This window comes from Amblyomma maculatum, chromosome 8 (assembly GCF_055883805.1).
Source record: "Amblyomma maculatum isolate TAMU_Amacu chromosome 8, ASM5588380v1, whole genome shotgun sequence".
Lineage (NCBI taxonomy): Eukaryota > Metazoa > Arthropoda > Arachnida > Ixodida > Ixodidae > Amblyomma > Amblyomma maculatum.
The window spans coordinates 48,916,701-49,060,879 of record NC_139351.1 but is presented as its reverse complement, the minus strand read 5'-3'; the positions used below and the strand labels follow the sequence as shown (position 1 = coordinate 49,060,879).

General features: G+C 45.1%; 2 protein-coding genes and 1 pseudogene across 3 annotated transcripts; 2 read left to right on the top strand and 1 right to left on the bottom strand.

Moving 5' to 3' along the window:
* The first annotated feature begins 54,868 nt into the window (after positions 1 to 54,868).
* Positions 54,869 to 126,080, top strand: LOC146181132 (uncharacterized). Of its 2 annotated transcripts, none has more exons than XM_084576273.1 (6): positions 54,869 to 54,973; positions 65,693 to 65,832; positions 76,785 to 76,893; positions 82,177 to 82,268; positions 95,794 to 95,905; positions 125,791 to 126,080. In XM_084576273.1, coding segments are annotated over exons 1-6 (636 nt in total). In that variant the 5' UTR covers positions 54,869 to 54,971; the 3' UTR covers positions 125,972 to 126,080. The 2 variants fall into 2 exon arrangements, with proteins under 2 accessions (XP_084432399.1, XP_084432398.1); XM_084576272.1 differs by lacking the exon at positions 54,869 to 54,973 and adding an exon at positions 56,119 to 56,243.
* On the top strand, positions 97,460 to 101,195 carry LOC146181134 (uncharacterized; annotated as a pseudogene).
* On the bottom strand, positions 114,616 to 116,300 carry LOC146181133 (uncharacterized). The gene has a single exon (XM_084576271.1). It carries the CDS (start codon positions 115,801 to 115,803, stop codon positions 114,616 to 114,618), a length of 1,188 nt encoding a protein of 395 aa, XP_084432397.1. The 5' UTR covers positions 115,804 to 116,300.
* Positions 126,081 to 144,179: the final 18,099 nt, after the last annotated feature.

Here is a 144,179-nt window from a genome sequence, read left to right as displayed (position 1 = left end):
GGGGAAGGGGTTCATCAATATACAGCCATAATGATGCCGGTCGCACATTTATTACTGAGCAGGAAACAGTGCATACTAACTTTGTCTTTTTTCCAATATTCACTGTTTCTCTTTTTATTACTCTGCACCCATTGAAACACCATCCATCATGCAGTTCATTCCTTGGCTGTTCCAGATGTACAGAACTTGTCCAGGCGAAAGATATTACAATTTGATAGTTCTTCCCAATGCTCTCAAGTTATATGACAAAGATGATTTCTATCCGATTGCGGCAAGTGAACTGCTCACAATACCAGCACAGGAACTCTTTCAGATCCATTATTCGCTGAAGACCACGGTGTTAAATGCTTCGAATCATAACGAAAAGACACAACTAACCCTATGGAATGCTAGCCTTGCTCATTTGTAAACATGTAAGTGTCAAAACCCGACATTAGACCTTTGTTTTTTTAGAGATATGTTTGATTTTTTCGCCTCACGAACCGTTCATTATATAGTATTATATAAGATGAGTATTATTGAGGAGAACTTATTTTTCCCGAAAAGGTCATTTGAGTCATTACAGATTTTAAAAATTCAGTAGGTAAGTATACCGCACTTGCACTCCGCTTATGTGCAGTACACAGAAATCCACTTCAAGGATAGCGTTGCCAACACCGGTTCATATCATTGTGATATTACACTTTTAGTAGCGATGCTTCAACGTAGCTGGCGCTTATTTGTTCTCCAATATAGACGTGATTTACGATCTACAGTCACCAAACTTGGTTAACGCCTTATTTGAAAAAAAAAACAATAATCAAAGCAACAGTGTCATTTACACATCTGTATTTAGCGACGTTATGGTTTGCTTCATGCAGCGACAACACGACCCATATTGCAGGCAGCTGCGGCAGTCAAGTTGCCCTTTTGAAGCAGCTTGCCGTATATTCTGCTGTTATTTAGAGCATTAATGTGAGATAGAAACACAGCATGAAAGAGAAAGCTTACTTCCACTTGGCTGTCGAGCCTCTATGCTGGCTCATTTTAAAACCAGATGGCGCTTCATGTTCAGTTTTAGTTGTGTTCCTAGATAGCTCCGCGTCTCTCCATTCAGGGTGGTGACGAGTCGGACGGCGCAGCCATCTTGGTATATATCCGCATAAGCTAGCCGTTGCGGTCAGTTATGCGTGGCTGGAACTGTTGACGACGTGCCTAATTGCCACCGTTTTCGCTCTTGTTTGAAATGTTCGCATAGAGTTACCTGCTACTCTTGTTGGTTGTCAAATATTGTAGCAATTTCATTGTACACACAAGGACAGGCTGAGAGAAGAAGACGATGGCAAAGAACACAGGCGCGTCTCACACCGACACCACACCAGACACAGCCGACACTAGAAACGACACCAGAAGAGAGATTGAGCGATTCTGCTGCTGGTGTGCTGTTCTGTTGTTTTATCTCGACTCCTGGTTCTTGTCTTGTCTGCTAGCTTGAAGTCGGGGGATTGGACAGTAGTTGTTTTCAATCCGAAATTAGGATTCATGCTGAAATAGGTCTAAACTGTATCTAGGTTCCCCAGGTGGGAGTTCGACAACCTGTTTTGCAAGTCTGCTGGCATAAAGCTTGGACCTGGAATCGTTTGGAAGGGATAGAGTAAGCATATTAAAAGCTTGTGAATTCCTTTCTCCTCCGTAGCATCATCTAAGCATTCTGAACATGCTCAACAAGCACTCTTCTCGTTAGATGCTACTGAGTGTTCAGTGTTCACTGTGAAATCTTCAGTCTTTAACAAAATGTCGCGCCGATGGTGGAACGAAAAATGTGAAAAAGCATGCCGTCATAGAAAGTCTGCATGAAAGAGCCCTTCTCATAACCAGTGTCCTCAAAATCGGATAAAGTATAAATTGTATGCGACTTCATTTAAAAAAAAAAACTTTTCGTAAAGCTATAAGGACGAGTATAATGCTAATATGAATATTTATCTCTCTAATCCAAGTAATCGGAAGGCATTTCATGGATTCATGGAACGCCACAAACGTTCATCTGCACCACATCTAACTCAGTCAGAGTTGTTATCACCCCATGAAGCAAAAGATAAACTTGAACAGATTGTGAACGACCTTGCTATTCTCTTTCAAGAGCAAACTACGGTTCCGTTGCCTCGATCTACGCCATGATGGTGGTTGAACCATCGGAGTTGCGTTGTATAGTGGCTGCTCTGAAACCTGCAGCTCCTGGGTGCGACGGTATTACAGTCGCTATGCGGAAAGCTTTAGTACAAGATCACAAATCGGAAATGTTGAACACTGTAAATATTTCCCCTGAAACTGCTTGGTTACATTTTTTTTATTTATTTATTTATTTATTTATTATTATATACTGCAGCTCCATCCGAAGCTATAGCAGGAGTGGGAGGTGAACATGATATAAATAAAATAATTGTACAATACAGTCAGTAGAGCAATAACAGGACAGAATTTCAACCGAGCAATAGCACTAATTACGGCTAGAGGTTACTTAACTGTATGAAATAGTCAGTGCGCAATGGCGTCAGTAAAACTTTGTAAAGGAAGGGAGTTAATTGAGCCAGGAAGCTTCTTCCAAGCTGCGATGGTGCGAAGGAAGAAGCTGTTTTTAAATGGATTATGTCGAGCAAAGTAGGGGACAATATTAAGCTCATGGTAGTATCTGGAGGTAGTAGGCCAGGCTGGAGTAATGTAACTGATAAGTGAAAGTCGATAATGAGAATGAATGATACATTAGAAGAATTTGAACAATTCCATATGCCGGCGACGTGATAGTGTAGTAAGCTGTAAGCTGTAACGAAAGTAGGGCAGAAGTAGGCGAAAAATTACGGTGATACTGGTGACAAATGAAACGAATGGCTTTCTTTTGAATTTCGATCTTGGTAATATTAGTTAGTTTGTGAGGGTTCCATACAATGCATGCATAGTCTAGTACGAGACAGTTTAATGATTTATACATTAGTAACATGAATACTGGAAAGTTGGAAAAGTTATATAGATCCTCAAAGATTCAAAAAAAGGTTTTGATTTGGGTAATATTCGGCCGATTTCTCTATTTTCAACCTTAGTGAAACTTATTGAACACATAGGTCTCCTGCACCTCGCAAGCCATGTTATGACCCTGAATGCATTTAATGATGCACAGATTGGGTTTTGTCAAGGATGCTCGATTTGGACGGCTGATATAAATTTGGAGGTTAGAATTAGGATTGCATGAAGAAGAAAGAAGTGGCGGCATTGGTCCCTTTGGATATCGCCAAAGCATATGACAGTGTAGAACACTCGGTAATGTTGAATGAAATAAACAAAATTAGGCCACCTTTTTACATCTTTGCTTGGCTAAAAGTATTCTTAAGGAATAGGATAGTTTTCTTCAAAAGAGGTTCCTTAACTTCTGAAATTATTACTAAACTAGAGGTGTGCCTCCGGAATCTGTGCTATCTCCATTGCTTTTTATTATATTCATGAGAATTAATATTGTTCAATCAAATATACATACTTATGTATGCGAATGATATTGCCTTTTTCTCTTCTGCAAACTGTGTTCATTCTTTATACCAGTTATCAAACCTATTTAAATGCTCTTGAAATTTAGGTTGGTAAAGTTAAATTAAATTCTAACGTGAAGAAATTATGAGCACTGGTTTTTCCACCGACACACCTTCTTTATATCTCTCTTGCGTATTGCATTGCACTTGGGGGAATTATATCACTCACATATTAAACTGGCGGCCTCATATCAAAGGCAATTGCCAAAAGGTGAGTGAGTACTTGGTCGCTTGATTAGAATTAGTCATAAGAAATTCGGTATGCGCAGAAATTTTCTTTTGTTTCTCTATAAAACTTATGCGAGACTAATACTGGAGTTCGGCTGTGTTCTTTTCAATGGCAGTCCTAAATACAAACTACGACCCTGGTTGCTACTGGAGATGCGAGCTTTACGACTACGTTTCGGGTTACCAAAATCAGTTTCAAATTCACTCCTCCATTTAGAGGCCCGTGTACGAGACTTCAACTCTCGGTTTGAGCTCCTCCCGGTGCGAACTTTTTTACGAGCACTTGAACTTCTGTCTGGAGTGGCTTCTCCCATTTTTATTACACACCAAGCTCAGTTTCTAGATTATTATTGGCCGCAGTATAATCAACCACAATTTGTAAATACTCAGTCCTTGCTATTCAAAATTGCAGTTTCGCTTATTTCAGTAAACGTGTTGGAAATGTTCAAACTACTTCCACACGGTTCTTTGACCAGTCGTTGCCATCTAATGCAAAGCACTTGACAACAACTGTAATACATCGCCACCTTGAAGATTGTCTATTACAGTATCCACAAAACGTAGCTATTTTCACAGATTTTTCACAATGGGATGAAAAAGTACCAATAAGGATTTATTCCCAGGCACTCGATTGGAATTTTTCTGTACGGATCCATGACTGCACACCGATATTTACTGCTGAATTGCCTTCAATTGGTTTGGCGCTTCAAAACGTTCCCGGTAACGTTACGCACGTAATCATACTCTCTGACTGCCTGTCAGTCTTAGCAGCATTAGAAAGTCCTAAGATGCGTCTTTTGAAACAAATCCTGATGTTGTTTCTTCCGTTACATTTACAGGAAGTGCGTGTTCAGTGGGTGCCGGGGCACTGGGGCATCGCTTCTAATATAATGGCGGATTATTTAGCAAATTCAGCTCTCAATGGGCCTGTTGCCAATGTTGTACCGAATATTATTTTGCTAAATATATCCCATTTTAACGGTTTGTAATGTTAAACGCCTTAAGCCATGACGCAATTCTTGCGACTGCGGATTTCACGCATTTAAATTTCCATCGAAATGTACGAAGATAGCACCTCGAGGAGGAGGACAAAGATGATGAGGAAAGGCAGAGAGGATAACCAGTAAAAGCAACCGGTTTGCTACCCTGCACTGGGGGAAGGGGATAAGTGGATATGAATGTTGTGAGAGAGGGATAGTTATTACAGTCCCATAGTCACATAACAGACACGCCACATCACATCACGTCACAGTCATGTCATAGCAAACTCACAGTCTTTCGATTAGGCCTGTAGTTCCCATAAAGCAGAGCAGGGCTTTGGAGGCATTCACCGCAGACGATCGCCGCATCTAGATGCTCCAGCGTACGGCACAGACACTGCCTTTCCTCACTGTATATCGGGCACTCACAAAAAATGTGGCCTATAGACTCATCGCATCCACGGTTTGAACATGCAAGGCTGTTTGCTATGCCTATCATAAAAAAAATACTAGTTTGTCAATGCTACACCAACCCAGAGGCGGCACAGCAACGTTTCTTCGCGTCGGGGTAGGCCAGGTGGAAGGCGGAGCTTCAGGTCAGAGTCCAGGCATTTTAAGCGGCAATTCGTAAACTGGCCAGAATTCCACAAGGAGAGTGTGTTCCCGCGCAAGTGCGCGAAGCCTGTCCGCTGCGTTTGCCCTGGAAAAGAGAATCAACGCACAATCGCCGTCTTGGTGGGCTGTTTGTGCGACTTCGTCCACCCGAAGATTGCCCGCCATGCCGCCGTATCCTGGAAGCCACTGGAAGATGATGTCACGTCATCCATTAATTGCACAGTGATGATTTCGTCGTATTTCCGTAACGAGTTGTTCATGAGCTCCACGGCGAAGAGCCGCTTTTAAGGCTTGCAGGGCTGCTTTTGAATCTGTGAAAATAGACCACCGCTGGGGGCTCTGGTGACTGATATGCCTAATTGCGCTGTTGAAGTCTGGTGAATTGTCTTAACTTTTATTTCTGTATTAATTGAGGGTATGACCATGGAGCCTGAAGAACTCACGGCACTCACTGAACCATCGGCGTAGACGTGCAAACGATTTGCATGGTACTCACGGAAGTATTCAAGAGGGATTTGTTTCAGTTCTGTCGTCGATAGCTCGACCTTCTTTCTGATGCCGGCTATTTAAAGAAGCACGTGTGGTTTATGCAGGCTCCATAGTGGAGAGGACGGTCTAGATGCTGATTAAAATGGGACGGCAATATAGCGCGATGCGCATCAACGGTCTTTGCAAACGATGTACGCGGCCTGGTAATAGGAAGACTGGCCAAATGATGACAGGGAACCCAAGAAATGTGTCGGAAATGTGCCCTCGGGGAGTCAACTGTTAGGTAGGTAGATATGGGATGCTCCTGTGCAATTAAAATGGTAGCCGCCGTAGAGGCACATTTCGGCAATCCCAGGCAGGTTCGCAGAGCTTGAGCTTGCATGCTCTGTAGAATTCCTAAGTTGGTTTTTTTTTATATTTCCAAGTCCAGGTAAGCTGTACCGAAGAAATCCCATAAATAATGCACAGTATAGTTGGAGCATCGACCGCACGGACACTCCCTTGTACCTCGAGGCAATGTAAACTAGCAATGACGCTAATGCATTGTAGAATTCCTTGCCTCAATCTTTCTTTATGTCACTGTGGATTCACGGCTTAGAATATTTGTGCCTCATGTAATGACGTGAAAACAATTGAACATTATAACCTCTACTACCGAGGGTATGCTACTCAGACATAAAATAATTTAGAAATACCTTTTGCTCGCCTAGGAATGCCATTTACAGTTCCTGTCCACCTCTCCTTTGGTGCAACCTTCAAAGGGTATGCCCTAAAACTGGTGCGTTAGTTACTTCACCACTACAATATTACTACCGGATGATTTGTGCGTTAGCGCTAATCTCTGTGAAATATACTGTTTTATTTTTATTATTTTTACATTTTAACCCTTTTTTCAATGATTTCTATTCCTATCGCCTTTAAATTTCAAATTATGTTAGCAACACTAATTTCTAATTAATATGTTATCTATCATACAGTTAAATCGACATCATGGATTCTATCCTGATAATTGCAATGAATTCTGGCCAATGCCCCGTTTTGGATTCCCCATTGTGGATGTGCCATATGCCCCGAAGGCGATGAAGGAGAAGAACTATTAATTGAAGCCGGAGACAAAGTTACTGGCCTGAGAATGTGCAAACTGCAAGACGAATGGAGATGTATCAGCAGGATTAGTGGCAATAGCGCGAATCAAATTTTATTTCAGAACTACTAAAACATCAGTAAAGGCCGAAATACCTGGAGTGTTTCTTCCGCGTTAAGCCGCACGCACTCGACGCTCGGCGTAGGAAAAATACACCCGCCGCCGTCGATGTAACCCTGCCAGATATTTCATGCGCGGGCGACGTGGCGTCTTCTCGAACCGGAAGCTGCTGCGGACGCGAGCCAATCGCATAAAGCTGGCATTTTCGGATTGAGCGGCCGCTGTCAACATGTCCGACGAGGTGCGCGCCTGTTTGGCCGCAGAAACGCCATTATCGTGAAAATAAATACTTCATGAAACATGGAATTTCGCTTTTTTGTAACTATACGGCCTACTCTCGGATCATGTTTTATGTATTTTCTCCCTGAAGCTAAATGTGTAAAAAAAGTAAGAACCGTGTCGTTGGTATCTGAGCGGAGATCCCGAGGTATATTCGTTCGCCCGAGCGCGACAAATCCATCTGGGATTTCGTATGCTTTCTACGTTTAGCCCAGTAGAGCTCGAATGAGCCCTTCCGCTATTTGAACACAAGGGACAGCATCGCATCTTTCACGTACCTCGCTCTGCGGTTATTTTAGCTCACTCAGAATTTGCATGCGCATCGAGTGATCAGCGGCGGCGCTCGCGCCGCTTTATCGTTCCATGTATGTCGAGCTGGTTGTTGCATCGGTGCGGCACATTTCAACGCGCGAAAATCGTGGAAAAAAACGCCGCATGTATTCCGGGCTTAAAGCAGTTTAGCGTGCTTTTAGGTTATAAAATGCTTAAACAGATTCAGCTGTTTTCCGCTTACTTGTTCCCAGGTTTCTCAAACCACGAAAATGTGGATTAGAATCAGGGCATGCAAGCAGTGCTGGGCAAGATGTGTGCTGATGTGGGCTGAAGCCATTTGGATTTTTTGTTCCATTTTGCCTTCGTAAGTCGTTCACATAATTGCCTGTCTGGCCTATATCTCATTTATCAAGAAACAAGGGGACCTCGCAGGAAATGTTTGTGGCACAATGAAACGCTTCTCGTGCTGTGACAGCCAAACATTTTTTTCGCAAGTAATGCGACTACCTAGCAGGGCGCTGGTGTTTGTCGTTTTCTCTTGTTTTTGAGCTTGATGAAATCACTATAAACGTTTGTCCGTTTCAGGACTATCTCACAGTACGTCAGTACTGTCGCTTTGCATTTTTCCTATAATTTGCCACCAGAGTTATCTGAGACACTGATTAGTTATTGTTTTGGGGGCCTGCTGCCTTGTCAAGTTGTCATTACGACAACTTTTTCTGCTGTGCTCCCTCATCCTATGTACACATTGGGTGTAAATAAAACATTCTTATTATTATTATTATTATTATTATTATTATTATTATTATTATTATTATTATTATTATTATTATTATTATTATTATTATTATTATTATTATTATTATTATTATTATTATTATTATTATTATTATTATTATTATTATTATTATTATTAGAACCCTAGCTAGTGAAGCTAGTTTAGCAGTGCTGTTAGAGGAACTAGAAGGTATGGAATGGGATGTCATAGAGCTTAGTGAGGTTAGGAGGCCAAATGAGGCATACACTGTACTGAAGGATGGGCATGTACTGTGTTATCGAGGCTTGTCAGACAGGCAACAACTAGGAGTAGGTTTCCTTGGCAATAAGTATATAGCGGGTAATATAGATGAAGTCTGTAGTAATAATGAGAAGGTAGCAGTCACCGTATTTAGACTTAATAAGCGGTATAAACTGAAGGTTGTACAGGCCTATGCACCTACATGTAGTTATGATGACCAGGCAGTTGAAAGCTTCTATGAAGATGTAGAATCGGCAATGCGAAAAATAAAGACGCAATATACTGTACTAATGGGCGACTTCAATGCCAAGGTAGGAAAACAGCAGACAGGAGACCAGGCAGTAGGTGACTATGGCATTGACTCTAGGAATAGCAGGGGGAGGTACTAGTTGAGTTTGCAGAGCGCAATAAATTAAGAATCGTGAATACCTTCTTCAGCAAACGGAAGAACCGGAAATGGACATGGAAAAGTACTAACGGGGAGACTAAAAATGAATTTGACTTCATAATGTGTTCAACCCCCGCCATTGTGCAAGATGCAGAGGTAATCGGGAAAGTGCGATGCTGTGACCACAGGATGGTGAGGTCCCGAATTAGCCTAAATCTGAAGAAAGAACGCAACAGATTAGTAAAAAAGAAACCCATGAATGAATTAGCGGTGAGGCGGAGGGCAGAAGAATTCAGGATCTCGCTACAGAATAGATATTCAGCTCTAACCGAGGATGACGACATTACCCTAGAAGCAATGAGCAATAATTTCAGAGATATCATTACTGAGTGTGTGGTAGAAGTAGGCGGTAGCATAGTTAGAGAAGATACCGGTAAGCTGTCTAAGAAGACGAAAGATTTGATTAAGAAACGCCACAGTATGAAAGCTTCCAATCCAACAGACCAGATCGAATTGGCCAAATTATCAAAGCTAATCATTAAGCGCAAGGTGGCTGATATAAGGAAGTATACCACGGAGAAAATTGAGCATGCTGTAAAGAACGGGGGAAGCCTTAAAGCGGTAAAGAAGAAATTGGGCATAGGCAAAAACCAGATATGTGCGATAAGGGACAAGGCGGGCAACATCATCCCGAATATGGACAAGATAGTCAAAGCAGCCGAGGAGTTCTATACAGATCGCTACAGTAGCCAAAGTAGTCAGGACCGTAACGAGATTGGCGGCAGAGAAAAGCAGTCAGACGTTCCACCAGTGACGAAGGACGAGGTCAAGAAAGCACTAGAAAACATGAAAAGAGGGAAATCAGCTTGAGCGGATCAGATAACTACAGATTTGCTAAAATACGGGGGGGGGGGGGGGGGGGAGGATATCGTGCTAGAAAAACTGGCCAACCTGTATACGCAGTGCCTCGTGTCATCAATGGTACCGGAACCATTGAGGAATGCAAACATTATCCTCAATCATAAGAAAAGGGACTCTAAGGACCTTAAAACTTACAGACCAGTCAGCTTATTGTCTGTTACGTATAAGGTATTTACTAAGGTAATCGCTAATAGAATCAGGACAACCTTAGACTGCAATGAAGCAAAGGATCAAGCAGGTTTTTGGAAACGGTACTTTAATATCGATCATATCCATACCATCAATCAGGTGATAGAAAAATGCTCGGAATATAACCAGCCCTTATACATAGCATTCATTGATTACGAAAAAGCCTTTGACTCAGTTCAAACATCGGCGGTGAGGCAGGCATTGAGAAATCAGGGGATAGACGAGCCGTACGTGAAAGTGCTGGAAGATATATATAGTGGCTGCGCAGCAACCATAGTTCTGCATAAAGTAACAAAATTCCCATAAGGAAAGGTGTTAGGCAAGGAGACACAATCTCCCCAGTACTATTCACAGCTTGCTTAGAGGAAGTATTCAGAGACTTGGAATGGGAGCAGTTAGGGATAAGGGTAGATGGAGAATACCTCAGTAATCTGCGATTTGCTGATGACATTATCTTGCTAGGCAACTCGGGGAATCAACTGCAAATAATGATTGATGACGTAGACAGGAAAAGTAGAAAGGTAGGCTTGAAAATCATAATGCAGAAGACTCAGGTGATGTTCAACAACCTCGGGAAGGAACAGCAGTTTACATTAGGAAGCGAAATACTGGAAGTAGTAGGCGATTATGTCTACTTAGGACAGGTAGTAACCGCAGATCCGGACCATGAAAAGGAAATAACAAGAAGAATAAAATTGGGATGGAGCGCATTTGGCAAGCACTCGCAGATTATGACTAGCAGCTTACCGGTATCGCTCAGGAGGAAAGGATACAACAGTTGCATTTTACCTGTACTCACCTATGGGGCTGAAACGTGGAGGCTAACCAAGAGAGTTCTACTTAAGTTGAGGACAACCCAGAGGGCTATGGAACGAAAAATGGTAGGGGTAACATTAAGAGATAGAAAGCGTGCAGAGTGGGTCAGAGAAATAACTCAAGTTACCGACATTCTAGTGGAAATTAAGAAGAAATGGGCTTGGACAGGACATGTAGTGCGAAGAGAGGATAACCGATGGTCGCTTAGGGTAACAAACTGGATACCAAGAGAAGGAAAGCATAGCAGAGGGCGGCAGAAAGTTAGGTGGGCGGATGAGGTTAAGAAGTTCGCGGGGGTCAAGTGGATGCAGCTTGCACAGAACCGGATTAAGTGAAGAAATATGGGAGAGGCCTTCGCCCTGCAGTGGGTATAGCCAGGCTGATGATGATGATGAGTCCCAAAGAAGTTTTTTGTATACCCGCATTTTGAATGCATTGTGCTTCTTAATGTCGGCAGTTTTTATATATTTGTTTTTTTTTCTTTGTCATTTCTGTGGAGAGAGAGAGCTCCTTTAATGAAATAAAGAATTTAGGCAGCATTTAGATTTTTCAGATATACTACTCTGCGTAGGAAGGGGAATTGGGGCCGGAAATATTGAAAAAGAATGGCGAGAATAATAAAAGAAATGAAGGGGGAATAATGCGGCCATTAAATGAGTTGCAAGAAGAATCCTGAAGTAATTGTGTAAAACAGAATGAGAGAATGCATAATTCGACAAATGTGCTTATAGAGTTCACAGCGTGACAAACACCTGAGGGCAACATGCAAGGTGAATTTAGAGTTGTCAACATATCTCATCAGTTTCAAATCGTAAGCAAAAAGTTTATTGCGAGTCTTTGTTGCTTATAGCAGGCTAAGGGACCTAAAAAACTTTCCATTGTTAAAGGCACTGGGAAGAGCTTCTCCATGCTAAGTTCATAGTACGAACGCTCGTCAGCGTACGCAGGGCACTCAAGCAGAATTTGTTCCACAGTTTCAATCGAGCCACAGTTTTCATAATGCGGACTGTTCAATTCACCGAAACGGTATTGTAAACTATTTCTATATGCACAGTTCATTAACATTCGGTGGTAAAGAGTGATTGGCGGTGGTTGGCGAGGAAAATTCAAAGGGAATCTTGATCTTAGATGTGGGTCAGTGGAGTAAAGGGATTGGTAGAGCTGTGTCGGCAAGCTCCGAAGTCGATACCTTCTTTCGGAAGCAACTTTGTTGGCCAGTTGGGATGCATCATATTCCTAAAGAAAGTCGGAATGTATCTCTGGTGTTGGTAGCCTTTACCAGCTGCTTCATATGCTTTTTTATTGGCTTTAATATCACTGAATGTTATGCAGTAGCCTGCGGCAATAGTCAAATGATAGATACTCCATGTCAAGGGAAAAGCCTAATTGGTTTTCCAATAGATTATACAGGATTTGCAGAGATTCTCAGGAATGAGTGAAGATAACCCATCACCCGGCTGTTCGCGCAGGATATAGGAAACAGATGCTTTAATGCCATGCAGCTCAGCTGTGTTAGACGATGTCTTCCGCAGCAGCCAGTAAGATAGGGCATGGTTTTTTGAGGACACATAAAGGTCAAAGGAAGACGTGCTTTGAATAGTTGAACTGTCGGTGAATATGTGTATGCACGGCGTATATTTCTTGACTAAGTAGGCGAGCGCGGCTTGCAGAAGTGCTGCCTGTGGCATGTGGTTTTTCGCATCCACGTCAAGAACAGACATATTGACCTCAAGAGGCGATAGTGCTCATGGGGACAAGGTGAGAAGTAATAGATTTTGAGGCTGAAAAATAGTAGAGAGGGGCAGGAAGCGTACAGCTTGACAAAGCCAGTGTTTCCGTGAGGTAGACATGGTGCATGAAGTGCTTCTTCCGTTGGAGAACATTTGGAGATAGGTACGCATACTGTCTTTGACGGAAATCACATCTTGCAAGAGACGTCTTGTTTATGCAAGTGTTCCTGATGCCGAGGATTCTTTTGGGAGTCCGAGGCATATCCGCAGGCAGTTGTTCCGTGCGGCTTCCAGAATTTTCTTGTTTGTTGGAAATAACCTTTAAATCACCGGTAAATATTAGCGTAACGCTCCTTCAACGTAGGCTTTTTGAAGCAGACCTTCGACTGGCAGTTGCCGCCCCATCGTGTTCCTGCCACGAATCTGAAAACATTGATGCTGCATTGATCCTCTCGAGGAGGTGTTTTTTGTGCTCAATAGAGGTTACTGTCGATCACCACACCTATGAGTCATTGCGATTGTACATACGATATGACCGTCCATCCAAAAGGACTGGACATAGAGTCATTCCTTTTCTCGTGAAAGCCATAGAAACGCTTTTTTCTGATGTGAGGCAAAGACACAGGGGAGCCAGGTACATCGATATGTGCAGGAACGCTCCCTGAATACGTTCCTGCGTAATATAGCATGAATGTGATCCTCTCCAGATGCAGATATCATCTGCAAACATTGTTAAGCATTGTTATCATTCTTTATATATATATATATATATATATATATATATATATATATATATATATATATATATATATATATATATATATATATATATATATATATATATATATATAGAGAGAGAGAGAGAGACAGAGAGAGACAGAGCAATATTAACAGAAGATGGCTGAGCACATCTTCCTGAGCTCCTCTCAATGCTCCTCCCCAATGCGTGAAAGGGAAATGTACCGTTTGCATAAATATTTGCCGCTCTAGCAAACAAACAGTCAAAGCGGTCTTGATGCCTAGAAAAACGACTGTTAGGATGTGGCCGTCGTGATGTACCCGTCCGTCCACACATACCAAATCCTTCCCGATGTTACAACTGCGAGAGATTTGGCCACGGAAAGTGTCGTGGCCACCAGACATGCACCAAATGTTCTTCGAAAGACCACAGCTCAGAGAACTGTACAGAAGCACCACGCTGCGCTAATTGTGAAGGCGAGCACTCAGCCTTTTCTAGGTCTTGCCGTCCTGGAAAAAAGAAAAAGACATAATTACACCAAAACTACAGAAACCATTACTTATAAAGAAGCTACGACACGCATTGTAACTTCAAAGACATTCTCTCTAACTCCGAATACTAACTTCGCCGGTGCACATGTATGGAGTTATGCATCGCACCGGCTTTCGGCACCTGAACAGACCGCAGACCGCGGGGCTGTGGCAGGGCCATCCTCGCTCCAGCGGGAAACAGTTTATACAGCTCCACCACCTTGAAAGCAGGCTACGTGGCCCCCAGGGTCAGCAGGCCCCAAGACCTCAGCCCACGACCAGAGGTCTACTGGAAACGACAACGTGCAGCATGCACGCACGTCCAGCGTCTCTTATGACGAAATGGACACGACCCAGGTAGCTCTCTGTCGTCGCAGAGACGACGGAACTTCTTCGATCGGCCACAAAAAGACAAGGCCCGAATCACAGGACCTGAAATAACTTCATTTTTTCCTTTCATACACATAAGATGGCATTCCTAATTCATTGGAATTGTGGAGGAATTTTAAATAAATTAACTGACATTAAAGACATTTTAGCATCATTTTCTTTCGTGGCCCTGTGCTTGCAGGAAACAAACTTAGGCCGAAACACACTAGCGTACTGAAAAAATACAGTGTCTTCCTTCACGACGGAGAGCAAACAATCTCAGGAGGAGTAGTCATAATTCTGCAAAGAGGCGTCGCAGCGCGTGAAGTTCAAGTAAAAGCCAGATTTGAAGCTTACATACCCTCGTTACATACAAGACCATTACAGTGTGTTCTTTATAATTACAACCACACATGAAAATAACGTTACAAGAATTGGAAGACCTTTTAAGCCAGCTACCACAGCAATATTTCGTTGTTGGGGATTTTAACGAACATGCTGTATTTTGGGGAAGCAAACAAAAACGTACAGCGGAGGCGAAATTTTAGAGGAACTTATTCTTTACAATAACGTTTGTTTGCTCAACTCAGGAAAACCAACATACTGCTCTACATCATCTGGAAAAATAAGTTGTTTAGACTTGTCATTTTGTTCACCAAATATATTTATCGATTTACATGGGACGTTTAAAATAACACATACGGGAGTGACCACTTGCCGGTTTTTATTAATCTATCATCATCGCCTACTGTCATTCCAACGAAACCGTAGCGCTGGAAACTGGATTTAGCAGATTGGGAAACGTTTAAAAAAAGCTAGATTACACGAAATATATTCAGAAAATCTTAACGTTAATGAACTGAACGAAAAGTTTACAGATTGCATTCTCGTTGCTGCACAAATTGCCATCCCACAGTCGTCCGGAATAGTAAAGTTCAACCACAAAATGTGGCATAATAAAGCATGCAGCTAGGGAAGCAAAAAAGATTCAAAATAAAGTTTGCGGAACGCTCAGGAGGTATCCAACCTATGATAACCTAATAAACTTTTAAAAAGCAAGAGCAAAAACACGGTTCAGTTCAGTTCAGTCGTTCAGCCGTGTCCGACTCTTCGTGACCCTATGGACCATATCTCGCCACGCTTTCCAGTCTCTCACTATCTTCTTAACATCGCATAACTTCATCTGCAGCGCCTCGAGGATGCCATCCAACCATCGCGTCCGCTGTCTACCCCTTCTCCGGTAACCCTCAATCTTTCCCAACATCAAATCTTTCTCCAGCGACTTCTCTCTTCTCATCAGATGACCAAAGTAGCTGAGCTTTAACTTTAGAATTTGACCCTCCAATGAGCAGTCAGGGTTATTGGTCTACAATATCGACTGGTTTGATCTTCTGCCCATCCAAGGAACTCTCAGCAGTCTCCGCCAGCACCACAATTCAAACGCGTCAATTCTTCGGCGTTCAGCCTTCTTCACAGTCCAACTCTCGCATCCATACATCCCAACTGGAAAGACTATAGCACGAGTTATACGGATCTTGGTTGGCAGTGTAATGTCTCTACTCGTTACTAGGCGGTCATGGCTAGACATGGCTCTCTTTCCCAGAAGCAGGCGTCTCCTAATTTCATGGCTGCAGTCTCCTGCCGGGGTAATCTTGGAGCCCATGAAGAGAAAATCTGTCACAGCTTCCACTTCTTGTCCCTTGATGCTCCAGGACCTGATAGGGCAAGACGCCTTGACCTTTGTACATCCACCACGGTACATCTGAAGAAATGCCGAAAAAAACTAGTGAAAAAGTTATGTGGCATCCATAAACAGCCTAACTTCGTCAAAGGCAATGTGGGCGCAGGTACCGAAGCTAAATGGTAGGGTTTCACAATTTACAATTCCTCTATTAACAGCACCAGGTATCCAAACAACTCTGGAAGAGCAGGCAAATATATCGGGTGAACATTCTAAGGCACTTTCTAGTAGTTCCCACTACACACAGTCATTTTTAAAATACAAAAACATCTCAGAAAAACACAGACTTCCACAGCCCATGTGAACCTAACAACAGACAAATTACCATATACGAAATCAGTAGAATACTGTCGGAAAAGAAACTGCCCCAGGACTCGACAGAATACATTATGATACGTTGGCTCATCTCTCCAATTCTGCTATACATGCACTTTTGAAATTAACAAAATATTCATGTCAGGAAAGCTATCAGAAGCCTGGAAAACAGCTCCACTCCTTAAATCTGGAAAACCATCAAGTTCCCCTAGTAGCTACAGGCCCATAGCCCTCAGGAGTTGTCTAGCCAAATCTTTTTAAGGCGTTTTAAACATTAGATCAACCTTTATTTCAGAATCACGCAAGCTTGTAGACATCCATCAGGGCGGTTTTAAAAAAGCATGCTCAACAACAGACCATCTTCTTATGCTAAAATGTTGTCCGAGAGACATTTATCCACAAGCAACATTGTCTAGACCATTTCTTCAGCATATAGAAGGCCTATGACACAGCCTGTAGGTTCGGTATCCTGCGTGACCTAGCAGATATAGGTATCCGTGGCAGGATGTTAAACAGCCTGGAAGACTTCCTATCAAACCGTCCATTTAGGGTACGATTGGGATCAACACTGTCCGGGAGCTTTATTCAAGAAAACGGAGTTCCCCAAGGTTGTATTTTAAGTACTACTCTTTTTAATGTGAAAATTAATTCAATCGCCAGAGAAATCCCCAAATCCAATATGTACTGGCTCTATGTTGATGATCTCCAGATTGCATGCACGTGCACTAACATATCAACACGTGAGCGGCAAATACAGTTGACGGTAAAGGGGCAGATAAAAATGGTTTCCAGTTCTATCCCTACAATTTGTTCGCTGTCTTGTTCTCGCTCAAACGAGGCTTGCCTAACGCCCCAAACCGACACTTAAAGAAAACCGTACTTCCTGTGAAAAATGAACATGAATTTCTGGGCATTACCTTTGATAAAAGGATTAACTTTTTACGCCACATAAACACCCTCAAAAAGAGAGAATCTCAGTCTTTAAACATACTGATAGTACTCTGAAGGAAACACTGGGGGTCCGATAGGACATGCATTTTAAATATCTATCCATCCGCAATAAGCTCTACCTTAGATTACGGAAGCATAGTCTCCGGTTCAGCGAGACCCTCGTATCTGAAGCGCTTAGATCCAGTACACAACATGGGATTGCGCCTCTCTACTGGTGAATGTAAAACATCTCCGATAAATACCCTCATTATCGAAACAAATGAGCTACCAGACAGGAGAATAATGCTGACAAGCGCATATGTATACTGAAAATGAAGTCCCTACCGAAGCATTTATGTTACTCAATAGTCACAAACTGCTCATTTAGAACTCTCTTTAACAACAAACCCCGAGCAATAAAACCACTAATTCTCCGTTTTGAAGAGGCATGCCAGGAATTAAATATATTGGATACGCTAAAAAATACTGCCCGGAGCCCAGACCCACTGCCACACTGGTATCATTTCCCCTCTGTATGCGACTTCGCAATAACCCCCTTTCAAAAGAAACAAACACCGCATGAACACAGAGTACAAGAGTTCTTCACACAGAATGAAAAATACAAACATTATACAGCATTCTATACAAACGGTTCAAAGACAGCGTTTTACAGTGGATATGATGTGATACAAGAGAAATGGGAAAAAATACTAAGGTTACACAAGTGTTAACCGGTTTTCACAGCTGAATGTCATGCCATTTTCATGGCTGTAGAAGAAGCGTTAAAGAAAAACATTGGAAAAAGCATCACTTATACAGATCCTTTGAGCGTAATCACAGCACTGCATCACAGAAATGCTACGGAACCTTCAAAATGGAGACACAATACACAATGTAGTAAATCCAGAAGCAAAGGGGCAGTCAATAAAATTTAGCTGGGTGCCAAGCCATGTTGGAGCTGATACATGCACTGCAGCAGCCCGTAACACTGCAAAAAACTCATAAACATATTACATAGAGATGTCATGAATCTTATTAAAAAAAACTGAGAGAAAACTGGCAGGCTTCATGGAACAACGAAAAAACACTAAATTACACATGTTGACATAGTCCTCGAAGAATGGAATAGTGCAGCCATCCGAAACACTTTGTTGAAGTCATGCTATGTCGCCTGCCCATCGGACACACGCACATAACACATGGCTTCATCCTAAATAAAGAACACAAACCTCTATCTGAAAAGTGTAGAGGTCAACTAACAATAATTCACACTTTGCTGTCATGCACTAAACTAGAGAAGTTAAGAAAACAAAATTTTGTAATGTTTTACAATGAACGGATCCCCTTCCATCTTAGCCTCCTTTTAGGAGACGATGCACTCGTTGATATTTCTCGCATTTTTGAATTCTCAAAAGAAGTAATGCTCCTTAACAAGCTATAAAAACTTGAAAAAAACAAAGATTAGTCGTTTTCAGAACGTTTGGTTTGGTTTCTGGGGTTTAACGTCCCAAAGCGACTCAGGCTATGAGAGAGACCACAGTGGAGGACTCCGAAAATTTTAACCACCTGGGGTTCTTTAACGTGCACTGACATCGCACAGCACACGGGCGCCTAGCTATAAGCAAACAGCCTGTTCATGGCGCATAATAGCCTTAGTTGCTTTTGTGCCAGAAACCTCAACACAACACACCACAACACAGCACAGCCACCTACGTTCCCATGCAGACGGCAGCCTTGCTAGGCATGAAGAACTACAATGTTTCTCGCAACCCGGCGTGGAGTACTGGTTTGCGCACTCAGCAGAGGATCGGAGAGACGCAGTTTGATTCCTGCTGGAGACAGATTTTCTTTCTTAACGTGTGGTACTATGGCGGACCTCTGCTGAGAACAGAATGAGATCATTGTACTCCTAACCCAAGAAAGGGCTTTAAATCGAGCACAGCTGAGCAGGAATGGCTCGAGGTGATGTAAGAGTTCAAACGGGCTACACGACCTGTGAAAACTTTGTGTACCCCATGCTTAGCCTTTTGCCAAAAATATTTGTGTGCATAGTACTGACGGTGGTACGCAATTAATAAAAGCCACTTTCTAAACTTTCTACCAATTTTGGCCGACACCTTGCTCCATCGACGACTGCTTTATGCAGTGCAAGGATATTGCTTGGCTAAATTTGCTTTGGGAACAAATTTTGACCTAATCTGATAATACATTTCGCTGTATATTGACAAGCACTGTGACACTGTCCTCCCATTGGAAACGTAGTACTACTTTAAAAACGGAAGGAGACGAATTGAAATTTATTATCTCTGTCCGCTACTTTCATACGGTGCAGCGAAACTAAATAATGCAGGCTTTTGGTCAGTAACAATTTCACTGATTCCCTAATTAAGGTTGCAAACAGCATATGCAGCTGCGAATAGTGTGCGCTAAAGAGCTTTCTCATTAACAGTCAGTATCTTTTCCATTACAAAAGCAGAAGCGCGATTATCCTATAATATTCTGCGTCCCCTTCCTAAGAACGTAAACCAAACCCTTAAAACAAAAAGTGAATGCTAATGTGAAGGCTGACAAATTCCCCTAAAGGTACAACGTCCAGAGTCAACACAGTAAGATATTTTGCCTTTCAGGTTTAAGGTAAGCGATCTTGATACATGCGTGAATACACTTTGCTTTTGTAGAAGTAGAGATATTAACACTCAGAGCAGTTAGCTTATGCACTTAAATGAAGATTAATCAAAGTTCATGAGGAATGTTAGTAAAATGATACATATTTAAAACAGCAAACAGACAAAGGAGAAAAACAGAGCTTAATGAGTTTAGATTCACTTTTTACTGCGAAGCGTACAGCGTTTTTTAGTGGGAATTTGGAGACGACAATTTTACAAAGTAGGTCGACGAACCATTAGACAATATAGACGGCAAACTCTCTTCATTTTTTTATTTCTCAGGGCAACCTTCATACAAAATTATTTGGTTTCAAGTTGAGCGTTAGGCATTATAAAACCGCTCGTATATAAATATCACAAAATCAAATAGGCGTGATTTTAAAAGTCATCTGTGCTTTTTTCTACGTACCTTGAAGAGTATAAATACGCAGCACTGCAGGTAAGATTGCCATACGTGAACGACCTCAGCTGAAACTTTCTTATAGTTCTATATTCACCGCTTGATACATTTCCTGAGACCAAAGAATGTAAGTCTTGATCCTTTCTTATTCTGCATAGCTTTATTCACGAAACACCGCATTTAATCTGAAACATTCTCATTAGAAGGCTTCAGTATTCAACCTGAAAGGAATAAATGTATCCTGCTTAGCGCAGAGAACGAGTTATGATATACTATCTCCCTTAAAAAAACGGCACCCGGAAAAGCGGCGACACGGATTTATCACGGTTTTAGTTAAAAACGACCATCTTTATCCAGCATAATGTAGCGACAAAATTGGCATCGACCTCACATATCCTTGAACATTTTGCACTCCATCCTTTCGGCATTGCTAATAGCGGTGTTTAGATTAAGTCGAGAACATCGAGTCGATTTCACAAGTTGGGATCAAAGCCGCTTACTCTGCAAACTTAAACGCGTTGAGTCGGGAGAGGAAGTCGAAGGCACTAGTTCAGTCACTGTGACAGCAAGCAATGGGTTAATTTGTAGACTAATTTGTTTATATATTCCTTTCGGCAAGAAAATTTCCGATCAGCTAATCGTGTTGTTCGACGTGGATTAATATAGCAGCAGGCATATAACGGAAGACATTTTTTCAATAAAAATACTAGTAAAACAATACTTGATTCATAGCTTATATATATATATATATATATATATATATATATATATATATATATATATATATATATATATATATATATATATATATATATATATATTAGGTGAAATACTTCACATGCGCCTGGCATACGTTTACCGTGGAGCCCGTTTTGGGCTCAACAGCCTTCTTTCGTTTATATGTGATTTATGTCCTCAGCAAACGTAGAAATCGAGCAGGCATTTGTTGGTAGCCGTATAAAAGCATGAGGTAATCAACCAAACTCTTATACAAAATTGGCACCAAACTCATGGAATAGTCTGATTAATTATACGAAAAAGAGAGGCGGCTCTTCGTTGTTGACCTGAATACCAAGCATAACTCAAATGCAAAAGCACATTGTATTCACTTCACTGTTTGGAGATATTTTTTAATAACGTTGTTTATTGCCTCAGGGCATAATGGAATATGTAAACAACATTTTAAAGAAGTATTAAACGAAAGAAAAAGGTTGTCTGATCTAATAAAGTTCTAGAGAGAGCGATGACCAACTGCCGTCAGGTGCCGAATTCGCGTCGGCTTCAGTGCCGGGTGAACCCACAAGTGGGGAATATCTGCCTCATGGTCTTGTGACTTCCAGACAGGACATCTTGGACGTTGATATAAATATAGATATTGAGGCCATGTTCGTGTCACAGCAGGTGCGAGGGCAACCCCGAACCGGATCCTCCGCAGCGCAGCCTCCTGTGAGCGGGTAAGACCACTGGGGAGGGTTACCACACACGGTGGGAAAAGAGCACGTGTGGTGGCCTGGCGGGTTGCAGTATTTGCAGAGGTTTGCGAACTGAGTAGATCACATGGTGCCCACACAACTGGAATGCTTTGCGAGACCCGAGCCGCCAGGAGATGTATATTCTGGCAGATTTCTGGGCTGCGACTGACGCTTTGGAGCAGACGTAGTGCTTGTAGGGTGTCGGGGAGGATGACAATTTTGGCTGTAGGAAGTAAGGTTTTGACAGATAAGAGAGCAGATTGCGTCTTAAACGGCAACTAGCGCAGCACAGAACAAAGAAGGAGGTTCTGCAAATTGATATCTGAATGAGCTATTCAGCGCCGGCTTACAAGGACAACGTATTGCAGTTTTCGTTTCACATCCGTGAATGCAGGAACTTAAATATACAGTTATTGACCCTTGAGGTAGCTTGATGTCTTGCTCTGCGATCCTTTTACGAAGGGATGATGCCGCATAAGATGTCGTTGGTCTATGAAGGTCAGTAGGTTTGTTTTCGCTCAGCTGAACAAAATTCCATGGGGGAAGAACTGGCGATGTCGGCGGCAATATGGTGTGCGATGTAGCATAGGCCCGGAGTGCTCGCGATGAGTGCGGAAGGGTCGCCTTAAGGCTACGAACATTACGGCGTTGCTCTACCAGTTCATCTAATGTGTTGAGCTGAGCGTTCTCCTGTAGTGCAACGACCGGTGTGATGCGTTGAAGACATGTGATGGTTCTCATAGCCTCTCTATTCACTGCTTCCAGACGATCCCATTGAGCTCTTGTCAAGTGCAGAAACTGTGCTCGATAAATGAGGCGTGGCTGCTGAACAGCTGTCACCAAAAGCCGTGCGACATTGGTGCGAGCGCCACCAAATTTAGGAGCAATACGTCATATTAGGCGAAAAGTCTGCATTGCCTGCTTTTTAGCCTTAAAAAGCCAAGCGGGTCCCGTTCCTGACTGATGAATTGACTATCCCAAAATTTTCAATCTCTCACTTTCGTGAAGAGGGATTTCAGATAGTTGGAGACGGATCGGCGTCGAGGCCAGTTTACGGCAACAAGCCCACCGGTTGGCGATCTAAGTGAACTTATGTTTACTCGTAGAAAGCTCTAGGCCGACAGATTTAACATAGCTGCCAATAATATTCAAGGCTGACTGTAGGGCTGCCGCTTAAGTGAACAGGTCATGGTGGGTACTCAACACCGTAATATCGTCAGCCTAGAGCAAAACGTTGACTTCTGGGGCATTATGTATGCGCCATCCAAGGGAATGAAGGCAATGTTAAACAGTGTGTGTGACAGTACCGAGCCCTGGGGTACACCGCGAACAGGGAGAAATGATCCGGTGGAATCGCCATTAAGCCTTATTGCAAGTCTTCTCTTTTCAAGGAAGCATTTTACGAAACTGCGTACTCAAAGAGGGAAATGCAGCGTGTCAATACAGTTCAAACCTGCGACGTGGCTAATGTTATTCTGATGTAAGTTATGGACCCAGGTCAGTGCAGGAGCTCTGGACAGGTACAAGATAAGGCTCAAGGATACACGCACGCTTTTCTTGACCACATAAAATCACTTTCACACGAATACAGCCCAGTTACGTTCTATTGGCGCACGCCAAAAAAAAAACGTCCTACTTTCGTTTAGTGCGGTCGTAGACACAATGAAACGCGTCGCCTGCTGTGAGAGCCAAACATTTTTCGCAAGTAATGCAACTGCTTTGCAGGGCGCTGGTGTTCGTCGTTTTCTCGTGTTTTTGCGCTTGATGAAATCATTATTGTCCATTTCACGTCTATCTTACAGCACGTTTGTACCGTCATTTTGCCGTTTTCCTAAAATGTGCCACAAAAGCTATCTGAGAAACAGATTAGTAACAAGATCATCATACATATCGGCACACATTGGTCACCACAATAGCCTTCGGGTTTCATCTTGTCACAGAAAATGTTTTCATGATTCATTCATACTTAGAAGTTGGGTCGGCTGGAATCACCTTCTCATCACCTTCTCCTAATATCGTTTCTGTGTCGCATTATAATGCATTTCCCTAAGGTATTGATTCCCTCGGAATATTTGTATGCTTGTAACTATGACAAAATATTTGCCTTTTAGTCCCAAAGAATTTGTTTTTGTATACCCGCATTCTGACTACATTGTGTTCCTTAATTTTGGCTCTATTTATATACTATTTTTTGTCATTTCTATAGAGAGAAAGAGAGAGGCCCTTTAATTAAAAACAGAATTTAGGCAGCGTTTAGATTTCGCAGGTTTGCTACTCTGCGTAAGAAGGCGAATTGGGGAGGGAAAGATTGAAGAAGAATGGTGAGAACAATATAATAAATGAAGGGTAAATAATGCGGCCATTACCTGCGTTTCAAAACGCATTGTGGAGTACTGGTACAAAATAGAATGATAAAATGCATAAACCGGCAAATGTGCTTATAGAGTTCACAGCGTGAAAAACGCCTGAGGGCAACATACATGGTGAACATAGAGTTGTCAAGAAGTCCATTCTGTTTCAAATCGTAAGCAAGAAGTTTATTGCGAGTCTTTGTTGCCTATAGCAGGCTAAGGGCATAAAAAATTGTCCCTTGGTAAAGCTTCGTACTATGAACAACGCTTCTCTATGCTATGTTCATAGTACGATTGCTCGTCAGCTTATGCAGGACACTAAAGCAGGATATGTTCCACAGTTTCAATCGAGCCACAGTTTTCACAACGCGTACTGTTCATTTGACCGAAACGGTATCGTAACCTATTTTTATATACACAGTACAGGCAAAATCGGTGGTAAAGAGTATTCATTTGGCGAGGAAATTTCAGAGGGAGTATTGATCTTAGATGTGGGTCAATTGAGTAAAGAGGTTGGTAGTGATGTGTCGGCAAGCTCCAAAGTCGATACCTTCGTTCGGAAGCAACTTTGTTAGCCGAGTGCGAATGTATCTTTGATGTTGGTGGCCTTTACCAGCCGCTTCACCTGGTTTTTTATTGGCTTTATTGTCACTGAAATGTTGTGCACTAGCCTGCGGCAATAGCCAAATGATATAGACACCCTATCTTAAGGGGAAAGGCTGATGACTGGTTTTCCAATAGGTTATACAGGATTTGCAGAGATTCTCGGGAATCAGTGAAGATACCCCATCGCCCGGCGGTTTGGCGCCGGATATAGGAAACAGATTATGTAATGCCATGCAGCTCAGCTGTCATAGATGATGTGTTCTGCAGCAGCCGGTAAGACAGGTGATGGTTTTTTGAGGGCACCTAAAGGCCACAGGAAGAAGTGCTTTGAATAGTTGAACTGTCAGTGATTATGTGTGTGCACTGCGCGTAGCCCTTCACTAAGTAGGTGAGAGGGGCTTGCAGAAGTGCTGCCTGTGGCGTGCGGTTTTTCGCATCCTCGTCAGGAACAGACATATTGACCTTTAGAGACGATAGTGGTCATGGGGAAGAAGTGAGAAGTAGTAGATTTTGTGGCTGAAACAGAACGGCTTGACAAAAGCCAGTGTTGCAGTGAGGTAGACATGGTGTAAGAAGTGCTTCTTCCTTTGGAGAACATGTCGGAGATATAGGTACGCATAGTTTCTTTGATGGCAATCACATCTAGCAAAAGGCATCCTGTTTATACAAATGCTCCTTATGTCAAGGATTCTGTTGAGAGTCCGAGGCATATCCGCACGCAGTTGTTCCGCGCGGCTACCAGAATTTTCGTGTTTGTGGGAAATAACCTTTGAAGCACCCGTAAATATTAGCGTAACACTCCTTCAACGTAGGCTTTTTGAAGCAGAACATCGAATGGCAGCAATTGCCGCCCCATCGTGTTCCTGCCAAGAATCTGAAAACCAGCGATGCTGCATTGATCCTCTCGAGGAGGTTTTTTTTTGTGCCCAATGGAGATTTACGTTGATCCCAACACCTGAGAATCATTGTGATTGTACATACGATATCACCGTCCACCCAAAAGGAATGGATATACAGTCATTCTTTTTTTTGTGTGAAAGCCATAGAAACGCTTTTTTTCTGATGTGAGGCGAAGACCCAGGGAAGACAGGTACATTGAGATGTGCAGTAACACTCGCTGAATACCTTACTGCGTAATATAACGCGATTGTGATGCACTCCAGATGCAGACAAAAATTGTTATGCAAACTCCTCGCCGAAGTATTCTTGATATATATATATATATATATATATATAAGCGGATCAATTAAGAGGAAATGAGGGTGCTCGTTATAATACATGAAGGAAAGAAGCCAACAGTCGGCGAGGCCAAGGAAAGCGTTGGGGATGGTACTTTTATGTCTTTTTTTTTTAATGTTTGCTTAGATAATCACAGAAATTAGTAATGTAATCTGTTCAGGGGAAAGATAATTAAACACAAAGTAGAAGAAAAAACAACGTGCCGATGGTGGGATCCGAACTCACGACCTCCGAATATCGCGTCCGGTGCTCTTCCAACTGAGCTACATCGGCCGCTGTTCCCCCTGCTACTTGCTTGGGTATTTATGTTGTCTGTATACTAACCTTGAGAGTGTTCACCAGCGCCACCCTCAGCCATAGCGGCGGACGTAGAACGTCCTTTGTTACCGCCAGCGTCACGTAGAACGTGATCAAGAGCGAGGGCGAAAGCTGTGCTAGAACCCTCTTACGCTACCTATGGCTTCAAGACTGCCAGAACCGAGACCCCCGTAAGCTACAAGCGGATCAATTAAGAGGAAATGAGGGTGCTCGTTATAATACATGAAGGAAAGAAGCCAACAGTCGGCGAGGCCAAGGAAAGCGTTGGGGATGGTACTTTTATGTCTTTTTTTTTTAATGTTTGCTTAGATAATCACAGAAATTAGTAATGTAATCTGTTTAGGGGAAAGATAATTAAACACAAAGTAGAAGAAAAAACAACGTGCCGATGGTGGGATCCGAACCCACGACCTCCGAATATCGCGTCCGGTGCTCTTCCAACTGAGCTACATCGGCCGCTGTTCCCCCTGCTACTTGCTTGGGTATTTATGTTGTCTGTATACTAACCTTGAGAGTGTTCACCAGCGCCACCCTCAGCCATAGCGGCGGACGTAGAACGTCCTTTGTTACCGCCAGCGTCACGTAGAACGTGATCAAGAGCGAGGGCGAAAGCTGTGCTAGAACCCTCTTACGCTACCTATGGCTTCAAGACTGCCAGAACCGAGACCCCCGTAAGCTACAAGCGGATCAATTAAGAGGAAATGAGGGTGCTCGTTATAATACATGAAGGAAAGACGCCAACAGTCGGCGAGGCCAAGGAAAGCGTTGGGGATGGTACTTTTATGTCTTTTTTTTTTAATGTTTGCTTAGATAATCACAGAAATTAGTAATGTAATCTGTTTAGGGGAAAGATAATTAAACACAAAGTAGAAGAAAAAACAACGTGCCGATGGTGGGATCCGAACCCACGACCTCCGAATATCGCGTCCGGTGCTCTTCCAACTGAGCTACATCGGCCGCTGTTCCCCCTGCTACTTGCTTGGGTATTTATGTTGTCTGTATACTAACCTTGAGAGTGTTCACCAGCGCCACCCTCAGCCATAGCGGCGGACGTAGAACGTCCTTTGTTACCGCCAGCGTCACGTAGAACGTGATCAAGAGCGAGGGCGAAAGCTGTGCTAGAACCCTCTTACGCTACCTATGGCTTCAAGACTGCCAGAACCGAGACACCCGTAAGCTACAAGCGGATCAATTAAGAGGAAATGAGGGTGCTCGTTATAATACATGAAGGAAAGAAGCCAACAGTCGGCGAGGCCAAGGAAAGCGTTGGGGATGGTACTTTTATGTCTTTTTTTTTTTAATGTTTGCTTAGATAATCACAGAAATTAGTAATGTAATCTGTTTAGGGGAAAGATAATTACACACAAAGTAGAAGAAAAAACAACGTGCCGATGGTGGGATCCGAACCCACGACCTCCGAATATCGCGTCCGGTGCTCTTCCAACTGAGCTACATCGGCCGCTGTTCCCCCTGCTACTTGCTTGGGTATTTATGTTGTCTGTATACTAACCTTGAGAGTGTTCACCAGCGCCACCCTCAGCCATAGCGGCGGACGTAGAACGTCCTTTGTTACCGCCAGCGTCACGTAGAACGTGATCAAGAGCGAGGGCGAAAGCTGTGCTAGAACCCTCTTACGCTACCTATGGCTTCAAGACTGCCAGAACCGAGACCCCCGTAAGCTACAAGCGGATCAATTAAGAGGAAATGAGGGTGCTCGTTATAATACATGAAGGGAAGAAGCCAACAGTCGGCGAGGCCAAGGAAAGCGTTGGGGATGGTACTTTTATGTCTTTTTTTTTTAATGTTTGCTTAGATAATCACAGAAATTAGTAATGTAATCTGTTTAGGGGAAAGATAATTAAACACAAAGTAGAAGAAAAAACAACGTGCCGATGGTGGGATCCGAACCCACGACCTCCGAATATCGCGTCCGGTGCTCTTCCAACTGAGCTACATCGGCCGCTGTTCCCCCTGCTACTTGCTTGGGTATTTATGTTGTCTGTATACTAACCTTGAGAGTGTTCACCAGCGCCACCATCAGCCATAGCGGCGGACGTAGAACGTGATCAAGAGCGAGGGCGAAAGCTGTGCTAGAACCCTCTTACGCTACCTATGGCTTCAAGACTGCCAGAACCGAGACCCCCGTAAGCTACAAGCGGATCAATTAAGAGGAAATGAGGGTGCTCGTTATAATACATGAAGGAAAGAAGCCAACAGTCGGCGAGGCCAAGGAAAGCGTTGGGGATGGTACTTTTATGTCTTTTTTTTAATGTTTGCTTAGATAATCACAGAAATTAGTAATGTAATCTGTTTAGGGGAAAGATAATTAAACACAAAGTAGAAGAAAAAAAACAACGTGCCGATGGTGGGATCCGAACCCACGACCTCCGAATATCGCGTCCGGTGCTCTTCCAACTGAGCTACATCGGCCGCTGTTCCCCCTGCTACTTGCTTGGGTATTTATGTTGTCTGTATACTAACCTTGAGAGTGTTCACCAGCGCCACCCTCAGCCATAGCGGCGGACGTAGAACGTCCTTTGTTACCGCCAGCGTCACGTAGAACGTGATCAAGAGCGAGGGCGAAAGCTGTGCTAGAACCCTCTTACGCTACCTATGGCTTCAAGACTGCCAGAACCGAGAACCCCGTAAGCTACAAGCGGATCAATTAAGAGGAAATGAGGGTGCTCGTTATAATACATGAAGGAAAGAAGCCAACAGTCGGCGAGGCCAAGGAAAGCGTTGGGGATGGTACTTTTATGTCTTTTTTTTTAATGTTTGCTTAGATAATCACAGAAATTAGTAATGTAATCTGTTTAGGGGAAAGATAATTAAACACAAAGTAGAAGAAAAAACAACGTGCCGATGGTGGGATCCGAACCCACGACCTCCGAATATCGCGTCCGGTGCTCTTCCAACTGAGCTACATCGGCCGCTGTTCCCCCTGCTACTTGCTTGGGTATTTATGTTGTCTGTATACTAACCTTGAGAGTGTTCACCAGCGCCACCATCAGCCATAGCGGCGGACGTAGAACGTGATCAAGAGCGAGGGCGAAAGCTGTGCTAGAACCCTCTTACGCTACCTATGGCTTCAAGACTGCCAGAACCGAGACCCCCGTAAGCTACAAGCGGATCAATTAAGAGGAAATGAGGGTGCTCGTTATAATACATGAAGGAAAGAAGCCAACAGTCGGCGAGGCCAAGGAAAGCGTTGGGGATGGTACTTTTATGTCTTTTTTTTAATGTTTGCTTAGATAATCACAGAAATTAGTAATGTAATCTGTTTAGGGGAAAGATAATTAAACACAAAGTAGAAGAAAAAAAAACAACGTGCCGATGGTGGGATCCGAACCCACGACCTCCGAATATCGCGTCCGGTGCTCTTCCAACTGAGCTACATCGGCCGCTGTTCCCCCTGCTACTTGCTTGGGTATTTATGTTGTCTGTATACTAACCTTGAGAGTGTTCACCAGCGCCACCCTCAGCCATAGCGGCGGACGTAGAACGTCCTTTGTTACCGCCAGCGTCACGTAGAACGTGATCAAGAGCGAGGGCGAAAGCTGTGCTAGAACCCTCTTACGCTACCTATGGCTTCAAGACTGCCAGAACCGAGAACCCCGTAAGCTACAAGCGGATCAATTAAGAGGAAATGAGGGTGCTCGTTATAATACATGAAGGAAAGAAGCCAACAGTCGGCGAGGCCAAGGAAAGCGTTGGGGATGGTACTTTTATGTCTTTTTTTTTAATGTTTGCTTAGATAATCACAGAAATTAGTAATGTAATCTGTTTAGGGGAAAGATAATTAAACACAAAGTAGAAGAAAAAACAACGTGCCGATGGTGGGATCCGAACCCACGACCTCCGAATATCGCGTCCGGTGCTCTTCCAACTGAGCTACATCGGCCGCTGTTCCCCCTGCTACTTGCTTGGGTATTTATGTTGTCTGTATACTAACCTTGAGAGTGTTCACCAGCGCCACCCTCAGCCATAGCGGCGGACGTAGAACGTCCTTTGTTACCGCCAGCGTCACGTAGAACGTGATCAAGAGCGAGGGCGAAAGCTGTGCTAGAACCCTCTTACGCTACCTATGGCTTCAAGACTGCCAGAACCGAGACCCCCGTAAGCTACAAGCGGATCAATTAAGAGGAAATGAGGGTGCTCGTTATAATACATGAAGGAAAGAAGCCAACAGTCGGCGAGGCCAAGGAAAGCGTTGGGGATGGTACTTTTATGTCTTTTTTTTTAATGTTTGCTTAGATAATCACAGAAATTAGTAATGTAATCTGTTTAGGGGAAAGATAATTAAACACAAAGTAGAAGAAAAAACAACGTGCCGATGGTGGGATCCGAACCCACGACCTCCGAATATCGCGTCCGGTGCTCTTCCAACTGAGCTACATCGGCCGCTGTTCCCCCTGCTACTTGCTTGGGTATTTATGTTGTCTGTATACTAACCTTGAGAGTGTTCACCAGCGCCACCCTCAGCCATAGCGGCGGACGTAGAACGTCCTTTGTTACCGCCAGCGTCACGTAGAACGTGATCAAGAGCGAGGGCGAAAGCTGTGCTAGAACCCTCTTACGCTACCTATGGCTTCAAGACTGCCAGAACCGAGACCCCCGTAAGCTACAAGCGGATCAATTAAGAGGAAATGAGGGTGCTCGTTATAATACATGAAGGAAAGAAGCCAACAGTCGGCGAGGCCAAGGAAAGCGTTGGGGATGGTACTTTTATGTCTTTTTTTTTAATGTTTGCTTAGATAATCACAGAAATTAGTAATGTAATCTGTTTAGGGGAAAGATAATTAAACACAAAGTAGAAGAAAAAACAACGTGCCGATGGTGGGATCCGAACCCACGACCTCCAAATATCGCGTCCGGTGCTCTTCCAACTGAGCTACATCGGCCGCTGTTCCCCCTGCTACTTGCTTGGGTATTTATGTTGTCTGTATACTAACCTTGAGAGTGTTCACCAGCGCCACCCTCAGCCATAGCGGCGGACGTAGAACGTCCTTTGTTACCGCCAGCGTCACGTAGAACGTGATCAAGAGCGAGGGCGAAAGCTGTGCTAGAACCCTCTTACGCTACCTATGGCTTCAAGACTGCCAGAACCGAGACCCCCGTAAGCTACAAGCGGATCAATTAAGAGGAAATGAGGGTGCTCGTTATAATACATGAAGGAAAGAAGCCAACAGTCGGCGAGGCCAAGGAAAGCGTTGGGGATGGTACTTTTATGTCTTTTTTTTTTAATGTTTGCTTAGATAATCACAGAAATTAGTAATGTAATCTGTTTAGGGGAAAGATAATTAAACACAAAGTAGAAGAAAAAACAACGTGCCGATGGTGGGATCCGAACCCACGACCTCCGAATATCGCGTCCGGTGCTCTTCCAACTGAGCTACATCGGCCGCTGTTCCCCCTGCTACTTGCTTGGGTATTTATGTTGTCTGTATACTAACCTTGAGAGTGTTCACCAGCGCCACCCTCAGCCATAGCGGCGGACGTAGAACGTCCTTTGTTACCGCCAGCGTCACGTAGAACGTGATCAAGAGCGAGGGTGAAAGCTGTGCTAGAACCCTCTTACGCTACCTATGACTTCAAGACTGCCAGAACCGAGACCCCCGTAAGCTACAAGCGGATCAATTAAGAGGAAATGAGGGTGCTCGTTATAATACATGAAGGAAAGAAGCCAACAGTCGGCGAGGCCAAGGAAAGCGTTGGGGATGGTACTTTTATGTCTTTTTTTTTAATTATGTTTGCTTAGATAATCACAGAAATTAGTAATGTAATCTATTTAGGGGAAAGATAATTAAACACAAAGTAGAAGAAAAAACAACGTGCCGATGGTGGGATCCGAACCCACGACATCCGAATATCGCGTCCGGTGCTCTTCCAACTGAGCTACATCGGCCGCTGTTCCCCCTGCTACTTGCTTGGGTATTTATGTTGTCTGTATACTAACCTTGAGAGTGTTCACCAGCGCCACCCTCAGCCATAGCGGCGGACGTAGAAAGTCCTTTGTTACCGCCAGCGTCACGTAGAACGTGATCAAGAGCGAGGGCGAAAGCTGTGCTAGAACCCTCTTACGCTACCTATGGCTTCAAGACTGCCAGAACCGAGACCCCCGTAAGCTACAAGCGGATCAATTAAGAGGAAATGAGGGTGCTCGTTATAATACATGAAGGAAAGAAGCCAACAGTCGGCGAGGCCAAGGAAAGCGTTGGGGATGGTACTTTTATGTCTTTTTTTTTTAATGTTTGCTTAGATAATCACAGAAATTAGTAATGTAATCTGTTTAGGGGAAAGATAATTAAACACAAAGTAGAAGAAAAAACAACGTGCCGATGGTGGGATCCGAACCCACGACCTCCGAATATCGCGTCCGGTGCTCTTCCAACTGAGCTACATCGGCCGCTGTTCCGCCTGCTACTTGCTTGGGTATTTATGTTGTCTGTATACTAACCTTGAGAGTGTTCACCAGCGCCACCCTCAGCCATAGCGGCGGACGTAGAACGTCCTTTGTTACCGCCAGCGTCACGTAGAACGTGATCAAGAGCGAGGGCGAAAGCTGTGCTAGAACCCTCTTACGCTACCTATGGCTTCAAGACTGCCAGAACCGAGACCCCCGTAAGCTACAAGCGGATCAATTAAGAGGAAATGAGGGTGCTCGTTATAATACATGAAGGAAAGAAGCCAACAGTCGGCGAGGCCAAGGAAAGCGTTGGGGATGGTACTTTTATGTCTTTTTTTTTTAATGTTTGCTTAGATAATCACAGAAATTAGTAATGTAATCTGTTTAGGGGAAAGATAATTAAACACAAAGTAGAAGAAAAAACAACGTGCCGACGGTGGGATCCGAACCCACGACCTCCGAGTATCGCGTCCGGTGCTCTTCCAACTGAGCTACATCGGCCGCTGTTCCCCCTGCTACTTGCTTGGGTATTTATGTTGTCTGTATACTAACCTTGAGAGTGTTCACCAGCGCCACCCTCAGCCATAGCGGCGGACGTAGAACGTCCTTTGTTACCGCCAGCGTCACGTAGAACGTGATCAAGAGCGAGGGCGAAAGCTGTGCTAGAACCCTCTTACGCTACCTATGGCTTCAAGACTGCCAGAACCGAGACACCCGTAAGCTACAAGCGGATCAATTAAGAGGAAATGAGGGTGCTCGTTATAATACATGAAGGAAAGAAGCCAACAGTCGACGAGGCCAAGGAAAGCGTTGGGGATGGTACTTTTATGTCTTTTTTTTTTAATGTTTGCTTAGATAATCACAGAAATTAGTAATGTAATCTGTTTAGGGGAAAGATAATTAAACACAAAGTAGAAGAAAGGACGAAGAAAGGACGAAGAAAGAAAGGAGTAGAAGGACGTTCTACGTCCGCCGCTATGGCTGAGGGTGGCGCTGGTGAACACTCTCAAGGTTAGTATACATACAAGATAAATACCCAAGCAAGTAGCAGGGGGAACAGCGGCCGATGTAGCTCAGTTGGAAGAGCACCGGACGCGATATTCGGAGGTCGTGGGTTCGGATCCCACCATCGGCACGTTGTTTTTTCTTCTACTTTGTGTTTAATTATCTTTCCCCTAAACAGATTACATTACTAATTTCTGTGATTATCTAAGCAAACATTTAAAAAAAAAGACATAAAAGTACCATCCCCAACGCTTTCCTTGGCCTCGCCGACTGTTGGCTTCTTTCCTTCATGTATTATAACGAGCACCCTCATTTCCTCTTAATTGATCCGCTTGTAGCTTACGGGGGTCTCGGTTCCGGCAGTCTTGAAGCCATAGGTAGCGTAAGAGGGTTCTAGCACAGCTTTCGCCCTCGCTCTTGATCACGTTCTACGTGACGCTGGCGGTAACAAAGGACGTTCTACGTCCGCCGCTATGGCTGAGGGTGGCGCTGGTGAACACTCTCAAGGTTAGTATACAGACAACATAAATACCCAAGCAAGTAGCAGGGGGAACAGCGGCCGATGTAGCTCAGTTGGAAGAGCACCGGACGCGATATTCGGAGGTCGTGGGTTCGGATCCCTCCATCGGCACGTTTTTTTTCTTCTACTTTGTGTTTAATTATCTTTCCCCTAAACAGATTACATTACTAATTTCTGTGATTATCTAAGCAAACATTAAAAAAAAAGACATAAAAGTACCATCCCCAACGCTTTCCTTGGCCTCGCCGACTGTTGGCTTCTTTCCTTCATGTATTATAACGAGCACCCTCATTTCCTCTTAATTGATCCGCTTGTAGCTTACGGGGGTCTCGGTTCTGGCAGTCTTGAAGCCATAGGTAGCGTAAGAGGGTTCTAGCACAGCTTTCGCCCTCGCTCTTGATCACGTTCTACGTGACGCTGGCGGTAACAAAGGACGTTCTACGTCCGCCGCTATGGCTGAGGGTGGCGCTGGTGAACACTCTCAAGGTTAGTATACAGACAACATAAATACCCAAGCAAGTAGCAGGGGGAACAGCGGCCGATGTAGCTCAGTTGGAAGAGCACCGGACGCGATATTCGGAGGTCGTGGGTTCGGATCCCACCATCGGCACGTTGTTTTTTCTTCTACTTTGTGTTTAATTATCTTTCCCCTAAACAGATTACATTACTAATTTCTGTGATTATCTAAGCAAACATTAAAAAAAAGACATAAAAGTACCATCCCCAGCGATTTCCTTGGCCTCGCCGACTGTTGGCTTCTTTCCTTCATGTATTATAACGAGCACCCTCATTTCCCCTTCATTTATCTTCTTGTAGCTTACGGGGGTCTCGATTCTGGCAGTCTTGAAGCCATAGGTAGCGTAAGAGGGTTCTAGCACAGCTTTCGCACTCGCTATTGATCACGTTCTACGTGACGCTGGCGGTAACACAGGGCGTTACACGTCCGCCGCTTTGGTTGAGGGTGGCTCTGGTGAACACTCTCAAGGTTCGTATACAGACAACATAAATACCCAAGAAAGTAGCGAGGGGGCCAGCAGCCGATGTAGCTCACTTGGAAGAGCACCGGACGCGATATTCGGAGGTCGTGGGTTCGGATCCCATCATCGGCACGTTGTTTTTTCTTCTACTTTGTGTTTAATTATCTTTCCCCTGAACAAATTACATTACTAATTTATATGATTATCGAAGTAAAATTTTTAAAAAATAAATAAGACAAAGTACCATTGCCAATGCTTTCCTTGGCCTCGCCGACTGTAGCTTCTTTCATTCATGTATTATAACGAGCACCCTCATTTCCCCTTCGTTTGTCTCCTTGTAGCTTACGGGGGTCTCGGTTCTGGCAGTCTTGAAGCGATAGGTAGCGTAAGAGGGTTCTAGCACAGCTTTCGCCCTCGCTTGATCACGTTCTACGTGACGCTAGAGGTAACACAGGGCGTTCCACGTCCGCCGCTTTGGTTGAGGGTGGCGTTGGTGAACACTCTCAAGGTTCGTATACAGACAACATTAATACCCTAGAAAGTAGCAGTGGGGACAGCGGCCGATGTAGCTCAGTTGGAAGAGCACCGGACGCGATATTCGGAGGTCGTGGGTTCGGATCCCACCATCGGCACGTTGTTTTTTCTTCTGCTTTGTGTTTAATTATCTTTCTCCTGAACAGATTACATTACAAATTTATGTGATTATCGAAGTAAAAATAAAAAAGATAAATAAGACAAAGTACAATCCCCAATGCTTTCCTTGGACTCGCCGACTGTTAGCTTCTTTCATTGATGTATTATAACGAGCACCCTCATTTCCCCTTCATATATATATATATATATATATATATATATATATATAGCGAAGATCATTAACACTTCATTTATTTTTCATCGAAGTTTCGACCGGGGTCCGGTCTTTTTCAAGACTGTGGTTCCATTGCTTGTGTTTAAGTTTTAGTTTGAAAATTGTACACACGCAGGAAAGAAGGACCACTAAAAAAAAGAGGAGGAGAAGAAAGACGGCCATGGGGGAACTGTTGAATGCTAGGAAAGAGACGACACAACATGAGTACGGGCGAGCAGCCAAACCAAAAAAGTGCGGTGAGCGTGAATACTCTGAAAGCCCGGAAAGAGGAGGCAAGCAGATTCGCAAAAAAAGGAGATGGCAGGGGAGAAAAAAAGCAATAGGGGGGGGGGGGGGCAGGAATGGGGAGAAAATGAACAGAACACTTTCGGTATGGTCTCAGCCGACTTCGCCGGCTGTGTCTCTTCGTGAAGGCAGTTAACTAAATTCAGATGCACAGGGCTAGGGTTATCTTCACAGTGAATCTGTTACTTGGAATGCTTCGATGGGTTAGTGACCCCGAAGGGCCCAAAAGATTCCCGGATGTTCATTTATGCCGCAAAACACTGTATTAAATTTATGAATAAAATACGACTCACGTTGCTCACGCTCACGAGTAATTGTGAAGTTGCTGTGTTGTAGAGTGACTTTTAGTTTATTGAATTCATGACCTGTTGGTTAGTGTGCTTGGATAGGGGAAGGTTAGGTAGTGACTTGGTGTGCGCGCTTGTTTTTGAATCTTATTCTGAAGGGAGGGAGGGTTTGACCTAAGTATTGCATCTGACAGTGGCCACATTACAGTAGGTATACAACTTTGCCCGAGTCGCAGTTAAGGTTTTTTTAATGTCATGTTTGAAAGCTGAGTGTGTGCTGTTAGCCTGTTTTGTTGTTTGCATGTTTGCCACAAGGTAGGCAACCTGCGGGAGGTGGTTTGTTTACTTTAGTGTGAACAACGTAATTTTGTATATTTTTGGCCGTCTTTAGGTTACGCGTGGAGGATTTGGTAAAATTTTGGAGAGTCGGTCGCTCTGCTCAATAATAATAAAGTGCTTCTTCAAAATTTTATTGATGTTAGGGGCGTTATTTTTGAAAGTTGGAATCAGGTTTGAGGAGTGAGGATTTGGAAGTGCAGTTTGACGTTTCCTAAAAATATTCTTACGACTTAGTTTGTTAACCTTATTAATAGCATCGTTAATAATGGGAGACGGATAGTGTTGGTTTTTAAGGACTGGCGTTTTCCACAAAGTCCTCAGTGCGTGAGCAAATCTGAGGGCTTGGGAGTAGGGGATAGATGTTTTGCATTGTCGTGGATGGCAGCTCTTAAAATGAAGTTATTGTTGCCTGTGAGCTCGTGTTTTGTAGACGCTAGTGAGTAGTGTGCCCCCTTCTACTTGGATCATGAGGTCCAAAAAGTTTATTTGGTGCGCGGAGTAGGTGTGTGTGAAAAGTATAGTCGGACGGGTGTTGCTGAATGCTGCAATAAACTGGTTTAAGTTGTTTTCTGTGTCTGGCCATATCATGAATATGTCGTCAAGGAATCGCTTGTAAAAGGCCGGTTTAAACGGATTTGAGGAAAGGAAATTTGACTCGATATGATGCATAAATATATTGGCGTAATTTGGTGCCATTTGAGTTCCCATGGCCGTGCCGCTCGTTTAGAGGTAATAGTTATTATTAAATTCGAATGAGTTTAGTTCCAATACTAACTTGGTGAGTATTGGAACTAACCGACTCTCCAAAATTTTCCCAAATCCTCCACGCGTAACCTAAAGACGGCCAAAAAATATACAAAATTACGATGTTCCCTATTGCAAAAATCAGCGTCTCCAGTGCGAAACCAGTACGATTTTCGCGCTGGTTTTGCACTGGATCTGCTGGGCACGCTGGAGGTCTGCGATATTCACTGGAGTAGTAACGGGAAGACATAGGCTGCACTGGTGTGAAGGAAGAAAAACGCTGGGATTAGCCCTTTGACGCTGGATGTGTCGCTGGCATCCGCGATGCACTGGGAGGAGCGCTGTATGTGCGCTGGGGCCGCACTGGCCCCAGTCCCCCAGTATAGCCGGTGCCGCATGCGGCGTCAGCCGGAGTAGCATCCCTCAAGAGCCAACAGGGCAACAGCGTACTTTCAATCGACCATCGGGGTGCATATGAAAAATATGGTTCAAGCAAGCGCTTTTTGCTGCGAAGTCGTTGCGCATTTGTAAGAAAGCAAAGGCAGTATCTTTTTTCTAGAGTTTCCATGTTTCCATAGGTCGTTTCGAGCGTTTCGAGAGAGACCACGACCGCCGCGCCTCGATCTCATGACACACTGACGAATAACGCACAACTAAAGCTGGAATTGAATAATGTGGGCTACCATGCATAACCAACTTCACAGCTGATCATAAGGGCACTATAACACAATGATTACTGCCGAAATGTTCAATGCGGGCTCAATCGTAGACGAGTGTAGCCTGCACCACGGCCCAGTATAAACAGCAGAGAGAAAAACTAAAACCAGGAAGAGAGTAGTTTACCGAGCGATGGGCCCATGGGAGAAAAAGCAGCAACATACAGCGCTTGTTCTACATAACATTTGGCGTGTTTCTCAAGCTTTTGCGCTCCTTCTTACTCTGCGTATCAAGCAGATGAGCTCTCGGTCATCGCAACGCTTCCCACAATGTTTACATACAAATAAGGTTTAGTTACACGCAATTAGGGTCATCGCTGCGGCGCTTGCCGGTATTGAAGCTCGGTCGCACTTTCCGGCTTCTACTAAAGGTCTGTGTTCAGCGAAAATTACGCCCACGGTAGCACAGCACCATCGAAGAGCCGGCGTTGGTAAATTTGCCAGCGATGTCAAACTCCATATCTTAAAATGATTCCAGTGCACAAAATAGCGCGCATTTTGTCCCGAGGTCCCAACCTTATAAATGCGGGTCATAACATAAAACGCACAAATGTTTCAAGAAAATTCTGTTCTCGGCGTGGCCGAGTGGTTAGCGTGCTGAGCTAGGGATTGATAAGTACCTATGGACGTAGTTCGAGGCACGGTTGGTGCACTTATTTTTTTTTTCTTTCTTTTACAATTTTTACTTTTTTTTATGTCCTAGCTTGTTTTGTTACTTTTTACTTTTTAATTTTTATCCCATGCCTTTTTTTTCTCCGGGCGAACTGTGCCTCCAGTGCGGAGCGCCCCAGTATGCCGCGTCCCAGTGCGCCCAGTTTCCAGCGTCATACTGGGACCATAATCAGGTATGGCGCTGGAGCGCTGGCACCCAGTGGCACTGGTTTTTGCAATAGGGTTCACACTAAAGTAAACAAACCACCTCCCGCAGGTTGCCTACCTTGTGGCAAACATGCAGACAACAAAACAGGCTAACAGCACACATTCAGCTTTCAAACATGACATAAAAGAAAACCTTAACTGCGACTCGGGCAAAGTTGTATACCTACTGGAATGTGGCCACTGTCAGATGCAATACTTAGGTCAAACCCACCCTCCCTTCAGAATAAGATTCAATAACAACCGCGCACACACCAAGTCACTACCTAACCTCCCCCATCCAAGCACAATAATCAAACAGGTCATGAATTCTATAAACTAAAAGTCACTCTACTACAAAGCAACTTCACAACTACTCGTGAGCGGGAGCAACGTGAGTCGTATTTTATTCATAAATTTAATACCGAAAGTGTTCTGCGCGTTTTCTCCCCATTCCACCCCCCCCCCCCCCTCTTGCTTTTCTTCTCCCCTGCCATCTCCTTTTTTTGCTAATCTGCTTCCCCCTCTTTCCGGGCCTTCAGAATATTCACGCTTCCAGCATTTTCTTGGTTTGGCCGCCCGCCCATACTCATGTTTTGTCTTCTCTTTCCTAACAGTCAACAGATCCCCCATGGCCGTCTTTCTCCTCCTCCTCTTTTTTTTTCTTTTTTTTAGTGGTCCCTCTTTCGCGCGTCTGTACAATTTTTAAAAATTTAAAATTGAAACACAAGCAATGTAACCACAGTCTTGAAAAAGACCGGACCCCGGTCGAAACGTCGACGAAGAATAAATGAAGTGTTAATGATCTGAGCTATTTATTTCTTCTGCAGCCAAGAACGTCTTTATCGCAAGCATATATATATATAGTGTCACGCACTTCCCGCGGTCCTTACTGAAGGAAGATGAGGTTTGGTGGGATAAGCAGAAGAGGAAAAAGCTGATTCTGCCCCGCTCTGGTGTGCTATTCTCTAGCGCATCCTAAGATCTCTCTAAATAAACGTCGTAACAAGTGTGGTGGAGTTTGCGGACTAAAGATCACCACGGAACCTCTCCTACACCGCCGAAGCAGAAGAATTGCTGGGCTACCCCCCCCCCCCCCCTACGGACGGAGATGGCACAAGCAGATGTTTCAACGCTGCCCATGCCAGCAGCACAACCGACCATCCCACAGCATTATCGGGAACCCCGACACTTTTATGGCAAGCCTGGGGAAGACGTGGATGACTAGCTCACCCACTACAATCGGGTGAGCAAATACAACCGCTGGGATGCGAATACGAAGCTGGCGAATGCTGTATTCTTTCTTGAAGAAACTGCACTAACATGGTTTGACAATCATGAAGCATCCCTTACCACCTGGGATCGCTTCATGAAAGAAATGAGAGCGGGATTCGGCAGTGCCGATGCTCGAAAAAAGAGCGCAGAACACTCTGGCTCAGCGAGCGCAAGTACCGGGGGATACCTGTACAACTTATATAGAAGGAAGAAGTCCTCAAGCTATGCAGAATAGTTGATGATCGAATGACAGAAGAAGACAAAGTAGGCCACCTCCTCAAAGGAATAGCGCAAGATGTGTACAACTTTCTCATCTGCAAGGAGGATTTGAATACTACCGCTGATATAACACGACACTGCCGCACGTTTGAAGGTTTGAAGCGACGCCGTATCATTCCGAAGTTTGGTCGGCTGCCTAATGTCACAACTGTCGCTAGTGTGGATGTGTCTGAAACGACAAGCCTGGCAGATACAATTCGCCAGATCGTCCGCGAAGAGCTTCGGAGGCATCAAGATATTGGGGGCCACGTCAGACCCGTCTACAGTGGCACCTCTTCGTCAGACAATAGCCCATCTTCTACCTGTTATGATCCCTCTGTTACGTCTCCTTCGGACACCCGATGCTCTGCTGCTCATCGTCCGAACATCCAGCCTCTCACCATCAACGCCTACAACAGCGAGCACTCTCGTCCTCCTCGTCGACCACATCCAAAGCATGAAACGTTTAATACAAGCGACGACGAGCCTTATTCATCGAATGAACGTGAGCCGCCAGTGTGTTATGCCTGTGGAATGATCGGCCACATTTCCCGCTTTTGCCGCAACCGTCGTCCATACCAGCAGTATCGCCGACAGTGGGTGAATTCCCGTACAAGGCTTCCTGCTGACAATCATGATTCATATAGCAGAACACCTGGCCGGAATGAGTACAGAGCAACACCTAGCCGACAAGAACGCAGAATGGTGCTGAACCGAAACGAATCACCGGCCTCTGACCATAGCCTGACACCACCATCTCGGCGCCTACGACAATCCCCTTCTCCCCGATGACGGTCGCCACCTCCGGGAAACTAGTGAGTGCGGCCGATGGAGGTGAGGTCGCAAATGGTTCTAGCTTACCTATGCCTCTGCCCATTTCGATGTTAAAAAACCGAATTGAAGTGTTTGTGGACGGTGTACGTGCTATGGCGTTGTTGGACACAGGTGCAACTATTTCTATTATAAGTCTCGCTTTTAGAAACTGCCTTGGTCGTAAAATTATGTTTGCTTGGGATAGTGCGACAAGATTATGTGGTGTTGGTGGCGAACCGCTTAACCCACTTGAAGTCTGTTCCGTGAATCTTGTTATCGCCGGTCACACATTCCGAACTGAATTCGTAGTACTCACTCGATCAACGCATGACGTAATTCTTGGACTCGATTTTCTGGAGCAATGTGGGGCCACTCTCGACTTTCGCAATGGAGACATTTCTGTGAGCACTCGAATTGAATCTGCTTTGCGTGAAAATTCGCGGACCCATCCTAGCACGCTTTCGGTTTCGGAAGACATAGTCATCCCTGCAATGTCAGCAGAGTTTATACGAGTTATTAGTTCCAGCTGTGCCAGTGATGCGTTCGACGCTGTGGTTGAACCACTCACCCTCAACTGCGCGAAGAAAAGTATTCTGATTCCCCGCTGGATCATCTCAATAATGAATGGCTATTCTTCTTTGTGGACGACTAACTGCTCTAACGAACCTGTTGTATTACCACGTGGTCTAAAACTTGCCAACTTTGACGAAGACACTTTTAAATCAGTGGCCGTGCTCAGCACAGACAATTCCCAGCCTACCGCACGCTCAGAAGAAGATCAGACAAAATTTCTTACCATGATTAACAAATCCCTGCCAACAAGTGACCGCAACAGTTTAGTGGAAGTTCTGGCAAAACATACTGCGGCTTTCGATTTCTCTCGGGACTCTCCACCACGGATTCCCATTTCCCGTACTCAGCACCGAATCAATACAGGAACTGCTGATCCAATCCGCCAGAAGCCTTATCGTGTATCTCCATCAGAGCGCCAAACAGTCGAAGAACAAGTTCGTGACATGCATGCTGCATAAGGGCATCATTCAGGAATCGTTTAGTCCGTGGGCTGCCCCTGTGATTCTAGTCAAAAAGAAAGATGGCACATGGCGATTTTGTGTTGATTATCGACGTCTGAATACTGTTACCAAGAAGGACGTGTATCCCCTGCCACGTATTGATGACGCCATTGATTGCTTACATTCCGCCTCCTATTTTTCCTCAGTTGACCTGCGATCAGGCTATTGGCAGATCCCCATGCACCCGGAAGATAAAGAAAAGACGGCATTCATCACCCCAGACGGGCTGTATGAATTTAATGTGATGCCGTTTGGATTATGTAACGCTCCAGCCACGTTCGAAAGATTCATGGATACAGTTTTGCGCGGGCTGAAGTGGCACATTTGTATGTGTTATTTGGACGGTGTAGTGATATTCGGGACAACTTTTCATGAACACAACAGACGATTAGAGATTGTCTTGGAGTGTATTGAGAAAGCTGGTCTGGTACTCAATTCCAAGAAATGTCGTTTTGGAGAACGCCAGACTGTGGTACACGGACATCTCATAGACAAGGATGGAATCAGGCCTGATCCGAAAAAGATCGAAGCTGTCACTTGTTTTAAACCGCCGAAATCGTTAAAACAGCTCAGGAGTTTTTTGGGGCTTTGCTCCTATTTTCGGCGTTTCGTTCCGAAGTTTGCTGCTCTAGCATATCTCCTCACTTGTCTTCTGCAAAAAGATGTGCCTTTCAAGTGGACTGCCGATTGTGACTCCGCCTTTCGCCAGTTAAAGTTTATTTTGACATCAGGACCAGCACTACGCCACTTCTGTCCATCAGCTCCAACAGAACTTCACACTGACGCCAGCGCAGTTGGAATTGGTGCTGTGTTCATACAGCGCCACAATGGCGATGAACATGTCGTTGCGTATGCAAGCCGTTCTTTGAGCAAGGCTGAGCGTAATTACACAGTAACTGAACAGGAATGCTTAGCTGTTGTATTCGGTGTGCAATGGTTTAGGTCATATCTTTATGGACGTGCATTTAAAATTGTGACGGACCATCATTCCTTATGTTGGCTTGTAAACCTTCGTGACCCCTGTGGACGCCTTGCGCGGTGGGCTTTGCGCCTTCAAGAATTCAATTTTACTGTGTCTTTTAAGAGTGGTCGTAAGCACGGTGATGCTGACTGCTTGTCACGGTTGCCACTTGAAACTACTGATTGCGACAATGAGGTCTTGGATGAATATATAGCTGCGATCTCTACAAGTTTCCCTGATGTTAGTGAATTCAAGATTGCGCAGCGGCACGACAACGAGTTGGCGCCGCTTTTTGAGGCAGCAAAATCCCGGAACCCTACGACCTCATTCAGCACTCTTGATGGTGTACTATACAGGAAGAACTACTCGTCAGTAGGTGCGCGGCTTCTTCTGGTAGTTCCTACAAGTCTTAGGTGTCAGATTCTTCGAGTAATGCACGACGATGCCACAGCTGGACACTTGGGTTTCGCAAGGACATTGCACAGGACTAAGGAATGTTTTTATTGGCCGAAGATGCGTCAAACTACTCAACGTTATGTGGCCAGCTCCCTCCAGTGCCAGCGTTTCAAGCACCCAACCTGCTCACCGTCGGGTCATCTTCAGCCTATAACGGCACCACGAACCCCATTCGAACAGGCGGGAATTGATCTTCTTGGACCATTTTCCCGTTCCTCCAACGGAAACCGCTGGGTCATAGTGTGCGTAGACTACCTTACGCGGTACTGTGAAACTGCTGCTATACCGTCAGCCACTGCTTCTGATGTCTCGGCGCTCCTCCTACGGTCCATCATTCTTCGACATGGGCCTCCTCATGTGTTAATAAGCGATCGTGGCCGACAGTTTACGGCAGAAGTTGTAGAAGAACTTCTTCGCCTCTGCTCATCCCATTTTCGCCATACAACTCCTTACCACCCACAAACAAACGGTCTTACCGAATGCACCAATCGGACGCTTAGCAATATGCTCGCAATGTATGTCGACTCCCGCCACAAAAACTAGGATGAAGTCCTTCGGTTTATAACATACGCATTTAACACTGCTAAGCACGAAACGACAGGCTTCAGTCCGTTTTTTCTTCTCTATGCACGACCTCCACGAAGCACTTTGGACACGTTTCTGCCTTTCTCACTCCCTGCTGAAACTTCACTAGTGCATACTCTCTCTTTGGCTGAAGAAGCTCGTCGACTCGCTAGACTTCGCACTCTAGCCTCCCAGGAACGCTGCAAGCAACGCTACGACAAGCGTCATCAAGATGTTAATTATGCCCCTAGTGACTTGGTGTGGCTTTGGACGCCGTTGCGTAAGCGCGGCTTGTGCCAGAAACTGTTGCACCACTATACGGCACTTTCGTTGTATTGGAACGCCTCAGCGCAGTAAACGTTGTAGTCTCTCGCGCGACCACCGAAGGGCGTCGTTCTCGGAAGACTCAAGTAGTCCACGTGGCCCGCATGAAGCGCTTCTATCAATGTGACGAACCTTGACTCGCCCGGCGGGCATCGTCTGCGAAGGGGGCAGCGTCAAGCACTTCCCGCGGTCCTTACTGAAGGAAGATGAGGTTTGGCGGGATAAGCAGAAGAGGAGGAAGCTGGTTCTGCCCCGCTCTGGTGTGCTATTCGCTAGCGCATCCTAAGATCTGTCTAAATAAACGTCGTAACAATATATATATATATATATATATATATATGTATATATATATATATATATATATATATATATATATATATATATATATATATATATATATATATATATATATATATATATATATATAAGGTCAATAATGGCAGGAGATGGCTGATCACATCTTCCTGAGGTATGCTCCTCTCCAATGCGTGAAAGAGAAATATACCCTTTCCATAAATATTTGCCGCTCTAGCAAACAACGAGTCAAAAGCGGTCTTAATGGCAAGAAAAACGACTGTTAGGATGTACCCGTCGAGATGTACCCGTCCGTCCATACATACCAAATCTTTGCCGATGTTACAACTGCCAGAGATTTGGCCACGGAGAGTTGTCGCGTCCACCAACATGCGCCAAATGTTCTGCGAGAGACCACAGCTCAGAGAGCTGTACAGCATCACCACGCTGTGCTAATTGTGAAGGCGAGCACCCAGCCTATTCTAGCTCTTGCCGTCCTGGAAAAAAGAAAAAGACATAATTGCAATCAAAACTACAGAAATCTTTACATATAAAGAGGCTAGAACACGCATTGCAACCTCGAAGACATTCTCTCTAACTCCGAACACTAACTTCGCCTGTGCACATGTATGGAGCTATGCATCGCACCAGCTTTCGGCACCTGCACAGACCGCAGACCACGGGGCTGTGGCAGGGCCATCCTTGCTCCAGGTGGAAACAGTTTATGCAGCTCCAGCACCTTCAGAGCAGGCCACATGGCCCCCAGGGTAAGCAGGCCCCAAGACATCGGCCCACGAGCCGAGGTCTGCTGGAAACAACGTGCAGCGTGCACGCACGTCCAGCGTCTCTGATGACGCAATGGACACGACCCAGGTAGCTCTCTGTCGTGACAAAAAGACAAGGCCCGAATCACAGGGCCTGAAATAACTAATTCTTTCCTTTCATACACATAAGATGGCATTCCTAATTCAATGGTATTGTAAAGAAATTTTAAATAAATAACTGATATAAAAGACATTTTAGCATCATTTTCTCTTGTGGTCTTTTGCTTGCAGGAAACAAGCTTAGGTCCGAAACACACTAGCGTACTGAAACAATACAGTGTCTTCCTTCACGACCGAGAGCAGACAAACAGGCTCTCAGGGGAAGTAGCCATAATTCTGCAAAGAGGCATAGCAGCGCGTGAAACTCAACTAAAAGCCAGGTTTGAAGCTGTAGCAGCCACCCTCCTGACATATAGACCATTACAGTGTGTTCTATATACTTACAACCACACATAAAAATAACGTTGCCAGAATCGGAAGACCTTTTAAGCCAGCTATCACAGCCATATTTGGTTGTTGGGGATTTTAACGCACTTGCTGTATTTTGAGGAAGCAAAAAAAAACGGACAGCAGGGGCGAACTTTTAGAGGAACTTATTCTTTCCAATAACGTTTGTTTGCTCAACCCCGGAAAACCAACATACTGCTCTGCATCATATGAAAAAATAAGCTGTTTAGATTTGTCATTTTGCTCGCTAACTATTTTTATCGATTTTACATGGGACGTTTTAGGTAACCCGAACGGGAGTGACCACTTGCCGGTTTTTATTAATCTATCATCACCTACTGCCATTCCAACGAAACCGTAGCGCTGAAAACTGGATTTATCAGATTGGGAAACTTTTAAGGAAAGAGCTAGATTGCACGAAATATATTCATAAAGTCTTGACGTTGATGAACTGAACGAAAAGTTCACAAAGTGTATTCTCGCTGCTGCACAAATTGCCATCCCACAGTCTTCCGGAATAGTAAAGTCCCCCACAAATTGTGGAATAATAAAGAACGCAGGGAAGCAAAAAAAGATGCAAAATAAAGTTTGCGGAACGTTCAGGAGGTATCCAACCTAAGATAACCTAACAAACTTTAAAAAAGCAAGAGCAAAGGTATGGTAAATCCGAAGAATGCAAAAAAACACTTGTGGAAAGGTACGTGTTGTCCATGAACAGCTTAACTTCGTTGGAGACAATGTGGGCGCAGGTACAGAAGCTAAATGGCAGGCTTTTGCAATTCACAATTCCTCTATCAACAGCACCTGGTATCCAAACAACTCTGGAAGAGCAGGCAAACATATTGGGCGACCTATGTGAGGCAGTTTCTGGTAGTTTCTACTACACAAAGTCATTTTTAAAATACAAAAACATCTCAGAAAAACACAGACTTCCACCAACTGGCAGTCCATGTGAACCTAGCAACTGACAAATTACCATATACGAAATGAGTAGAGTACTGTCGGAAACGAAACTGCCCCAGGACCCGACAGAATGCATTATGATATGCTGGCTCGTCTCTCCAATTCTGCTATACATGCACTTTTGAAATTCTTGAACAGAATGTTCATGTCAGGAAAGATACCAGAAGCCTGAAAAACAGCTGTTACAGTCCCACTCCTTAAACCTGGAAAACCATCACGTTCCCCTAGTAGCTACAGGCCCATGGCCCTCAGGTGTTGGCTAGCCAAATTTTTGGAAAAGTTTTAAACATTAGATCAGCCTTTATTTCAGAATCACGCAAGCTTGTAGACATCCATCAGGGCAGTTTTAAAAAAGCATGCTCAACGACACACCATCGTCTTAGGCTAGAAAATGTTGTCCGAGACATTTATCCGCAAGCAACATTGTCTACACGTTTTCTTCGGCATAAATAAGTCCTATGACACAGCCTGGAGGTTCGGTATCCTGCGTGACCTAGCAGATATATATGTATTCGTGGCAGGATGTTAAACTGCCAAGAAGACTTCATATCAAACCGTCAATTTAAGGTACGATTGGGATCAACCCTGTCTAGGAGCTTTATTCAAGAAAACGGACTGTCCCAAGGATATATTTTAGGTACTACTTTGTTTATTGTGAAAATTAATTCAATCGCCAGAGAAATCCCCCAACCCAATGTGTACGGACTCTATGTTGATGATCTCCAGATTGCATGCACATCCATTAACATATGAACATGTGAGCTGCAAATACAGTTGACGGTAAATGGGCAGATAAAAATGGTTTCCAGTTCTATCCATAAAAATTATTCGCTGTCTTGTTCTCACTCAAACGAGGCTTGCCTACCGCCCCAAACATACACTTAAATAAAATCGTACTTCCTCTGAAAAATGAACATAAATTTCTGGACATTACATTTGATAAACAGTTAACTTTTTACCCCACATAAACACCCTCAAAAAGAAAGCATCTCAGTCTTTGAACATACTGATAGTACTCTGAAGGAAACAGTGGGGTTCCGACAGTACATGCATTTTAAATATCTATCGATCCGTAATACGCTCTACCTTAGATTACGGAAGCATAATCTTCGGTTCAGCGAGACCCTCGTATTTGAAGCTCGTAGATCCAGTACACAACATGGGATTGCGCCTCTCTACTGGTGAATATAGAACACCTCCGATAAATAGCCTCTAAATTGAAACAAATGAGCCACCCCTCGCAGACAGGAGAACAATACGGACAAGGCAATATGTACTGAAAATAACGTCCCTATCGAAACATTTATGTTACTCAATAGTCACAAACTGCTCGTCTAGAACTCTGTTTAACAACAAACCCCGAGCAATAAAACCACTAATCCTCCGTTTTGAACAGGCATACCAGGAATTGAATATATTGCATACGCTACAAAATACTGCCCCGAGACAAGGTCCACTGCCACCTTGGTATCATGTCCCCTCTTTGTGCGACTTCGCATTAACCCACTTTCATAAGAAACAAACACCACTCGAACACAGAGTACAAGAGTTCTTCACACTGAATGAAAAATACAAACGTTATACAGCGTTCTATACAGATGGTTCAAAGACAGCTCTTTACACTGGATATGCTGTAATACAAGAAAAATGGGAGAAAATAGTAAGGTTACACAAGTGTTCATTGGTTTTCACATCTGAATGCCATGCCATTTTCATGGCTGTAGAAGGAGCGTTAAAGAAAAGCATTGGAAAAAGCATCACTTATACAGATTCTTGGAGTGTAATCACAGCACTGCATCACAGAAATGTTACGAAACCTTTAATTGCAGACATAATGCACAATGTAGTAAATGCAGAAGCAAAGGGGCAGTCAATAAAATTTTTCTCGGTGCCAAGCCATGTTGGAATCCGCGCCAACGAGAGAGCTGACACATGTGCTGCGGCAGCTCATAGCACTGAATAAAACTCATAAACATACCACATACAGATGTCATGAAACTTATTAAAGAAAACAGAGAAAAATGGCACGCTTCACGGAACAATGAAACAAAAATAAATTACACATGCCAAACCAGTCGTCGAAGAATGGAATCGTGCAGCCATCCGAAACACTTAGTTGAAGTCATGCTATGTCGCCTGCGCATCGGACACACGCACCTAACACAAAGCTTCATCCTAAAGAAAGAAACAAACAAACCTCTATGTGAAAGGTGTAGAGGTGAACTAATAATAAATCACATTTTGCTGTCATGCACTAAAATAGAGAAAAAAGGAAAAAATATTTTTAAATGTTTTACAATGAACAGATCCCTTTACATCTCAGCTTGCTTTTATGAGACGATGCACTAGTTGATATTTCTCACTTTTTTGGATTCTTAAAGAAGCAATGCTCCTTAAAAAGCTATAAAAACTTAAAAACAAGTTGATTAGCCATTTTCAGGAAATTTGGTTTCGTTTGTGGGGTTTAACGTCCCAAAGCGACTCGGGCTATGAGAGACGCCTTAGTGGGGGACTTCGGAAATTTTGACCACCAGGGGTTCTTTAACGTGCACTGACATCGCACAGCACACGGGCGCCTAGCTATAAACAAACCACCCTGTTCTTGCCGCATGATAGCCTTAGCTGCTTATGTGCCAAAAACGTCAACATAACACAATACACCACAGCGACCTACGTTCCCATGCACATGGCAGCCTTGCTAGGCATGTATGTTTCTAGCAACCCGGTGTGGAGTACTGGTTTGCGCACTCAGCAGAGGATCGAAGAGACGCCGTTTGATTCCTGATGGAGACTAATTTTCTTTCTTAATGTGTGGCACTATGAAGGACCTCTTCTGAGAACAGAATCAGATCATTGCACTCCTGACCCAAGAAAGGCTTTACAATCGATCATAGCTGATCAGGAATGGCTCGAGCTGATGTAACAGTTAAAGCGGGCTACACGACCTGTGAAAAATTTCTGTACCCCATGCTTAGCCTTTTGCCAAAAATATTTGTGCGCATAGTACTGACGGTGGTACGCCAATAATAAAAGCCACTTTTTAAACTTTCTACCAATTTTGCCCGAAACCCTGCACCATCGTCGACAGCTTTACGCACTTCAAGAATGCTCATTGTTAAATTTGCTTTGAAAACAAATTTCGACCTAATATGATAGTAAATTTAGCTGTATAGGGATAAGCACTGACACTATCTTCCCATTGAGTACGTTGTACTAATTTAGGAACGGAAGGAGGCAAATTGAAATTCATTATCTGTGTCCGCTACTTGCATATGGTGCAGGAAAAGTAAATAATGCAGGCTTTTCGTCAGTAACATTTTCACTTCTTCCCTAATTAAGGTTGCAAACAGCATATGCAGCTGCGAATAGTGTACGCTAAAGAGCTTTCTCATTAACAGTCAGTATCTTTTCCATTCCCCTTGTCGTGGTGGAGGAGCTTGCGAAACTCGATGAAGTCGTGAAAGTAGGGCCACCCAAGATAGACAGGTCACGGCAGAGAGTTCTGACAAAATGTTGTTCACTGGAGAAGGTAATGGCAACCCACTCCAGTATTTCCTGCCAAGAAAACCCTATATCCAGTCACAATACCATTAATGATATGGCGCCGGAAGATGAGCCCCCCAGGTTGGAAGGCGTCCCACATGTTACTGGGGGTGAACAAAGGGCGATTCCTAGTAGCTCCAGGACGAATGAAGCGGCTGGGCTAAAGCCAAAAGGACGCTCAATTGTGGATGTGTAGGGAAGCTACCGGAAAGTCCGATGTTGCAAGGAGATGTATCACATAGCAACATGGAATGTAAGATCTATGACGCAAGGTAAACTGGATATCGTCAAGCGAGAAATGGACAGATTGAACATTGATATCTTGGGTATCAGCGAGCTCAAGTGGACCGGAATGGGAGAATTTAACTCCGGCGACCATTATGTCTTTTATTGTGGGTACGAATCCAAGAGAAGGAATGGGGTCGCTCTCATAGTAAACAGAAGAATAGGCAAAGCAGTGCTAGGGTACAACCCCAAAAACGACCGAATGTTTTCACTTCGGATCCAAGGTCACCCTTTCAACATAACAGTTATCCAAGTCTATGCACCAACCACTACTGCTGAAGAAGCGGACGTTGAGAGATTTTATGCGGACCTACAATGCCTTTTAGACCGCACCCCATCATCAGACGTCGTTTTTCTCATTGGAGACTGGAATGCTAAGGTAGGGAGTGAAGAAATATCCTGAATTACAGGCAAGTTCGGTCTTGGTGAGCCAAATGAAGCTGGGCAGAGGCTAGTAGAGTTTTGTCAAGAAAACAACCTGACCATAGCGAATACTCATTTTCAACAGCACAAGAGGCACCTGTACACATGGACTTCACCGGACGGTCTGTACAGGAATCAGATCGATTATATTATTTGCCGGCAGAGATGAAGAAACGCTATACAAGCAGTAAAAACAAGGCCTGGGGCCGATTGTGGCACCGATCATCAGCTTCTTGTTGCCAAAATTAAGCTTCGATTGAGGAAAACGCAGAAAACTAGAAGGCCTTTCAGTTATGATCTGGATCAAATTCCATTAGAATATGCTGTGGAAGTGAGGAATCGATTTCAATAAATAGATCTAGAAGACAGAGAGCCCAAAGAGATGTGGACTGATGTTCGTGATATAATACAAGAAGTTGCTACTAAGGTAGTTCCAAAGCAAAAGAAATGCAAAAAAGCAAACTGGTTATCTGAAGAGGCTTTGCAAATAGCTGAGGAAAGGAGGATGGCAAAAGTTACGGGGGAAAGAGAAAGATACAAGGTTCTCAATGCAGACTTTCAGAAAATAGCAAGGAGAGATAAGAATGCCTTCCAGAACACACAGTGCCAAGCAGTTGAGGACAACAGCCAATTAAGGAACACAAGAGCTCTGTATAAGACAATCAAAGATATCAAAGGAAGCTTCTGTGGTAAGCTGGGCGTGATAAAGGACAAACGAGGCAAGGACCTCACTGAAGCCGCAGAGATAAAGAAGAGGTGGCAGGAATACACAGAAGAACTGTACAAGAAGGACCCGAATGTGCAAACCCAACATAAGACGGTTGTGATCACTGATCTCGAGCCGGCCATCCTGAAGTGTGAAGTTGAATGGGCCTTAGCCAGCCTTGCTAAGAACAAAGCTAGCGGAATTGGTGGCATTCCAGCTGAGTTGCTTCAAAACCTCAACCATGATGCTGTTAACATTCTGCATACATTATGTCAGAAGATTTGGACAACCCTGCAGTGGTCACAGGATTGGAGGAGGTCAGTTTACATCCCCATTCCAAAGAAAGGCAGTGCCAAAGATTGTTCCAACTACCGCACGATAGCGCTTATTTCGCATGCTAGCAAGGTGATGTTGAAAATCCTCCAAGGTAGGCTGCAGCAGTGTGTGTATCGGGAGCTTCCGGACGTGCAAGCTGGGTTTCGCAAATTCAGAGGAACTAGAGACCAAGTTGCCAACCTTCGCTGGATCATGGAAAAAGCAAGAGAGTTCCAGAAACCCATCTACTTCTGCTTTATTGATTATGCGAAAGCGTTTGACTGCGTAGATCACACCAGATTGTGGCAAGCTCTCCAAGAGATGGGAGTTCCAATTCACCTTATCTGTCTCCTCAGGAACCTGTATGAAGGGCAAGAGGCCGCAGTCAGAACTGGGCATGGTGTTACTGATTGGTTTCCGATTGAGAAAGGAGTGAGGCAAGGCTGCATACTGTCACCTTGCCTATTTAACCTATATGCAGAGTGCATCATGAGGAAGGCCGGTATGGACGAGTCTTCAGCTGGAGTGAAGATTGCTGGAAAACGTATCAACAACCTTAGATATGCGGATGATACCAATTTAATGGCAGAAAGTGAAGTGGAACTCAAGAGACTTCTGATGCGAGTACAAGAAGAGAGTGAGATGTTTGGGCTTGAAATGAACATTAAAAAGACAAAGATCATCGCGTCTTACCCTATCAAGTCCTGGAGCATCAAGGGACAAGAAGTGGAAGCTGTGACAGATTTTCTCGTCTTGGGCTCCAAGATTACCTCGGAAGGAGACTGCAGCCATGAAATTAGGAGACATCTGCTTCTGGGAAAGAGAGCAATGGTTAACCTTGACCGCCTGGTAAAGAGCAAAGACATTAGTCTGCCAACCAAGATCCGTATAACTCGTGCTATGGTCTTTCCAGTTGTGATGTATGGATGCGAGAGTTGGACTGTGAATAAGGCTGACCGCCGAAGAATTGACGCGTTTGAATTGTGGTGCTGGCGAAGACTCCTGAGAGTTCTTTGGACTGCCAGAAGATCAAATCAGTCAATATTGTCGACCATAAACCCTGACTGCTCATTGGAGGGTCAAATTCTAAAGTTAAAGCTCAGCTACTTTGGTCATCTGATGAGAAGAGAGGAATCGCTGGAGAAATATTTATTGTTGGGTAAAGTTGAGGGTCACCGGAGAAGGGGTAGGCAGCGAACGCGATGGTTAGGTGGCATCCCCAGGGCACTGCAGATGACGTTATGTGATGTTACGAAGATAGTGAGAGACCGAAAAGCGTGGCGTGACATGGTCCATAGGGTCACGAAGAGTCGGACACGACTGAACGACTGAACTGAACTGAACTGATCTTTTCCATTACAAAAGCAGAAGCGTGATTATCCTATAATATTCTGCGTCCCTTTCCTTCGAACATAAACCAAAGCCTCAAAACAAAAAGAGAATGCTAATGTGAATGCTGACGAAGTCACCTAAAGGTACAACGTCCACAGTCAACGCAGCAAGATATTTTGCCCTTCAGGTTTAAGCTAAGCGATCTTGATACATGCGTGAATACACTTTGCTTTTGTAGAAGTAGAGATATTAAGACTCAGAGCAGTTAGCTTATGCACTTAAATGAAGATTAATCAAAGTTCATGAGGAATGTTAGTAAAATGATACATATTTAAAACAGCAAACAGACAAGGGAGAAAAACAGTGCTTAATTAGTTTAGATTCACTTTTTTACTGCGAAGCGCACAGCGTTTTTTAGTGGGAATTTGGAGACGACAATTTTACAAAGTAGGTCGACGAACCATTAGGCAATATAGATGGCAAACTTTCTTCATTTTTTTATTTCTCAGGGCAACCTTCATACAAAATTATTTGGTTTCAAGTTGAGCGTTAGGCATTATAAAACCGCTCGTATATAAATATCACAAAATCAAATAGGCGTGATTTTAAAAGTTATCTGTGCTTTTTTCTACGTACCTTGAAGAGTATAAATACGCAGCACTGCAGGTAAGATTGCCATACTTGAACGACCTCAGCTGAAACTTTCTTATAGTTCTATATTCACCGCTTGATACCGTTCCTGTAAACCAAAGAATGTAAGTCTTAATCATTTCTTCTTCTGCATAGTTCTTCTTCTGCAACGTTCTCATTAGAAGGTTTCAGTATTCAACCTGAAAGGAATACGTTTATCCTGGTTACGGTTCTGTTCAGAGAACGATTTATGATACTACCTCCTTTAAAAAAAAACGGCACCCGGAAAAGCGGCTACACGGATTTGTCACCGTTTTAGTTAACGACGACGAGCTTTATCCGGCATAATGTAGGAACAAAATTGACATCGACCTGACTTGATATTCTAGAACATTTTGCACTCCATTGTTTCGGCATTGCTAATAGCGGTGTTTAGATTAAGTGGAGAACATTGAATCGATTTCAGGAGGTTGGGATCAAAGCCGCTTACTCGGCAAACTTAAACCCGTTGAGTCGGGAGAGGAAGTCGAAGCCTCTAGCTGAGTCCTCGTGACAGCAAGCAATGGGTTCATTTGTAGACTAATTTCATTACATGTTCCTTTCGGCAAGAAAATTTCCGGTCAGCTAATCGTGTTGTTTGACGTGGATTAATATAGAAGCCGGCATATAACGGAAGACATCTTTTCAAAAAAAAGCTAGTAAAACAATACTTGATTGATAGCTTATATATGTATATATATATATATATATATATATATATATTAGCTTAAAAGCTTCGCATGCGCCTGGCACATTTTACCGTGGAGGCCGTTTTGTGCTCGACAGCCTTCTGGTCGTTTATATGCGATTTATGTCCTCAGCAAACGTAGAAATCGAGCAGGCATTTGTGGGTAGCCCTAAAAAAGCGTGAGATAACCAACCGAACTCTTATACAAAATTGGCACCAAACTCATGGAATAGTCTGATTAATTATACGAAAAAGAGAGGCGGCTCTTCGTTGTTGACCTGAATACCAAACGTTAGCTCAAATGAAAAAGCACATTGTATTGACTTCACTCTTTGAAAATATTTTTAATAACATTTTTTATTGCCTCAGGGCATAATGGAATATGTAAACAACATTTTAAAGAAGTATTAAACGAAAGAAAAAGGTTGTCTGATCTAATAAAGTTCTAGAGAGAGCGATGACCAACTGCCGTCAGGTGCCGAATTCGCGTCGGCTGCAGTGAAGGGTGAACCCACAAGTGAGGAATATCTGCCTCATGATCTTGTGACTTGCAGACAGGACATCTTGGACGTTGATATAAATACAGATATTGAGGCCATGTTCGTGTCACAGCAGGTGCGAGGGCAACCCCGAACCGGATCCTCCGCAGCGCAGCCTCCTTTGAGCGGGTAAGACCACTGGGGAGGGTTACCGCACACGGTGGGAAAAGAGCACGTGTGGTGGCCTGGCGGGCTGCAGTATTTGCAGAGGTTTGCGAACTGAGTAGATCACATGGTGCCCACACAACTGGAATGCTTTGCGAGATCCGAGCCGCCAGGAGATGTATATTCTGGCAGATTTCTGGGCTGCGACTGACGCTTTGGAGCAGACGTAGTGCTTGTAGGGTGTCGGTGAGGATGACAATTTTGGCTGTGAGGATGACAATTTTGGCTGTAGTTAGTAAGGTTTTGACGGATAAGAGAGCAAATTGAGTCTTATACGGCCACTAGCGCAGCACAGAACAAAGAAGGAGGTTCTGCAAATTGATATCTGGATGAGCTATTCAACGCCGGCTTACAAGGACAACGAATTGCAGTTTTCGTTTCACATCCGCCAATGCTGGAACCTACATATACAGTTATTGACCCTTGAGGCAGCTTGATGCCTTGCTCTGCGATCCTTTCACGAAAGGATGATGCCGCATAAGATGTCGTTGGTCTATGAAGGTCAGTAGGTTTGTTTTCGCTCAGCTGAACAAAATTCCATGGGGGAAGAACTGGCGATGTCGGCGGCAAAATGATGTGCGATGTAGCATAGGCCCGGAGTGCTCGCGGTGAGTGAAAAAGGGTCGCCTTAAGGCTACGAGCATCACGGCGTTGCTGTGCCAGTTCGTCTAATGTGTTGAGCTGAGCGTTCTCCTGTAGTGCCACGACCGGTGTGATGCGTTGAAGACATGTGATGGTTCTCATAGCCTCTCTATTTACCGTTTCCAGACGATCCCATTGAGCTCTTGTCAAGTGCAGAAACTGTGCTCGATAAATTAGGCGTGGCTGCTGAACAGCTGTCACCAAACGTCGTGCGACATTGGAGCGTGTGCCACCAGATTTAGGAGCAATACGCCATATTAGGCGAAAAGTCTGCATTGCCTGCTTTTTAGCCTTAAAAAGCCAAGCGGGTCCCGTTCCTGACTGATGAATTGACTATCCCAAAATTTTCAATGTCTCACTTTCGTGAAGAGGGATTTCAGATAGTTGGAGACGGATCGGCGTCGAGGCCAGTTTACGGCAACAATCCCACCGGTTGGCGATTGAAGTGAACTTAGGTTTACTCGTGGAAAGCTCTAGGCCGACAGATTGAACATAGCTGCCAATAATATCCAAGGCTAACTGTAGGGCTGTCGCTTGAGTGAACAGGTCATGGTGTGTACTCCACACCGTAATATCATCAGCCCAGAGCAAAACGTTGACTTCAGGGACATTATGTATGCGCCATCCAAGGGAATGAAGGCAATGGTAAACAGTGTTGGTGACAGTACCGAGCCCTGGAATACACCGCGAACAGGGACAAATGATCCGGTGGAATCGCCATTAAGCCTTATTGCAAGTCTTCTCTTTTCAAGGAAGCATTTTACGAAACTGCGTACCCAAAGAGGGAAATGCAGCGTGTCAATACAGTTCAAAATTGCGGCGTGGCTAATGTTATTCTGATGTAAGTTATGGACCCAGGTTCGTGCAGGAGCTCTGGACAGGTACAAGATAAGGCTCACGGACACACGCACGCTTTTCTTGACCGCACAAAATCACTTTCGCACAAATACAGCCCAACTACGTTCTACTGGCGCACGCCCAAAAAAACGTCCTACTTACGTTTAGTGCGGTCGTGGACTCGGCGCCGGTGTAAGCGTGTCCGATGATGCTCGAAGTCCAGTTGAGGTGGCAGAGACCCTTGGCCGAGCTATGACGCGGACCCTGTTCACGCCCAGGCGTCCGAGTACCCGGTAGCACCGGAGGCAACGCCCCAGCGTTTCATTGCTCGGTACTAGGTGCTGCGGTGGGTCACGCACGGGTGCTGCGGCGGCACAAGCGCGGCGGTCAGGCGCGATGGTGCAGTCGCACTGCCTCCGGGAGTTGTCCACAGGATATATGGCGAAGCGCTGGGCGGCACCAGACCCCGGACTAAGTGCCTGGCCGATGCTGGCGAGCCGGCCTTTGACGCCATGCCCAGAACGATGAATTCAACCGCCAACGACAATCAGGAATATCCGTCCTCTTCTCCCGCCCCGAACAACCTCACGCGCACTGGCTCGCCCCGCAAGGGGCTGCATATCCCTTCCTCTCCAGGATCAATCCGCGTACTCGAACACACGATCAACAGCATCACAACCTCCCCCCGTTTCAAAGTTTCTTGCTACTGTTCTGGCGAAGGGGGGGGGGGGGGGGAGAGACTTGGCGGGGAAGACTAAACTACATAATAATAAACACACAACTCGTTCACTCACGGCTTACATAGTATGCGCCTACATTATCAGTTCCCTTGATATACTCTTGAGCTCGTCCTATGGAAGCCAGCTCCCAAAGTTGGCAACACATCTTTATCAGTGGCCATCTTCGTCATGCAGAGTATGTGCAACAGAAACTCCATCTCGTACACACAACACACCACGCTGATGTAACTGCGTGCGATGTGTATTGCAAACTATGATTAACTACCACCATTCCAAGCAACCTGAGCAGCGTACAACAAACACATCGCCTGAAAATATAGAAAGGACAAATATAATCACAAAGATAAATATGTCAGCTCCACAGTGCTATCATTCTCATGACTAATCAAAAATCAATTTGATCTTCAGAACTCCACGTTGAGAGTTATATAGCTCATATAGCAGAACAGTGTATGTCCATTGTGGTCTTGTGGAAGAATCGCAGCAAGAAATGTTCATATGTGTGCACGCCCAAACTATTGCACTTTCTATCTGCCCTATCTTCAAGCATGCTATCAATCACGTTGCCGGCACACCTACATAGAGTTCGTTTTGAGGCTCGAGCTGATTCTCCCATTATTTCACAGGCTACTTTTTCCGGCATTAAGTGCAATGCCACTGTTTTAAAGCATGCGGTTTCATTTCCGTCCTCGGCTTAAACTGAATGTGCTTGCGGAAACGACCACTGCACGCCGAGGTTCTTCGCGCACTTCTGCACTTTCTCGCACATATTGCTTCTCCTAGAGGATGTTCTTTCCGGCCACCATCATCCTTCTTGAGAGGAACCATCACTGATTTGATGGCTTTGGAAGCATAGAAGAGCTTTGGATGGTCTTTCGCCTTCGCTAGGTCGTCAGATATTCTAAAAACGTGCTTGTCAGGATGTGCACCTTTCTTGATATGTCTCTGCCGCACACTTTCCCGGCGGCGGTCTTCACCAGGTATACGAGTCGTTGCAGGTTCATCTAGCGTGAGCCAGTCATCTCGATGTTCCCTAAAGAATCCAGCGCTGCTCAACATTCGATTTTTGGGCTTCTCACGCTCAGCATTTAGTAGCTGCCTGATAGAACCTAGGCCAGCCACAGTCGACTTTTAAACTCCTGCTATGCATTTTCTCATCTTATGACATACTCAGCTTTCTGCTCTCAACGATTCCATCCTCAACAATTTTCTCATAGGTAAACAGTCATTTACTGTGATCCACTATCAAGGTGCTTACGTTTTCAGTACTTCTGTGACAGCCAACAACACACCTTGCCACGCAGACATGTCTTACAGCTCTCAGTCTCATTAAAAATGTACGTGAACACATTAGGACAGGGACCAACTGTATGTCAAAACAGAGCTTATATAGCGCTTACGACTTCATAAGGCTTTTGACATATTTGTTCTTATGCTCTAGATTTGATCTTACTGTACTAGCTGGTACTGCGGCCAGTAATGCCCCATGTGCTTCATTAAACAGCGGGGTCATTTTGTAGCTCTCACTGTATAACGTCCAACACCACAAAATGAGGTTTTTTCTCCACCGCTGTCGTACAATTTAGAAGCTCCAAGAGTAGTTTTCAGTCGCCTTCAACCACCCTTTTCTGTCATGGAGTTCTGTAACCACATGCAAATGCTTAGGCTCGGGATTAGGCGTCAGCCGCCCATCTTTTCGCGCTTCTGCCCAGTCCGCTTATAATTCCTCTTTGTCAATGCAAAACTGTTCTTCGTATCAGCCGAGGAATTCCTAAAGCGGCATGGCTAGTTGCTGGCTCATCAGCACCAGTGTCTCGAGCTCCCATCTTAGCCCCTCACGACGGCTCAGATCTGGCGCGGCAGGAAATGACATGTGCCCGAATTCTTCTCGATACTCTGCCCTCTCTCTGACGGATTAATTCCTCGAACCCAATACATTCTAGGCATTCTGTAAGGCTCACCAAATTGTGATGTGAATTATGGGCCCCTGGCAGTTCAGAAGCTCTGGGCAGGTGCCAGATGAAGCTCACGCACAAACGCACGCTTTTCTTGACCACACAAAATCACTTTCACACGATTACAGCCTAGGTTAAGCTCTACGGACGCATGTCTTGCTTTCGTTTAGTCCGGTCGTGCACTCGACGCCGGTGCAGGTGCGTCTGATGATACTTGAAGTCTGGTTGAGGTGGCAGAGACCAGCGGCCGGGGTATGACACGGGCCCTGTTCCCGCCCAGGCGTCCGAGTAGCCGGTAGCGTGGCAGACCACGCCTCGGCGTCCCACTCCTCGGTACTAGGTACTGCGGTTGGTCACGCCCGGGTATTGCGGCAGCACAAGTGCGGCGGTCAGGCACGATGGTGAAGTCGCGCTGCCTCCGGGAGTTGTCCACAGGATGGATGGCAAAGCGTTTTGCGGCACTAGACCCCGGAACAAGCGCCCGGCCGGTGCTGGCAAGCCAGCTTTGGACGCCAGGCCCAGAACGATGAATTCAACCGCCAGCGACGCTCAAGAATGTCCGTCCCGGTCTCCTCCCACGAACAAACTCACGCGTACTTGCTCTCTCCGCACACGGCCGCACTTCGCTTCCTCTCCACGAGCAATTCGCGCACTCGAACAAGCAACATCATCTCTCATACGAGTTTTCGACATCCATCGCGATTATGGTACACACATTGCGGCTGCGGGTTGATGACAGAACTTTTGAGGCCAAACCAGCTGGCCTATCTTTAGTGCCTATGGCTGGACGGAAGCCAATTTACGCGGGGAGGTAGAAACCCTGGTGCTCCAGCCACCACGACAATCGTGTAGCTAACATTTTTTCTGTCATCTTGCACAGTGTTAACGTTAGAGAAATCGGCCGAAAGTTGACGAGGTCCGTCGGCTGATTCCCTTGTTTTTGATTTCACAATGGCTGATTTCCATTTCTCGGGTACAGAGCCGCCTAGCCATACCTTGCTAGTGGTGTCCAAACATTGAGGGAGTACAGCGTTACACAGATTGTTGTCCACTTCGCACGGAATAGCATCCGGACAGGATGATGTCTTCCGTTTGGCGTCATCTTTTGCCGCAAGCAACTCAAGCATAGAGAAAGGACTGGCAATATCATCGGTGTCGACTGTTGTTGGCAGTCTGCTTGCGAGCCTATCACGTTAGAAATGGTAGTTGAAGGAGACAACACATCATACTTGGAAAAAATTTCCGTGTCACTTCTCTGGAAAAACAGTGCAGAGAAAAGTTAGCTGCGAAGCATGCAATATTCACTGCATCGGAACGACGACGTCCTTGTTCTATTTCCCGGAACGTTCGCAAGAGAGATGCATTTGATGAATTGGTAATTAACTGCTCACACGAAGTATACCACTGCCATCGTGCTAGATCCCGTTCATAGTTGCGAGCCTTAGCTGTAATATGGTTCACCCTTATACGTACCTGAGCTGATGTTGGGTCTCGTGAAGTGGCCAGCTCGGTTTGTCTGCGAGCAGCCCACAAGTTGAGCAGACCGATGTCAAGAACCGGTCGTTAGACATCCGTCCATATACTAGTCGTAGTCCCAACTAACGCGAATTCTATGCTGCCAAAAACCAGAGGTGATGCCTCCACAGGTAGATCTTGCAAAATAGTCTTGCAGTTGACCACCGTGCATTTATGGCGTAACCGACGGGCTCGTGATGGAAGAACACCAATGATGATTGGGTGATGGTCACTCCCCCAGCAATCAGGTTGAATGTGCCACGAGGGAGTGCCAGGGCCAGAGCACCACATCAGGTCACGAGCGTATGTGGCAGTGCTGCTGTTGCAAACAGTCCCCGTTGCTGTGCCGGGATTGTTCAGAAGTGTAAATAACGCATCAGGGAAGGCATCCCGCACGCGCTTACCAAGAGGGCTGGAAGTAAGATGCCCCCAATCTTGGTGTGGAGCATTGAAATCGGCTCCGACTAGAATCGGGAAACTGAGGTATTTATTATGCACAGTCAACAACCAGCCCAAATTAATACGTGAGGGAGAGCCACCTGCTGGCCTGACATAAATAGACACTACCACAACAGTTGCCTTTGGCTATTTAACAGCAACTGCAGCAACCTCCTGGTATGAGATGCACAAGTTTTCTAGAGAGAGGCACACGTCAGGGGAACGTGTCTCAACATACACCAACGCCTTTCCTGGAGGGGAAGCAGTGTGCACACGATGGACAGTCGTCAATTTTCTTTGATATGTTTGCGATTGTTGCGAAACATAGCGTCAGAATCACAACGCCGCAATTGCTGCTGCCGCTAGGACAATGGCTCTCTTCTGCATTGCTAAGGTTCTTGTTCGATGGTCTCGTCAGTCTGTCTGGCACGGTTACGATTCCTGTCATTAGCGAGATGGTGCATGTGTATGGCAGTTTAGGTGACAATTGCGCCATCCAATGACCTTGATTTTAGTCCATGGGATGAGGAGACTAACGCTCAAAAACCGAACATTATGGGGCGCGTAAGCTTCGGCCAAAAGGGTGTGAATCCACTCTCTTGCGGATTGTCGTTCGCGTGCACGCACTTTGTTGCTGACTTAATAACTAACCTCGTAGTGTGTGCCCATTTGGCACTGTTATCTCAGGCACACATGTTAGTGTAGGGTATGTGAAGAGTATGTGGGAACCCAACGTTAATAAAGCCCTGCTACACTGGAGTCGCATGTAAGTATCTGCGTAGCCTAGAAGTAGCGTCACATTTCGCAGGAGCTACCCGGGATGCCAGTCCGATTCGGCCATTTTATGCAGTCTCATGACGTTGCAGATCCCACCAGCTAATTGGCGACCCGACACATCACCATAATAGGCGTAGCCGCAGCTTAGAAACTCAAACTCATACTTATGCACTAGCCCGTGCTTCCAAGCAAGGCCTTCGTCAAAGACGGCGTGAGTTATGAACGTCTTCCTGTACTATAAAATACTGTTCCAGGGAGGTCGTTGTCACACACAGCAACTCGATATTTCTACAGATCCTTACGACTAGTCACTCGGCGGATAATCTTCACGTCATCAGTAGCACTTCGACAATGCAGCTGCTCTTCCATCCACTTTTGCGGGTTTAGTGCGAAGTACATCAAAATGTCTGGGAAACTTACCATTACGGTATGTCGCTTTCTATTAAACTGCCATTCATGTACCAGAATGCCAACACCATAGCAAGTCAGACTAAGAATGGGTGCTGCTTAGCTCGGCTATGCCCGGTTATGTAGGAGAATTCTTTGCGGCGCTTCGTTATGTTGCTTTCCTAAGCCACTCGTGAAAGCATGGCGCTAGTTTACTCTGCGGAAGCCTTCTTAAGCATTCTTATGCACGGTTTGCCTTGGTTTATGTCCTCAATGGCTGTCTGGGAACTTCAAGGAAACGCACCCGAATCACTGATTCCAACACGCGACTCATCAATGCCTGTCTGGGAACCTCCAGGGGACACCATTACAGCGTCTAGACGTCAAAGAGGTCATTAGGGCATTTTTAAGAGGGAGGTTAGCGGATAAGCAACGGTGGCGGTGGTAAGGGCAGGCAGGTGCCTCAAAAGCTATCTTCATACATTGCATGGACTCAAGGGCCTTATCATCGCTCTCTCTTGAACTTTATTGGATCAGCTAACCTTTTTCTTTCATTTAATACGCCCTTTATTTTTACATATTCGATTATGCCCTGAGGCTGAAAACAACGTTATTAAAAAGAAAAAGCTATGTAGAATTGTGTCAGGCAAGGTTGTACTTTTTGGATATATGTCAGTTCAGTTCAGTCGTTCAGTCGTGTCGGACTCTTCGTGACCCTATGGACCATGTCACGCCACGCTTTCCGGTCTCTCACTATCTTCCTAACATCTTGGATATATGTGCCGGTATGAATAACGTTTTCCAGGTGTGTGAAGAAGCAGCAGCAGGTGTGGGAAGTAGAAAAAGTAGCGAGTGCCGCTAGCTCCAGAGCGTACGTGCGAAGGACCTCGGCGCCGGCTCTTCTCGCCGCACCTGAGTTCAAATTTACCGCGCCGAAGATCTTGGCTCGACTCACTCGAAGACCTTGGCCTTTCCCTTAAAAACGCAGCGCAGCTGGCCTTAAAATTTCAAATTGGTTCGCTTTACATGTTCCCATGACAAGGGCGAGTTCGCGTCGTGTTTTCCACCTTTTAATAAATTGCCTCTATGTTTAATTATAACCTCAAAGTCATAAAAGTTTTCTATGCTTTATATGTGTCAGTGATTGCTGGCCCCCTTCTTGAATAGTATGTCATAACAAGGTCCCTAATTTTTTCTTTATTTTTGCTGACTATATAAACATGGGCTTTGAATCACGCGGCCTAGACTTCATAAGTAGTGTAACCATAGTGGTCGCATGCCTCTTACCTCTCCTGCCAGATAACGTTCTACGTGAGGCCCGCAGTTTCACAAGACCTTCCATGCCCACTATGGAGACGAGTGGCGGTGGCGAACACTCTGAAGAATAACTTAGACTAAACATAAATGCCTAACAACTTTCAATCTTCAATTGTCTTGAATCCGTCCAGACCAAAGCAGAGAGTTTTATTACATCATCATACTCATGGTTTCAGAGCATATCAACAATCCCTGCTATGGCTGAAGCAGTATTCGCGATTAGGTGAATATAACTCACGCTTTCTTAGGTAGCGTGGTTTTACATATCTGCCTTGATCCATTCGAGGTTGCCCTTTTTGGCGAAATGAAAAATGCGCTTTGGCTTATATTATTACGCACCAATGAAGAGGGATGTTTTCTACTGTAAAAAAATGTTTCTACCTGGGGTGCTGCTGAAATGTTCAGAGCTCAGGCCTCTTATGCACTTACTAGGCTAGGCTGTTATTCGCTGCCTGGCACTTACTTGATAAGAATTCTGTTCTCACTTCGTTTTCATAATTCATTGTAACATGTACTTTAGGGCGGGGCAGGTTTCGAGAATTGGTTGAGTACGTAGGCAATGTAGAATGTGCTAGCATTTTACACTGTCTCACAGTCAAGACTGCATCAATTACATAAGAAACGAATTGAATGTACACCTTTTGCAGCTCTGCTTCATAACTTCGCAACCTGGAGCAAAACATTTTTGATGAAACGGAATAGTACGTTTCTATTTTGACATTAACTGCAACATCCATTTTTCCTTTTGCGTTCTCAACGTTATGGCATAGGTGCTTTAATTATAACATTTCTTTCTTATTTACAGGTCTGTTGAAGGCTCTTGGTACTGGACCAACACCATGCTCATAATTCATGCGCTACTCTTACCTGCCGCGCAACTGGTGAACTGTATCGATAACAGTGACTTGGACACTTTCGAAGTGTTAAACGTTCCTATAAAAGATGGTATGCATGCTACTGTCATAATAACAGAAAATTATGATTTAATAATGTAGAAAGAAGCAGCTTTTAAAATAGGCTATGCTACAACTCATAACAGACCTACTTTGCCGCCTTTAAGGACAAGGCCTATATTGACTTTTTAACGTAATTGTTCGCTGAATTTTAACGGTTGCATTTTTGTGTCTGTTGGAATGGGTCTTATCAAATCAAAAGATGCCAATTGAGAAGACACCCATTCAAAAAGGTTGCTTGCTAAACAATACAAAAGCACACAGAGATCACTAGACTATCAAGTGACCTGTACTAAAGAAGTCACCTCCACCAGCAAGGCTGCAGAAGATGAGTAGTGAAGCGATAATAATCACCCCAAGGTGCGAAAAAAAAAGCAGAGCAACCCTATTGTATCTGATCGCAAAAACAAAACTCTTTTTAGCACGAAGGCGTTTTGCGTCCTAGTACTGTTAATCCCGCGCCAAACAACGCATATCAACCAAACTGCTGATTTTGGAAAGGCACAGCTGCACAGTAATTGTGCCCTTAGATAATGGCATATACCTGAAGGGAGATTGGGCAGACATGTATCCGGCAAAAAAAGATGCTACGCCGTTCGATATATATTGTTACGAAATGATATAGGCCCTCACAGAGGACGAGGTCGCACCAGGCGTTGGAAGGCAGATCTTAGTTCCGTTCAGTACAGCACTTCCACTTCTTTCACCGTGCAGGCCTCTTCCCTTCTACCACTTCGCCTTCAATCCTCCGTGACAATTTCCCCCTGCGCAGCCGAACCCCGCTGGGCGAGTTATTCTATCTCCCGAGAGTTTCATGGATTAAGGCGAGAGACTTGCGACAGTTCAGTTTTTGCGGAACGGCGACCAGTTGAGGTAACGCGCGCAATTTCATAAGGGAATTCTGGCCATGATCACATAAGAGCCATCATAGTGGGGCAAGTAGCTTTTGATGCAAGCCGCGGTTCCCGACTTGACTCCAAACCATATCGCATGCAGCGTAGGTAACATGCCGGCTTCAGCCATCGTAACTGTCCTTGAAACGCTCTTGTGATGTAATCGATCGCAACCGGGAAATCCGACGAGCTTCTTCAGCCAAGGACAGTATCTCGGCCGACATCCAGTTTTTGACTGGTAGAAATGGACAGGATTTTGTCGGTGGTGTAGCGTGGCGGACGACAATGCAAGAGGCAAAATGAACTGTATCCGGTAGGTTCACGAGTTGAAAGCGTATGTGTTGTTGGCAGTATGGTGCCCCAGTTTCTATGCTCAGAGTCCGCATACATAGCAAGTATGTTGGCCAGTAACCAGTGGATACATTCAGTCAGACCGTTTATTTGTGAATGATATGGTGTTGAGTGCCTGTATGTGAATGTACATAGACAGCAGCTCCTCAAAAATATCGGCATTGAGTTGGCGGTATCGGTCACTGATTACTACTCGTGGAGGTCCATTCTTCAAGGGGACCGAATTCAAAAGGAACAGCGACACTTCATGCGCGGTAGCCGATGGTAGAGCAGCGGTTTCACAATAGCGAGTAAGGTAGTCGGTACATATTACGATCTACCGATAGACATTAAAGGATTTCGGAAAAGGCCCAAGAAGGTCAATCCCAGCCTGCGCATGCAGACTTCTGAGGCACCACAGGGAGACGTAATCCAGGTGGAGTGGGTGTAGGCCGTTTATGAAGCTGACACTGCGTGCCACTGGCCTTGTATTGTTATGTCGCGGAACGCATTCCCGGCCACTATAACCGCTCTTGAACTCGACTGAGCGTGCTAGTCGATTCCAGATGTCCGGATGCGGGGTCGTCATGCATCACACGTAATATAGAGGAGCACAGAGCCATTGGAACAATAAGCAGGGATCGTGGACCCACAGGAGAATAGTTCTTTTTCCACATGGTCGGGGTTGTCACTGTCACACTCTCCTCACCGCAGCGGCATTCGCCAGAGACAGTCCACATCGGCACGTCGACGTCCGTTCTTGTAGACAACATTGAAGTTATGCTCCTGGAGATGGAGGGCCCAGCGCGCGAACCAACTGCATGGATCTCGATGATTGACCAGCCAGTACAGGGAATGATGCTCGGTCCCAATTGCAAATGGGCGCCCTACAAGAACGACCGAAATCTCTTCACAGCGAAGATCACAGCAAGGCATTCTTGTTCTGTGGCAGTATAGTTGCGCTCTAGGTTGCTGAAGGAGCGGCTGGCATGTGCAAAAATGTAGTCCTGATAATCTCTGCGCTGAACTAAAACAGCGCCGATTCCAACACCACTAGCATCAGTACGAACTTCAGTTGGTGCGGAGAGGTGGAAATGCTGGAGAATGGGATATTTGGTCCGCAGAAACTTCGGTCGGAGAAATGAGGCATCGCACTCGACAGTCCATTCAAAGGAAGCTCCTTTGGGACGAATGCACGTCAGGGGGTAGGCGATATCTTCAAAGCGGTGAATAAAACGCCGGAAATAGAAACATAAACCCAAAAGCTGAGAGCCTCCTTATCTGTCCGTGGTGCTTGGAACAGCTGCTGATTTCCGAGGGTCTGGTCTGATGCGCTCCTCATCAGCGAGATGTTCGAGCACCAACGCCTGACGCTCGCCAGAGCGTCACTTCTTGGAATTGAGGACTAATCCGGCGTTATGCAAAGTCTAATATGCGCGTTAAGCACTCATTATGCTTTACGAATGTTGTACTAAAAAGTACGACGTCATCAAGCTAGCACAGAAATATGTCGCAATTCATGCCGTGCAATACCATGTCCATGAATGTTTCAAAGGTTGCAGGCGCATTTCAAAGCCCCAACGGCATTAGAATACATTCAAAAAATCCATCCGGCGTTACAAACGCCGTTTTTTTCTTTGTTCGCCCGATGCACCGGGATTTGCCAGTAACCGGATTGCAGATCGACGGAGGAAAATTACGAAGCGCCAGAGAGACAGTCTATGGAGTCATCAGTACAAGGCAAAGGGTACAAATCCTTCCTGGTGGTTGCATTTAACCGGTGATAGTCGCACGTGCCGTCTTTCGCAAAATCGCACGTGCCGTCTTTCGTACTGACAAGAATCACGGGAGCTGCCCAGGGACTACACAATTCCTGAATGACTTTCTTGTCAAGCATCTTTGCTACTTGCGCGTGGATTATTTTGCGCTACGATGACGACACACGATTAGGTTTTTGACGAATCGTTCGAGACGAACCGGTGTCGATAGTGTGGTGGATACGAGACTTGGTAATAGAGGGTGGTGCACGAGACTTGGAGACGTCGACGACAGATGACTGTTATAGCAGAATGTCTTCAAATGAGCAATGTAAAGTGGGTCTCGTATCGAAATATAAGACAGGGATGACAAGCGGCTTGTTAGCGCGAAGTAAACTCGAACAGTAGGCTATCGGTTATATTGCACGTCGAGGTGGGACGAGTAAATACGATCACCAGCTTATTTATTGTAGCTTTTGCACATTTAAAGAAGGCAAAAATATTTCTGGAGATGCCTCGTAGTTTGTGTCACACTGCATTGACAGTAGGTATTGTTTATTAAACGACCCAAACGCCGCGGTAAAATGAATTCATGACGCGAGGACTGCATAAAACCAGCGGCTAGGAGACGACGCGGCTGGCTCCGCTCCCGGATTTACTTTCACCACTGCCATCAGTGGCGTGACCGTCGCTTTGCATGGCCACGCCGCTGATAGGTGGCTCAGTGGGCAGACAGACGAAGGGACTCCTCACGGAGCTGCAAGACGGCTTCCGCGGAAACAGGTGCCTCGAAGACAGCCTCTTCGGTCTCACGTAGTGTATAGATCTAGCGAGGGCAGAGTGCGGGAGACTGGTTGCCTGCTTTTTGGATGTCGTGAGGGCCAGCGACTGCGCACCGCACGACCTGCTGCTTTGCCGACTGGCCTATATCGGCATGCCGCCTACGTGGACGGATGTGCTGAGTTGACTGTACAGTGGCAATACAGTGGTAGCCCACTTCGGCGATGCTTGCTCCGAGCCCGTGGCAGTCCGGAAAGGCCTAAAACATGGGTGTCCTCTGTCACTGATGTTATATATATTGTATGCGAATTACCTTGAATCCACCCGCCTCGAATTGGGCTTAGGTTTCCACTTGAGTTTCTGCCTAGACGGGTCTCTACAAACCTGAACGCTACCGATACATTTTGCAGACGATTTTGTTCTCCTGGCGGAGGATTTCGACCAACTGCAGCAGCTCGAGATGTTCTCCTTTGGACAACTGACCATGCTTGGCCTCTCATTCAGCGCGAAGACGTCGGCCGTGCTATCCTTCGCGGAGCCCCTGAGCAGTGCCCGGAGTGTTGCACTATTAGGTGGGAAAGAAAAACCCTAAGAAGAATCTGCTATATTGGGCTGACAATTAGTACATCGGGAGGACTATATGACCGTCACGAGGCGAAACTACGACATTCGCGCAAAGGGCCAGCTGCGCAATGAGAAGACGTCTTTGCGGTTTCAAGAAATATGTGAGGTTGCGCGAGATCGGGAAGACGGTCCATGTGCCGAGCCTAACGTTCGCGAATGCCACAGTGTGTCTGAATGCCTCCTCCTCCCCCCAGTGTCTGAATGCAGCGAGGGTAGACTGAAGTGGACTGTATAGACCTCGGCTGTCAAGGACTTGTATCGATAGAGGCTATCAGGTAGAAGTGGCCTGGGTGACCTTCCAGGCCAGGAAGCGTGATTCCGTTCTCTCAAAAGTAGGGTCCTCAAGCAGCGTCACCTGGCAACAGATAGTGGGAATATTTTAAAAATGAGTGAGAGCACATTTGAAGTCTGCCGCACTCGTTGCTTCAGTGGCGCATCGAATGGGCACTAATTACATGAGTGTTGAGCAAACAAAAGATCTGTTCGAATCTCGGAACTGTATATTTCTTCGGCAATTTTTTTTTACAATCACAACGTTAAAATAAGCTACTCTATATCTTTCCTGGGTTGTTGTTCCCCTTTAGTTTGCATTACATGATGTTTTTCATTCTTAGTATCCACGAATACAGCCATGAACACAGTCATGAGGTGACGACATGACAAAGGTAGCACATTCAATTACCTTCACCGTAATCATTTCCTTCCTTCCGTGAGTGTATGTTACGTTTAGGTTGCGTTAAGAGACACCTTTCGGTGACATTCGCCGTTTAACCCGCTGGGAGGCGACCAATGAAGAGAAAGAAGACGCGGGACCGTACCGTTGAGGAGACGGAATTACGCGGCCAGGAAGGCCAAAGGAAAGGTAGCTTTCGAGGCCCGACTACGCCACTTCATAATCATCATCATCATCATCAGCCTGATTATACCCACTGCAGGGCGAAGGCCTCTCCCATATTTCTCCACCTAACCCGGTTCTGTGCTAGCTGCATCCACTTGACCCCTGCGAACTTCTTAACCTCATCCGCCCATCTAACATTCTGCCACCCCCTGCTATGCTTTCCTACCCTTGCAATCCAGTTTGTTACCCTAAGCGACCATCGGTTATCCTCTCTTCGCACTACATGTCCTGCCCATGCCAATTTCTTCTTCTTAATTTCCACTAGAATGTCGGTAACCTGAGTTATTTCTCTGACCCACTCTGCACGCTTCCTATCTCTTAATGTTACCCCTACCATTTTTCGTTCCATAGCCCTCTGGGTTGTCCTCAACTTAAGTAGAACTCTCTTGGTTAGCCTCCACGTTTCAGCCCCATAGGTGAGTACAGGTAAGATGCAACTGTTATATACTTTCCTCTTTAGCGATACTGGTAAGCTGGTAGTCATAATCTTTGAGTGCTTGCCAAATGCGCTCCATCGCAATCTTATTCTTCTCGTTATTTCCTTTTCATGGTCCGGAGCTGCGGTTAATACCTGTCCTAAGTAGACATATTCGCCTACTACTTCCAGCACTTCGCTACCTAATGTAAACTGCTGTTCCTTTCCGAGGCTGTTGAACATTAGCTTAGTCTTCTGCATATTGATTTTCAAGCCTACCTTTCTACTTTTCCTGTCTAGGTCACCAATCATTATTCCCCCGAGTTGCTTAGCAAGGCAATGTCATCAGCAAATCACAGATTACTGAGGTATTCTCCATCTCCCCTTATCCCTAACTGCTCCCATCCCAAGTCTGTGAATACTTCCTCTAAGCAAGCTGTGAATAGACTGGGGAGATTGTGCCTCCTTGCCTAACACCTTTCTTTATGGGAATTCTGTTACTTTCTTTATGCAGAACTATGGTTGCTTTGCAGCCACTATATATATCTTCCACGCCGTTTGGACGCCTCCAGATGGGTCCGCCATGTGCACAGATACCTGTACCTCAAGGGCGCACGAACTCAATGAATGATCCGTGCTCACACGCTACGGCGTGTGCACACGGCCTCTTCCAGAGTTCCGTGGAGGTACGTGCGGAGCCCACCGCAATACGGGCCGAGAAGGCAAGGATCAGAAAAACGGAGATTGAGCTGTGGAAGGCGGCAATGGAAGGCAAGATAAAGCTTCAACTGTACAGCGCCCACATGCAGGCTATATCAAAAGAGGTGATGTACGACATCACCAAAGGAATCGCCCTCCTCTTTGAAGCGCGTTCCCGAGCGCTACGAACGCTGGTGCACCGCCGTCGGTTCAACCGAATGCCAGCAGTACAAGCTGTCGTGTGCCATAGCTGCGTAATCGAGATTGAGAACACCGAGCACGTTGTGCTGCAGTGCATCAGTCTCTCCCTGCGACATTAAGAGGGCATCAAGCTGCCACAGGCGCTTCGGTTTGCAACGGTAGAGGGCCAGTTAGACTTCGCTGCAGTATCCATTACCAAAGCAAGGCTACACAAGTCGTGGCAAATGACCGCAGCTAGACCACGAACACCTGGTGACAAGTGACACACCACGTGACAATGGGAACTCGAGTAAGGACCAACAACCTTCTTCACACTGTGACTGTGCGATCATCTTTTTTCTTTTCATCATCATCATTATCACCCTGACTATGCCCACTGCAGGGCGAAGGCCTCTCCCATATTTCTCCACTTAACCCGGTTCTGTGGTAGCTGCATCCACTTGACCCCTGCGAACTTCTTAACCTCATCCGCCCACCTAACTTTCTGCCATCCCCTGCTACGCTTTCCTTCCCTTGGAATCTATATATATATATATATATATATATATATATATATATATATATATATATAGATATATATATATGTATATGCTTTTATGGTAATATTTAGGCTACGACACATTCATTGAGACCTCCAGATACAAAGATAACAGTCCCATCAGCAGCACGATGTCAGCGCACGTTAAAGATCCCCAGGTGGTCAAAATTACTCCGCAGCCCTCCACTACGGCTCCTCTTTCTCTCCACTTTCACTCCCACCTTCCTCCCTTCTCTTACGGCGCGGTTGAGGTGTGCAAAATGAAACGAAGAGGCGTCCGTGTGTTGTGCGATGTCAGCGCACGTTAAAGATCCCTAGGTGGTCGAAATTACTCCGTAGCCCTCCACTACGGCTCCTCTTTCTCTCTTTCCAATTTCACTCCCATCTTCCGCCCTTCCCTTACGGCGCGGTTGCGGTGTCCACAGAAAACAAGTGAGATAGTTACCGCGCCTCTTCCTTCCTATAAATAAATCAGTTTAAATCTGTGCACAGAAAACAAGCGAGACCGTTACCGAGCCTTTTCCTTCCTAAAAAATGCCCACGATTATGTTACTTCCTAATGCGAAATTTGAGCGCAACTCATCAGCTGTTTCATCTTTTCGATAAATTGAGGCAAAACGAAGAGGCGTCCGTGTGCTGTGCGATGTCAGGGCACGTTAAAGATCCCCTGGGGGTCGAAATTACTCCGTAGCCCTCCACTACGGCTCCCCTTTCTGTCTTTCCACTTTCACTCCCACCTTCCTCCCTTCCCTTACGGCGCGGTTCAGGTGTCCACGGAGCAAATGTGACAAATAATGCGCCTTTCCTTTCCCGTGAACCAATAGAGAAAAAAAAGAGGCAAGGATTTCGAGCAAGGCACATAAGCACAATTACATACTTCTTTTTTTTTTAATTTTTCACACGTATTCCTTCAAGAAACACTCCACTAACAGTTCTTGGCTGTCATGAAAGAAGCTTTGTGGTCCGAGAAATGACGAGAGCAATTGAGTTATCGTGAGGTTGCGGGAGGCAGCGCGTGAGTCCATAGGAACGTTGCGCAACGAACAGATAGCAGCGACTCGCTGACGCCGCTAGCGAGTGAAGCGAGCCTGGAAGCGAGTGAGAAGGGATGCACGCACCGTGATCCGCCGCTGTACGGTTGCTTTCTGCGGATGAAGGATGCGAGCGCTATTGTATCCCCCTCCGGACCGGTCGTCTCGGTGCGCCCGCATACTTGCGGAGCGGGTCGGCGTTTCCGCAACCGGAGAGCACCCTCGCCTCCACTCAGGAAGAGGGGGGGGGGGGGGGGGTCTCCTCTTTCTGCATGGCGGCGACGGTGTTCTGCGCAGCACGTTGTGTTGACTAGCTAGCGACGTCAGTCAGTCGCTGCTACCGCTGCCTCCGGCGACCCCGTTTTTTTTTCCTGGTGTGCTCCGGTAGCTGCGCGCGCTCCTGCCCCCATCATTCGCCGCTGAGTGTACCCCCCCTCCTCCTGCGAGGCTCCGGTGGCCAAAGCGCCGGCTCGAACGGGGGGGGGGGGGTTGAAAGGGGGGTGGAACTGGTTACGAGGCCGACGCCGACGCCACCGCGAAACCCAGGAACGGCCGCCAAAGAGCTGCGCTCTAAAAGCAATCAGTTTTTTAACGCGTCATAGATATGCCATCCCTCTCCCTTATTACACAGCAATTCGATTAATCAAGCGGGGCTGGCCTAGTATTTGCTACAGCGAGCACGATTACATTATGGTTTCAGCGACACGAATTGTCATGTAGTAGTGTCGAGGCCATAGACATAATCGAGGAGACTTGAAATGAACTCCAATGAACTCTATTGGGCTGGCCTGTGTCCGCCAAAGAACTAAGCAATTCGGCTTGTGCGATAACAGCAAGAGTATTCGCTTGTCGTCGAACTAAGAATGCCCGTTTCAATCGTCAGTGCTCAATTTAAAGGCAGCGATGAAGCGTGTATGTAAAACCGAAAAATGTCACTAACATCAGAAAACATTGTAGAAACGCATGCGCGTGGCTGGAATCATTCAAGAAACCTCTCGGAGCATCTCCCCTGACGAAGGAAATGATAAAGCCGCGTCTCGCGACAACGAGCGTGAAAAAAAGAATAATAATCGAACCATGCGCTACAATCCCGGTGATAAGGCCACATGCCGGCGGCTGCTAAAGCAACAAAACATAGAGATTGAATTGGTTAGCGACAAGATCACACTTACCTCATTGCTATTATTTGCTCAGGTCTGTGCTCCTCAAAAGGAGCTTATATTCATTCTAAAGGCAGTTTAAATTATTTGGACTCGGTGTATACATTCGGCGAAATTAAGTTGTTTAAGAAGCAAATGATTACGCTATGCTCAGGTAGCTTCGATAATTTCTGGATGATGCCTGAATTTTTCAAGAGACCATTTTAGTACGAACATGGCATGATCACATTGTGAAAAGTAATTGTTATGAATATGCTGGGTTATCGCGACTTATTTTGTTTATCTTTGCGGAATAATTTGAAAAATTTCTGTCATTTCACAGACCCTTCCGCAAATAATTTATTACACAAAACAAATCCCTGATACTCGATTCTACAGGGACAAATATGAGCTCCCTGCGTGTATCAACGTCTTCGAAGAGCATTGAAGTCGGGCAACATGCTACATTGAGAACAATGGTCATGTAATGAAGGCGATGTCATATATTTATATGATCATTCATTGTACCAATAATCTATAAAACCTAAATTATTCACATATCTGTTTTCTGTTCGCAGGCCCAGTTTTGTCCAAAACTACCTACTTAGTGTAAAGATATTACTAATATTGTGTTCTCAAATTTCCGTGCCCTGTTTATGGCCAGAATTTCTTGCGCTTGATTGCTCCTGTAATCCAGAGCCCCTATTTAGGTATTCACGATAGACGTCTTTGAACCAAGATAAAGGTAACCTATTTGTACAGGATGATTTGTTGCCATCTAATCCGCATTTCATTTCCGAAGGTTCTTTCTAAAACTAAAACAATAACCTAATTATCTGCAGTTTTGGTCAAACAGAAATTTCTTCTGTACAGTAATATATCGCACGTTTTGCCACGTAATAATATCTAACGTGTGGTCAAAATTTTGCTATTACTTTCAAACTAACGTATGACAAAAAGCTGTGTTTTAATTAATGTGAGATGTGCGAATCACAATTTTTAAGTGAAATACAAACGTACACTATATCATCTCCCTGAGAATTTATTTTGCCTGCTTTGCAACCCTAAAGGGTGAATTGCACATAACCCCAAAGATTATTTAAGTCGTGCCAAAGAGCACTTGCTGGCACCCTTGTCTCAAGAGCAACTTTGCGAGTTGCACGCATTGTTTGAGTCCAGTTCTATTACTCGAAACCCTCGTTAGGTGATCCTTCAATGTTTGCTGTCACAGTTGGCAGGGGTACTCACTTAGGTTTACTTTCTTAATGCGAAAACCTTTTCTCATAATACCGGCGTCCGGTCACACTATAACGGTCAATCAAATTACAACAGAATGGCAAAGCGGGCGAGTTGGTGATACATGGTTTAAAAATAAAACAGCGCAAAACACACAGACGAAAGAATAGAAACAGACATCACAAGCATTATTTTTAAATCAAATTACGTTATGATGAAGTCATCATAAAAATAAAAATCCTGCCTCCACAGGGAATCGAGCCTACATTTCCTCTCATCATTGTTTATTTTGTAATATTAATATGATTCACTAAAATAAGATACTTATTTTCTCTACAGCATGCTTTTCGATAAATTGTGGTAACTGGTAACTATAATCATGAAAACCGATTATCTCTTCCAGGACAGTGCCAGTACAGAGCTCAGAGCTTCAGTTCAGTATTTCAAACCAACGAAACCGTGTGCGAGGATTGGTATTGCAGCAAAAAAGAGAAGAAAGTGAGCGTTTTAAGGTATACTCTATGCTTATTTATATGTCGATGTTTTGTGTGTATGTATACTGCTGATTATATTTATTATTGGTCCACAGAAAACACTCTCAGTTGCTTTCCGAGAAAAGAAAAAGAAACAAAGAAATGTCATGTTTTGCCCTACTTGCGAAAACTCTTTATTCCCGCGTGTAATTATTTAAACCCGCTGCTAAGAATTAGGAGAATTTATTCTTTTGCCAAGCGTCCACGTGATGGGGTAAATACTAACCTCGTGAGCTATCTGGGAAGCCTTTGTCTTTGAATTTCCCGTAAAATAAATCTTCCGGAGGACGTTAGAACCTTCAACTTTCTTGTGGGAAACGAGTACGGAACTTCATAGCTGTCGCCTTAGTCGATTGATCATGTATTTCAGTGCCACTTTCAACCGCCATTTACTACATGTCGTCTTCAACAACTTCCGTCACTTCGCATGGGCTCACCGCAGTCGCAGTGGCTTAAGGTGCATTATGTAATCCCAACATTTTATATTGTGGTACCACCGAGCTTCATTAGTCTCGATTTCGCCAATCTTTACCTTAGGCCCGAACTCTAAACTATAGCCGCAAATAAAAAGTGAAATGCACCGTAACGTGTTTGCGCAAATACTTCGCAGTTGGCCATATTAACTAAAATGGCTGCAATGTTTTACATGCACGCAGCAGCCATCGCGCCACATGATTAGCGATTCACTTAGGAGTACCAGCAGTACATGAAAAATTATGATACTACAGATTTTGATCATGGATTAATACATAGCATGAGAGCAGCATGTAATTCTGTTAAACCCTGAGGGGCACAGTGCTCACCACGACGCGGCACCGTGTATATAAGACACAACAAATTTATTGCGCAAACTACAAGCGATGCAAATGTAGCAACTCAGAAACTACAGCTTCTTGTTCAAGTAACTATCAAACAATACCAAGCTGAAAGTCAAAAATTCTAAGGGGCACTTTGGACACTAAACTGCGATGAGGCGAAAGCCTCTAACGCGCGGTGGTCCGAAGGCCTCCACTACGGCACCTCTACTTTTTCATTTCACTCCCACCTTTTCGATGACGCGAAAGCGTAAGCTACCATCCAACATATAAAGCCCCGCTTTAACCAAGCTGTATGAACGCGCCCGCGTAGCCTAGGTATAAAGTGAATGCATGTGTCTATGCAGGCTGATTCTGATATCACCCTCCCATATGAAAGGAGTGAGGCACATGGCAAGCTGCCACCTCCTGTCAATTGTAATTTAAAAATTATAAATTTATCGCTCATCGGAACGGCTTAGTGCGGAATCACTGGGCCGGTTGGGAGTCATTCAACACAACGACTGCAAAGACAAAACTGGCGAAGGAGTGCCGGCGCAGCGCGTACTCGCTCCAAGGGCTCCAAGGTATATGCTCGCTCAGCCTGCTGGTGCAGATGACGTCACAGTTGCTATGCGCAGCTGTGCATGCGCTTCGGCGCCTCCACCTGTCGCCGAGGTGCCAGGAGGATGCTCGCCGGTGCGGGGAGACGGTCACAGCTGGCACTGTTCCAGTCTTTTATTGCGATAGTAATACTGCGCCAGCTTTCGAGCTGTCGCGTGGTCCCGGCAGAGGCTACACTTGACCTTGAAGAGCCGTTGAAGGAGGGGGAGAAAAAGAAGAACAACAAGAATGGTAACTTACGCTCTATTGTCATACTCTTAAATGATGAACCCAAGTGTCCCCAATAATGTGGCACCTTACACTGATAGGGCGTGGTAGGGGAATAATGTAGCAAGCAAAACAAGCTTACTCCTTTGCTATCGCAATTCAACTAGAGTTAAACTACAACTAATGTTTTTTTTTACTACTACCGCTGCTCCTACTTCTACCACTGTCACTGCTACTACCGCCACCACTACGACTACCACCGCCACTAATACTACTACCGCCGCTACTACTACTACCCCTACTACTGCTACTACTACCTCTACTATTACTGCTACTACTATTGCTGCACACTACTACTACTACTGCTACTACCACTGCTACCACCACTGTTGCCACTACTGCCGCTACTACTGCTGATACTACTGCTGCTACTACTGCTACTACTGCGGTTACTACTACTGCCAGTAATACTGCGGCTACTACTGCTACTACTACTAGTACTACTACTACTACTAGTACTACTACTAGTACTACTACTACTACAACTACTACTTGTTTTCAACGGCTCAAGGTCATTATAACCACGACCAAAGTTCGATCACGGCCAAGAGCCGAAGTGGCTACCGTAATGCAGCTCTCGCTACAAAAAGCGGTACAAATAGATAAAACATCAAGAATAATAAAACTAAGAAAACAAAATTGCGCGCACTACAGTCCTCCTAGTCACACTGAGCCTTCAGAAATCATAGGTTAGGACTTCCCGAAACAAAGACTCTGAGGACTGATTTTAGTGAGCATGGCCATGTACCAGAGAAAGACAGCTGAGAAACTGTCCCCAGGTGCTTAATCAATCATCGCGTTGGGCACCATTTATTTTCATAGGAGATTCCTCTGTCCAAAAAATAAGGAGAGGCTTACACAATAACATAGATAGGGATCTTATCTCTTGACCTGCAGGGCTAGCGGCAGCGATCCGTTTGAGGTCTCTGTGCTGGTGAACCTGGGCAACGAAAGTGGGAGTCGAGAAATCTCCCGACCTCTCCGAAAAAAAGACGAGGTCAGACGGGGGCCTCGAATGGGGAACAGCGCGACAAAGAGCACGGTATTCAAATTCCTTGAGGCCTGGGCCCCTCAATGGAAAGGCGAAGAATATAACCTACCAATGTTTCCCTTCACATATTTGAATAAGCATTTCACTGTGTCGAAACCTCAGCAATAATGCGAGCTGTATTGGATCAGGTTGCAAAATCAAATATAGAATTACTAGACGATATTCATAGCCGCTTCAAAGCAGTCCTAACTGCCAATTAAGAATGGAGATAAGCCGCAAGTAAGAAAGGTTGCTAGGCAAGGAGGCGCGAGCTCCCCACGGATATTCAGTGTTTCAACGGGAGGTACTGAGAGTCTTGGATGGGCCAGAATTTGTGATTGGATTTATTAGTATTTGATGATAACCTAGCATTGGATAGCAAGTTGTGTGAATAGAAGAGATTAGAATATTAACAGGATAATATGGCGCCATCACACTCAACATTGCAATAAAGGGAGAAATATGTGAGAGGTCTTTGTCCTGCGGTAGAAGTCTACACGGAGATGTTGACTATGATTATGGTAAAATTTTAAAATGTAACTTCTCGTTTCTCGCCATTGCATATCCTGTCTTTTGGACGCGTGAGTATTAAATAACGTGTTTTCAGAAAATACGGCTTTCGCTTTTTCGGCACTGGCGTTGGCCGTGTCAGCAAACATTAACGAGCAAGTCGGATAAATCCTCCAGGTCGTGGTTTAGTAGTTGGTACGCGGCTTGGCCGGGCACTGATAATGTCGTAGTCTGTGAGACTACACGAGACCACATGGTATGGCCGAGTACAGGTAACTGCTTTAATATGGCAGAGAAAAAAGGCAATATAACAATTATGGACCCTCGCTTAAGCACCCTACTCATAGGCCACAAAGGCAATTTCGAGCGAATTACTTAACTAGCGTTTTGTCTACGTCTGGTGGTCTTTGAAATAATGGCGCAAGTTTCGACTGTATGCTTAATAACATTTGTGCAATAACGCAGACACAAATCAGCGGACTAGTGATTAGGTGACTAGCAAAGTTTATGACCCGCCGGGGGGTTCAGTTGCCAAGGCACTCGACAATTGAGCCCAATGACAGGGGATCAAATCCCTATCACCGCGGCCGACTGTGGACGAAGGCGAAAAGCAAGGCGCACGTGTGCTCAGCGTTGTCAGTGCAATTTGAACAATTCTAGGTAGTAGATATTTTCGTACACCTTGACTACGGCGTTTCTCATAGCCTGAGTCGCTTTAGGGCGTTACACCTCGTCAATCAAAGCAAATTAGGAATGTTTATTAATGAGATTTGAAAGCACGAAGGCAACAGTTTGGCAGAAAAGAAAGGCGAGCGCTCGTCTTTTCAATTTCTCGAATATAGTATTTCTGGATTACGCTTTATGATGACATCATTACTTACCAGGAGGCCCGCATTGCTCCTCTTCCAGTACAGAGCATGTGAGCAAACGCAGATCGAAGCTGCTTATGATATACCATATAATTAAAGGCGAAGCCAAGCGTCCCCCGAATTTTTCTGACAGTTCCATAAGCAATGTAAATGACAAATTCCTGTGTATCTACCAATACGTTCAATAGACGTTTGTGACAAAATGGTGCATTTCAAAACCTGATACTAATTATATCTTTAAAAATGATTTTGTAGACCGGCGGAACACCCCAGAAAAAGCCACATAAAAGCGTTATTTCTACCTATGTACCATTCTAAAAGGTTCTGGTACTCATTTATATTAAACCAAATAACATTATAAACCTTAGTGAAGAAATATTCGGCACGTGCAAATAATTTTATACTTAAAGCAAAGTTAGCAGTCGGAAAGTAGACATATGCATATTTACTTCCATTTATCGGAAGTTTAGCTGTCATCGCACCGCCCACAAGCAATTTAACTTCCCACCATTGTTGTCTCGATTTCATTGCACCAGGAGCAGATAAGTGTTGAACTTAAATACGAAAGTAGTCTGTTCATTACATGACTGCTGAAGTCATAATGTTCGGCGTTAAAACATCCCTGAAGCTGATTCGATATTCTATGCTCAAACCTCGCATTGCTCGTTACGTAGAGAAACATGTTTGACCAAAGCAGATTTTGCATTGTGTCACTTTTTGCCCTTGTATTTGCCTGCTCTTTTCATCATTTCTGTGTCAATAAAGTACTGTTTTTTCCTGATGATGATGATTATACCTAGTTCCGGTTCATGCAGGCTGCAAAAGCTAAATACTACCATACTTGGGCAATAGATATACATATAAACAACACACATGACTCTAGTCGCACTCACTTGTTCAATTCTTTATCTGAACGCTTAACTCACGTGTTGCTTTGTATCATCTCATGTGCAGAAAAAGAAGAGAATATTACGTTATTATCTTGTAATTGTTTGAAGAAAACATCTTTGCTCAACATACATGCGGTGGAATATTCCATTATCATTATCATTATCAATCATTGTCAAGAAGCGGCATTTACAGCTTTACCAGTTAGGACGTGTAAGGCTTTGTCAAGATGTAAGGCAGAGTGAAACCACATTTTTCCAACTTGTCCTCCGCATTTTAGATGCTCTCCCCTTCCACCAGGCTGCGAAAGGAAGTCCAACGCCAATGCCAAGTTTCCGGACTGCTGCCAGAAAAGCTGCCTTAAAAAGACAAGTGAGTAATGGCGAGTCTCAAAACTTAACGCAAACTATGCTGGGCATCACGGAAATGTTGAAAAAGCGAACAATGACATATGTTGCAACAAACAAACGTCCAAGCTATCATCTTTCTTTTCCTTTCACTCTAACCTAACGCCGGGAAGGTATCACGTTTAACAGCATGGATGTATGGAAATTTTTTTGAATTATTCTGTACACATTCTTCTTTTCAATAGAGCGAAAGATAATTGAAGGCAGTTGGTGTAGGTTGCACGTACAATAGGGTGTGCATTATATAAATGCAAGACTACCACAAGAGATGATAACAAATTATTATATTAATTTAATATTGTCACCCGTGCTAACTGGAGTGCGCGTGGTTTTGGACCACCGCTGGTTTACTTGGTCAAGCGCCTTTTTTATCTGCCTCCTGCGCCCCAACCCCGTCCTTGACCCTGTCCTTCTGGACTGCCATCCGGGTAGCGAAAGAACCCGTGACAATATTATTGGCATTGGGCGGCATGATTGAATTACAAAATACAAGGCCGTAAACATCAAAAATGAGTCATGGTTTTAAAACCTCGGAATAGTCCTCATGTCTCGTTCCAGAGATTGTTAAGACTTTCTTTTAAGAGTTATGGTAGTCTTTCTGACTCCACACATTAATAAATATACGCCACTTGAATGAAGTACAGGCACAGATTATATATTGCATTATTTCTAAGACGTTTATATTTCAAGATATTTGCGCGCTACGCTATACACAGACACACAAGGAAGCAGGAAAAGACGTACACAGGACAAGCGCGCACTGACACTTATGGTTTATTCAAAACAGGGTTACATTTAAAACAGTTCACGCCTGATAAAAGAAATCTTGCAATCTCATTCCACAGACAATGTCACGTCCCCAAGCACCTACGCTCCTTTATTAGGTTTATGTGACTTGTTAACATAACTAACGATGTTCTTGCGCACTTGTTTCTCCAGCTTCCCATATCTGAAACGCTTCTAATATTTCTCTTTTTTTTTAACGCCCTAAGATGACGGTTTCTTCGAAATTTTTGCGTAATGGGGTGCAAGGTTTCCAGGGTTAGTGATTTACCTATATCATTACAGGGTTCCTATAAACTTGAAATGCTCGATCAGGTGGTCCCCATTGCTGCTTTTTTTACGATTATATAATGGCATTTCCACCAACAGGGATGCACTGTTAATGGCAAAAACATGGCAAAAGCTATATTAGCGTGCTGTTCATTGGTCATTCTTCAACTTCGCTTTTTAAAAAGCACAATGCCGGATCTGAGTTATTATGAACAGTCACCATCAGTACTGAAGCTCTTTATTACCATAAATTATTGGTCCCCGCTAGAATCAAAACATTAATAAATAATTCTACTTTTACCACACTGCACTGATGCAGTAATGTCTGCCATGCCCTACTGTTCAGATTAACAGGCTGCACCGACTTAACTCTCACTGCATTTGAAGGGATAATCTTTCTTTAAAGTTGAGACAACGCATATGTCTACTTATAGCTACTTTTTGTGAAGGTGAATACATTTACTAAATTTATTTTACCTTTTCCGCCTAACTAATCAAAGACTACCCTACTAAAATGATTTATTATGATCCCCTCTCACACCGTCGCAACCTACCAGAATCCTTTATTCCACTGAAGTCGACATTATTTCACCTAATCCACCACAACTCATCTTTAGACTTCATAATACACCACAATCCAAATTAACCATTCATAAAGGAACAAAATACACTTGAATCCAATACAATCCACCCTTAATAGTGCACACTTATTCCACCGTTATTCCTCTAAACTAACGTGACCATTCATAATGCCACTCGAGCCGATAAGCTTTTTTTTTTTAATTTTCACCTATTCCAGATTGGCCTTCTGGGTTGTGGAGCCACAGTTGTTGATTGCTGCAATTCCAGGTATTCATGTCGCTTCTGCCAACTTGAGCAACATACTGTGACGTGAAGGAACGTTTAGTTGGGCCAGTTGTTGAAAGTTCATCGTAAGTTCAAGGCATGAAAACACACACGGACAAATGAAAGGTAGCGGGACGGAACGCCTCTCACACCTGCTTTATTGAAGGAAAAACACGCTTGCATATATTGACCGTACACACAGGCGTCGTGTCCGTGTGTGTTATAGCGCCTTGAACTTACGATGCTAATGGCGTGCTCATTATGACTTGCACCGCGTGGCAGCGGGGCTGCAGTGCTTTCCGGAAACTCACTGGGGCCGACAGATAAAGCCATTGAAAACTAGAAAGAAACAATATCGCTCTATGAGACGACGGCGTTCTCGCCTACCTATTCTTCTCTAGGCCTTAACAAAATTTTGCATGTCATCCAAGTATTATCGCACCACCTCCGCCTATGTGATGATGTCCATGCACCAACGCAGTGTACATAGCCCAACGGATCCTGTTTACTGTACTACTATGGGCGCTTGTCATATCTTATCTTGTTTCCGTAGTGCAGCAAAATTGGGGGCGCGGCAGCTTGCATTTCAAATGAAGCATGATTTCGGAATGCAAGAAACGCTCTATGCTGCCAAGGCTACACTTCGCTACTGTAATGAGCAATCAATGCGAAGTATGCAGCTTACTGCGGGAGCAGAGAAATCTTTTCCACTTAGTTTATGAGATCAGAGCCATCGAGGCGAGAGCATTTCAAGGCTTATAGTGACGTTCATGTCCGTTCGGCGGGAGTTTCCGCTACATAACACTGTAAATTGAACACTATAAAAAGCAAGTTATCTCCAGTGGGAATCGGAAGGATAGTGCTCCAATAATCAGCCGAGCGTGCTAACCCCTACTCCATGCCGGGCTCCTGAGAAACGGTACGTAATTCTTCTCTGCCTTAGGATGATAGTAGCGATGAAAATGACGATGGAATTAGTTATAACGATAATATTCATGTGGCGATGATGATAACGTTGCATTTAGAGATAACAATTGTTGATCATAGTAGCAATGGCAATGACAGTGCATTTAGTGGATAATGATGTAGTGATAGTGATGGTGATGGTGGTGATATCATCATCATCATCATCAGCCTGAGTATACCCACTGCAGGGCGAAGTGGCCTCTCCAATACTTCTCCACTTCACCCGGTCCTGTGCTAGCTGCATCCACTTGACCCCTACGAACTTAACCTCATCCACCCACCTAACTTTCTGCCGCCCCCTGCTACGCTTTCCTTCCCGTAGAATCCAGTTTGTTACCCTAAGCGACCATCGGTTATCCTCTCTTCGCTCTACATGTCCTGCCCATGCCCATTTCTTCTTAATTTCCACTAGAATGTCCGCAACTTGAGTTATTTCTCTGTCCCACTCTGCACTCTTCCTATCTCTTAATATTATCCCTACCATTTTCCGTTCCATAGACCTCTGGGTTGTCCTCAACTTAAGTAGAACTCTCTTGGTTAGCCTCCACGTTTCAGCCCCATAGGTGAGCACAGGTAAGATGCAACTGTTGTATACTTTCCTCTTGAGCGATACCGGTAAACTGCTAGTCATAATCTGCGAGTGCTTGCCAAATGCGCTCCATCCCAATCTTATTCTTCTTGTTATTTCATTTTCATCGTCCGGATCTGCGGTTACTACCTGTCCTAAGTAAACATATTCGCCTACTACTTCCAGTACTTCGCTACCTAATGTAAACTGCTGCTCCTTCCCGCGGCTGTTGAACATTACCTTAGTTTTCTACATATTGATTTTCAAGCCTACCTTTTCTACTTTTCCTGTCTGGGTCATCAATCTTTATTTGCAGTTCATCCCCCGAGTTGCTTAGCAAGGCAATGTCATCAGCAAATCGCAGATTACTGAGGTATTCTCCATCAACCCTCATCCCTAACTGCTCCCATTTCAAGTCTCTGAATACTTCCTCTAAGCAAGCTGTGAATAGTACTGGGGAGATTGTGTTTCCTTGCCTAACACCTTTCTTTATGGGAATTTTGTTACTTCCTTTATACAGAACTATGATTGCTGTGCAGCCACTATATTGTCACAGAAGTCAGTGAAACTGGTTCAGAAGGTTTGCTTACAACTAATTAAAAGCATCGGCAAGGTACGGCACGGAACCGACGGGCGGGCGAGCACCGAGAGCGAAGAAGACGAGCGCGTGCCAGTCTCCCGAGCTCGCCACATGGCGGCGCCAGTAAGATAACATTGCGGCATTGCCCTTCCCGGTGGAAAAGGCATCGTCCCGATGCCGAGTGGCGAGGTCGAGGGTAACGGTAGTCAGCGAGGATGCCGCGTTCACATAAAGCAGTTAAAGGAAGCAAAAGAAAGCACATGATGCTTGACCTAGCGGGAGTTGAAGGGCTTCATCCTGGCGACATGTACGACTTACGATTGTGCTTGCCGTCGGGATGAGCGAACAGGTCCTTGCGGGATCACTTCGTAGGTGACGTCGCTGACTTTGCGTTGTACTTCGTACGGGCCGAAGTAGCGGCGCAGAAGCTTCTCGGAGCGACCCCGCTGACGAACAGGTGTCCACACCCAAACCTGATTGCCAGGGTTGTAAATTACCTCCCTGTGACGAAGGCCTAGTGGTTAGAGCGCCCGTCTCGGCTGCGGGAGGTGGTCAGTTCGAAACCCACCGCCGGACACCCACCGGTAAAAATGGGTACAAGCGTCCCCCGGCCTGGTGCTCGGCTTTTACAGGGGTGTGCGTTTGGGAGAGGCTCCGTAAACCCCGCTGCGCGCCCCTCCTCCGCAGTGGGCCCAAACCCAGTTTCGAACCTCGCAGCCTGCAAAGGTGGTTCTGTTTGTCTTGCAAAGGTACTTCCTTTGACCCTCACCTGAAGTGCTCCCTTAGAGACTCAGCTGCAGCAGTCCTAAAAAAAGGGCCACATAATGGGCTGTTGCCGCGCAAGGCGGACTTATTGTTGTCCGATGGCGGAACGAATCACTGCCACATCGGCGCAACTATTTGGGCCGTGACCCCTTTTCCCAAGCATTTCACCCCAGAAGAGCCGAGCACCAGGCCAGGGGAAAGCTTGTACCCATTTAAAAACCGGTGGGTAACCGGCGGCACCAGGGATCGAACCCGGTACCTCCCGAATGCGAGGCGGATGCTCTACCACAAGGCCACCGCTTCAGTGGCCTTGTGGGAATACTTGCAGCCACGGCCGTAGCGGCAGTATCCGTAGCGCTCAAAGAGCCAGCAGCCGTCACCCGGAGGTTCGCTAACGACTTGTGGAGGCGTCTGAGGCGTTTGATCGCTCGCCGACGGATTGCCGACTTCACAGTTTTCACTGTGACGCGTTTGAATTGTGGTGCTGGCGAAGACTCTTAAGAGTTCCTTGGACTGCCAGAAGATCAAATCAGTCGATATTGTCGACCATAAACCCTGACTGCTCATTGGAGGGTCAAATTCTAAAGTTAAAGCTCAGCTACTTTGGTCATCTGATGAGAAGAGAGGAGTCGCTGGAGAAAGATTTGATGTTGGGAAAGGTTGAGGGTCGCCGGAGAAGGGGTAGGCAGCGAACGCGATGGTTAGATGGCATTCTCGAGGCATTGCAGATGAAGCTATGTGATGTTAAGAAGATAGTGAGAGACCGGAAAGCGTGGCGTGACATGGTCCATAGGGTCACGAAGAGTCGGACACGACTGAACGCCTGAACTGAACTGACGAAGGTTATACCGTCGAGCTCTTTAACTTGCTGTGCCCCGACTCTCAGTCTAGCCAGCTGGTGAGCGGCCTTGGCATGCTGCACGAATTGGTCGGCACCGGCGATCGATGGGGGGGGGGGGGGGGGGCAACATCTGGCAGGAGCATTGCGTCCAGCATGGTGAAAGCCTCGCCACCGTACACAAAGCAAAACGGTGTGAAGCGGGTCGTTTCCTGGACTGTGGTGTTATACGCAAATGTTGCATACGGTAGTATCTGGTCCCAGTTCTTATGGTCTTCGTCGACGTACATAGAAAGCATATCGGCGATGGTGTTATTCAGTCGCTCGGTAAGGCCATTCGTCTGAGGGTGGTAAGCTGTTGTTCTGCGATGACAAGTGCCAACGAGCCGCATCACTTCCTGGGTTAGAGCAGAAGTAAATGCCGTGCCTCTGTCTGTTAAAACGATCGCAGGGGCACCATGAAGAAGGACTAGATTAAAGATGAAAAAGTCCGCAATATCAGTAGACGTGCCGCTGGGAAGAGCTTTTGTCTCACAATAGCGGGTTAGATAATCTGTGGCGACTATAATGTACCGGTTGCCAATGATGACGTAGGAAATGGGCCGAGCAAGTCCATACCGACTTGGTGAAAAGGTATTCGCGGAGGAACAATAGGCTGCAGCAGGCCGGCCGGCTTGACAGGTGGTATCTTCCGACGTTGGCAATCACGGCACGTCCTAACATAGCGCTGAACCATAGCGGCAAGCTTGGGCCAGTAGTACCTTTGTCGTACTCGTGCCAAGGTGCGAGAAAACCCGAGATGTCCGGCAGAAAGCTCGTCGTGGCATGCCTGCAAAACGTCGGTACGGAGCGGCGTTGGGACAACCAGCAGATACTGAATGTCTGTAGAAGCGTAGTTTTTCTTGTAGAGGACACCGTCACTCAAGCAGAACGACGACAGGCCACGCGTGAAAAGGCGAAGCGGAGATGAGGCGGTTCTTTCGAGGTTATCGATGACGGATCGCAGTGCGGTGTCGTCTCGCTGCTGTTGAGCGAGATCTGGCGTCGTGAGAGCGCCCAGAAAAACGGAGTCATCTGCTTCAATTGACGAATACGGGATAGGGTCTCGGGATAGGCAGTCAACATCACTGTGCTTCTTGCCGGACGTGTACACAATAGTGACGTTGAACTCCTGTAAGTGGAGACTCCAGCGGACTAACCGGCCTGAAGGATCTTTAAGGATCGCTAACCAACAGAGTAAGTGGTGGTCGCTGACCACTGTAAATGGCCGACCATACAAATACGGCCGAAATTTTGTTACCGCCCATACAACTGCAAGGCACTCTTTTTCGGTAGTAGAATATTTCGCTTCGGAACGAGACAGGGTGCAGCTGGAGTAAGCAATTACTCGCTCAACGCCTTCTTGCCACTGAACGAGAACTGCACCGAGGCCAACGTTACTGGCGTCGGTATGCAATTCTGTGTCGGCCTCCTCGTCGAAGTGGCCAAGTACGGGCGTTGTTTGAAGGCGCTTGCGAAGCTCCTCGAAGGCCCTTTACTGCTCGTCGGCCCAGATGAAATGCTGGTGGTCCTTTGTTAGACGAGTCAATGGTTCCTCTATTCGGGAGAAGTCGTGCACAAATCTCATGTAATATGCACAGAGGCCCAAATACCGACGCACGGAACTTTTATCAGTGGGGGTCGGGAAAGCAGCTACGGCAGACGTCTTCTCTGGATCAGGGCTAATTCACTCAGCACTCACGACGTGACCCAGAAGCTTGAGCTGTTGGAATGCAAAGTGGCATTTTTCTGGTTTTATTGAGAGCCCGGCCCGCGGATGGCATTTAGCACGGCCGTCAATCGTTTGAAGTGCTCCTCGTAGGTCGCGGAGAAAATGACAACGTCGTCAAGGTAGACGAGGCACGCCTGCCATTTTAGGCCGGCTAAGACAGTGTCCATCATTCTTTGAACACAAAACGAAGGGAAACACCCTAAATTCGTACAGTCCGTCAGGAGTAATGAATGCGGCCTCCTCTAGATCACGTTCGTCGACTTGTATCTGCCAGTATCCACTGCGTAGATCGAGCGATGAAAAGTACCAGGCGTGGCGGAGTCGGTCGAACGAGTCATCGATTCGAGGCAATGGGTAGACGCCCTTTTTCGTAATTTTGTTAGGCCTCCTATAGTCGACGCAAAATCTGAGTGTTCCATCCTTTTTAGCGACCAGCACGGCTGGTGAGGCCCATGGGCTTGTAGACGGCTGGATCACATCATCGCGGAGCATTTCATCAACCTGCGCCCGAATAGCTTCTCGTTTTTTTCGCCGATACTCGGTAAGGGTGTTGGCGGATAGGGCGCTCGGTGGGATGGACTATGATTCGATGTTTGGCTACTGACGTCTGTTTCACTTTGGAAGTGACGGCAAAGCAGTCACGGTAAGTGTCCAGAATTGCTTGAAGGCGGCATTTCTGGGTAAGAGACAGAGCAGGATTCACGTCAGTTTTAACGGTATGTCCAGTACTCTCGGGAGGGCTATCGTTGGCCAGCGAAAGGGCGCAATGAGCGGATGGCGCACTGACTTCGTCAAAATAAGCGATAGCAGTACCTAGCTGTAAATGGCGGTATTCGGCACTAAAGTTCGTTAAAAGCAGTTCAGTTCGTTTATTTCTCAAGGCAGAGACCCCCCGAGCGACGCAGACTTGTAGGCAAAACAATAAATTCATGTTCGTTTCTGCAAGTCCTTGAAAGGCGGGGGGTTGTCGCACTGCACTGTAACAAACAAGCTGGGGCGTGGAGGTAGAGTGCACACTCGGAAAACTGGCCTGCCTGTATAGTCGTCGCTGTGCTGTGTGTACTCGTCGGAAATTGCGTGGTGAGTGGAAAAGGTTATCATGACGTCAAGGAGGTCGATGATTGCGTCGTTTTCTCTAAGAAAATCAAGGCCGAGAATCAGGTCCTTGTAGCACTCTGCTAGCACAACGAAGCAACACGAGAAAGGTACGTGGTGAATCTCGACGCGAGCGGCGCACACTCCGAGCGGCGTAACCACATGCCCTCCGGCTGTCCTTATCGGGGCTCCGTGCCAAGGAGTCAGGACTTTTCGCCAAATGGTAGCAAGGCTATGACTCTTAACGCTAAAATCTGCGCCGGTATCTACAAGGGCAGTCGTGTTGTGGTTGTCAACGACAATCGGTATCTCGGCGGAATGTAGCTCACCGTCGACAAAGTACGGTGTGTCAGGGATCGTCGGGCTGACGGGTCGTTCGCTGCGTCGAATTGCGGTGTCGAAGGTAAGCTTCTGTGATCGTCGGGAGGTCGTCGGACTCGTTGTTCGTGCGGTGCGTCGATTGGGGGCGTTGGAGAAAAGCTTCGGCGATCGTCGAAAAGTGGTCGGACTGTTGGTCGGAGCGAAGGGTCGGAGGTCGGTCTGTGTGATCGAATCGGAGAGCGGAGGATGTTGGTCGTAGTGTCCATCGACGGCGGCCCTACCCCCGAGGGTCGCCGTCTTCAGTTTTCCCGGTGCGGACTTGGGGACTGCCTGAGGGAGGAACGGCGGCTGGTGGAAAACTGTCTCGGCGCTGGTGACCTGGACTGGCGTCACTGGAGGGACGCAGTTCGGACGTGGTTGCTGAGGTATTGTTCGATGTCCCGAGGTTGTTCGCCATAGTGCGGCCGAGGAGCATCCGGGAAAAATCCGCTAAAGCCCATCCGACGGTACGGGCAGTGGAGCAGAACGTGACCGGTTTCGCCGCAGTGAAAGCACAAAGGCGGATTCTTCGGCGTGCGCCACGCGTATGCTTCGCGAACGGCTGGTCGAGCTTCAGGCACACCAGTCTAAACTGGATATTGGGGTGGAGGACAAGCGGGAGGAGCAAGGTTGCAGGGTACCGATGGTTCAGGCGCCGGGGTACGCAACACGTCGCTGTACATCATGATCTGTGGGGCAGGCGGCTGGAGGGACGGTACTAATGGCACTGCTTGGCGGAGCGCTTCGCGCTCTATATCCGAGAAGCCCCCAACACGTGGATGTTGTTCGAGAGAGGGCAGCTTTTGCAGCTCTTCGCGCACGATGCTTCGGATAAGTTCGCGAAGGGCTTCCCTGTCGTTTCCGGCCATTGGCAAGCGGAAGTCTACGGCAGCGATGTTCGCAGAGTGAGCGAAATGTACAAATCGCTGATTCAAGGCGACCAATATGTACAAATCGCTGATTCAAGGCACGCTCGATGCGTGTTGCTTCTTTCGTAAAATCAGCAACAGTACGTGAAGGGTCACGTACAAGGCCAACGAACAGCTGCTCCTTGCCGCCTTGCATAAGGTGGCGCACCTTCTTTACCTCCAACATGGACGGATCCGCCCGGTTGAAAAGGCGAGTCATTTCTTCCACAAACATGGCGACGCTTTCATTAGGCCGCTGTGCTCGGGACTGTAGAGCGAGTTCGGCCATCTCTTTTCTTGAAGCGTTGCCGAATGTTCCGAGCAGCTGCCGCTGGAAATCCTTCCAGGTGGAAATGGTAGCCTCATGATTTTCGAACCACATCTTGGCGGCATCTTCTTGTGCGAAATAAACATTCTGCAATTTCCGCTCCTCGTCCCACGCATTAAACACAGCGACCCGGTCGTAGCTGGTCAGTCAGTCCTACACGTCTTCGAACTTGTCTCCATGAAACGGCGTAGGCATACGTGGAGTATGGCAGATCAGCTGCTGGGCACTCACGGGAAGCTGAGTGGTCTGAATGGCCGCTGTAGTCATCGTGGTTCGCAGTGGGAAAACAAGAGGACCACACTCGAGAGCTAAGCCTCTCCAGCGACGGCTCGCCTTGTGCACAGGTGTCGTGTCCAGGGTGTGTAGATTGGCGTAGGGGGCAGCCAGAGGCTCTTCGTACATGGGCTCTATCCAGCACCTCCATCAAAAATGTCACAGAAGCCAGTGAAACTGGTCCAGCAGTTTTACTTACAACTAAGTAAAAGCACCGGCGAGATACGGCACGGAACCAACTGGCGGGCGAGCACCGAGATTGAAGAAGACGAGCGCGTGCCAGTCTGCCGAGTACGCCACATGGCGGCGCCAGTAAGATAACTTTGCGGCAATATATATCTTCCAGCATTTTCACGCACGGCTCGTCTAACCCCTGATTTCGCAATGCCTGCATCACCGCCGATGTTTCAACTGAGTCAAATGCTTTTTCGTAATCGATGAATGCTATGTATAAGGGAAGGAAAGCGTAGCAGGGGGCGGCAGAAAGTTAGGTGGGCAGATGAGATTAAGAAGTTTGCAGGGGTCAAGTGGATGCAGCTAGCACAGAACCGGGTTAACTGGAGAAATATGAGAAAGGCCTTTGCCCTGCAGTGGGTATAGTCAGGCTGATGATGATGATGATGATGTATAAGGGCTGGTTATATTCCGAGCATTTTCCTTTCACCTGATTGATGGTATGAATAGGATCGATAGTAGAGTAACGTTTCCGAAAACCTGCTTGATCCTTTGCTTGATTACAGTCTAAGGTTGTCCTAATTATATTAGCGATTACCTTAGTAAATACCTTATACGTAACAGACAATAGGCTGATTGGTCTGTAATTTTTAAGAACCTTAAAGTCCCCTTTCTTATGAATGAGGATAATGTTTGCATTCTTCCATGATTCTGGTACCGTCGATGACACCTGGCACTGCGTGTACAGGGTGGCCAGTTTTTCTACCGCGATATCGCCTCCGTCTTTTAGCAAATCTGTGCTTATCTGATCCTCTCCAGCCGATTTCCCCCTTTTCATACTTTCTAAGGCTTTGCTGACCTCGTCCTTCGTCAATGGTGGAACGTCTGACTGTTTTTACCTGCCGCTAATCTCGTTATGGTCCTGACTACTTCGGCTACTGTAGAGATCTGTATAGAACTCCTCGGCTACTTTGACTATCTTGTCCATATTCGTGATGACGTTGCCAGCCTTGTCTCTTATCGCATACATCTGGTTTTTGCCTATGCCCAATTTCTTCTTTACCGCTTTAAGGCTTCCCCCGTTCTTTACAGCATGCTCAATTTTCTCCATTTTATTTACTTATATCGGCCACCTTGCGCTTATTCATTAGCTTTGATATCTGAGCCAATTCGATCTTGTCTGTTGGTGGTGATAATATGGTATTAAAATGATGACGCAGGTAGTGGAAAGAGTCATGTAAAGTGGCTTTCGCCATTTGCAGTCTCGAGGAGACTTGAGAGTATTCTCATTTTTCAAGCTGGCCGCTTGCCGACACCACCGTGCGCCTGGAGAGCTGAAACTTCGCGGTCCCTCGTTGCACATCATATTCAGCGCGACAGCATATCACAGTTCTCCTCATAATCATGGCCCTTGCAGGTAGGAGTCGGCACGTAACACTGCAGAGCACCAGATTGTAGGTCGAATTTTATATAGACCAACACCGGTCTGTGACGTAAGAGAGATGCGGCGGCTCTTCAGTTAGACGACTGGGAAGGAATAGAAGGCGTAACATATTTCGCAGTCCACCTGTGATCTCGTCATTTGGTGCAAGGTAACTATGAACATAGCCGAACATATTGTGATGCTATAAAACATCATTACAGGAAGAGGAGAGAATACTTCGAAACGTACGAGGATGCGATTCGGGGCACTGCTCATCGAAATACATGCAAGGAAAACTTGACAAAAGAATCCACTTGTTTCGAGGGGCATCAAACGCATCGCAGGTGATTAAATATCAGTGGATGTTTTGAAGAAGTGTGACAAAGTATTCTACATCATTTTATATAGATATTGTTTTAGGTTTCCAATAAGTGTGCTGGGTGAAAAAGTAGCTTTCCCCCGGAAAAGTAGCAATCCACTGAAATAGATGCTTCTCCCAATCGCGAAAGCATCTCGTTTTGTCTGATATGCTGCATTCTCGCGCTGGCTACATTCCCTCCTAAATACTGCCGCTTCAATGATACAAACATTTAAGCTGAAGGTAGTTCTCACAGAGCAGGATAAACGAACCCCGCACAGCAGCAGATGACCTAAACGTGCCGTCTGCTCACACAGGTCGCATTCGCGAAAGCCGGCTTCCTCCGCGCTCGAATAGGGTAGTGTGCGCCACCGTCTGTTACACTGAGCCGTTCCCTTTCGTTACCTTGTCACGACGTTTGAGAAGTGCTTCTCGAGTTGCGTTTTCCCTAGGCTGCACATCTTGAACGACCATTATCAGTAAGCAAATTCAGTGCATATGGCAGTACACAACAGGCTAGAAGAGAAGTTTGCGGGATTCGGAGACTACCCAGCGAATAACATGTCTGGCAGCGGTATGTACGGCTTCACAACACGCATTTTTAGTGGCATTTTAAAAACATATTTCTTCCCGAGTGAAGCAGTATACTTTATCACACATTTCTTCAAAACTATCACTAACGGTTTTGAGTACTTCGTGCTTTGACCTCTGGTTCATTTGAAGGTCATATTCCTGTGCATGGAGACCTTGACTTTACATCGCATAGTGAAACTATTGCTTGAATAGAGGGCCAGCTGCGACGTTTTAAGGCAACTATTACAGCAATCGAGTCGATCATCTACCTCACCCCTGGAACAAACTTTGTGACACGTACGCCGTTAACTGGGTGATGTTAGCATAAATCTTCTAAGCACCCACCTATTCCGCGTGACTAATAATACAAGTGCACTCACTAAATTGCTTCGCCTTCTTAAATGTGCCTAATTCCTGCTCGCTGAGTTTTAGTGCATCTGCTGCGAAAGAAATCTGTATACATAAATCTGCTGGCAAAAAAGGTCGCTGACGCAGCCTTTGAAAGCATAACCTTAATACCTACTTTCCTTAACCTCTACAATATTTCGCTTAATGGTGTCATTCAGCATATATGTGAAGTGCAGTCACTGATATGGTTGGATATTGCGCAGCTCCCCCATGCCTAACACCTGATGGAACGCCGCTACTAGAAGGAGGAGAATATAATTCTACCACACCTTGCCTACGTTATGAGTGCAAGAACGGGGCACTCATAAGACATGAGTAAGTACATAACTGACCACATGATTTATATTTAGCCATAATTAGTGCAATATTTTCTACTATTTGCTTTTGATATTGTATATCAATATTCATAGTCATCATAACCGTCCTTTCAATTCTTTCGCGTGTAGAGAGAGAGAGAGAGAGAGAAACTTTTATTCGTCCAACAGAGTGACTATCCCGCTCTTCGGGGGGTTAGACCCGGAAGGTGGGACAGTCGCCTTAGTTGCAGGCCGGTAGTTCTTGGACTCCGGCGGCATCTTCGGCCAGTCGAACAATTTCACTTTGAGCTCTTGGGTCTGCGCTTCGCAGAAGGGTCTCCCAGGCGTCTTTATTTATATTTTTAGCCCTGCCTGGTGACTTTGCACATTCCCATATTATGTGATCTAGAGATACATTTTCCTTACGTAGTGAACATCCGCTAATAACTGGCCAACGTCACTTCCAAGGCAAATACGGATGTTGGTGCTCCCGAGTGAATGGGTTACTTGATACGCCGGATTGTCTGAGAACTGCTTCGAAATCAGGAATCTTTCTTCCGAGATGAAGATCAATATAAAGGTTGCGCGCTGCAGCCAGAGCCCGTGACCCCATCTGCTTCTTGGGCCCCGGTGCACTGCACCCTTCTTCGACAACCGAAGACACTATGAAATGTTTTCTTCTCAGCATTTATTGGGTGAAGGACCGCAAACACAGGCGGAGTCGTTCTCCAGCTACACAGGACTAAGCTTTCCTGCCTGATCAGGTTTGTACGCACTATACTGCTGACCAGTGGCGCCCGCCACAGGTGTGCTACAACTCAGGAATGACAGAACATATCTCTCGCTACTGCGGTGGACGGGACATGCAGCCAGAAGACCACTGCCTCTGTCACAGCGCTTTCCTTCGGCTTGACACTGATATTAATCCCCAAAAATCTTCACCAACTTGGGATGATTACAACCCAGCACAGCTGCGCAACGCCTCGCTTACTTCTGACCGCAGTATGACGCCATCACCCCAACCACAGCGACAATCACCATCTCCTTAGCACCGTTCTCCTCCTACGCCAAATTAGGCGGCGCGGCCGATGGAGATGAGGCCGCCTTAGGTCAGCCTTGTCAATACCTTTGCCTGTGTTTATGTTGAAGAACAGACTTGAAGCACTCATTGATGGCATTCGCCCTATGTCGTTCGTGGATACTGGGCCAACCGTCTCTGTTATGGGCTTAGCTTTCAACAATCGTCTGGAACTCGAAGGGATGTTCAGCGGGAATAATGCGGTCGTATTTTTTGGTGTTGATGGTAAATCTTTGGTGCCACTTGGTGTGTGCTGTACCAGAACCACCTAGACTAGGAGAAGGCCTCCGCACCCGCCCGCACCCATCCTCTGATGTCGTCTCACTCTGCCCTAGCAGTGTGGTGTCGTCCTTGAGCACCAGATGGCGCTAGGTGCTACGCGACGCATGCGACGCGTTTAGCCGGTGCTATCGAGACACGAGACACCGCAGGAGAACGTCGCTGCACGTGGTTCGCTTTTTTGCATTTATTCCTCTGTGTACACGTGCGGTTTGTTCGATGTCATGGGCCGATGTTGTGTGCCAAACTGTAGAGGAAACTACGACAACGGGCCGAAAGTCAGACTGTTTAGGTTCCCAAGTTATCCCGAACGAAGGAAAAAATGGCAGCGGGCAGTGCGACGGGACGATGTTGACGTTGGAAAACTGAAAGATCCACTGGTAAGTGTTGTCTCGCTTTTCAATTAGTGCAGTAATGATTTATATGTACAATGTACATTGAAAGCGTATGAGTGCAAACTACGATAATCCATTGTTATGCGAATACGTTTTCAAGTGACCGTTTATTTATACGTGTAAACCACGTGGGCTCAAGTGCGTTTGCGATCGTGTGTGTATATTCATTCGTTGAATGGCTCATAGGTCAGTAAAATGCGCTTTTCACAGATCTCGCGCTTAGAATTGTAAGCGCATGTCGCAGTTTTGCAGGCGTCAAAGTGTTTCACAATATGACGGCGCTGGTTGTTCCGCATGTTTGTGAACGGCATTTCAAGCCCGAGCACCTACGTACAACATCTAAATACACGGACTGCGACGGACGGACCATCGAGGTTCAAATGAAGCTCACCCGGCTTACGCCTGATGCCATTCCAACGATCTTTCCCGACTGCCCACAATATATTTCGGATTCTCGCCAGTCTAGAGAAGACCCTGAAGCAAAGCGAGCACGTGTGGAGAGCGAACAGCTTCAAGAGGCCTTAAAGCAGTCAGCTTTGGCACATGAGAACAAGGAACGAGAAAACAAAATCAACAGCCTCCAAGACATCAGTGCACGCCTGCACAAGCTAGGAGAGAAAAGGTTTTGGACAGCGGTACCTTGCGACAGCTGCATGATCTTTGCTCACGTCAATGTGACAGCAGGTGCTCCCGAGATTTTTGTGTCAGTGACTGTGTCGTCGGATATGTCTGTGTGTGTGTTTTGGAGAGGTGCTCGTCTTACATCTGACAAGGGTTTTGAGATCCCGGATTATATCCACGATTTCCGCGTGCTTGTTCACCTCTTGGATAATGTTGAAGATCACTGCACTAAAGGAGAACCACAGCACGTGGACAAAGGAAAGGCTGCACTGAAATTGATGATCTCACTTCTTGATGACATTTCAAGTGGAGGCCTTCTGGAGGCCGAGAAGTTGGGCGCTGTGATGTTCCTCAAAGAGCAGTGTCATCTCCTCATGAAAAGGAATAATGCTGTTCGATACTCTGCAGAACTTTTGGTGTTGTGTAGCATTTTGTACACTATTTCACCGCATGGCTACAAGTTTTTGAGAAGCAGTGGAAAGCTAGTGTTACCTCATACTGCAACAATCAAGCGTGTCTGTGGTGCACACGATGTCAGTCCATTAAAAGAGCAAAATGAAGAGGGCTTCCTAAGGTATATGAAAAGGAGGGCAAGTCTGCTGAAAGCTCATGAAAGAAATGCTACATTAATGATAGATGAAATACACTTACAGCAGTTTTTTTAATATAAGGGTGGCAGCGTAACAGAGGCTGCTGCCAACTGTTCTGAACCAGCTAAAACAGCGCATGTATTTATGGTGCAGTCACTCCTGTCACAGTTCAAGGATGTTGCACACATCCTTCCTGTGTCAAAAATTACTGCAGAGGAGCTTCATGAAACCGTAAAAAAAGTAGTCTTGAGACTTGAAGAAGCAAACATGCACATTGTTGCAGTCATTACAGACAATAATTCTATTAACCGCAAAGTAATGACCATGTTCAGTGAGGCTCAGAAGCTAGAAATTGTTTACCCCCATCCAGCTAATCCGCAGCAGCCCCTCTTTCACATTGTTGACTCAGTGTATTTGCTGAAATGTATCAGGAACAATTGGCTAAACCAAAAAAATGCTGACAAATGTCTATATTACCCACCTTTTCCCCCTGGAACCACAAAAAATAAAATGGAGGGGGCTTCATTCACATCACTCAGAAAGCTTCATGAGGCTGACCAAACTAATACTGCGAAAGTGGCTTTTGGGCTAACGTATAAAGCATTAAATCCCACAAATATTGAGAGGCAGAATGTGAAACTTGCTCTGCAAATTTTTAACACTTTTGTTTCATCTGCTTTGAGGCTAAGAGGCGAAACCCTGCATCTGACGCTTGTAGATGGTACCGCAGATTTTATTGACTTAATTGTGCGATGGTGGAGCATCGTCAATGTCAAGACTCCCCATAAGGGGCATAGAGTGAGAGATGTGTGCCAAGAGCCAGTACGTGAAATCAATGGTGAGCAGCTGCAGTTCCTCGACACATTTGTTATCTGGCTCGACGACTGGAAAAGTAGGTGTGTGCATACAGGCGCTTTGACAAAAGAGACACACTCAGCTCTCCGGCTTTCCACATACGCCTTGATTGAAGTGTCAAGGTATTGTCTGGAGGAGCTCGGTTTTACGTATGTTCTCCTTGGAAAATTTCAAACCGATCCTCTCGAAGCTCGGTTTGGAAAATACCGGAAGCTGTGTGGGTCCCATTATAATGTGTCGATCACACAGATATTTGAAGCTGAGGCAAAGATCCGCCTTAAGAACACTCTGATCTTGCCAGATATGCCAGCATCCACTGACACTTGCAGTGAGCCGTGTGGTGAAACGCTGATTCACAAATATAACATAAAGCTAAGAAGCTGTGAGCTAAAGAAGCCCCGGGAAGACATGCCGGCATTGGTGTACATCGCTGGATACTGTGCCTATGCTGCTTTGAAGCACCAACCTTGCAATGACTGCTGTGATTTATTCACAATTACTGAAAGAGAGCTTGAATGCAGTGATAATGTGTTGATTCATAATATGAGCAGAAGTGGCTTGAAATTTCCACAGCCTTGTGTCGTTCATGTGGTGCTGTGCACCAAGATTGTGCTGGAACATATTACAGGAAAAGAGCATGAGAATATGTTTCATGCAGAAAGTAATCAAAGAGCTGCACTTCTAAGTGTGATGAAGTATTTGCTGTGTGACAGTGAAGACTTTGACGCTTGTGCAACTGGTCACACTCAAGAGTCAATGTTAAAGAACATCCTTAATCCAGCAGTAAACACTCTGTTGAAGAATTACGCGGCCTTCAGAAACGAAAAAAAAATAAACAAAGAAAAAAATAATGGAAAGAAGAGAAAGTTGACTACCCTCAAGTGAAAATGTGAGCTGTTTTCACGAATGTGTATGCTGCATTACATATAATATATGAACTGTGTGTTATGTTGTCGACTTCTCTGGAAATGTTTAGCATCCCTGCCTTCGCCCTCCGTTTCTCCTCATCCTCATTTTAAATTATTCAGCACTGTGAAGTTCAGATTTTTATTACGCTAGTGAGATTGATTTATGTTATACTTTATTTATGTGTGTATTGTGTTTGAATGTCATTCTCTGATATTGAAAACCAATGCCAAATAAAATTTGTGACCTGAATTGTACGGCTGTGTGTGACAGACTGAAGAAAAAAATGATGTTTTTCCGGCGCATCGTCTTTCTAACTGCAAAATCTGTAGTGTATTTTGTTTTATGGGGGTCAGCTCTGCTCCAAATGCCGAAATTGACGTGGAAAGAATTCGCCTTAGTCCTTTCAATCACTCCAGTGCTCAATTTATACTGGATGCAAATAAATTCTAGACGTATACCTACGAACATGCTGCAGTATTTTTTTTTCTTCTTTCGACGGCACCTCAGGCGGAGGCTGACGGGCCGGACGGGCTGAGTGTGGTGACGTCACGGGAGGAATGCCGAGGCCTTCTCCTAGTCTAGGTGGTTCTGGCTGTACTAACATTGCTATCGATGGTCAAGCGTTTCGATCAGAATTTGCAGTGTTGTCTCCTTCTGAGGTAATTCACATGAAGTAATTATTTGCATAGGCATCTTGCAACAGTGTGGTGCAACTTTAGACTTCCGAACTGGACACATTTCACTAAACTCTGCGCGTATGCCAGTTGTTGTGGAGTGCTGGTCTCCTGATCTGGCAGCGTTTTCTGTATCGGGGACACAATTGTGCCTGCGATGTCTGCTGAGTTCATCCAGGTTGTGGCATCTATAAACTCGTGCGACGATTTTGACGCCGTAGTGGAACCTACTGGAATCACTTCCCTGCGCAAAGAGTTTCTTGGTTCCCCGTTGCGTCATTTAGGTGACTAGAGGCCAGACCTACCTGTGGACAGTGAGCTGTTCGGAAGAGCAAGCTGTGTTACCTCGTGGCATAAAACGGGCTCATTTTGAACAAGTTTTGTCGATTTCTGTGGCTGCCCTAAGTGCGCGTGCTCATAAAGAGAAGTCAAATTCCTGTGCAGAGTCTCGAGTTCAGGCCATGATTAACCCGTCTGCGCCCAAACCGAGCACCAAATTTTGATCTAAAACGAAGAGGCGTCCGTGTGCTGTGCGATGTCAGCGCACGTTAGAAATTCCCAGGTGGTCGAAATTACTTCGTAGCCCTCCACTGCAGCTCCACTTTCCACTTGCACTCCCACCTTCCTCCTTTTCCTAACGGCGCAATTTAGGTGTCCGCAGGAAACAATTGTGACAGATACCTCATGTTTCCGTTTCTGTGAACCAATTATTATTATGATTTTCATTATTTCCAAGCATGTGTCCGTTTTCAATTTTTCCTGGGACCAGTCGCCAGCGATTCCAACTTGTCCTATTCATCATGCAATCGATACTGGATATGCCTGCCCGATCAAACAGAAGCCTTATCGTCTGTCACCAACCAAACTTCTGCTAATCGAAGAATCAGTTCGGGTTATGCTTCAATGCAGCGTCATCCTGGAATCCTCAAGCACTAAGGCGGCTCCCGTTATCTTGGTTAAAAAAAAAGACAATGGACGGCAATTTAGCATTGATCATCGACGACCTAATGGCGTAAACAAAAGGCGTGTACTCCCTGCCACGCATACACTATGCCACAAACTGCCTTCACGCAGCTTCCTACTTCTCGGTTTATTTGAGATCAGGCTACTGGCCGGTACCAATGTACTCGACTGACAAAGACAATACAGCATTTGTGATACCCGACAGGCTTTATGATCCTAACGTAATACCATTCGTATCATGCAGTACTTCTGCTACATTTGAACGTTTCATGGGCATCATTTTGTGCGGAATAAAGTCGCAAATTTATCCTATCTGGATGATGTTGTGATAATCGGCAAGACATTTCACGTGCATAACAGCCGCCTCGCCATCGTTCTTGCTTGCATTGACAAAGTCGGCCTCGTACTCAAGTCGAAAAAATGTCATTTCGTCGAAGGCCTGACTTGGCCACTTGCTTCATATAAATGGTGTTCGCGTGGATCGCAAGAAGATTGAGGCTTTAACCAACTTCATAGCGCCGAAATCAGGGAAGGAACTTCAGTGCTTGTTAGGACTATGTTCCCATTTTCGCCGTTTTATCACCGGGTTCACTGCCATTGCTTATCCTCTTACATTCATTTTGCACAAGAATACAACATTCAATTTTATTGCAGACTGAATCTTTCTTCCGGCATCTGAAATGTATTCGGCCATCGGGCACGTGCTGCGCCACTTCTGCCCTTCTGCTCCTATTAAAGTTCGCACCGACGCTAGTGGGGTCGGCTTTGGCGCTGTGCTCATACAGAACCGCGGAGATATTCAGCATTTCATAGCTTATGGCAATCGTTCGCTGAGCAAGTCAGAACGCAATTACACCGGGACTGAACAAGTGTGCCTTGCAATAGTTTTTGCTATGCAAAGATTTCGTTCCAATCTCTGGAAATTGCTTTACTATCGTCACCGACCATCATTCGCTGTGTTGACTTGTAAACCTCCGTAATCCATGCGGCAGTCTCGTGCGATGGGCTTTCCGCCTCAAAGAGTTCAACTTCACTGTGATTCGCAAGAACGGCCGTCAACACGCCGCCGCTGACTGCCTCTCACACTTGCCGCTCCCGACTACGGGTTACGATAACGACACCTTTGAAGACTACCTCGCGCCTATATCACCACCGTGCTTTGACCTTCCCCACTTTTGGTGTGAACGACGCCACGACATGCATTTGGTTACGCCCTTCGAAGCTGCCCTAATTAACCAGATGCCAGTTTTTCTGTTCGCGATGCCTTACTTTAAAGCAGAATTTCATCCCTGGAGGTGCGCGTTTTCTTCTAGTCGTTTCCAAAAAATCTCTAAATTTCTGTTCTTGAAACGATGCTCTACGATGCCACTTCTGGCCACTGAAGTTTTGACCGGACCCGTCACCGCACACAGGAAAGATTTTACTTGCGAAAAACGCTTCGAACCATTGAACTCTCTGTAGCCAGTTGTGTGGTGCGTCAGCATTACAAGCTGCCAACATCAGCCTGCCGGGGCAGCTGCAACCTGCCGCACCTCTAATCGCACCTTTCGAAAAAGTGGGCATCGACCTCTTGGGCCTTTTGCCGCGGTCTTCCAACGAGAACCGTTGAATCATAGTAGGGCGACCATCTAACCCGTTACTCTGAGACAGGTGCAGTACGAACGGCCACTACTTCCGAGGGGTCCAAATTTCTTCTTTGCGGATTCTTGTTCTCCGACACGGTACACATCACGTTCTACTCAGTGACCGTGGACGACAGTTTACTGCTGATGTTAGAGAAAAACTTCTTCGCCTATGTGCATGTGATTTTCGTCAATCAACGCCGTAGCATCCCCAAACAAACGGCCTTGTTGAACGCACTAAGCGCTTTCTAACTGCTATGCTAGTAATAAACGTCGATTCCCACCAAAACAACTGGGATGACATCCTCCCTTTTATCCCGCACGCATATAATACAGCGCATAGACGACTGGCTACAGTCCGTTCTACCTCATCTATGCTCACCTTCCCCGCAGCTGCCTGGATACCCTCCTACAACGACCCATCTATCGACATTACTCTCTGTCGAGGTGAAGAAGCTCCCCACTTTGCTCGTCCCGCAATATTGACACACACTCACTCCAAGGAGCATTGCGACAACCGATGCGCGCGTGTCTGCTATGCACCTAACGATATAGTGTGACTGTAGACGCCGCTACGCAAGCGTGAGTTATCTCAGAAGGGTCTGTGCCATTATAGCGGTTCTTTTGTTATCTTCGAGCATCAGAATAACTATATCATATGCCGTAATCAAAGCGGCTAACGCTCACAGAAGACGCAAGTGGCACATGTAGCCCGGCTCAAAACGTTTCATCCCAGACAGCCTGTTTACTTACCCTGATGGTTTCTTCTGCGATGCGGAAATGTCATGAGCTAAAGATCGGAAGCGAAGAGGAGAAAAAGAAGTGACAGTAAGGAACAAGCGGGAGCTGATAAGCCTTGGACTCAGTTCCTCTAACGGAAAATAAACACCTTGTCACGTAACAATATGGTAAATAGTATAAATATCGGCAGATACGCTTAACTATTCACTTATCAATACTGCCTGGAGTGGAGTCATCTTATCGTGGAGAGAGCAATGACCAGAACATTTTCGTGTACGCTCCAATGACCACTCACTAAAAAAAATTCGTTAGGGTTTTCTTGTGGTAAACGGAACTTCATGCTTTCGTTGACTCAAGTAATTGAGCTGTGAGGCATCAGCAACGAAAACGCCAAATTATTTAAAAGGTCGCTTTTTCAAGGGCAATTACAAAGATAGAGGTAATAATATGGCTTTTGACGTCCAAAACCGGTGCCCAACTGCCAAACACATAAGATATATTTCAGCCGCCTGTTGTTTTATAGCCTTCACTAATATTGTGCAATAAAGACTCCCGGGTAAAAACGTAATTGATAACTTAAGACTTATCAAAATTAGGAGAACAGACGATAAATGTACAGGTCTAAAGGTGGGCGCGTAATCTACTAACATGGCTTAGCAAACAGACGAGACCTAGGTATGAAATACCTGATCACTAAGCATGCAGCGGGTAACACAGAGGAATTGTGCGGCATTAACAAGAGGATAGCCCTCGTTGCTCTCAGGATTATCAAAAGGGACCCATTGAAAGTAGTGCTGGCCTGCGAACTACATCTAGCGAGGCTGATCAGATAGAAAAGAGCTTCGATGCAACCACTGAATTGTCAAGTAGTAATGTAAAAATACAGTACCCTCTGCTTATTGTCGAATTCAATGCAAGGAAAATGAGAATCCAAACATGGACCAGGCAGGAGGTGGCTGTGATATAGCCGCAAAAATACTAGGTGGCCATAAAACCAGAGTATGCAGGACGACATAATTTAATAACCGTGTAAGCCGTCATCCGCAATATTGAGAAGCACAATTTAATGTAGAAGAACACCCAATACCTGGAATTAAAATCAAACTGACTTCACAATGTGTGCTAAGCATGGAATAGTGCAGATGTGTACGTTCTTGGAAAGGTGTGGTGTGAAGACCATTGATTAGTAAGGTTTCGAAATGATGGACTTGAAGAGGTAACCGAATTTATAAAATAAACAAAGTCAATCAACAATTCAGCAGTAAGAGCACGGAATACACGGTGGTGGCCTCGCTATAAGATATCTATTGGGCTGCAACAAAGGCGCCGATTTTAGAACTGAAGCAAAAAATGATATACTCCTATAGGCATTTATTGAGTGCGCAACTCGTGTACAGGGAAATATAGCTCCATCCGAAGGTAAAATATCCTGGTAGGAACCTCACAAATATAAAATTCCCCAATCCCAATGTCAAAATTAATCTAGCGGAATTGTCAAAGATATTCAGGAAACGTATGTTACCCATTATTCTATAGAACGACTCAAGACTAAGAGCGGTCACGAGGAATGCAGGAACACGCAAAAGTCGGATGTAGCTACTCAGCAAATTTGTACAAACTGTGAGCAATAGGTTTTCAAATTTTTATATATTTTGTTGCTATACCACAGCAACGAATATGTGACATCCTCTCTCGGTGGGCTTGTTCTTTTGCCTTTTGCCTTGTTCTTTTGTTCTTTTTGGTAGGCTTGATCTTCCTTGATAGCAGCGATGGCGTAGAGGTAGAACCCCAGCCTCGCTTTAAAGATGATCATAATTCAAATCCGGTGCCGCGCAATTCCTAGCCGGACTTAAAAATTATCCGTGTGTCGATGTATTTGCATAAACAAGTTTGGGGTGCGACCTATCCGATGACAACCTACGGAGACGCCTTCCCTCACCAGAACAGGATATGGCCACCTTGGTGTAATAATTGGGAACAACCTACTATGAATTCTCTAACAAACCCCTAGCCTTCACTCCCCAGCGGCTGCAAAGCAACTTACCACGGCGGCTGTCAGACCTGTAACACTGCAAAGGGCTCTAAGAATATCTGGCTTCGGGCAGGCCGCCATTGGAAACAGACCCTGGCAACGTTTAACGCTAAAGTCTTAGCTAGTGAGGCTAGTTTAGCAGGGCTGTCAGATCAATTATAGGGTGTGAAATGAGATGTGATATAGCTTAGTGAGGTTAGGAGGCCAAATGAGTCATATACTATATTGAAGAGCGGATATGTTTTATCGAGGTTTACTGGAGAGGCGAGAACATTAGGGGTAGGGTTTGTTGTCAATAATAAGGATATAACTGGTAAGAGGAACCATATAGCAATGATCAGAGGGTGGAAAGCATCACAATTAAGCTTAATAAGTGGTATAAACTGAAGGTTGTAAAGGCATACACGAAAACATGTAGTCATATGGTCAGCCAGTCGAAAGCTTCTACGAAGATGTAGAATTGGTAATGCGGAAGTAAAGACGCTTTATACTCTGCTTATGAGTGTTTTAATGCTAAGGACGGGGAACCGTAGGCTGGAGACGTGGCAGTGGGGTGACTATAGCAATGGCTCTAGGAATAGCATGGGCGAGATACTCATTGAGCATGCAGAGCGCAATAACTTAAGAATCATGAATACCTTCTTAGCGAGCGGAAAAACGGAAGTAGACATGTAAAAGCCCTAACGGAGAGCACAACAATGAAACTGACTTCATCATGTGTTCAAACCCCGGCATTATGAAGGATGTAGAGGTCAACAGGAAGGTGCGATGCAGTGACCACATGATGGTAATGTCTCGAATTAGTCTAGATCGGAAAATGGAACGGAACGGAGTTGTAAGAAAGAAGTCCATCAAAGAATTAGCGTTGAGGAAGAGGACAGGAGAAATGAGCACCTCGCTGTAGAATAAATATTTAGCTTTAATTGAGGAAGATGTCCCCTTCATGGATCATGGCCTTGTCGTGGCGGAAGGGCTTGCGAAAGTCGATGAAGTCGGGAGCTCTGCTGTGTAGCGCCACCCAAGATAGATAGGTCACGGCAGAGAGTTCTGACAAAATGTGATTCACTGGAGAAGGCAATGGCAACCCACTCCAGTATTTCCTGCCAAGAAACCCCTACGGCCAGCCACAATACCATTAATGATATGGCGACGGAAGATGAGCCCCCAGGTTGGAAGGCGTCCCACATGTTACTGGGGATGAACAAAGGGCTATTCCTAGTAGCTCCAGGACGAATGAAGCGGCTGGGCTAAAGCCAAAAGGACGCTCAGTTGTGGATGTGTCGGGATGCGACCGGAAAGTCCGATGTTGCAAGGAGATATTACACATAGCAACATGGAATGTAAGATCTATGACACAAGGTAAACTGGATGTCGTCAAGCGAGAAATGGACAGATTGAACTATTGATATCTTGGGTATCAGAGAGCTCAAGTGGACCGGAATGGGATAATTTAACTCCGGCGACCATTATGTCCTTTATTGTGGGCACGAATCCAAGAGAAGGAATGGGGTCGCTCTCATAGTAAACAGAAGAATGGGCAAAGCAGTGCTAGGGTACAACCCCAAAAACTACCGAACAATTTCACTTCGGATCCAAGGTCACCCTTTCAACATAACAGTTATCCAAGTCTATGCACCGACCATTACTGCTGAAGCTGACGTTGAGAGATTTTATGCGGACCTACAATGCCTTTTAGACCGCACCCCATCATCAGACATCGTTTTTCTCATAGGAGACTGGAATGCTAAGGTCGGGAGTGAAGAAATATCCCGAATTATAGGCAAGTTCGGTCTTGGCGAGCCAAATGAAGCTGGGCAGAGGCTAGTAGAGTTTTGTCAAGAAAACAACCTGACCATAGCGAATACTCATTTTCAACCGCAAAAGAGGCGCCTGTACACATGGACTTCACCGGACGGTCTGTACAGGAATCAGATCGATTATATTCTTTGCCGGCAGAGATGAAGAAACGCTATACAAGCAGTAAAAACAAGGCCTGGGGCCGATTGTGGCACCGATCATCAGCTTCTTGTTGCCAAAATTAAGCTTCGATTGAGGAAAACGCAGAAAACTAGAAGGCCTTTCAGTTATGATCTGGATCAAATTCCATTAGAATATGCTGTGGAAGTGAGGAATCGATTTCAATAAATAGATCTAGAAGACAGAGAGCCCAAAGAGATGTGGACTGATGTTCGTGATATAATACAAGAAGTTGCTACTAAGGTAGTTCCAAAGCAAAAGAAATGCAAGAAAGCAAACTGGTTATCTGAAGAGGCTTTGCAAATAGCTAAGGAAAGCAGGATGGTAAACGTTATGGCGGAAAGAGAAAGATACAAGGATCTCAGTGCGGATTTTCAGAAAATAGCAAGGAGAGATAATAATGCCTTCCTGAACATTCAGCGCCAAGCAGTTGAGGACAATAGCCAATTAAGGAACACAAGAGCTCTGTATAATACAATCAAAGATATCAAAGGAAGCTTCTGTGCTAAGCTGGGCGTGATAAAGGACAAACGAGGCAAGGACCTCATTGAAGCCGCAGAGATAAAGAAGAGGTGGCAGGAATGCACAGATGAACTGTACAAGAAGGACCCGAATGTGCGAACCCAACATAAGACGGTTGTGATTACTGATCTCGAGCCGGGCATCATGAAGAGTGAAGTTGAATGGGCCTTAGCCAGCCTTGCTAAGAACAAAGCTAGCGGAATTGATGTCATTCCAGCTGAGTTGCTTCAAAACCTCAACCATGACGCTGTTAACATTCTGCATACATTATGTCAGAAGATTTGGACAACCCTGCAGTGGCCACAGGATTGGAGGAGGTCAGTTTACATCCCCATTCCAAAGAAAGGCAGTGCCAAAGATTGTTCCAACTACCGCACGATCGCGCTTATTTCGCAAGCTAGCAAGGTGATGTTGAAATTCCTCCAAGGTAGGCTGCAGCAGTATGTGGATCGGGAGCTTCCGGACGTGCAAGCTTTGTTTCGCAAGGGCAGAAGAACTAGAGACCAAATTGCCAACCTTCGCTGGATCATGAAAAACGCAAGAGAATTCCAGAAACCCATCTACTTCTGCTTTATTGACTATGCGAAAGCGCTTGACTGCGTAGATCACAGCAGGTTGTGGCAAGCTCTTCAAGAGATGGGAGTTGCAATTCACCTCATCTGTCTCCTCAGGAACATGTATGAAGAGCAAGAGGCCACAGTCAGAACTGGGCATGGTCTTACTGATTGGTTTCCGATCGAGAAAGGAGTGAGGCAAGGCTGCATACTGTCGCCCTGCCTATTTAACCTATATGCAGAGTGCATCATGAGGAAGGCCGGTCTGGACGAGTCTTCAGCTGGAGTGAAGATTGCTGGAAAACGTATCAACAACCTTGGATATGCGGATGATACCACTTTAATGGCAGAAAGTTAAGTGGAACTCAAGAGACTTCTGATGCGCGTACAAGAAGAGTGAGAAGTTTGGGCTTAAACTGAACATTAAAAAGACAAAGATCATGGCGTCTTGCCCTATCAAGTCCTGGAGCATCAATGGAGAAGTGGAAGCTGTGACAGATTTTCTGTTCTTGGGCTCCAAGATTACCTCGGAAGGAGACTGCAGCCATGAAATTAGGAGACGCCTGCTTCTGGGAAAGAGAGCAATGGTTAGCCTTGACCGCCTAGTAAAGAGCAGAGACATTAGTCTGCCAACCAAGATCCGTATAACTCGTGCTATGGTCTTTCCAGTTGTGATGTATGGATGCGAGAGTTGGACTGTGAAAAAGGCTGACCGCCGAAGAATTGACGCGTTTGAATTGTGGTGCTGGCGAAGACTCTTGAGAGTTCATTGGACTGCCAGAAGATCAAATCAGTCGATATTGTCAACCATAAACCCTTACTTCTCATTGGAGGGTCAAATTCTAAAGTTAAAGCTCAGCCACTTTGGTCATGTGATGAGAAGAGAGAAGTCGCTGGAAAAAGATTTGATGTTAGGAAAAGTTGAGGGTCGCCGAAGAAGGGGTAGGCAGCGAACGCGATGGTCAGATGGCATCCTCGAGGCACTGCAGATGAAGTTATGTGATGTTAGGAAGATAGTGAGAGACCGGAAAGCGTGGCGTGACATTGCCCATAGCGTTGTGTGTTGTGTTGTGTTTTGTGGCACATAGGCAGCTAAGGCCATCATGCGCCAAACTCGGGGTTTGCGCATCTGTTTGGTGAAAGGAAACGAGCGATTATTTTAATATACTAGAGTAGGTTTAGGATGTTGGCATCTTTTAAGAAATCAATGAGAGAAGACGTTTTAACCAGTGAATTTTCTCCTAATAGTAAGCTAGGATGTAGGGGAATGTAGTTGTCATAGAACTGTGGGAAATGCTTTTTTCTAAGTTGATCGAGTTTTATACAGGATATTAGGATGTGGTTTATGGTGACCACCTCTCTGCAGTGTTCACAAATGGGTTTGTCTTTCTTTGCTAGGATGAAGTTATGAGTCAAGTGGGTGTGTCCGATGCGAAGACGGCATAAGATTACTTCAATAAAACGTTCTTGATGGCTGCATGTTTTCCATTCTTTTATAACTGGCTTTACTAGGTGTAGCTTGTTATTAACTTCGCCATCCCATGCAGCCTGCCACTTTTGTCTCAGTGTTCTTTGTATGAATTTTATGGCATCATTATGTGGAATTTTCACCTTCTGTACTTGAGCAATGGAGGCGGCCGCGGCACATGCATCAGCCCTCTCATTACCGCTGATTCCTACGTGGCTTGGCACCCAGCAAAATTTGATATTAAGTCCTTGTGTTTTTGCTATCACTACATGATGGACTATGTCCCCTACTAAAGGTTCTGTAGCATTTTTTTGATGTAGTGATGTGAGTACGCTCAGAGAGTCTGTATAGATGATACTGTTTTTGATGTTTTTGTTGACTATTTGATCTATTGCTAGGGATAAGGCGTAGCATTCGGCAGTAAATATTGAGGCACACTGTGGCAACCTTACTGTTGTTTCCTGTTTGTCTTCTATTACTGCACTGCCTACATGAAATATTGTCTTTGAACCATCTGTATAGAATGCCTTGTGATCACTGTATTTCTCATTTAATGCCAAGAACTCTTGTATAATGTGTTCATGCGGTGTTTGTGATTTGCGAAATTGAGTTAATGTGAAGTCACACACAGCAGTGAAGTTGTACCAAGGTGGCAGTGGGTCAGGTCTCCGTGCAATATCAGGAAGTGCATCCAACAAGTGTAGTTCCCGGCACTGCTCTTCAAAACGGAGTATGAGAGGTCTGATGGATCGAGGTTTATTGATGTACAGTGTTCTTGAGGGGCAGTTTGTAAGTATGGAGTAACAAATATGTTTCGGTAACGAGCGGATTTTCAGAACGTATGAAAGTGTAAGCATTGCCCTCCTGTATTTTAGTGGCGGTTCGTTTGCTTCTACATACAGACTTGTCACCGGCGATGTCCTGTATGCACCGGTCGAAAGACGCAGACCCAGGTTATGCACTGGGTCCAGCCGTTTAAGGTATGACGGTCTTGCTGACCCATAGACCACGCACCCGTAATCTAAACAGGAGCGTACCACTGAGCGATAGATATGGAGAAGACATGTCCTATCAGAGCCCCAGTGTCTCCTTGAGAGTACTTTAAGGATGTTGAGAGCTCGAGAGGCTTTGACTTTCAGGCTGTTTATGTGTGGGAGGAATGTGAGCTTCTTGTCAAACGTTAGTCCTAAAAATTTGTGTTCTTGCTTTATCGGGAGTATGGTTTCATTTAGGTGCAGGGTGGGATTGAGCTGCAGGCCTCTCCTCAGAGAGAAAAGAACGGCAACTGTTTTCTGAGGCGAGAACCTAAATCCATTTTTATCTGCCCAATTACTCAGTTTCTTTAATGCTAGTTGTATCTGTCGTTCACACGTCGATAGGCTGAATGATGTGCATGCGATTTGTAGGTCGTCAACATAAAGTGAGTACATAACAGACTGTGGGATTACTTTGGCTATGGAATTCGTTTTTACAATGAAAAGTGTAGTACTTAATATGCATCCTTGCGGTACTCCGTTCTCTTGTGTAAAGTTCCTCGAGAGTGTAGAACCGAGGCGTACTTGGAACGAGCGGTCGGACAAAAAATCTTTTAAGCAGTTCAACATTCTGCCGCGGATTCCTAGATCTGCCAGATCGCGAAGTATCCCAAATCGCCAGGTGGTGTCGTACGCTTTTTCCATATCAAAGAAAACTGCAAGACAGTGCTGTTTATGTATGAAGGCTTCTCGGACTGTGTTTTCAAGCCGAACTAGATGATCCAGTGTTGAACAAGCTCTTCTGAAGCCGCACTGGTGGGTATCAAGGAGTTCACGAGCTTCAAGAATGAACATTAACCTGGTATTGACTATGCTTTCGAATGATTTGGCAAGGCAACTAGTTAGGGCTATTGGCCTGTAACTAGTAGGAGAGTTTGGCAGTTTTCCAGGCTTCAGGAATGGTACAATGACAGCCTTCTTCCAAGCATCAGGCATTTTGCCTGACACCCAGATTTTGTTAAAAAATTTCAGGAGTGCTTCTACTGCAGGTTCGGTCAGATGGGCTAGCATTTCATAGTGTATCTCATCGGGGCCTGGTGCAGTTTTCTTGCCATTAGTTAATACTCTATGGAGTTCCTGAACTGTAATTAAGTTATTGTAGGGCTCGTTGGTATAACCATTTGTAGGAAGTCTCTGTTTTTCTGCCGTGTTTTTATACTTTAAGAAGGAGTCTGTGTAATGTAGGGAACTAGAAACATGAGAGAAGTGCTCTCCCAATAGGTCAGCCTGCTCGAGTATACTTGTTTGTGCATCAGGGGGTGTAAGGAAAGGAACTGCAAAAGGAGAGAATTTGCCATCGAGTTTGCGGACTTGCTCCCACATTTTCTTTGCTGTGACGGAACTGTTTATTGAAGACACATAACCTTGCCAAGATCTTTTTTCAGCATCACGTCGAATATTTCGAGCCTTAGCCCTTGCCTTTTTATATTTAATTAGATTTTCCTGTGTAGGGTATCGACGAAAAATTCCCCAGGCTTTGTTCTGCTTCTTTTTGGCCTCTCTACATTCCTTTGTATACCATATCTTTCCATTCCTTCGTACTATTCCCGAAGTCATGGGGATGGCTAAATGAGCAGCGGCAATGATACATTCTGTGAACTTTTCATTTTGCTCGTTGACATCGAGGCTGTCCGAAAAGAGTTTTTCTAAAGCGGCATGTTTTTGGAAGAGTGCCCAGTCGGCTAGATACAGTTTCCAACGCCGTGGTTTAGTAAAGGTGATTAATGGTGACGATGTTAGACTGATAATGATGGGAAGATGATCGCTTCCATAAGGGTTGTCAATAACATTCCATCTAAAATCAGTGAAAAGACTTGGTGAACAAAAGGACAAATCAATGCAACTCATTTTTCCAGTGCTTGAAGAACAGTAAGTGTGTTTGCCCGTGTTCAGGAGGCAAACATTGTTGTTGAGAATAAAATCTTCTAAAATCCGACCTCTGGCGTCCGTTTTTTCGCTTCCCCAAAAGGGTGAATGAGCATTAAAATCCCCTACTAAAATATATGGCTCCGGTAGTTGCATTAAGATTGCTTGTAAATCATTAAGTGTGATAGTGAAATGAGGTTCGATGTATAAAGAACATATTGTTATTGTTTTAAAATGCACCACGGTGACTGCAACAGCTTCAATTGAGGTTTTAAGGTTGATTCCTCGTGTCGCAACGCCACCTTGGACCACAATAGCAGTGCCTCCGGAGAGCCTGCTTGAATTCTGTCGGTCACAACGGAAGACTTGATATTTTTTAAGAAAGCTTTTGTTCTGTGGTCCGAGATTGGTCTCCTGGAGACACAACGCAACTGGAGAAAATGAATTTAAAATGTCAGTTATATCAGTGTAGTTGTGTAAAAGCCCGCGACAGTTCCAGTGAACTAGAAATGCCATGGTGGTGGATTAGTTGGGGATAGGGTTGGAAATCTATGTTGTTGGGTCTTTTGGACCCGTTATTGGGACTTTGTCCCTTCTTTTGCGCTCAAGAGAGCTTTGCCGCCGCTGCTGCGGAGGCGAGGGGGGCGATGTGTCCATCACATCTTCAGATGTGCTGGACCTTCGTGCAGAAGGCACGGATACATTTGTTTTTGACCTCGCCCCTTGGGGCAAGGCCTTTAGGCCTGCTGACCTGGGGGTCGGCATGACCTGTTTTGGGGGTAGTGGAGTAGCACTAGCTACATCCACAGGGGGCGCGGATGGCCCTGCACCACTGTCACTAGACGTGACCTGGGCAGATGCCGAGGTCTGCGATGACGCTGCGCCCTGTTGCGTCATCACAGAGTAAGTTGGATTCTGCACCAACGAAAGCCGCTTTCTTGCCTCTCCGAAAGTAATATTCTCCGTGACTTTCAAGGTTACAATCTCTTTTTCCTTTTTCCATGTAGGGCAAGATCGTGAGTAGGCTGGATGATTGCCTTCACAGTTTACGCAAACGTTTGCTTCGGTGTTACAGTTGTCTGTGCTATGTTCGTTGGAGGCACATTTTGCGCAGGTGAGGCGGCCTCGGCAGCTCTGGGAGCTGTGGCCATATCTTTGGCAATTATAGCAGCGGCGTGGGTTGGGAATGTACGGTCTGAGCTTGAGTTTTTGGTAGCCTACTTCAACTGCGTCAGGAAGGGTGCTCAGTGCAAATGTTAGCACAATGTGTTTAGTCTGAATCTCGTTATTGTCTCTCCTAATTTTGATTCGATAGACATTGGTTACATTTTGGTCTCTTAGTCCTTCTAGTAATTCCTCCTCAGTCACGTATTTGAGATCATTATCTGAAATGACTCCACGAACTGTATTGAGTGACCTGTGGGGGCTGATTGAGACAGGGATGTCCCCGAACGACGTAACGGTTGTTAGCTTTTCACTCTGATGGTTATACAGCACTTCTAGGAGGAGGTCACCATTTGGTAGTTTCTTAATTTTGTAGCCCTGACCTATGGCACCTGTGAGCGTCTTTGTCACTAGGAATGGCGAGATCTGACGGGCAGTTTTTTCTGCATGTTCTGAGTGCACGACATGGAAGCGGGGAAAGCTGTTGACATGTTTCGTAAAGAACTTGCTTGTCACATCGGTGCGCCCTCTCTTACTGGGAGGGCGATCAGTTTTAGAAATAAAAGAGGCCATGTAATTCAATTTTTGTTCGGTTATGATGCCAGCCACCCACCATGGAGTCCAACAAGGGGACGAGACAGGAGCTTGAGCAAGCACCCTGCCCACGCCAGCTGTACATCCTAACTATAACCTAATATGGTGCAACACAGGGTGGTTACTCCACACAAGGTTAACCCTCGCCGCCGGGAAGTAAGGGAAAAACTAAGAAGAGAGTAGAGGACAGGAGAGCTTTAGGACAGACGATAGGAAAGCGAAAGATGGAGGGGGAGGATAGGAAAAGGCGACTGCCGATTTCCCCCAGGTGGGTCAGCCTGGAGGTGCCGTCTATGGGAAGCGTGGGCCAAAGTGGTGTGTTGCCTCCGCCGAGGGGCCTCAAAGGTCCAAACACTCGGCATCGGCTCAACCACCAGGATCCCCTTTTCCCCAGACACGACGATGCCACGCACGGCTAAGCGTGGGTGCTCGGGGTCCGTGGTGTCGCACAAAACACACAAACACCTGCTTTAACAGGTGCCCCCTGCGGGGATTGCCCATAGCGTCACGAAGAGTCGGACACGACTGAACGAGTGAACTGAGGAAGATGACCGTAGCGTACAAGCAAAAAACAATAATTTACAGACATGCCATTGCTGAGAGCGTGGTAGAAGTAGGTGGTAAGTTCGTCAGAGAGAACCGCGGTAAACTGTCTAAGAAGACGAAAGATTGCAATAATAAATGGCAAAGTCTGAAAGCTTGTAACCCATCAGACAAGATATGACTGACAGAGGCATCAGAGCTAATCAATAAGCTGGAAGCGGCCGACATGGAACAATAAAGTTGGGAAAATTGACCATGCTCTGAAGAACAGGAGCAGTCTTAAAGCAGAGGAAGGGAAATTTGGCTTAGGCAAAATTCAGATGTTTGCTTTAAGGCGCAAGGCGGGCAATGTAATCCCGAATATGGACAGGATAGTCAAAGTAGCCGAGAAGTAGCCGAAGCAGTTAGGACAATAATGAGATAGACGTTAGTGAAAAGCAGTCAGAAAAGGCAGTGACGAAGGATGAGATTAAGAAAGCTTTATAAACAATGAAACGGGTAAAGCATATGGGGAGAATCAGGTAACCACAGATTGATTGAAGGTAGAGGGAATTCGTGCAAGAAAAACTGGCCATCCTGTATATGCAATTCGTAGTGTCATCGACGCAAGCTTAGCGGAATGCTAACATTATTTTAATTTACAGGAACGGGGACTTTAAAGACTTTAAATATTTCAAATGAGCTTACTATCCGACTGTATTTAGTAAGGTAATCGCTATAGGACCAGGAAACCTTAGACTTTACCCAAACCAACGACCAAGGAGGATCTCTGAAAGGGTACTCTACAATCGATTATACCCATACCATCAACCATGGGATTGAAAAATATAGCTCGGAATATAACCAGCCCTTATACATAGCATTCATTCATTACAAAAATACTTGACTCAGTAGAGGCCTAGGCAATCATATAGGCATCTCGAAATTAGTGTGTACACGAGCCGTATGGGAAAGTACTGGAAGATATCTACAGCGGCCTCACAGCAATCATAGTCCTCCATAAATGAAGTAACAAAATTCCCGTTCGATCGAAGCAGATTGCGAATGATCGGGTAAGAACACTACTACTCTGGTTTTCTAGCTGAGCGTCTTAACATCGATCAACCGCTTGGATTGCATTCGCGTGTTATAGCCAGGTTTAAGTACGGTTAAAACCCCGTCATTTCGCGTGGAGGGCTCCAAGATGGCACCACATATAGAGCTGCGAACGTGGCACACCAGGCTCAAAGAAACAGTGTCGGTATGTGTAAATATGTATTCCGTCCAACGATGTTTTTTTTTTATGTTGTATAATAACCATTTCAGTATTGTGGGGCTGAGAGATTTTTTCTCTTCTGTTTTGTCATTGCTTTTTAATGCGATTTTGATTTGTTTCCGTGGCTGATGGTGTTTATGTTATGTTTTCTTTTATGTATAATCTCCCGCACTGTAATGTCACTTGGCGCTGATCATAAATAAAGGAATTAAAGTAACACCAAAATAAAGCAAGTAAAACCTAAACCTGATGTTCATTCGAAACGTAATCGGTTTGAAAGAGATAACCACTGCCCATAATTTCTTGCTATTTTGTTCCGAACTACATTGAGGCTTATAAATGTGTCAAAATAAACATTCGAATAAATAAGGTATGCGGCGAAGTAAAGTTAAAATTTCATCGTCAGACGACATCATAAGCAGCCAATTTGGCGCACTGTAGCTCCCAGCAGAAATATGCAAAGCGATAAGACATCGGGCCGGAAAGAAAATAAGCACGCAAAACCTTAGAAGCTTTGGAATTGAAGCAAGCCGCTGGTCAAGACAAGGTACGAGTAGATGTGTTTAAAGGGGGATGTGGTAGCATAAAAATCTCACCGCCCCTTATGGAGTGAATTTTCTGGTCTGTTCTTCCGTTGCGGTGACGTAGAGCGACCATGACTGACTAAATACGGATAGCAACACTTAGAGACCACAAAGACATTAACTCAAGCTTATACAATAAACTAGAGTATAAACAACAAGGTTTGGTAAAGATAGATCTAGCTAAATTAGTCTAGTCGAGGATGACGCATTAAGCATTAGCATAGAACACTCGACGGGGCTCCGGGGCTCACTTTTAATGCCTGAGGCCCCAGCCCACACTCGAATCCTAGCTATTTGCAGCAAGCATCAGCATAATTGGTTACTTGCTGCCTATCACACCCCTCTTAACATTTCTACTGCTAATAACTCTCTCCCGAGACACTTATGCAAGCAAAAAGAGCAACAAAACAGTCAAAACATAAAAACGGCACCGACCCTAGCGACAACAATTATCCCTCCAAATTCCGGGATTTGTTCCACAAACGTTTCTCTACACCACGGCGCCCCGGTTGTCAATGCTTATTTGGGGTTGTCGTTTCCGCGCATCCTTGCCTTACTTAATGGCTTCATGCAAAGCGATAAGTGGCAGTTGTCTTGGCTTATCGTTTCTCCCAAACTCTGCACCGTTAGTGACCTATCTTTTGAGAGCGCACTATTGTTGTAGAAACGACACGCAACGCAACCTGCCATTCAGGTCCATCTCTTTTGTATGCACGGGCCCCGTCGTTGCAACCTCGACTCACCAGCCTTTACGTCGGCCGCTCCACCGGCTTTTATCCGTTGTGTTCACCTTGCACTGCGCAAATACCTTTGTGCCGACAGGCGCCATTGTACTACGTACTCACAAGGAACCACTGCTGCCAGAGGCTGACCCTTGTCAATGTCCCCCGCGTTACCGTGAGCCTGCACTACCCTTTACGATACGGAAATTTATAATTATCTGTGATGCACCCGCATCTATTTAAGTTGTGATAAATATGTTTCATTCGGTATGAAAACGAACATGTATCTCTTCAAAAACTACACGCCAGAGTGCTTGCTATTCATTGTTTACAAGGTACTTTTGCTAAAGCAACAGCGAACGAATTCAGGGGAACTATCAGTTTCTATCAACCATAGGGCTTTCGCAAAATCTACTCGTCAGTAGACCACATTTAAGCTGCCCAAATGGTCATAAGAAAATCCGCATTATAGCCAACCTACTGTGCGCAGCATTCACAGATTGTGAGACGGCATTTCACCAATCCGATTGTTCAGCAGCCATACAGGTATTATGAAAGAAGTAGTTTCAATGACAAAACTGTATCATAGCAGTATCATTCCGATACTCCTCTATGGCCAACAAGGAGGAGACTAACGACATGGCTCCAACTTACATTGACCCCAACGCAATGAGATATGGAAGGGAAAATGATATGGGTATTGTTAAGGAAGGTGCGAGTAATATGGTTTATGAGACAAGCGCGGGTTAATGCCATCCTAGTAAAAATTAAGAAATGGGCACGAGCATCGCGTATAATATGAATACAAAAGTCCCCCCGATGGCCGATAATGGTAACAAACTAGGTTCCAAATTAATTCAAGCCTTGCGGGGGGCAGTAGAACGTTAGGCGAAAGGATGAGATTATGAAATGTTTAGGGTTCACGCATGGTATGAAACAAGATTTTGACTTGCAGTGGGTGTAGTACCACTGAACATGGTGATTGGGACGTTGACATTGCGAAGCACAAAGGAATTCTTGAAATTCGTACTCATTTAACTGCTGGATGCGCGGCAAGGATATGGTCCATGACCGTCTGATATATATCAAAACGCCAGTCTTTGAATTACTCTGGCAAGCATGCTATATCACCACTAACGCCAATGTGGCCCGTGTAATTGAAATATATTTATATTCTGTAGTACTAGACACAGATTCCTCATCGTCCAGTTTAAACTTTATCAATCGTGAGAGTAGTCAAACCACAGGTATATAGTCATATAAACTACTAAATCGTCTGTATATATAGTGACATTTTTTAACTGAGACAATTATGTCATTGACATGTTCATTGAAAATCCACTATCCGTGCATGGAAATAGTTGGGACGCAAAATAATATCAAGCACGAATCTTTACAAAAGCTGAATAATGCGCGCAAGCTCTCATCTATCAATAAACTAGTAATTGATTGAGGTATAATGAAAGAATTACTGCAAAGGAGACGCTGCATGCAAAACGAAATATGGTGCTATACAGCCCACTTTTGTGATATAAATGATATAGAACCTTACAAGCTAATTATCATATAAATACGACTCACTGGAATGCGCAATTCGATGTGAAGGGCTGTAGCGTAACAGGTACTAAACGGCGTATAAATTTCAACATTGTGATTTAGAGTTTCATAATAATTGCTGCCACAAATGTACTAAGAAATTGGGTCAAACCTTTCTTTTGTGAAGAATCTGGCTAGCCTACGAAGACCACTTTTCATCCTAGCAATCTTCTGAAAATAAACGCCTCAACTGGCACATTGGGCACGGCGTGGGCACGGCGGAGGCGTTGGAACCATGCGGCTAACAAATCCGTTCCTGTTTTTTGTCCAGGCCGTGTTTTTCGTGAACGTGGAACCCGCATCACAGGGGGCGTACCACGACAGCACTGGAAATTGGACCGACCATCGTGTTTCCGGCGTGATTTCTTCATCGGAATGCATCGCGAAGACCAACTGATAGGACTGCGCAACTGGACACCACTACTGCATGCGCATCGCACGCCACCATCGACTACGTCACCAGTCACAGCACATAAAAGAGAAGCGTCTGCCCGGTTCGCGACCAGTGGGCACGGCGGAGGCGTTGGAATCATGCGGCTAACAAATCCGTTCCTGTTTTTTGTCCAGGCCGTGTTTTTCGTGAACGTGGAACCCGCATCACAGGGGGCGTACCACGATAGCACTGGAAATTGGACCGACCATCGTGTTTCCGGCGTGATTTCTTCATCGGAATGCATCGCGAAGACCAACTGATAGGACTGCGCAACTGGACACCACTACTGCATGCGCATCGCACGCCACCATCGACTACGTCACCAGTCACAGCACATAAAAGAGAAGCTTCTGCCCGGTTCGCGACCAGTGGGCACGGCGGAGGCGTTGGAATCATGCGGCTAACAAATCCGTTCCTGTTTTTTGTCCAGGCCGTGTTTTTCGTGAACGTGGAACCCGCATCACAGGGGGCGTACCACGATAGCACTGGAAATTGGACCGACCATCGTGTTTCCGGCGTGATTTCTTCATCGGAATGCATCGCGAAGACCAAACTGATAGGACTGCGCAACTGGCCACCACTACTGCATGCGCATCGCACGCCACCATCGACTACGTCACCAGTCACAGCACATAAAAGAGAAGCTTCTGCCCGGTTCGCGACAAGTGGGCACGGTGGAGGCGTTGGAACCATGCGGCTAACAAATCCGTTCCTGTTTTTTGTCCAGGTAAGAGACAAACAGCCTGTTTACTCTTACCGCAGTGACAATGTGTGCCTACTGCTTCTGCCGTGCCCACGGCCGTTAGTTACGCTCCTTACAGCAATGTATCATTGTTTTGTTGACGTGCTTGCTATGTGTGGTGACGTTGAACCAAACCCAGGTCCTTCGACACAGGAAATGCTGCAAATAATAATGGAAGATCTTAAACAGCTGAAACAAAATACAAGCTCTACTAACACGAGACTGTCTGCCATCGAAAAAAAGCTAGACGATATTTCCTCAACGGTTACTGACTACACCTCTAAAGTCGAATCACTGGAAAAAACTGTCGACAGTCTACTTATGAAAGTAGACGACCTAGAGAATAGAAGCAGGCGGAACAACCTAATTGTGTTTGGCGTTAAGGAAACCGAGGACGAAACGCCCCAAGACCTTGAGAACACGGTCTGCAAGGATGTTCTTCTGGACCGGTTGAATATTTCGGATGTGGCTATTGAGCGTATCCACAGAATAGGGAAGCCAGCAGAGGACAAATGCAGACCAGTTATCTTTAAGCTAGTTGACGGGAGGGCCAAAGAGAATTCTCAAAAGCTGTAGAAATCTGAAAAACTCAGGCTATAGTATATCCGAGGACTTCTCCCCTCGCGTTCAGTCAATACGAAAGAAGCTTTGGGAAAGTGCGAAAGAGCAAAGGCTGAAAGCAGAGAAGATCATGCTCAAGTTTGACAAAATTAAAATAAACGGCAAACTGCATCGATGGGACGACGCCCGCAATGAAAGAGTTCCCTGCGCTCCAAAGTGATGGTCTGTTTCCAAACTCGTGTCCGCACAAAGTAACACACAGAGCTCAGGAGCACTAAGAACACAGCCATCCTTGAATTCCTTTTCCGTGCTTAATATTAATGCTAGAAGCATAGTAAATAAATTCGACGAACTTGAAAGCCTCCTCTTCACACACGATCCTGACGCTGCTGTTCTGACAGAAACATGGCTTCATGATGCAATTCCGAATGATGCAGTTATCACATCCGATCAATACGAAATCGTTCGTCGCGACCGCACTTCAAGAGGGGGCGGTGTCGCTATTCTGATAAAGAAAGGCATTGACTATACGCTGATACTGCATCACACCAACACTGAAATGGTTTGGGTTGTTCTCCGTCTTCTTCAGCTTAGTCTTTTAATAGGTGTTATTTACCGACCACCGAATGCTGATACATCTGTACTGGACAACTTGCACGACTTTTTAAATGAACATACAAAGCGCTATAGCCATGTTATCGTTTGCGGCGATTTTAACTTGCCAAACATCAACTGGCATTCTCTGTGCGATCAAAATTTGTGTGCTAACTCGGATGCTTTGCTCACCATTGCTTTCAACTATAACTTAAACCAGGTTGTTCAGAAACCTACGCGCATTACAGAAAATACCAGTTCTCTTCTTGACCTAGTATTTATATCGGACCCTGTTAGTCAATTGGGCTTTTCGACAGATGTCTTTCCCGGAATATAAGGCCATGAAGCGGTGCTCTTTAAAAGCGAATTGCTGCGACCAGTAATTGTTCATCAGGCAGGAAAAGTGTTTCGCGACTTTAACAATGCTCAGGATGAAAGCGTTCTAGACCAGCTTGAACTTACGTATGAATCCTTTGCAAAAAAATACACTGATGGGCGTACAAGTGTGAACGACTTGTGGTTAGAATTCAAAAGTACGGTTCTTCAATGTATCAACAAGTACGTGCCGCTTAAACATAAGAAGCTGAAAATGGCATGTCCCTGGATAACACGCGAGATCATACAGTTAAAACGTCGCGTGAGGCGCTTATCAAGGTCAAGCAATAAAGTTGGTGGTGCTTTGCCGGCTCTTCGGGCTGAACTGCGTTCAAAAATAAAATCTTCACGGTACCACTTTTTTAATGTCAAGATGCACAATTTTCTAAAAACTGACCCCCAAAAGTTCTGGAGGCATCTGTCACAGAAAAAAGACCCGGTTAACAAACTTCTCCTTAACAACACAGTTGTTACCGACTCCCTCTGCTTAGCGACTGCCGTCAATGAGCACTTTTCTTCTGTATTCCTGAGTAACAGCAACTCAGTCTCCGAATCTCGAACTAGCTATTTCAATCTGCCAGACCTAATTATTAACGAGGAGGGTATTGTTTCGGCTCTATTGGAGTTGAGCACAAAAAAATCCTCTGGACCAGACGATATCCCTAACGCTTTTCTGTACAGATATGCTGAGTGGTGCGCTAAATACCTTTTCATTATTTTTACTGAAAGTCTCAGGACAGGAGAAATTCCTAACGATTGGAAAACAGCAAAGGTGATACCCATTCACAAATCAGGAGACAAGCTTTGCGTGAAGAATTACAGGCCAATTTCTTTGTTATGTACGTCTAGTAAGGTATTAGAACATTTTATTTTCAAGCACATAAGTTCATTCTTAGAGGGAAGCGGTTTTTTTATTGAAAGCCAGCACGGGTTTCGGCAAGGCTTGTCGACAGTGACGCAGCTTATTCATATTACAAATGAAATTATGATGTCACTAGACAATAATGGACAGGTAGATTTAATTTTCATTGACTTCGAAAAAGCGTTTGACCGGGTTTCGCATGGCAATCTTTTGTTAAAAATAAGGTGGTGGTTAAATAATCGGCAAGTAGTACAATGGTTAGATTTCTACCTTACACAGCGGCATCAGTTTGTTCAGATATCTGAATCTCATTCCACAAAAGCGCCAGTACTTTCAGGAGTTCCCCAGGACTCAGTCCTTGGGCCGCTTCTCTTCCTTATTTATTTGAACGACCTGTCCTTCAACTCACGCATACGCTGTCGGTTCTTCGCCGACGACTGTGTTATATACCATAGTATCACATCAGTCGAAGACCAGGCACTCCTAGCCAACTACTTAACAGCAGTTTCTAGCTGGTGTTGTACTTGGCAAATGGGTATAAACAGTTCAAAATGCGGAAAAATGACAGTAACACGAAAGAAACAACCGCTCCAATGCACATACAAAATCAATGGCCTTCCGATCAACTCAGTGACTCAGGTGAAATATCTTGGGGTAACCATGACATCCAACCTGAACTGGAGCGCACACATCCAGTCCATTGTCTCAGCAGCGTCCAAAAAACTTCGGTTTTTAAAGCACCGCCTAAAGCATTGCACAAGCAAAACTAAACTGACAGCATACACATCACTTGTGCGTCCAGTGCTCGAATACGCCGACGCTGTATGGGATCCGCACACAAAAACGGATATAAAAATTCTTGAAGGCGTCCAGAGGAAAGCACTCCGGTTTATTTACCACGCTTATGGTCGGCAGCTCTCGGTATCTGATTTGCTCAACAGATCTGGGCTTCCCACGCTTGAATCCCGTCGAAAGCAGCACCGACTAAAAATGTTGTTCAATATCATACATAATAAAACAAAACTGAATTTTCAGAGTTACATGCAATACAACACAACACGCTCCACCCGTAACAAACACGAACGGACTATCTTGATACCACGATGCCGAACAAAAGCATGTTCTTGTTCCTTCTTTCCACGCACCATTTCCGATTGGAACCGACTGCCAAGCGATATCACCAACCTGGTATCTTCAGAATCTTTCTTGTCTGCTGTTTCGGCTCATGTATCGCAGTAGCGCGTCTAGTACACAGTGTATTTCGATTTCCTTGTTTTTATTCTGTTCACTTCGTCTGTTTGACGTCGGATGATTTGCCTGTACTTTTTTGCTTCCCGTTGGTCTTGTTGAATTTTGTTCTCGTACTGTAATCGCCCTGTGTTGCTGTTATTTGGTTGTTACTACTTTGTAATTTTTTTTTTCTTTTTTTCTTTGTGCACTCCTGCCTTGACCGCCAAAGGGCAGTCGGCAGTATTTATGAAATAAATAAATAAATTAGTAAAAAGTAAAAAATGAAAAACATCCCACACCGAATGTAGGAATGTGTGCACCTGAACGGAGCTATTCGTCCAGGTCTCCAGAAATTAATGGAGACACGCAATAAAAATAAAGACGCTTTATCACTAGTGACCTTGTGTAAAGAAATAAATCGAGAAAAGGAACTTCAGCCCTAGTAAAATTCCTTCCTTTTTTGTTCAAGGTGCCCTGATCCAGAGCCTTCGGACCCCCAATGTTCCCGTTCTCTTGCTCTAGACGCTCCATATCCTGCATGCTGTGGCGCTGGAATTGTTTGCCAAGACAAAGGCAAAGGAAAAGGTAAAAATAAAGGCAAAGGCAACAAGAACAAGCGGAAAAGGCGATTTTCTAAGAAACGTCAGTAGAACACACACTGCAAATATTGCACTATGACCTCTCACTGGAAAGGCCTCTCATGCGCCATCTACAACGGATCAAAACTTTCCAGTGGAAACCACACAGTCGGTACATAAATAAAACCTAATTTCTTCATGCGTCCTGTTATTTTTTTAAGAAGAATGTATTTAAAACTTATTATCACTAAGGATACCGCACTATGACCCGCTTTAAAGCATTTAGGAACATTTTGAACAAACAAATCAGGACAGCTAGAAGGACTTACCGCAACAACCTCTCTGATGAAGAATTCTCTAATAATCATAAAGAAAAATTGAGGCGGCCTAATTACATTAAACAAAATTACTCACCCAAATATTCTTAAAAGCTAAACAGTGGATGGTATTGAGCTAAGGTGTCGTCTGGCCATTGCTTTTAGCGAATCTCTTACTGCCGTCGGGAGTCAATCTCGCTGCAATGATTTTCCTAAATTTCTGCATGATAGAGTTTCACAATCTTTTTTTAACCGAGTGATGAAAATGAGGTATAAACTATTCTAAGGAGCTTGAAAAATACCACAAGCTACTAAAATACCACAAGGCTAACGCCCATGGAATCGGGCGGAACCGCTGCAGGCAGTGAACAGTTGGGCGTCGGTGCCTCATTTTCCGCGCCGCAGAGTGGCGAGGTGCACCCAAGCCAGGCTTGGGGGCACCTCCGTCAATTCCCGGCAACGCGTCAATGAATATCGCTCGGCTATTCCTCGTATAACGCTGAAAGTCTATATCCTGAACCCCTTCTGAAGGCTCCAACGGCACGTCCAACAGCTAGCCCTCAACATGTGCTACTAGCTGTGACGACCTGTACAAATCCTGCAAGTCAGGTATTCCGGTTTCCCTCTTTTGTTGAAGCGTCGGTAGCTGTCCGCTCCTTAAAGTTCTATAGCAAACTTCGCCATGGTCGAGTGCAAAGTTATGGCGTCACAATTCGCAAAACCGGCCGGGAAACACGAGCCTTTTTGACAGCTACGGGCAGGCGTTTCTCGTACAGGGCACATTTACTAAAACCATGGTGCAAGATCTTAGCCTCGGCAGGTTAGAACGAAACAGGCATCAGTAGAACAGGCTAGGTACAGTTTATTAACCCTAACCCAGGGTAAGACGCGCAAGGCGGAAAAAAGTTCTACCCAATAAAACAGAGCACGGTTAGGTCACCGTGGTCGTCCATCATGCAGGAGAAGGGTGGTCCTTCTCGGGAAGCAAGTCAGGGAAGAAACTCCGTCTCCCGCCGCGAGCATCTAGTTGTATCCCTCTCGGTATTGCAGAACGAGAACCAATCAGTTGCTTCTCGGGTTTGGAATGCACCCTTCCGTAAGTGGCCAGCGTGGTACCGTGATATCGCTCGTGGCGGGTGAGCGTAGTTATGCTTTTCCCCTTCACATTCGCGTGGCAGGCGCGCGTCGTCTCGTGATTTCATTGCATTCGCAGCTGACCAGGAAAGCGAGTGGGGTGCACGTGTATCCGTACATAGTAGAAATTAAAGGGGCCCTCCAACACCTCTCGACCATTGCTCACAAACTATCTCAGTCGCTAGATTATGCTGTGATACACATTTGGACGTAATAACACAACATGTCTATGCGCAGTACAGGACCCACAATCTTATCCGAAAGTTGGCGCTCTCTTTCCTTCGACTTTTGCCATCCTCCTCCTCCTTTGTGCAACGCTACCACGAATATGCGTTTTCGAATGACTATTGGTCGGCTTCTGTGTGACGTCAAGCAGCCATTCAACTACCACTTATACCAAAATAATTAAAATATGTTTAACTTTCATTTATCAGCAAAGAAAATTTGGATGTTTTGTAAGCTGTATTGGAAATCTCCTGTTTTCAAGGAATAATTTTACGAAAGTGCGTACCCTAAGAGGGAAATGCAGCGTGTCAATACAATTCAAACTGTCGTCGTGGCTAATGTTATCATACGCTTTTTCGACATCCATCGCGAGAATAGTGCGCACATTGCGGCTTCGGGTTGACGACAGAACTTGCGAGGCCAAAACATCCAGCCCAACTTCAGTGCCTATGGATGGACGGAGGCCAATTTATGCGGGGTGGTAGAAACCGTGCTGCTCCAGCCACCAGGACATTCGTGTGGCTAACATTTTTTCTGTCCGCTTGCACAGTGTTGATGTTAGAGAAATCGGCCGATAGTTGCCGAGATCCGTCGGTGGCTTCCATTGTTTTGGAATTGGGATCACAATGGCTGATTTCCAGGTCTCGGGTACAGAGGCGTCTAGCTATACCTTGTTAATGGTGTCCAGAAGTTGAGTTAGTACAGCGTTACTCAGACTCTTGTATCCTTCATACGGAATGGCATCCGGACCGGGTGATGTCTTCCGTTTGGCCTCATCTATTGCCGCAAGCAACTCAGGCATGGAGAAAGGACTGGCAATACCATCGGTGTGTTCTGCTTTTGGCAGTCTGCCTATGTGTGCTTCTGTGCTAAGCTGGGCGTGATAAAGGACAAACGAGGCAAGGACCTCACTGAAGCCTCAGAGATAAAAAAGAGGTGGCAGGAATACACAGAAGAACTGTACAAGAAGGACCCGGATGTGCAAACCCAACATAAGCCGGTTGTGATTACTGATCTCGAGCCGGGCATCCTGAAGAGTGAAGTTGAATGGGCCTTAGCCAGCCTTGCTAAGAACAAAGCTAGCGCAATTGATGGTATTCCAGCTGAGTTGCTTCAAAACCTCAACCACGAAGCTGTTAACACACTGCATACATTATGTCAAAAGATTTGGACAACCCTGCAGTGGCCACAGGATTGGAGGAGGTCAGTTTACATCCCCATTCCAAAGAAAGGCAGTGCCAAAGATTGTTCCAACTACCGGACGATCGCGCTTATTTCGCATGCTAGCAAGGTGATGTTAAAAATCCTGCAAGGTAGGCTGCAGCAGTATGTGGATCGGGAGCTTCCGGACGTGCAAGCTGGGTTTCGCAAGGGCAGAGAAACTAAAGACCAAATTGCCAACCTTCGCTGGATCATGGAAAAAGCAAGAGAGTTCCAGAAACCCATTTACTTCTGCTTTATTGATTATGCGAAAGCGTTTGACTGCGTAGATCACAGCAGATTGTGGCAAGCTCTCCAAGAGATGGGAGTTCCAATTCACCTCATCTGTCTCCTCAGGAACCTTTATGAAGGGCAAGAGGCCACAGTCAGAACTGGGCATGGTCTTACTGATTGGTTTCCGATTGAGAAAGGGGTGAGGCAAGGCTGCATACTGTCGCCCTGCCTATTTAACCTATATGCAGAGTGCATCATGAGAAAGGCCGGTCTGGACGAGTCTTCAGCTGGAGTGAAGATTGCTGGAAAACGTATCAACAACCTTAGATATGCGGATGATACCACTTTAATGGCAGAAAGTGAAGTGGAACTAAAGAGACTTCTGATGCGCGTACAAGAAGAGAGTGAGAAGTTTGGGCTTAAACTGAACATTAAAAAGACGAAGATCATGGCGTCTTGCCCTATCAAGTCCTGGAGCATCAATGGACAAGAAGTGGAAGCTGTGACAGATTTTCTGTTCTTGGGCGCCAAGATTACCTCGGAAGGAGACTGCAGCCATGAAATTAGGAGACGCCTGCTTCTGGGAAATAGAGCAATGGTTAGCCTTGACCGCCTAGTAAAGAGCAGAGACATTAGTCTGCCAACCAAGATCCGTATAACCCGTGCTATGGTCTTTCCAGTTGTGATGTATGGATGCGAGAGTTGGACTGTGAAAAAGGCTGACCGCCGAAGAATTGACGCGTTTGAATTGTGGTGCTGGCGAAGACTCTTAAGAGTTCCTTGGACTGCCAGAAGATCAAATCAGTCGATATTGTCGACCATAAACCCTGACTGCTCATTGGAGGGTCAAATTCTAAAGTTAAAGCTCAGCTACTTTGGTCATCTGATGAGAAGAGAGGAGTCGCTGGAGAAAGATTTGATGTTGGGAAAGGTTGACGGTCGCCGGAGAAGGGGTAGGCAGCGAACGCGATGGTTAGATGGCATTCTCGAGGCATTGCAGATGAAGCTATGTGATGTTAAGAAGATAGTGAGAGACCGGAAAGCGTGGCGTGACATGGTCCATAGGGTCACGAAGAGTCGGACACGACTGAACGCCTGGACTGAACTGAACGATGTGTGCTGGAATCCCTACAATGTTAGAAATGGTAGTTGAGGGAGGCAACACATCATATTTTGGAAAAAACCTTCCGTGCCGCTTCTCTGGCAAAATCGTCTGGAGACAAGTTAGCTGCGAAGCAAGCGGTAGTCACTGCGTCGGGGCGACGGCGGCCTTGTTTCATTGCCCGGAAAGCTTGGTTCTTTGCAATTCCGGTCTCGCGCGCGCACCTTTGCCCTTCGTGTGGGCACCACGGCAACTACGGCGCGACCGCGGGCGGCGATCTCGTTACAGTTCCCTGCGGGGAACTTTTCGCCTGTTTATGTTTCGTTTCTTGTCTGTCATGCGAAATTGATTTTGAAGCCGGCTTACCGGTGTCCAGCATTAGGTCGGTACACCGCGCCGTACGTAGTGTAGCAAAATTTCAGACGTAGCCGCTCCGTTCCCGTATTCGTCAAACCAAAATACGTACCTCGGATCGAGTCAAGGCGACAACATACGCTCGTAAGTAATGTGTCTACTAGCCTGAACATAGCGGACTGACAAACTACGGTTTCACAGGTGCTATGAGTTAATCATTCTTGTAATGAATCATTACTGTGGCGGCTTTTCAAATTCTACGTCTCAACTGTTGACTCGATATCGGCAAACTACTCACGGAGGTTGCATTTTGTCTCGCAGTAAGCTTGTAGTACGTAAACTTTTGTGTTATAGTAAATTAGCGCCAATACCAAGAGTCACCGCACTTGGTAGGCGCCTTACGTCTAAAAAAAAATACTCAAAGCAACAGTTGCAGCTTCAAACCTGTGCTAAGCGATGTTATGGTTTGCTGCATGCAGCAACAGCACGACCGAAATGGCAGGCAGCTGCGGCTGTCAGGTTGCCCTTTTCGTCAAGTCTTTATATTCTGCAGTTCTTCAGAGGCTTAAAGGTGAGAAAAGAGCACTAAACGAAAGAGTAAGCTTACAATACACTTGTCTGCTCAGCTGCGCCTCGGAGACTCGTCTCCCTCGTCCTACTCTGCACTTGCTTATTTGAAAACAAGATGGCGATCTGTGTCCCATATTAAAAGTGTGCCCCGATAGCTCTGCGTCTCTTCATTAAAGATAAGTGACACGCCGGACGCGGCCGCCATATTGGTGCATTCGCCGCATACGTTTGCCGTTATGCGCGCCTGGGACTGTTACCGACGTGCTTAATGCCACTGCTTTCGCTCTAGTTTTAAACGTTCGCATAGAGTTAACTGCTACTCTAGTTGGTTGTCAGGTATTGTAGCGATTTCATTATTCAAAAAAGAACAGGGCAAGAGAAAAAGACAATGACAAAGAACACAGGTGCATCTCGCAATTACTTATCGAAGCCAAAGGCACAGTAATGGGCCTTAACAGGTGCGAGCATGCAAGACACTCGGAGATGTGTCAGCAAGATTATTGACAGAAGCGTGTATCAAACATTATCTTAGAGCTACCAAAACAACACTTAGGCAGTTTCACCTACTTTTAGGTTATGAAATGCCTAAAAAGGTACAGCTTTTTTTACTTACTTGTTCACTGGATTCTCTAATTATGGAAATGTGGTTTATAATCACTCCATGGCAAGCAGTGCGGCGCAAGATGTGTGCTCATGGCATTTAGGTTTTTTTTTTCGATTCTGACTTCGTCGGTTGTTCACATAACGCCCAGTCTCTTCAATATTTTATATTGTCACGCAGTGGTGACCAGGCAGTAGACCCCAAAAGAGGACACAGGAGTGATAGTACTGAAAAAAAAACTCTTTATTGGCCTTTCTTGCGCCTCCAAAAGAACTATCAACTCGACGCAAGAACTAAGAATTTCTGTTGCACACGCCAATGCTCAATTTAAAGGTGGCTCAGACCCATGTGGATAACATCGCAAAGTGTTACTACCACAACCTGGAACATTGTAGAAACATACGCAAGTCGCCGAATCTTCAAGAGAGATCTCGGAGCATCTTGCGCGACAAAGAAACTGATAAAGGTGCGTCTCGCGAAATCGAGTATTAACAAAAATACAGAATTGATGTGAGCGGCAAAATCAGAGCGATAAGGTCGCATGCCGGCGACTGCTAAAAAACAAATACACTTTTGAAGGTTTCGCGGCAATATGTGAAGAAACAAGGGGACCTTGCAGACAATGCTAGTGACACACTGAAACGTATCTCGTGATATGACAGACAAACATTTATTTACAAGTAATGCGGCTGTTTAGCTGGGCCTTTGTGTTCGTCGTTTTCTCGTGTTTTTGCACTCTATGAAATCACTATACAAGTTTGTCCCTTCCATGTCTATCTCACAGCAGATCAGTAGCATCATTATGCCTTTTTCATAAACTCTACCTCAACAGCTATCTGATAGACAGATTATTAACAAGTCCACCTTACATATCGGCACACATTGGTCGCCAATATAACCTTCGGGGTCCATCTTGTTACACAAAATGTTTTCATGATTCATTCATACCTAAAAGTTGTGTAAGCTGAAGTCACCTTATCTATAATATCGTTTGTATGTCAGATTATAGAGCATTTTGCAAAGTTATTGTTTCCCTTTGAATGTTTGTATGCTTGTAACTATAAAAAAAAATATTTGCCGTTTACTCCCTAAACATTTGTTGTACTGTATCCCCAATACATTCTGAATGCATTGTGTTCTTTAATAGTGGCTGTTTCTATATACGTTTTTTTTTTTCATTTGTCATTTATGTATATATTGTGCTCTTATGTACCCCCCCTGCAATGCCCTCGGGCCCTGATGGTAAAATAAATGAATAAAAGAAATAAGCAGCGGTGATCTTCTCGTGCTCAAACCCACAAGTACAACCACGTTGCTTTCTGACGCATTCGTATGATCGTCGTCGCGATAACCGCATCACAACCTGGCCGCGAAGCGCCCACCGCGACAATCCGCTGCCGCTGTCTTGTACCAATATGGCGAACGGTTGACGCGGGGCTATGCAAAGGCTGTAGCACCGTGAACGAAGCCGTTGTTGTTGAAACAATCTACCTATTAGGCGCGCCTCTGAGCTAAATGACTTCCCGCTTTGAACTAAACGCGGGCCTGCAAGCCTTGCACGCAGATCCTCACACACCCAATTAATGTGCCTATAGACATCGCAAACAGTCATGGAAAGTGACTTTTGCTGCCGCGTTGCTTGCAGACAAGGAGTAGAAAACGATGCGGGAGGTGGCAGGGTTCCATCACAAACAATCGTTTGGGCTACCAAGGCCACAGCAAGCACAAATGGGTGTCCTCAGGTTTAATAAAACTAGCATGTTGCTGCTGCACCATGCTGAAATCGATAAATCCTGTGCAGCTTTCTTATGGTAAGGTGATGTGCATCATATTCGGGACCCAGCGATTTTTTATCGAAAAAACAACATCAACGTTTACATGGGAGGTAATTTAGCATAATCGCTCCTGACAGTGTTTCAACACTAAACGTCTTTTTTGCGCCATAAAGAACAGTCAGTTAGGGCCCTCATGGCCTTATTGTATACAGTCATTTCTTACGGTCACACTGCATATCCATTTACGCGTGCAAAATCACATGAGGAGAGAGGATGGAGGTAAAAATAGAGTAAACTCCACTCGAATATACACTTTGACTTGAAAAAAGTGTTGCTACGATAAAAACGAAACACGGGCGATGATGACACAGGATGATAGCACACTTTCAGCTAAAAGATCGGAAATGCGAAAGTTCAGCTAACGATTGCTCTCAGTATGCAACCGGATAACTGAATAAATTTTAACTCACATAAAGCAAGCAAATAAAAGCAAACGCCGCCACCTTACAGAAGAAAAAAATTAAAACATACTTTTATTAACCTTATTTATTTCATTTATTTATTTAGGTACCCTATTCAGCAACATATACAATCTCTTTTCTAGAAAATAATCGTCCAGTTACTTGCACACTCATCATCTCTCGTATTATACATGATGGCCGCCTCAGAAATCTCGGCCGACGGCTATTTTCAGAGCCGAGTAACGTCAGTTCTTCAGAATGTGGGAAGCACTGGCAACCATTGTAATGGTTTGGCTGGTTGCTGTGCTTTAAAGATTTCAACGATGCAGCAATTCGTTCAATGTTTCTTCAGAGTAGTGACCTGCTAGTGCTATATAAACAAGACAAACGCCACAAACTTTATTTCACAACAACAAGATTGAATTAAAATAAATTTCTCACATTCTTAATAACGAGAGCTGTTTTTTTTCTTTCGGTTGAATATGGCACAAAGACTAGACATCTTTCGATCTCTTTTGAGCACCACACCCTCAACGAACGTTCCCCCCCCCCTTTTTTTCCAGAATGTCAGATACATGTTTCAAGTCAGGCACCGCCAACATATTTCTTTATGTCTTTCCTGGGTGTTGCTTCTGAAAGGTTCCACTACCCTCCTAGTTTCGGAAGTTCTAAACAGGAATTTAGCAACACCAGTAAGCATCATGCTTATTGAACCACATACACTTTGAGTCTAAACGTCGAATGAACGTTCCTTGGATATAGTGTGAAGAGATCCGATCTGAGTCACAATGAACAATGAGCATGTTTCGAGTAGGAGGAATGAAATGGTAGCACAACTTTTTTAACGTGGCATACCCACCCTACGTGGCATTTTCAAACTTAACAAACACCCTTAAGTGTAGAAAATGTCATAAATATTTCTGCGAAAGTTCAATCTTTTAATCTGAGAGGTTTGGTGACGGGAAATAAACTACTCCACTGAGATGCCAATTGAAATTCTTTGTTTAAAAAAAAACATAAAAATCTTCAAAAAACAAAATATTCCGTCGCAAATTTATTTCTGATTTTGTTAGACTCGTGTTCACATTCGCCATCGGTATTACACACAACACCGGAGCAACTGAAGGACCAAAACTGAAGTTTTGTTATTGCTGATTAAATTACTACCAAAAGGTTAAAAGAGCAGGGTAATAAAACATAAGTAACATTAAAAAGACCCAATTGAAATGTCGCTGTAGTATCGAAATTCATCACGACCACATGTCAGTGTTTTCTGAAGTTTTCCCAAAAAGATAAAGCAAGAGTGGCATAAACTCAGAACAACAACTTCAAGGTCACTGGTTTGGAAAATATCACATGCATTCTATCGAGGCACTCTTTCTAAAATTCATCAACAGAAAGGTACGCACATTTTGAGGTAAGTGAGCATGTTTAGGAACCGCATTTTAAGGAGCGGGAAATGTGTTTTGTGATGTATGCCGAAGTGGATTTGGCTCGCCAATATTTCAGCAGTGTTACTTATTCTGCATAATCTTCTGTTAATGCACTACGCTGTTTTGCTTTCTCGCAATCGGCAATTAAAGCTCAAACATTCGAGAATCGCATTACTTTTTTTTTATATACAGAAGCCTTGCTACATAACTTCTCTAAGCATATTTTCTGCGTTGTGGGATAACTGGAGATTCCTCAGCTGCGCACTTAAGAAAGGGAAATATAGAAAAAGTGTCATGTAAATTTTATGCGTGCGTAACATTTATTCCAATGCTGCTATCTCTCAGAGTAGACACGTATATTGAACCTTTTCCATCTGTAAAGCAGACATAATACATAGAATATACTGATCGATTTTTATTTCTGAGATCATTTGTGCTCGGCATGGAGACTAGTAGTTTTCTCCGCAGTCCTCGCTTTGCGCAAGCACTCTGTGAGAAATTTAATTCGAGGGCCATCGCGGTTTCCGCAGTGTGCTCTTTCAATGCACCACGAGACAGCGGGAAGAAAACACTAGCGCCGGGCCGATTTCGCGGAATGCAAGCAGATTATTTCCTACCCAAGCCACTAAACAGAACCATTTGTTCCTGAGGTTATCAGCCTAATTAAATTATCGCCTCAGCATTTTGGCACCACGTCGTCATCATGTGGTATATTTGAGCAACAACCACTTTGGTTAAAAAGTGCTCTCTTGTGCAATATCATTTGCAATAAGGGATGGTAGTTGTTCTTTCATGTGTTGGTACACACTGGTAGGCCTGCGGTCACCGGTATCATGCAGAATAATTGCGCACTGGGTACTTCAGTTCAAAAGTACCTTATCCTTTTCAGTGTCCAGTGCGAAAAGGGTTCGCAACTGCCAGTTCAGACGCTGACCGCGGTGGTAGATCAGAGACCATCGGCATCTAGCGATGCGTGCAATTACACATTAAGCACCTTTCGTCAAAAAACGCTTTCACCTGTTAAGCATCCTCTGCGGAAAGTGCATGGAGCTACATTTTAGACCATGATGAACGCCGGCACAGGTACGTGAGTCGCATCATGGCATATATTTCGCAAGCGCAGCTTTGGTTGAGATGTGCTTTTGCATGTGCAATATCCACCTCGATGGCTGCTGAGAGCTTCATATGAAACACTGACGAAGGCTGGTATATATGTGGCGATGGGCATTATGCGATGTATTGGCGCATGAGCCACACTGGGAAAAAGTTATTTTACCCTTCCCATCGTACACTGTGAAAAGTGCTGGCAGCTGCACTTGCACACGTTTGCACACACTCCTAGAGTACCGGTCATCGGAAGATGCGGTGTATGTGCACACAAGCAAATTTTTTTTAGATGTTTTCTCTCCTCTTCGATACCATCTGCAGGAATAGCTGGCAGCTACATTTTGAAACGCTGACGAACGCTGATAAAGCTGAAGTCATCATAATCCTGCGTATACTAGACTATGAGCCGGTTTAAATGGACACTGCTCTGTCATGTTACCTAGTCTGTTGTACGTTTAGGGATCTACTCTCCAAAACGTTAAAGCACGCTTGTAGAGCTTGGCCCCTTCTTAATTATTTTCAAATAAGCAAAATAACCAGCACCTGTTCGCAAAAGCAGGGACCGGTATTGTGTCGCGGAACAAAAACGTAGCCTGGATTTGAACAAATACCTTCTATTTACGCAAAAAACGGTATGCAATAGCAGCTTCGGGGACTTGCAACTCGTTTCACAAATTTATCACTTAGGATGAGCAAAGATCCAAAACATATTCCAGCAGAGATAACCAAGTTACATCCTCTCTTGTATCATTTCACGCTTCCAAATTGTTACGTCTGACCCACACATCCAAATTTATGAGCTGTGTTTTAAGTGTCTGAAACATCGACCCACATTTTCTACGCTGCACAATACCCCGATGTTGACGACCTTGCACTGAGCGTGTCTGTTATGTTCAAATAATTTTGCTACTCGACTGAGTATCTTAATTTCTTTGTTTGGACGCCGACCTCAGAACCCACTTTTATACAGCTGAAAACCGAAAATTCTCGTGGTGTATAGACATTACCGGGCGTTAAAAAACTGCACATAACGAGATTTATTCCTGAGCTTTCCCTGTTTGCCAGGGAGTAGGTCGCCTCTCACTGGTAAACCCGTTCGTGATCGAGAGCTGCCAGTTTCTTGGTTGTAGCAGTGACTCGGCGTCAGCGTCGGCGAATTTATTAAATTCGTCTTTACACACTATTTAAAGTTCATTGTACACAGCTAGATCGGCACAGGGGCCGAAGGCTACTCCAGCCATACGCGGCTATTCAACCATAGCGAAAGCATGTGGGCCACGTCGCGTCTCACCATTGCGAGCAGCACTGCACTCGACGGACTCATGACATTTCCTGACGAGCACAATCCGCACTTTTTGCATACTTTTTTCTTTAAGAACCACGTTTCATCACCGTGTCACGAAAAGTGACAGTCGTTTAGGTTATTCGGCTCTTTAAACAAGCTTATAGCAAGCCTTAACAGGCTTAGCACACTTCATTGGCCGCACAGTCATAACCAGCTATAGCCAGAGCACCAGCCTTACTAGGCCTTTTAGTTCCAAGAAAGACGTACATATGCATGCTGAAGCAATGATCTTCCTACTTCCCATACTTCCTACAACGCCTGGCGGCCGAAGTCCAAAAATGAACGAAACCCGAGACAGCAGAGCGACCAAGAACGCAAGCGAGCTCGCATTGCACAAGAAACCGAAGAATGCGCCGCTCGTCGGGAGAAGCCGCGCGAAGAATGCCGAAGGAAGAAGGGTCGGAATGCAGCGTTCACTGCGATCTCGGCTGTCGCATCTCCGGAGCTCAGCGTTTTGACCAAGAAGAGTGAAAGCCTACGTTCTAATCAAGTGCGACTGTCGACGTGCGCCTCGGCCTCTACGAGATTTCCGATAGGCTGTGGACAATAACTCCGGAATACGTATGCTATGTGTGCGACAAAATTGGTTTATGCGAGACTTGTCAACTGTGACATAGAACACGATCCCCGTTCTCTGCCAAGCATTTCCACACATCTCGTCCGAATACCTGAAGAGCCTCACTTTATTCTTAATCATATCAATTCTAGTAAACCAAACACCTAACGCTCGCTACTTCAACGTCTTCCAGGCAGTGGCAGCGTCTTTTTTCCTAACGTCGCTCGAAGTTCATTCAAGTGAAAGTTTACTGTATGTTGCGCTCTCTGCGCTCTTCGTTTTGGATACAGGGTCTGCTAGCATCTGTTGCGTTTCCTCGGTTTAAGGTGAAACGGATATCTTGAGAGAAGCGAAATCAGAAGCTCTAGATGCTTTTGGCTGAAAACCTTTGACCGGCGCCCACAAATAGTAGCGCACGAACGGCAACACTGTAAGAGAATAAGGCACGGGCGCACACCGCCAACTGTTAATGCAAAAACAAATACCAACACTTCCAACTGACATCGAAGTGCATGATCTGCATCAGTCTCGCAAGCCCCTCTCCACCCGCGAATAGGTCGCTACGGATGAAGTTTTTTTTAATTAAAATAAACTTAGCAAACGTATTTGCGTGCAGTGGGACAGCAACGGAAGAACTATGTGTCATATGCATATTCAGACAGGATATATCATGTTCTTAACAATCAACCTAATTTCTAACAAGCGATTCACCTATTAAACCGCATTTTTTGTTGCTGGACAGGATACCGAGCTACTAGTCATACAAAATTCTAATTTAATCAATCATGGAAAAATGATGCATCCTCTGGAATCCCCATAAGTATTAGGAAGTAAACAGTTTGACACTACTTGAAGAAACAGGCAGGCGTTCATATTATATTCTACCAACCTGACATAGGCAGATCTTAATATAATCCTCGTTTTCTCAGAATATCACTGAATTCTCAGGATATCACTGCCTAGTATGTTACCTGCTAATCTTATCCATTCTGTCATAGGAGGTCCCCCGGACAGTTTGTACTTCGGGACCTCCTTCTGTAATACTGACAATCCATGCACATCTACCTCGCAGTGAAAATAAAGATGAAAGATGAAAGATGAAAGTTCAAATTTCTTGCACACTTTGAATAACTCTCAATTGGTTTCATTCCGTGACTATTGGATATTTTCTAAATAGTTTTTAAACGCATTACTATATGAGCATTTCATCTCTCAGTGCTCGTAATAACTTATTCAGATAATGATTTCCTCAGATTTTATAAACTTGGAACTTCCTCTCTTGCCCTTGTCAAGCTCAGGCTTTTAAGCTAATGACGCTCTGCACTCTGTAGCGAAACGTTTTGCTCTTCGCTCCGTGATACGTTGCGCTTACATATATCTCAAATGACAATATTTAGTATATAAGAGCTTTTGATCTCCTCTCGTGGCCATATTAAATTGGAAGTGCGAACAATAAACAAAATTTTATGCAGAAATTATTTCAATGCACACCAAAGATATGTACACTAACAGGTACCTAATAGATTGTATGTAGTTGATTTTGCGCACATTGTGGTTTCCTTGTGTGCCGCATTGCTAACGGTAACACAGAAAGGTTAAAATGTTAGAGTAGACAATATTTTGGCTTCTGTATTCCAAATTTGGAACTAAATAGACAATTCTGCATTAACATAATTTTTGTGTGTCAAGTGGCATTTCTTCATAGTTGCGATTTTCAACAAATTCGTCAAACAGCGCCAGAGTATTTCTATTATTCCAAGTTGCGGCTTCATCGTTTCAGGGCAAGTAGTAAAAAGCTTGATTCCTTAACCGGCATTATGCTGCTACGCATTCTTCTCTTTGGGCTTGTCTTGGAGCTGGCGACCAGTTTCGACAGCAGCGACCTCAAGACTCGGTTAGTGATCGTAAACATGGATGGAGGTATGCATTTCACTTTAGCTAAATCAATTCTTTTGGCCAAGATGCTGCTTGCTGCTTCATATCTACACATCTTCTGAATACTCTGCACTCCAAACGTAAAACCTTCAGTACTGTCGTTAAGCGGACGCGTGGCATTTAATCAGCACATCTACCCCCTTGGGCTTCCTAGGCGTTTTTGGCCGTGCCATCTGAGCAATATACGACGCATTCAAGACTCCTCCCAGAACCAAGGTAGAACTAATTAAGGGTCTTGACAATTCTATTTTATTTACTTTTTATTTTTCTTCACTGCTTTCAATAAAGCCGTAGAAGGGAGGGGCATGCACAAAAATAGTACATTGGGATTTTATTCAATAAATAAAATGAGACTGCAACTAAAGTTTTACTGCACTTACCAAAACACACAATACATTAAAAGTATGCATTAGATAGCCTAAAACAGACCAGCGCAAATAAATTGCATTTCCCCCTACATCAAAAAATTAAAATAGTTCATTGAACTTGAACAGGGAGCAACAAGAAATTAACGTGAACTATAGCTGGTAGTTAAGCAGAAAATATCATGCGCTCATACGGATAGCCCTAGTTTTGCATTCTCTATCTGCACTGAACGTAGTTCTAGTTTATATGACCTGACTTACCTTGCTTGACTCATCATATGAAGCACGCTACTCTAGTTGGAAGGTGCGACGCAGATAGAGCCCCCTCCCACTCCCACTTAACGAAGCTGTACAAACGCGCTTGCATGACCAAAGAGTAGCGTGTCTGGCTTGGGATTCGATGCTTTCTGGGGGGTTCAATTTTCATCCTAAGTGCGCTGTACAGAGTGGCAGTTCATCTCATCTCAGCAATGACACGTGGTCTTATGACGTCACATAACGCGCCGATGAAATGGTGCCAGTGTTTGGTACCTGCCGTCTCCCACCTGCCACCGGTAAGTAGGACCGGAAAGACAGACTCACAGACTAGAAGCCGATGTACCACTGCACCAAAAATTCAAAAGATATTCTTAAAACTATTCCAAACCTGATCGTAGTTGGTATCACTGGCAAGCATAGCAAGTAATTGAGATTTCGGTCACATGTTATTCATAAAACGGAATGTGCGCACGTCGTATTAACTCAAGGTATTATAATTTTTTAAGAAAAGTCGGGACGTTTACAAGCACATTGCGTATATTGCAAGGTGCGATTTGAATTTATCGCTAATATGATGCATTTTATGAAACCGGAAAATACGATAAACATTGCAATTGAAACTGCAGATGGACAAAGGTAAGCATTGTTTCACGTTACTGAACCTTGCAGTGCGGTAGCATTTATTGAGAATGAGGTGAAGTGAGACTGTGTTGCCGCCTCTAGCATGTTAAACTGTGGTCTATGGCCTGGGTCTCATATGCTAAAGAATGTTTAAGTTTATACGAGACAATGGCATTATATTAATGTTTTTCAGAGCTCATAGTGCGAAACAAATGTTGGAACTCAAGCATGTGATTGACTTTGAATCTTCCAACAATCTTAATTCATGATGTGTACTCTAAAGATATTTTAAATTATTTTAGTTTCGATGCCTGAGCGCCGCCTTGAACAGCTGATGTCGGCCCGTATGAGTCAAAAAGGAAGGTCTGCGCCAGCTCCACTTGACGCCAACAAACCATATCATCAATTTTGCACGGCGGAAGCTGTTGGAACCAACCATAGCAGCGTGGGCGACTGTGAAAGACTATGCTCCATTTTCGCAGGCCTAACTCTTATTAGTGATGAATATTACAGTTAACTATGAGGATACATCTCTTTTCAGTTGTATTTTGTACTTGTAATGGCAACTGTATACACAGGTGCTTAGCAGAATTATTCGTAATGCAGATACCGAACGTGAAATGTTCATTTGTTTATTAACCCTGCGTCGCAGGAATGGGACCTGGATGTCTAACGATACGTAGGTGGCTACACAAGAAAGATAGTCATTAAATCGATCAGCAGTATGTGGTCCTAAGTTTGGACCGGGTAAATTTCTGTTTTGGCAATGGCATTATAGCATACAGCATTCGATTGACTACCACGGTTTCCTAATAGCGTAGAAGCAATTAACCTATCTAGAAAATGTATTCGTTTTTAAAATTGGCGCATGGCATTGCTTGTATCCCTCAGTGCTAGCTATTTGGGTTAGTGGTATGAAGAATTCTGGCGAGGCTTTGAAAAGTGACAGCTATGGAACGCTAATGTAAGAGGAAGTACGTTGGCTCCGTCTTTTTGGTGCGCGTGTCAGCGACGCGACCATTTGAAATCTTGAGGCCTCGAAATAATGCTAACATGCCTCTGGCAGGTGGTAGTTACCAGGTAGCAAGCACCGGGACTTGTCCACGGCCCGTTTGAAGCATTGCCACATCAAAAATAATGAGTATGCATCCGGAAGTTGCAGGTACAGTTCACTACTCTCGTCGGAATCTATGATTATCCTGTTCAGTACAACTTCTGTACCTGAAGGAAAGGCCTACAAATCCAGGACACATCAATTGGTCTAAAATGAAACTGTGGAAACAATGGAAATTACCAAAAACGATACGACAACGCACATATATGACTCAGAAGCAAACATTAATTTGTCATTTCTTTACTTAGGTGAAAACATAATCACGTAGCACGCTGTCATAACGCTACCCTCCAACATATATGCCGCAATAATTACCTTATTACCTGGGAATTTTTCTGCGTGTAGTCTGAAAACGCGACTATAAATTCAAACTGTCTTACAATCATTTTTGTTTTTCATTTTTCGCCCTTCAATCAGGTTTTATTATTCTGTACAAAAGTGAAGGTTTCGTTAGATGACCGCCATATTCTATTTTAATGCAGTACTTACTGGCAGTAACCGCAGCTTGGCAATACACCTAAATAGAGATTTCCTTGCTGGCATTACAACGACACTGAACAGAAAATAAGTATTTTCATCGATAAAATAGCAGTTTTGACTATTAAAACTCCACCTTTACTGTAACAGGTATCTTTATACAAAAAGCAAAAGCGAGAGACCAGAAGCACAGGCCTCGCCGCCGCTACTATATTCGCGCTAGTGCATGTGCGCTTTGCTTTTATATGTCTTACCTGTCAAGTAAGTTTTGTTTACAAACTGTCTCCGCATTTTTATCGCGCAAAGAAACGGCAAAAAGCTATATGCTGAAAGGCAAAGAGCACCTGTGTTTGGCGACCAATTTCACTTCGGCCTGTTTCAGTTTCGGCGCTTCGCAACTATGCACTTTGTGCTCACGTTTTTCCTCGTACGAAGGCTTGCAAGGGCCGAAAAGCAGAGGACTTCCAAGTTCTCGAATGAATTTCGCGCCTTGACAAGTGCTTCCCTACTAAAGAATTTGGTGTGAAATTTACACATGATTGGGCAAACTGGTTTACTGTGCATGATGACCCGGCTGGAAAGCGAGTGGAGCTGCGGTAAAGGCTGGACCTCTATTATTCATCGGCCTTAATTTCAAAGAGAGGAAACGAAAGCTGAAAAAAAAAAAACCAATTCTAAGCCCTAAACTCCACGGCTCCTTATCGGCAACTTAAGAAACCAAAGCAAGCAAAACATACACCACACCAGTATCTAAACATCAACCTTTCACAATTTTGCCAGAGTGTGTTAACTACTATGCCCTGCCAACCGCTGAAACCGTTAGCATTAGTATTACCTTTGTTGCATAGCTGCGCTTACCATAATTTTTCTCAAGCCTTGAAAGTGACGTCGCCAATACGAGGTTGCCCAGAAAACCTGCTGAATCATTTGCTTGGCTGCAAGGCCTATAACTTAGGAAACCGGAAACATTAACTAAGATATCTCTTAGCACTTCTTTATGCACGCAATGTACAGTAGGCTGCCTCTTGTAAAATGCTGGTAAATTAGAAAAGGTGCAGAAACGTTCGGTTCATAATGAGTTCGAAATAATAGTGTC

Coding starts and splice junctions, on each gene's coding strand:
- LOC146181133 (XM_084576271.1), bottom strand. CDS start 115,803: ATGGCCTCTTTTATTTCTAAAACTGATCGCCCTCCCAGTAAGAGAGGG.
- LOC146181132 (XM_084576272.1), top strand. CDS start 56,173: ATGTTCGTGTCACAGCAGGTGCGAGGGCAACCCCGAACCGGATCCTCC. Junction 56,244..65,692: donor GCGCAGCCTCCTTTGAGCGG/GTAAGACCACTG, acceptor TCTTATTTACAG/GTCTGTTGAAGGCTCTTGGT. Junction 65,833..76,784: donor AAACGTTCCTATAAAAGATG/GTATGCATGCTA, acceptor TATCTCTTCCAG/GACAGTGCCAGTACAGAGCT.